This window comes from Eumetopias jubatus, unplaced genomic scaffold (assembly GCF_037043125.1).
Source record: "Eumetopias jubatus isolate StellerSeaLion01/CBP00866 unplaced genomic scaffold, mEumJub1_p1.0 scaffold_6, whole genome shotgun sequence".
NCBI classification, from domain to species: Eukaryota; Metazoa; Chordata; class Mammalia; order Carnivora; family Otariidae; genus Eumetopias; species Eumetopias jubatus.
The window spans coordinates 83,069,132-83,212,067 of record NW_028274812.1 but is presented as its reverse complement, the minus strand read 5'-3'; the positions used below and the strand labels follow the sequence as shown (position 1 = coordinate 83,212,067).

General features: G+C 41.5%; 5 protein-coding genes, 1 non-coding gene and 2 pseudogenes across 9 annotated transcripts; 5 read left to right on the top strand and 3 right to left on the bottom strand.

Annotated features, from left to right (window-relative positions):
• Nucleotides 1-4,524: 4,524 nt before the first annotated feature.
• On the top strand, nucleotides 4,525-6,251 carry KHDC3L (KH domain containing 3 like, subcortical maternal complex member). The gene is made up of 3 exons (XM_088023752.1): nucleotides 4,525-4,748; nucleotides 4,903-5,082; nucleotides 5,344-6,251. The coding sequence occupies exons 1-3, from the start codon at nucleotides 4,580-4,582 to the stop codon at nucleotides 6,249-6,251; spliced, it is 1,257 nt and encodes a 418-aa protein (XP_087879878.1). The 5' UTR covers nucleotides 4,525-4,579.
• An 11,231-nt stretch (nucleotides 6,252-17,482) lies between these two features.
• Nucleotides 17,483-18,513, bottom strand: OOEP (oocyte expressed protein). Its single transcript, XM_028097454.2, has 3 exons — nucleotides 18,324-18,513; nucleotides 17,920-18,099; nucleotides 17,483-17,562 (listed from the first exon to the last, which is right to left on the bottom strand). The coding sequence occupies exons 1-3, from the start codon at nucleotides 18,511-18,513 to the stop codon at nucleotides 17,483-17,485; spliced, it is 450 nt and encodes a 149-aa protein (XP_027953255.1).
• Nucleotides 18,514-44,760: 26,247 nt separating this feature from the next.
• DDX43 (DEAD-box helicase 43) lies at nucleotides 44,761-64,278 on the top strand. Its single transcript, XM_028097768.1, has 17 exons — nucleotides 44,761-45,010; nucleotides 47,041-47,096; nucleotides 48,739-48,868; nucleotides 50,045-50,176; nucleotides 51,531-51,612; nucleotides 52,542-52,698; nucleotides 53,138-53,256; nucleotides 53,903-54,013; nucleotides 54,398-54,539; nucleotides 55,315-55,415; nucleotides 57,308-57,395; nucleotides 58,617-58,744; nucleotides 58,946-59,055; nucleotides 60,743-60,881; nucleotides 61,394-61,481; nucleotides 62,083-62,235; nucleotides 64,226-64,278. Exons 1-16 carry the CDS (start codon nucleotides 44,761-44,763, stop codon nucleotides 62,194-62,196), a joined length of 1,947 nt encoding a protein of 648 aa, XP_027953569.1. The 3' UTR covers nucleotides 62,197-62,235; nucleotides 64,226-64,278.
• Nucleotides 59,448-59,891, top strand: LOC114204545 (ubiquitin-conjugating enzyme E2 N pseudogene; annotated as a pseudogene).
• A 12,862-nt stretch (nucleotides 64,279-77,140) lies between the features above and the next one.
• On the bottom strand, nucleotides 77,141-78,653 carry LOC114204590 (sororin pseudogene; annotated as a pseudogene).
• A 1,777-nt stretch (nucleotides 78,654-80,430) lies between these two features.
• On the bottom strand, nucleotides 80,431-104,338 carry CGAS (cyclic GMP-AMP synthase). The gene is made up of 5 exons (XM_028097710.2): nucleotides 103,675-104,338; nucleotides 94,468-94,687; nucleotides 88,780-89,022; nucleotides 81,858-81,960; nucleotides 80,431-81,261 (listed from the first exon to the last, which is right to left on the bottom strand). Exons 1-5 carry the CDS (start codon nucleotides 104,302-104,304, stop codon nucleotides 80,910-80,912), a joined length of 1,548 nt encoding a protein of 515 aa, XP_027953511.1. The 5' UTR covers nucleotides 104,305-104,338; the 3' UTR covers nucleotides 80,431-80,909.
• On the top strand, nucleotides 94,277-94,380 carry LOC114204701 (small nucleolar RNA U13). The gene has a single exon (XR_003608230.1). It is a non-coding gene; the product is annotated as a small nucleolar RNA U13 (small nucleolar RNA).
• A 4,674-nt stretch (nucleotides 104,339-109,012) lies between the features above and the next one.
• Nucleotides 109,013-141,750, top strand: MTO1 (mitochondrial tRNA translation optimization 1). Of its 4 annotated transcripts, none has more exons than XM_028097783.2 (12): nucleotides 109,013-109,314; nucleotides 115,233-115,432; nucleotides 115,513-115,630; nucleotides 122,736-123,022; nucleotides 125,147-125,259; nucleotides 125,347-125,537; nucleotides 125,772-125,902; nucleotides 127,062-127,266; nucleotides 127,348-127,519; nucleotides 132,845-132,963; nucleotides 136,887-137,047; nucleotides 137,989-141,750. In XM_028097783.2, exons 1-12 carry the CDS (start codon nucleotides 109,098-109,100, stop codon nucleotides 138,148-138,150), a joined length of 2,076 nt encoding a protein of 691 aa, XP_027953584.1. In that variant the 5' UTR covers nucleotides 109,013-109,097; the 3' UTR covers nucleotides 138,151-141,750. The 4 variants fall into 4 exon arrangements, with proteins under 4 accessions (XP_027953584.1, XP_027953583.1, XP_027953585.1 ...); XM_028097782.2 differs by having other exon boundaries at nucleotides 122,733-123,022; XM_028097785.2 differs by lacking the exon at nucleotides 115,233-115,432 and having other exon boundaries at nucleotides 109,116-109,314; nucleotides 122,733-123,022.
• Nucleotides 141,751-142,936: the final 1,186 nt, after the last annotated feature.

Here is a 142,936-nt window from a genome sequence, read left to right as displayed (position 1 = left end):
GAAGCAATTGTAATATGGTGTCACAAGTACCAGGACGGGGTAAGCATGAGGATATAGTTAGAGAACAAAAGAAAGTCCTCAAGTCCTCAAGGAGTTTATCAATCAAGGTTCACCAAAGAAACAGAACCAGACACACACACACAAAGAGATTTATATCAAGGAAGTGGCTTATGGGACTGTGTAGCTGGCAAGTCTGCAATTTGTAGGGCAGGCTGGCAGGGATGATAAAGTTTTGAGTGGTGATAGTTCCAGAACATTGTGAATACATTTAATGCCACTGAATTATACATGTTACAAATGGTTGAAAGGCTAGGGACAGGAGCTGATGTGACAGAATTCCTTCTTCCCTAGGGAAACCTGCTGGATTTTGTGATGTCTCCACCCCCTCTAGGCTAGCCCTCTGTTAAGAGTAGGGAAAAACCCCGCATCCTGCCTGTGCAGTACAAACTTAACGAAGAAGTGTTTTCTTCCAATCTCAAACAATAAGGGAAAATAATCTATTAGAATAAAAATAATGGAGCCTAAAGGCTGTGGAAAAGAAATGGAGGGGTGGACTGGGGCGCCTGGTTGGCTCAGTTGGTTGGGCATCTGCCTTTGGCTCAGGTCACGATCCCAGGGTCCTTGGATTGAGTCCCGCATCAGGCTCCTTGCTCAGCAGGGAGCCTGCTTCTCCCTCTGCCTGTGGCTGTCCCTGCTTGTGCTCTTTCTCTCTCTCACACACATAAATAAATAAAATCTTTAAACAACAACAACAACAAAAAAAAACGTTAAAAAAAAAAAGGAAAGAAATGGAGGGGCAGAAAGAAAAGTCACTGGCCATACTCTTGCGGCAGAAGCATTAAGATGAGGCAAGCTAGGTCCAAATGAGTCCAGCCGTGTCCCCACCTCAGGGGCCACCTCAGACTTTGGGATCCTGCTCCTGGTCTGTGATCTGCTCAACTCCAACTACGGGGCCAGTATAGACTTGGGGATGTGGTTGGAGTTAGAGTGAGCTCTGGCACCACCTCTTCCTCAGGGCCTACTGTAGCATCTAGAAGGAAAGGAGAAAAGCACCCCATTTCCCTCCCACGTGTACAATAATCACCTAATGCGGGGTAGAGGGTAGGATCCAGGGCAGTTGCCCAGAATCTGGGGTCTATCACAAAAACCTAGCTGGGCCAATTTGGCCCTTTGTGGTGCAAGCTCAAGGACTGGGGTGGGAGGTATCCAGGCTGCGGTGGGTCAATTCCTGCCCCTCTCTCCCTTCACTTCACTACCTGTGGGAGCCATTCCCTCCCTTGTCCCACTCTGTGCCAGAAGCTGGCTGTGAGGGCCTGCCACGTTTTGTTTTTTTTTTTAAGATTTTATTTATTTGCTAGAGAGAGAGAGAGAGCACAGAAGTAGGAGTGGCAAGCAGAGGAAGAAGCAGGCTCCCAGCGGAGCAGGGAGCCCGACGTGGGGCTCGATCCCAGGACCGCGGGATCATGACCTGAGCCGAAGGCGGTTGCTTAACCAACTGAACCACCCAGGTGCCCCCAGGGCCTGCCATGTTAATGATCATGAATATGTTGGCCTATGGGGGCGGGGGGAGGGGCGGATGAGACTGCACTAGGGTTCTCAAGAAAAAGTTCTACTCATATCTCCCTCAGTGAATGTTGGATGTAAACAAACATACATGCTCAGAGCTTCCAATTAGTTTTTTACTAGACAAACAAAAACAACATAGGGCAGATGAAAAAGAAAAGAAAAAGAAGAATAGCAGTCCAGAAGGCCAACTTTTAAATAACAGGAGTTCTAGAAAGAGGTAAGAGGAAACACAAGGAAAAAAAAGTTTAATAAAATAATTGAAGAATATCTACCAAAGATTAAGATCAGAATGGCCTAAACGTCTCAAAAGCATCACTGGAAGCTAGCAGATAATTAAGTGAAGCATGAAATTTTGAGGGAAAAATTATTTCAATCAAGAATTCTAAGACCAGGGGAGCCTGGGTGGCTCAGTCATTGAGCATTTGCCTTCGGCTCAGGTCATGATCCCAGGGTCCTGGGATCCAGCCCCGCATTGGGCTCCCTGCTCAGCGGGAAGCCTGCTTCACCCTCTGCCACTCCCCCTGCTTGTGTTCCCTCTCTCACTGTGTCTCTCTCTGTCAAATAAATAAATAAAATCTTAAAAAAAAAAAAAAAGAATTCTAAGACCAAATGTTCAATCTACTGTGTGGATGGAATAAAAATATTTTCCAACATGCAAGGCCTCAAAATATTCATTCTTCCTCAGAAAGCAATAGATTTCCTCTATCAAAATGAAAGGAAGTCTCTCTCTGAAGAGAAGTAAAATAATGAAACCATTGCCTCAAATACCATGAACTTGGTGAGAGAACCTCTGGGTTCTCTCAGGCTGAATGCAGCCCAGGGTAAGCCCACTGTAAACTACCACCAAGAGTCCAAATTCCTTACCCCTTACCTGATGTCTCTCACTACCTTCCCCAAACTCATTCACTCCCCAGACACAGAAACACTCCCAAGCATTTGTCTAAGGCAGGTAGTAAAGAGCAATGAAAAGGGTTAAACTTTTTACTACTGAAAACACCTTTTTAAAGCTAATTTTTTAACCCAAATGAGACTCCAAAACTGAAGGGACAATGAACAATAATGAAATAACTGTGTATGTTATATATGTAATTTTAAAGTCCTGTAGAAGAGGCAATCTATCTGTCAAAACAATCAGAGAGCCTTTGAAAATTATAGGAACATTATAGCTAGAAAACTGATAGCTATGAAGTTTCTAAGTGAACTTCTAAACTCTAAACCACCTTTCCCTTGGTTTCATGAATTTTATTTCAAAATTTCACTTGAAGCTTATTCTGTTGTTGTGGACTACTGCTCTTAAGTTCCACCTGAAAAAATATATTTCTCATTTTAATAAACCTAGCACATGAGGCATCAGTATCTCCTGCCACAATTGCCTTCAATACTTCCACTTCATGTTTTGGTCTCCTTACCAGCTTGCAAGTCTCTATGTCTTCGTTTGGCCTGAACTAATTGTGCCCACAACTCTGCCTCTAATTTTCTCCTTCTTTCCTGGAATTCTGCTACCTCATCCTCAGCTTCCTGCAAGCTAATCAGAAACAAAGTAGGAAAGATAACTATAGTAAAAACCATGAGTTTTACATAAATGAGAGATTCCTTTTAAACAAAATTATTAATACTATGGTTTTAATTCTCAAATATTTCTATACCCAACTCTAAAACTTCAATGAAGTAAAAGATCTCTACACATGCATTCCACACGCATACACATAAATGACAATAACATGCATAGAACCCTAAGTATCTTCTTACGCCCACTAAGAAACAATATATTATCCTATATCATCAAAGAGATTACAGACTAGAGATTTTCATGGAAATACCTCTTGGATTGGATTCTTGTTGGCAACACTGATGGGACCTTAAAACTCAATTTAGAGTTGCTATGTTAGTGAGTCCATAACCTCCAGAGGGGACAGTTATGAAGCCCAGATCCCTGGGTGTCAGTTATATACACACTCAATCATTCTGCCTACCCACAGAAGTTTATAACTCCATCCTGTGATCCTTTGAATGGATTTTGCCCTTTTTTTGCTCTCAATTCATATTCTGCTTAGTTCTCAAGACTTTTGATGTTGTCACACACCTACAAATTTCTCACTCACTTCTTTGGCCTACAGAACTCCCATGGAGGATACAAGGATGAGCCTGAGTTCTGGGGATCTCTCACTGCTGGGTCTGGGCATGACACACCAACTACTTATTCAAGAGCAATACAGCTTTATCTTCCTGAGTAGCAGTCAATGGGTAATGCTTTAAGATGGACAAAAAAAACAAGACACAGAAATACTGTATTACTTAGAGAATTAAAAAAAGTTTCAATGGATTCCCCTGTGGCGCCCAAAGCACATAGACCATATACTGCTGGGTGTGCTCAGCTGTCTCTGGCAGGTTAAGGAAGAAGCTGGAAATGTGATGGCCTCTGGGGAGGCAACTCGGTGGTCAGGGTTCAGGAGGAAATGGAACTTACTTTAGCCCTTGAATACCTTTTTTACTCCTTAAGCTTTGACTTTTCCCATGTATTTCATTAGGTTTTCCATGAAAAAGTCATCCCAACCCCTCAAGAATGCTGGTCCCCTTAGAACCGCTGGAAAGCACGTGTGTCTCCGCACAGACTAGTTCGCTTCTCTTAAAGGTGTTGTCCTGACGCTGGATCCTCCCTACCTCTCTGCCGCTGCCCTCACCTCCCAGAGGCCAGCTTTCCAGACAGAGCTCCCACGCGGGCGCTCCGCCTCGGGGTCCCAGAGCCTGGGAAAAGGGCGGGTCCCGAGCAATGGCCCCTCCTAGAGCGCCCAGGTGCTCGACTCAGTGCACTCGGGCGATCTCGGGAAGAAGCCCCAGCAGCGAAGCTTGGGAGGCGAGGGCTGGAATCCAATGAAAAGGGCGCGGACGGGGAGGAGCTTGCCAAAAGCCCTTGAAATGAGGCCCTGGCCTCGCCGCAACTGCGGCAGCTGGTCCTAACCTCGGCCTTCGGGTTGGCAGCCGCACAGCCGCTACCAGCAAGGCCTGCTGCAGCATGGCCACTCCCAGGCGGTTTCCGACGCTCGTGCAGCTGGAGCAGCGAGAAGGGACGCTATTCACGGTGCTCGGTAACCTCACCAAGCAGCCCTACTGGTTCCACTCCGAGTACCTGAAGAGTCCGAAGGCGGTTCACCTCGAGGCCTGGCTGGTGGAAGCGATCTTCGGTGAGTGGGTGAGAGGGGTGCCAATGCGGTCTTTCCCTCTCCTCTCCCCAGGGCAAGCCTCTCCACTGGCCCTAGCCGCAATCCAGCGCTGCCTCCTCCCGCAGCCTTCTCCTCCCAAATCCCACCCCTCACAGCCTCTTTGCTTCCTGCGCAGGCCGGGGAGGAGAGCACATCCCACACGTCGAATGTGTGTCGCAGACCCTGCTTCACGTTAATCGGTGGGACCCCGAGGGCGAGGCTGAGATCTTGATATTTGGTCGGCCTTATTACCAGAAAGATGTATCCAAGATGATCATGAATTTGGCTGACTACCACCGCCAACTCCGGGCACAAAGTACGGAACCAGATAAATAGGGGCACCCTGGGCAGGCCAGGGTTCCTTGGGAGGGATCCTGATTGATGCTTTCTGGATGAAACCGAGCAGCGGTCTCATCCTCTCAGTCCGTCCAGGAGAGAGATTTCTTCTTGCAAGGGGATCTAGAAGGCCAAATTGACCTCAAATTCCAGACCCCAACCCCCCAGCCCATACGCATGAATCCTTTTGTGGAAAGAATATGGGGACACGGGTAAAGTCTCCACACTGTTCTTCTTCCAGGCTCAGAGAAGGTCCCTGCCCAGGACGCAGCGACCCATTGGTCCCCCCAGGCTGCCCGAGAGGCCGCAACCCAGCGGTCCCCTGACGTTGCCCGGGAGACGGCGACCCAGAGCTCCCCGAAGACTGCCCGGGAGGCGGCGACCCAGAAGTTCCCCGACACTGCCCGGGAGACGGCGACCCAGAAGTTCCCCGACACTGCCCGCGAGGCGGCGACCCAGAGTTCCCCGAAGGCGGCCCGCGAGGCGGCGACCCAGAGTTCCCCGAAGGCGGCCCGCGAGGCGGCGACCCAGAGTTCCCCGAAGCGGGCCCGCGAGGCGGCGACCCAGAGTTCCCCGAAGGCGGCCCGCGAGGCGGCGACCCAGAGTTCCCCGAAGCGGGCCCGCGAGGCGGCGACCCAGAGTTCCCCGAAGGCGGCCCGCGAGGCGGCGACCCAGAGTTCCCCGAAGCGGGCCCGCGAGGCGGCGACCCAGAGTTCCCCGAAGCGGGCCCGCGAGGCGGCGACCCAGCGGTCCCCGAAGGCGGCCCGCGAGGCGGCGACCCAGCGGTCCCCCGGCGCAGCCCGCGAGGCGGCGACCCAGCGGTCCCCCGGCGCAGCCCGGGAGGCGGCGACCCAACGGTCCCCCGGCGCAGCCCGCGAGGCGGCGACCCAGCGGTCCCCCGGCGCAGCCCGCGAGGCGGCGACCCAGCGGTCCCCCGGCGCAGCCCGCGAGGCGGCGACCCAGCAGTCCCCCGGCGCAGCCCGGGAGGCGGCGACCCAACGGTCCCCAGAGGCTGCCCGCGAGGCGGCGACCCAGCGGTCCCCCGGCGCAGCCCGGGAGGCGGCGACCCAGCGGTCCCCCGAGGCTGCCCGGGAGGCGGAGACCCAGCGGTCCCCGGACGCTACCCAGGGCCCGGTTACCAGGTCATAAAAGCACTCGGGGCCTGGGAGCAGGAGCCAGGCAAAGATAAAGTGGAAGACCTTACTGCAGCTCTATTCATCTAAGTCCTGCTTCCTTATGCAGAAGCTGGGGAAAGAATGGTGTGGGTAGTTATTGGTCCCCGCCCCCATGTTAAAAGTTTGCAAACACTGATCTAAAGAGTTCTAATAAAGAATTGAAGTTCCCTAATAAATAATTGAATTTCTCTAGCGTCTATTAATTGGCAGGTAAAAGGGGAGGGAGAGGCCTTTCCTCCAGCAGCCAGTATCTGCCCTAGGCTGCTCTCTACCTAGATGCAGGTGAGACCTCTTGGTTTTCTAGCAGCCCGAGGCAGCACTCTTCCCAGCCACCGGCTGGTGCTTCCCTCGTGCTCTTTAACCGCAAGAATCTGGTTTTGCCGGTTAAGAGACTTCTCCAGCCCATCGAGTCCGTCCTCGATGGAAAACTTCTTAAAGCGTGTGGTGTTTTTACCCTAGTTGATGTGGGATGAGAAAACTTGGTTCCAACCCGATCCACGTGGCTGGATATATCGTGGCACCGGAAGCAGCCCCCGACTTCCCAGCTCCTACACCTGACGACGAGGAAGGGGGAAATTGGGAGAAGGAGCCAGGACTCCCCTGCTGTTGTCCTCAAGTCTTGTGGGGGTCATCCCACCTTCAGCGAGGTTTGCTGCAAGTGAGACACCAGCAGTGCTGGTGATTCTTCCCTTAGTAACCGCAGCAGCGGGGAGTCCTGGCGCGGGATGATGGCTAGTCCTCTTTCCCACTTTTTTCTTTTTAACTGAAATATATTTGACATATAACGTGTAAATTTAAGCTGTACATGTTAATTTGATATATTTACATATTATAATGATTGCCTTTGTAGTGATAATTAGCAGCTCTATCATTTTGGCTTCCTGCTCTACTCCTGGCAGCTGGAACTCCAGTGCCAGACTCCCAGAAGGAAGCAAACTGTTAACAGCTGGGTGCTAAGATAAAGAACCAACACGCAGCAATGTTTGGTTATGAAAATTTTCATTTAAAAAGTTCAAGGTAACTGGGGCACCTGGGTGGCTCAGTTGGTTAAAGGTATGCCTTAGACTGAGGTCATGATCTCCAGGAACTTGGATCAAGCCCCCCACCTCCGGCTCCCTGCCTAGGAGGGGGTCGGGGGGTGATCTGCTTCTCCTTCTTCCTCTGCCCCCCCTCTTGCTCTCTCTCTCTCAAATAAATGAAATCTTTTTAAAAAATTCAATCTAAAGTTCAATCTAAAGAAATCTAAAGACCAAGGGAGTGGAGTATATCATGTACCCTTTAGTCACCACTAACAGATGACCGCTCCAGTTTTAAATAAGCACTTAGAAATAAAATGCAAAGCTGAATTTATAGTAGTTTATTATTTTTAGAAGCAAAGAAAAGCCTAGGTAGAGTGAACTTCAAACATTTAAGACTCAAAAACAATACAGACTCAGTTTCAGTTGAAGCCACATCAGAGTAGAACGAAGACTCGATGTTGACTCTTTCCTTCTAAGTAGTACCCATATGACCACAACGTCAGATTTTCTCCTTTACAAGAAAGATTACTGGCAGCAGATACAAGCCATAGGAGTCCATGACTATTCTGAAATTGAGACAAAAATATCCTATACATACCCACAGAGACTTGTCTGAGATGATTTTGTGAAAGAAGAAAATGGTAAGTTGGAGATTAGAACCAAGAAAAGAAGGGAGGTTGAACTTGAAATAAAAGCATTTAGGTGTGATGACACTTATGTAAAATTCTCTATGCATATCGGGGCGCCTGGGTGGCTCATTCATTAAGTGTCTGCCTTCAGCTCAGGTCATGATCCCGGGGTCCTGGGATCGAGCCCCGCATGGAGCCCCGCATCGGGCTCCCTGCTCCGCGGGAAGCCTGCTTCTCCCTCCCCCAGCCCCCCTGTTTGTGTTCCCTCTCTCGTTGTGTCTCTGTCAAATAAATAAAACCTGTAAAAAAAAAAAATTCTCTATGCATATCAAGTGTTGGTTTTTTAAAAATCTATTATTTAATCCAGAAGGGCAATATCAGAGTAAATAAAGAACAAATGTTCAATGAGAAAAAGGAAGAAACCTATTAGACTCCTCTCAAAGCAGGGCATGAAGCAGTGCCACCTGAGTTTTCACCCAGTTCAAGGTTCCCAGAGCTCCCCATCTGCTCTTTTCAACCTATTCTCTTACAGGAAAACACTTTGAACAGTTTCACTAGTACTTTTACATAATTGCACATACTTTTTTTTCTTTCAGCAACTTGATTTTCCTAAGAGTACACTTTAATTTAACCCCTTCCTTGCTACTGGTTGATTAGTTTCCCAAATTTCTCAATTACAAACTGCTGCACTGATTTTTCTACTTATGTCTTCATGTCTATGTTGAAATTTTTTTAAAGATTTTATTTATTTGATAGAGACAGTGAGTGAGAGCACGAGTTGGGGTGGGGGGAGAGTGGAGGCAGGAGGAGAGAAGCAGCAGACTCCGGGCCCCACGTGAGGCTTGATCCCAGTACCCTGAGATCACAACCTGAGCTGAAGGCAGACACTTAACCAACTGAGTCACCTAGGTGCCCTTATGTTGGAATATTCCTATAGAAGTCTTCGTAGAAATAGAACTGCTGGGTTAAAGAATGAGCACCTTTAAAATTGAGATCATTCGCTTGATCTCAGCTCAGGTCTTGATCTTGATCTTATTTATTTATAAATAAAATTAAATTGTTATATTGCCAAACTGCCCTACAAAATGACCATACCGATTTATTTTCCCACTACAAGATATGAAAGTTATTTTCACTATATTTACCCAAATTTAATGTTACCAATTTTATGTACGCATGTGTCACTTTTCTGTTTTTTTCAATACCTATCCCACTGTTTTAACTATGTAACTTTATAGAATGTTTTAATATTTGAAAGGACAAGCTTACTCTCACTGTTCAATTTGCAGTCTTGGTCATTTGTTTTCCAGATGAAGCAACTTATTTATTTTTTAATTTTAGTTAATATATAGTGCAATGTTGGTTTCAGAATTCAGTGATTCATTACTTACATAAAACATCCAGTGCTCATCCCAGCAAGTGCCCTCCTTAATACCCATCATCCATCTAGCCCATCCCCCATCCCCACCACCTACCTCCATCAACCCTCAACCCTGTTGTTCTCTATCATTAAGAGTCTCTTATGGTTTGTTTCCTTCTCTCTCTCTTTTTCCTTCCCCCCTTCTCATATGTTTATCAGTTTTGTTTCTTAAATTCCACATGCGAGTGAGATCATATGGTATTTGTTTCTCTGACTAATGTAGTGTGTTTAGCATAACACACTCTAGCTCCATCCATGTTGTTGCAAATAGCAAGATTTCAGTCTGATGGCTGGGTAATAGTCCATTCTGTATAAATACCACATCTTCTTTATCCATTCATCTGTCAGTGGACATTTGGGCTCTCTCCATAGTTTGGCTGTTGTTGATAATGTTGCTATAAACATTGGGGTGCATGTAGCCCTTCAAATCTGTATTTTTGTATCCTTTGGGTAAATACCTAGTAGTGCAATTGCTGGATCATAGGTAGTTCTATTTTTAACTTTTTGAGGAAACTCCATACTGTTTTCCAGAGTGGCTGCACCAGCTTGCATTCCCACCAACAGTGCAAGAGGGTTCCCCTTTCTCTGCATCCTCACCAATACCTGTTGTTTCTTGTGTTGTTAATTTTAGCCATTCTGACACATGTGAGGTGATATCTCATTGTAGATTTTATTTGCATTTTCCTTATGATGGGTGATGTTAAGCATCTTTTCATGTGTCTGTTGGCCATTTGTATGTATGTCTTCTTTGGAGAAATGTCTGTTCATGTCTTCTGCCCACTTCTTGACTGGATTATTTGTTTTTGGGGTATTGAGTTTGAGAAGTTCTTTACAGATTTTGGATACAAACCCTTTATCAGAAATGTCATTTGCAAATACCTTCTCCCATTCCGTGGGCTGCCTTTGAGTTTTGTTGACTGTTTCCTTCTCTGTGGAGCTTTTTATCTTGATGAAGTCCCAACAGTTCATTTTTGCTTTTATCTCCCTTGCCTCGGGCACATGTCTAGTAAGAAGTTGCTAAGGCCAAAGTCAAAGAGGTTGCTGCCTGTATTCTCTGGGATTTTGATGGTTTCCTGTCTCACATTTAGGTCTTTCATTCGTTTCAAATTTATTTTTGTGTATGGTGTAAGAAAGTGGTCCAGTTTCATCTGCATGTTGCTGTCCAGTTTTCCCTACACCATTTGTTGAAGAGACTATCTTTTTGCCATTGGATATTCTTTCCTGCAGATGAAGCAACTTACTAAAAAACAGAAAATTGGTTGAGGGAAAAGGCATATACTTCCAAAATACTGGGTTTGTTCTATTAAGGTACACTCATTTCTTTCTTTAAACTATATGCACATTGTATTTGCATGAAAGAGTATATTTTAGGTGGTGAATTAGAAGGGAAGATTGTTTGGAAACTGAGACCCAAGGCAGTCAGTGAAAAGGTTGTCAAGGAACAAAAGCAAAACTACAGAAGTCTGGAAACAATGACATTTGTTTGTACATTTTGCAGGTAAACCTACTGAGGGCCAGTAAAGAGATCCGTCTGTACAGTTTTTGAATAGGCTGACTAGAGACATCAAAGAAAAAAGTTCATTGTTGATAGAATCCGTAGAAAACTTTTGAGGTTAGCTGTGGATCACATATGGTAGCCTATCGCAAGATCTTCCTGCAGCTCCACTTGAGTTAAGCCAGGTTGGCACTACTGATCAGAATCTCTCAATTTCACACTTTTGATCAAAACAATGCCTTTTTAAACATCACTAAGAGTGGGACAAACAAAACATGTGCCTCCTGATTTATCTAGTATTGTTGCTAAAAATACATAATCTAGAGCTCACATGAGGAAACATCAAAAACAAAAGGATTTATAAGCGAGAGAAAGAGAAAACTGCAGACTGTCTGAGAACAGTGAATCCTGCTCACACATTTTGGGGGCAGGATAAACTGGTTGACAGCAAGTAGTTTAGCCTGGACAGTGTCTTCGAGTGAACTCACTAAAGGTATAAAAGAATACAATTTCAGTTGTTTATGGATTCTCTGGAAAACCTTGAGAATTTAGCTGTGGAGCATATGTAACAGGCTATCTCTGTTATATCTGCCTATATACTTCTGTTAGTAATTTAAACTTAGTAAATATATAGCTTCACTATTTACCTCATCAGAATTTTTCACTAGACAGGCAGGAAAAATCTTAGGTACAACCTTCCCAGATCCTTCTGAAGCACCTGTATAACCAGGCTTTAAGAAGAACTCTCATCTTACAGTATCCCCCCCTAAAAAAGTGGTTGTGACTATAATTGTAACTGCATTAGTTTTTTATTTTTTAAAAGATTTTTATTTATTTGAGAGAGAGCGTGTGCACACAAGCAGCGGGGAGGGACAGAGGGAGAGGGAGAAGCAGACTCCCCACTGAGCAGGGAGCCCGATGCAGGGTTCGATCCCAGGACCCTGAGATCATGAACTGCGCGGAAGGCAGACACTTAACTGAGCCACCCAGGCGCCCCTGCATTTTTAGATTAATCTGAGAACTGACCACATCTATCAACACTTGCACTTTGCTATCTGAGAAGGTAGCGTCTCTATTTATTCAGTCGTTATTCCTTCCTCCTTCCTTCCCTCTCCTCCAAGTGTTGTCATTGATTTTAGGCTTTGTCCTTTTTATGTTTAGTCACAGATATGTCAGTTAAAGGAATAAAGTTTCTCATTTTCTCAGAAATAATTTTTCGTTAATCTGAAGTAGAATAAATTGGGACTTTATAACCCCTAAGGCAACAAATAAAAAATTTTTAAAAAGTTATTTAAATGGCATATCAAAATTTATTTATATAACACAAGATGGAGGAAAAAACCAAAGACATAGGAAACAAATACCAAAATGGCAGACCAGACATAAATCCAATCATATTGATAATCATATTAAATTTAAGTAGACTAAATCCTCCAGTCAAAACTCAGAGGTATTCCAACTAGAGAAGCCAGACTCAAAAGGCTATATTTTATATTATTCTATTTATACCAAATGTTCAGAGAAGGCAACTTTGCAGAGACAGAAAGTAGATTGAGGCTAGAGACAGTGATAATTGACTACAAAGGGGAACAAGGGAATTTTCTGGAGTGAAGGAAATGTTGAAAAACTGCTCTGTGGTGATGGTGGAACAACTCACAAATTTACTAAAGAAAACTGAGTTGTTCATTCAAAATTTTATAGTATGTAAATTGTAACCAATTAAACAACTAATTTTTTTTTAAGATTCTATTTATTTATTTGACAGAGAGAGACACAGCGAGAGAGGGAACACAAGCAGGGGGAATGGGAGAGGGAGAAGCAGGCTTCCCACTGAGCAGGGAGCCCGATGTGGGACTCGATCCCAGGACTCTGGGATCATGACCTGAGCCAAAGGCAGACGCTTAACGACTGAGCCACCCAGGCGCCCCAACAACTAAATTTTTTTTAAATTGAGTGCAATAGCACTAATACCCAAATTCTCCAAAATGAAAATTCTGACAATTGACAAAGATGTAGAGCAATTCAAAATCTCATACATTGCTAGAAGGAATGTAAATTGGTTCAATCATCTTGGCAATTTGAACTTGTGCACATCCTATAACCCAGCAATTCCAATACTAGATATATACTCAATAGAAATGCATATACGCATGCACCAAGTCATGTATAAGAACTTTCAAGAGTAGCACTCTTCATTATAAGCCCAAACAGGAAACAACCAAAATGTACATAGAATAGAAAACTAAATTATGGTTTACTCATACAACACTCGTAATATGGCTAAATCTTACAGTAATTCCATTTATATTTAAGTCAAAATAGTAGTTATCCCTGGGGAGGGTGCAAATGGAGGCTACTGGAGTACCGGTAGTTTCTTCTCTGGGTGCTGGCTAAATGGATGTGTTCCCTTTATACCGTCTGATGGATCTTTTCACACTTTGAATGTGTGTGTTTTTGTATGAATGCTATGTATCCATAAAATGTTTACTAAAATAATAGAAAAAATAAAATAGAAAAATATTTGGAGTAATGGAAAGCTACTTGAAGGTAACACGGGCAGTGAGATTTTTGAGTAATTATTTTAATACTTTATATATTGCCTTATTTTTTAAAAATATTGAGCATGTAAGTACATTTACCATCAGAAAAGTCAATAATGGGACTACTAGGTGGCTCAGATGGTTAAACATCTGCCTTCGGCTCAGGTCATGATCCCAGAGTCTGGGATGGAGTCCCACATGCATGCAAGGGGCTCCTTGCTCAGCGGGGAGCCTGCTTCTCCCTCTGCCTGCTACCCGCCCCTGCGTGTACTCTCTCTCTTTGACAAATAAAATCTTAAAAAGAAAGAAAAGTCAATAATGCTGAGGTGGTGTTCTGAACAAAAGATTCACAACAGCTGTGTTTCAGCTTTGAAAAGGAAAGAAAACTTTATTATTATTATAAAACCTAATAGAAACAGGAGAGGAAAGGAATCTACACATGGATGGAGGTAATAGTAGGCAATGAGTGAGAATAAGGCAAAGTTACATCAAACTGGGTACTTAACAACATCCAACCTCAACAGCAAGGGAATCCGGTGGAAACAGGTTGGAGTCCCAATTGAGAGGCCTGGATGGAGCATCCTCCCCTCAGGTGAGACTTCCAACTGACCATCCCCATAAGGGCCATATTTACAGGGCAAATAACAGGGTTTGAAATGAAACATTTGTTCACCTATGTGCAGTTTGGATCGAACCTGCTTGGCATTTCTGGCCTAAGGCACCTCAGGGGTGATGGGACCAGGGCAGAGCCCCAGCACAGACAGACATGGGTACAGTCAAAGGGGAGGACCCAGGTGATGGTGCTGGAGAGCCATGATCTTTGAGTCTCTATGGGATGAGGATCAAATTGCATATATTAGTGGGAGAAAGTTTCTGTTGACATAGATAAAGAATAACAAAGTCAAAAGAGAAAAACCAAGTGTTGGGTTTGGAGCTGTCACACGTGAACAGAACAAAGCAAAAAACAGTTATTTAAAAAAAGAAAAGTCAATGCTATTTTTATTTTGGATGTGGTACCAATAAATAGCTCTATTCTAACAACTTGTTAGAAAAAAGTCTTATCCCTCAATAGAAGAACAAATACTGTTCATTCTTTACAGTTAAGAGGTTTATTCCAATTCCTCTTAAAAAGATATAAAAACTTGGGGTGCTGGGTGGCTCAGTCGTTAAGCATCTGCCTTCGGCTCAGGTCATGATCTCAGGGTCCTGGGATCAAGCCCCGCATGGGGCTCCCTGCTCGGTGGGAGGCCTGCTTCTCCCTCTCCCACTCCCCCTGCTTGTGTTCCCTCTCTCACTGCATCTCTCTCTGTCAAATAAATAAAATCTTTAAAAAAAGAAAAACTATGAGAAATGAGTCTAAATTTGGGTGTGGAAAAAAAGAGCCAGTGGAAAAGTATAAAGGATTTGGATCCTGGAATCAATGTTCTGGTTCAAATCTCACCCATCCATCCCCACATCCTAGCTCTGTAACCTTAGCAAGCTAATCATGGCTTATTTAGGTACTTGGCACAGGGCCTGGTATGTGATACAAATTCAAATAACTAGCTAATATTACCACCAAATTCTGAAAAGTAGAATGACAGCGCTACTCTTTTTATTAAAAAGTTATGAAGGGGGACACCTGAGTGGCTCAGTTGGTTAAGCATCTAGACGCCTTTGGCTCAGGTCATGATCACAGGGTCCTGGGATCGAGTCTTGCATTGGGCTCCCTGCTCAGGGGGTGAGCCTGCTTCTCCTTCTGCCTCTGCCCCTCCCCTGCTTGTGCGCTCTCTCTCTCTCTCTCAAATAAATCGAGTCCCACATTGGGCTCCTTGCTCAGCAAGGAGGCTGCTTCTCCCTCTGCCTGCCACTCCCACTGCTTGTGCACTTGCTCTCTCTGACAAATAAATAAAATCTTTTTTTTTTAAAGATTTTATTTATTTGAGAGAGAGAGAGAAACAGCATGCCAGGGGAGAGGGTCAGAGGGAGAAGCAGAAGAGAAGTCCCAGGACTCTGGGATCATGACCTGAGCCAAAGGCAGTCGCCTAACCAACTGGCACCCCCAAATAAATAAAATCTTAAAGAAAAAAGTTATGAAGGTAGTAAAAATGCTGTATCAGCACATGGTGCACAGAAAAACCATACTAAATGTTTTAGTTTGCTAGGGCTGCCATAACAAAGTAACAGACCGGGAGGCTGAAACAACAGATATTTATTTTCTCAAAGATCTGGAGGCTGGAAGTGTCATCATAGTTGGTTTCTTCTGAGGCCTCTCCCCTTCGCCGGCAGATGGCTGCCGTCTTGCTGTCTCCTCACATGATCTTCTCCATGCACCCACCTATCTGTGTGCATATTTCCTCTTCCCATAAAGACCCCAGTCATATTTGGGAAGGGCCCACCCATAGGACCTTATTTCATTTTAATTACCTCTTTAAAGGCCTCTCCAAATACAGTCACATTCTGAGGTACTAGGGGTTAGGGTTTCAACATGTTAGTGCATATAAAGGATGAAAAATGTGCAGGATAATTTAGTAATTTAATTCTGGATAATTTTTAGAAAATTAGAATGTTTTAAGCATAACCCTCTGCCTCCAAATAGCAGTAAAACAATGTTCAATGGCTTTGTGGATTTCCCACTAGAAATAACCTGTAGGAATATTTTGTCAAATTTCTGCAGAAGGAGAAAAAGCAGGAGTACCTAAGCTTAAAAGTAAGGGGTTGGGAGGAGAGGGAAATCACACAGAAAACATAATTAGTTTAACTATATAAAATGAAAATTTCTCATATACAAAAAATTTGAGAAGGAAAGGGGTAGAAAATACCGGTTATAACAGACTATTATTTGTTACAAAAGCTTGTACAGATAATAAAAATCCATATCTTCAAAGTTTAAAGAATATAGGAATGAGTAAAGAAAAATGTAAAAGGATTTTATAAAAATGTGAAGCAAAATAGGAAAATGTTCAATATCACTTGTAATCAAAGCAGCACATTTTAAGACTTGTGCAGGGCACCTGGGTGGCTCAGTTGGTTAAGGCTCCAACTCTTGATATCGGGTCGTGATCTCAGGGTAGTGGGATCCAGCCCCAATTCTGTCTCTGCGCAACTCAAGTCTCGTTGGGATTCATTCTCTCTCCCTCTGCACCCCCCCACCTGTGCACACGCTCTAAACAAATAAGTAAAATCTTTAAAATTAAAAGACTTGTTCATGTGTGTTTACAACCCTTGCAAACAGACAGAATCCATTACGCATAGGGGTGAAGAAACTTCATGAGTTAAATCAATTCCAACCCTGTGCTGAAGCCATAGAGCTCTTGACAACCTCTCTCCCAAGAATCCGGCTTCCTGAAAGTGGAGACAGCAAGAGGTTGGGGCTGTTTTGCACAAATTGGTCATAGCATGGTAATGAGTAATGGAAAAACAGCCCAGTTCATGCAGGGCACCTGTGCAGACCTCAGAGGAAAATGAGACAGCTGGGTTGGTGGCAGGATGCCTTCCAACAGCCAAGCTGTCAAGGACCCTGGCTGCTCTCTGGTAAATCACAATGCTAACAGAATACATAACTGATTGCCTCAGCTTTTGTGTTGGAGCACCCACCCATGTGCAGGGAGGAAGCCTCCACTCCAAGAAGAAAATGCACATTAGGTGCTACCCAGAGGCCAAACCACCAACTTTAAAGTGAGAGCCTCAGAGGAGAAGCACTGGCATTACCTATGAGCTTATTAGAAATGCAAATTCATGGGCCTGTGCTTGAGGGCCTGACTCTGGCCATAAAATCATAAAAGGGTTAGTAGATTCAAAATGATAGAGGCAAAGGAAAAAACAAAAATAAAACCACTACCTATCAGCCTTTTACCCACCCCTCACATCAAGGCATGAATGAACAGAATCAATCTTTTATATATTTGCTTAATTTTAAGTGAGCAAAGATCTTTAAGCCATTGGACAAAAAGGAAATTCATTTACTAGAATGGCACTACAAACTCACTTTTGCATCAAAATAATCAAAGCACTATCCATCAAGACACAGGAAAAAAAAGAATGCAGAGATTTATGGATACTTGCTTCTCTCCAACTTTAGTAGTAGAAGCAGGACTGTTTCTCACAATGCTCCTGAAAATACTTATGCAACAGGATGCTGGGGGGCCTGGGGACCTGATGCACCCGCCTTCAAGAACTCCTCAAGTTGTTTCATCTTCTCAGCTGGATAAGGAAAAATGCTTTCTGTTCCAAACTACTCCATCATTGAAGGGAGTGAGGGAGGAGGGGAGGTGCTAGCAGCATCACTTCTCAGGTGGAGGCTCTGAACCTGAGATGTGGAAACAGTGGTGAAACCAAGCTGAGGCTGCATGGGCAGTGAATGTGTTAGATCTGTTTACGTTCCCAAGGTCCCACTTGGGACTCCTCTTACAAAGGGATGCCCAGGGGCTGCATGCAGAACACTGCAGTTAGGAAACTGCAAAAAGTTTTGGTAAGGTAATAAAGGCTGGAAGAAAGCCTGGTACAACCAGGTGGTTCACTGGTGGCTCCCTCCACATGCAGGTTTTTAGAGACCCTCACCTCGGGCACGATGTTTCTGGTGCCAGGATGCCAGGCTCAGGAGCACGCTCTTCACCCGATTTTGTACACCGGGCCGTCCGAAGATGGTGATTTCAACCAAGTCCCCAGAGTTAACTATGTCCACCGTCAGCAGGACTTGGCTCATCCACTCCATTTCTGGAATTATGGCTCGGTCTGGGCCTAAACAGGAAAAGAGAGACTCTGAGGGGAAGCATGGTCAAAGGTGAGTAGGAGCTAAATTTGAAGGGAATTCTGGCCGGAGAAGGGAAGAGCTGGAAGGTGGGCATCATGGCATCAAAGGTGGCCTGCAAATCCGGCAGAAACTGTTGAGAGTTGCTCTGCGGGGTCTCTCTCCTCTTGGACTGGAGGGGAGTCATACCACTAGCACCCCTGGGGTGGCTCACCGAAGATCGAGTCAGCCAGCCATGCCTCCAGGTAAAACACCAGTGGGTCTCTCAGTTCCTGCACAGGAAACCACCACGGCCGGGTGCGAATCCGCGGTGGTGGAAGTGGTGACCTGAGCAGCCTGTCCAGGGACTGGGCGGGCGTCCATTCATCTCCCTGGGCCTTAGCAACACCTGCGTCGTCGACCATACTAGGTCCAGCAGCCCAAGCAGAGCAACGTCCAGGGAGCGCCGGCGCAACTCCAGTAAGGGGCGAAGCCTGTGCCCCCTTTTACGGTTTCCGGCCAGCCCCGCCTCTTCCTGCGACTCCTCGCCATCCGTTCCGGGTGAGTCGACCTAATTAACACTGGGCGCCCTTCGCAGGTGGCGTTGGGGAGCCAGCCACGCGGGCTTCGTCCCGGATCCTGAACTAGCATTTATTTGAGCTTCAGCTGGCTCTCAGAGGCTATCCGTGATCGTCTCCGCTGAGCCAGGTAGCACTTAGCCTCAAAGGTCCCTGCCCCAGCACACAGCTGATTGATAGCGTGGTTTGGATTGGCGGCCCCGTTGACCCGGACTCACTTTCCGTGCCTGGATTAAGGTTTCTGCGGTACCTTCCAGAGGTAGGTGGATCAGGCTCAGGGCAGGCTCGTCGAATCTACATTTTCTTCCTTCTGCTCCCTGTGTCTCCCAACTCTCCGTTTGGTTAGTACTTCAAAATCCTTCAAGCAAGTGTGTCGTGTTTTAAAATATAAACGTCAGAGGTGGTCATTATAGAACACGTAGGGACTCTAGACAAATCCCGTTTATTTCCAACATCCTAAAACTAGTGTTGATGCACATTTCTTCCCAATGTTCTTAATTTTAGTTAAAAATTTAAATTAGTAAAGATTTCACACAAAGTTATATAACCAATACCTATGTGACAACCCCACCATCGCCCCATTTAACAAGATGTTAACATTTTCCCACATTTGCCTCGCTTCTCTCTTCTTTAAAATAGATAGCACTTAAATCTTTCCTTTCCTTCCCCACAAGAGATCATTGTCCTGAAGCTGGTGTGTATTATCCCATGCATGTTCTACTTTTTCTAGTACATTTCTAGAACTCTTGTTTGGTAATTGTTCTAGAATAGATAGCATATGCTGTGCAAACTATATTTTGTTCTTACAATTAGCTATGATGTGTTTGTTTTAAAAATCTTCTAATGGTCACCAAAACAAATTATGTAATATATGGTGATTAACATAACAATAAAAAAATTAAAAAAAATCTTCTAATGGAAAATTTTGATCATTTACAGAAGGCTGATAGTATTAATATCCTGAATTCCCTCATCCACATCATCTAGGCTTCAAAGGTTATCAGATAATCTCGACAAGAGGAGATACTGACTATAACTTCAGTGGATATTTTTATTTCAATTTTATTTTAAAAATCAACATAATATATGCACATTGTAAAACAAAAGTTCTCAAGGATGTAAAATAATATATGAAAGTTCTCCCTTTCAAGTATTCTCCCTCATTCTCTTACTAATCTTTTTCCAATTGTATGTATTGTGAATGTCTTCTTCTAGTTTAAATTGTTTTTTCACGTTAAGGTGTCTTTTGTTAAATAAAAATTTTAATTTCAATATAGTCAAGACTTCTAAGTCTTTATAGTAAGTGCATTCTGTGTCTTGCTTAAGAAATCCTTCTCTGGGGGCGCTTGGGTGGCTCAGTCGTTAAGCATCTGCCTTTGGCTCAGGTCATGATCCCAGGGTCCTGGGATCGAGCCCCTCGTTGGGCTCCCTGCTCAGCGGGAAGCCTGCTTCTCCCTCTCCCACTCCCCCTGCTTGTGTTCCTGCTCTCCCTCTCTCTCTCTCTGTCAAATAAAATCTTAAAAAAAAGAAAGAAATCCTTCTCTGCCCTGAGGTCTAAAGACACTCCCATACTTTTTACTAAGAATTCTGAAGTTTCTAAGTATGTAAATCCTTGAACCATCTGGGGTTAATTTTTTAAACTTGGCATAAGGGATATAATTTCATCGTTTCATAAATTGATAATTTTTTCCTTCAGCCATTCTCTTGAGGATGCATCCAACCTGAGGCCACTTCCAATGATCTTGAAAATTTTCAGACTCCTACATATAACATGAGTTAGCCACAAGGCTGGTTTGTAGTGATTAATTATTAGATCAAGAGAAAGGCAAGATCTAGACATGTTCCTTTGCCATTCCCATCTAGATGGCAAAGTTTATTTCTGATTTAGTTTTATTTTGGAAGTGTAGCTATTAGGGGTCTTAGCTTTGTGCAGAAACTCTATATTAAGTTTCATACATCTAGCAAGCCTTGAGTTTTATTTGCTGACCTCATGCCAGCTTCAAACGGAATTTTTTGAAATTTAGCAGAATCTGCCAAGATGAATCATTCTATTACCTCCAAGGCCTCTTAATTTAACTTTGACAGGGACAGGGCATGATTTGAATACTGCTCCAATATTTTCTAGCTCTGTGGCTGAGTGCAAGTTATTTAAGCTCTCTGCACCCCATAAAGTAAAAAAATACTACCCAGAAGACGTCAGCAGACCACATGCTTTTACTTTCTTTGCTTAGCCCTGGAGGAACCAGTCTGAGGAGCTTTGGGTTCAGACAATAAAGCATGTGAGTGAATTGATTCTCATTGAGAAACTTTGTTCTTCATAACTTCACTTCTTATAATCTTCAATCTTAAGAAATCTCTGTACAATGAAAAATGTTACAAAGCCTAATGAAAACATAACACTGATTTTTTGCATCAAATAGCATCAAAATATATGTCACGGAGAGGAAAAATGGTTAAAATGAGGAAAATAAACTAGTAAAGAGATATTTAACAAATCACAAACAAGGAGCAATCATGCAGAAAAAGAATATAATAAAGGCCTCATGGTTCTGAATATAGGACAGTTTTCTAATGTTTAGGAGCATTTACAAACAGTAATTATACACTAGTTCCCTCGGATGGATGGATGGATGGATAGGTAAGGAGACATTATACCACACTACTAAATAATACTCAAATAAAGTAAGAAATGAAAATCATCACTGATAGGCTATTTAGAATATAAGACTAATTTACAAAGTACATTTCGAAAAACATTATGGAAAATGTACATTCAGAAAAATCTAGTTTTCAGTCCCCTCTTGTTAATCCTGTCTTCTCCTCCCCAACAACTATTATTCATTTTTTGGATTATCCTTCCATTGCAACAAATGTAGATACAAGTATCTGGGAATTTTTGCTTTTTACTTTTTTGTAATATTACATGTATTTTATTGTACTCCTTTCCCACCAACTTTTTTTTTTTTAAAGATTTTATTTATTTATTTGAGAGAGAGAATGAGATAGAGCATGAGACGGGAGAGGGTCAGAGGGAGAAGCAGACTCCCCGCTGAGCGGGGAGCCCGATGCGGGACTCGATCCCGGGACTCCAGGATCATGACCTGAGCCGAAGTCGCTTAACCAACTGAGCCACCCAGGCGCCCTCCCACCAACTTTTTATTTTGAAAAAACGTTTGGGAAACCTATGGGAAAATTGTAAGAATATTAAATTTACATTCTATACTTTTCAGTTTCACTAGTTAACATTTTCTGTCATTTATCTTATCTCTACCTTCACGTAGTTTTTCATGAACTTTATAAGTTGCAAACACCATGACACTCTACCCCAAGTATTTCAACATTATCTCCTAAGAACAAAGACATTCTCCTACCTAACCATATAATTATTCAATCCAGGAAATACAACATTGATTCAATACTGTTGTCTATTATACAGTCCAATTTCAATGTCCCCAATTTTTCCAACACTGTACTTTATAGCTAATTTAAAAAAATCTACAGTCCAATCAAGGAGCATGCACTCCATTTATTATCATGTCTCTAGTCTCTTAATCTAGAGTCACTCTCTGTTGTTTAATCTTTAATGACACTGACATTTTAAAAATATTTTAAATTTTGTATTGTGAAAAATTCTAAACATATACAAAAGTATATCTGGCCATTGTTCATTCATATATTCAGTCTCTCAGTTCCCACTTTTGGCCATTCTTTAATTTTTTTAAGACTTTATTTATTTATTTGACAGAGAAACACAGCGAGAGAGGGAAAACAAGCAGGGGGAGTGGGAGAGGGAGAAGCAGGCCTCCCGCGGAGCAGGGAGCCCGATGCGGGGCTCGATCCCAGGACCCTGGGATCATGACCTGAGCTGAAGACAGACGCTTAAAGACTGAGCCATCCAGGTGCCCCCTTTCATTTTTTTTTTTAAGATTTTTTTTTTTTTTTTTTGAGAGAGCATGAGCGGGGGTAGGATCAGAGGGAGAGGGAGAAGCGACTCCCCGCTGAGCAAGGAGCCCGATGCGGGATCATGACCTGAGCCGAAGGCAGACACTTAACCAGCTGAGCCACCCAGGCACCCCATTCTCTCATTTTTGAGGGGTTGACCAGTTCAGAGAAAACTAGAGATCACTGTTTGGAAAGCCTTCCGTTGTCTTCATAATCAACTGTACTGCAAGATCTTGTTGCCTTTTTTCTTTTCTTGTTGCCTTTTTTATTCATGGATCATCTTGGAGATCATCTGGTGAGAGAGTGTGTAGAAGCACAGAACCCTGGTAGAATCTTTTGACACCAAAAGAAAATTCAGAAAACTTTACATGGGACAAATATTTTGAGTGGGAAACAGACTGTTGGAAAATAGGGAGACTTCCAAACCAAAAGTAGCTTGAAACGGTTTATAAAGCATGAATGAAGTACCTTGTTTTGTGTTATGATTGGCTACGAGAAACATACATTCCTTTTAGGATAGTAGTACTACATAAGCTTACCTGTTTGTACCTGATTAGCTAGGAAGCTACCAGGTTATCTGACATGAAAAAAAAGCTTAGGTTTTGTTTCAGGGAAATCAGGATAGTTTTAAGTTTTGGTGACGTGACGAAGAGTGTTTGATGTAGAGGTATATTTAAACTGTGGCCTCCTTTAACAAACGCAATATATCTGCAGGGCCATTATGACAAAAACAAAAACAATTAGTGATCCCTATGAAATACTTTGGAATCAGGAATCCTAATTGTCCCACCCAGGCCAAGAGAATGAATCCTGTAGACCATGAGCTTGTCCGGATCCCTCATGCAAAATTACATGAAATGACTTTTTGCAGTTAGTGATAACCTAGGGAAGGAGGCTGTCAGGAGCTCAGCTTAGCAGGGAGAGAGAACTGAGCTGCCGGGTGACGGAGTAGCCAACTAAAGTCACAAGCCAAAAAGGAAAGAGTTAAGCCTTTAGTCACTTACTGCAATTGTACGAGCAAGAGGCTAGAAGCAGAGGAAGCGTTGCCTCCCTCTGTTTCATTTTCCCTCCCGGAGGGTGGCCAGTACATAAACACGGACATAGGTGTCTCACAGTTGAGGGAAAACAAAAAGCTCTGGCAGTTTTATGGATCCCGAGGTGGTGGGGGCAGAGGAGGAAGGGAAGAAGGAAGGGCTCAGGGTGGGAAAGTACTAGCTACTGGGTCAGCGGGGAAAAATTTCTTCATGGTTTCCTCCTCCTCCCTCTCACTTCCCCTTCAACTCCTACTGAAAAAGATCTCTGACCAAGACCTTGGATAGAAACCTAGGAATGTAAATATTCAAAAGAGCTTGATGGGTCTGGAAGGGCCCAAGTCCTTGACTGCAACTCGCTGCAGAGACTGCAATGCATTGGCTGCACATTCTCAGAAAGGAATCTTTTATCAGTTGACTTCTTTTGGTGGAATATATTCTCCTCTTCCTGGTAGGTAAATTTCTTGACAGTTTGCGTGGCCAAAAATGTTTTAACATTCTGCATGTCCATAGTTTAGTTGGGTTATATTCTGAATTTTAAATAATTTTCCTTTACAATTTTTAAAGCAATTCTGCATTGTCTTCTGGCCTCTAACACTGCTAGAGAACTGAGATGCCATTCTGGTTTTCATTCCTTTTTTTAGGACTATCTTTTTGAGCAGGTTTTGGTCCATAGCAAAACTGAGCTGTGAGTTCCCATATACCACTTACCACCTTCACACAACACAGCATCCCCACTAGCAACATCTTGCATTGTTAACATTTGTTAACCATCAGTGACCCTACAATGACATATCACCCAAAGTCCATGGTTTACATTAGTATTCACTCTTGTCCATCCTATGGGTTTTAACAAATGTATGATATCCACCATTACAATATTACACAGAATAGGTTCCATTCTTTTTGCATGTCATTTTCTTTTCTGTCTCCGTCTATAGGTGTTTTGGACCTTTTCTTTGTCCTTTAGTGTCCTGATGAAGTGTAATTTTTTCTGTGTAATTTTCTTTTATCCATTGTGTTGATCAGTGTGCCTTCAGTGTACCTTCTCTTTCAGTTCTGGGAAGTTTTTTGAACTTTTTTTTTTTTAAGATTTTATTTATTTGAGAGAGAGAAAGAGAGCATGAGCAGGGGAGGGGCAGAGGGAGAGGGAGAAGCAGGCTCCCCACTGAGCACGGAGCCCAATGCGGGACTCTCCCAGGACCCTGAGATCTTGACCTGAGCAAAAGTCAGACACTTAACCGACTGAGCCATCCAGGTGCCCCTTTTTGAACTATTTCTTTGACAGTTTCCTCCTCAACATTTTCTCTATTATTTTCTGAAACCTCTGTTAATTGACTGCTACATTTTATAATGGATCTTCTAGACTCTTCCCATATTTTTCTTACACTCTTTCCTATTTGATAAACCTCTTTTAGTCTTTGAATATTCTTTTTATATTCTGTTATTTCATGAATTTAATGTCTTCTCTAATCTTTCAGATATTAATGCCTTTTCAAGTTTTCTTCTGTTTACTACATTGTTTGTTTTCAGATTTCTTTTTATCTTTTTCTCTTTCACATTAGAGATTTTCTTGGAACATTGCTCATTATGTATGGCTGTTCCTGTTTAAAAAACCTGATTGGCAGCTTTATGATCAGGGGTTTACTCAAGAGCTTCATTGTAAAATAAGCTGTCTCAATAGTTTGTAAACTTTAACTACAGCAAAATCACCTGGAGGGCAAGTTAAAACACACATTACTGCCCCACCACCAACTCCTTATCTCCAGAGTGGGGAGTCCTTCCTAAGGCTTGCCCCTCACATAGGAAACTCGGTGGGCAAGTCCCTCCTCCTCACTATCAGGGTTTTGTGTTTGTGTTTTCTTGAACTAATGAATTTCACCTGAGAGGAATTATCCACTTTTCTGCCTGGAAGGTGCAAACCTCTGTCCCAGGATTATGTGAGTCAAATAGGGACAGAGGAGTTGTATTAATCTCCTTATTTGCTTTTGCACCTCTTTACTCTTCTAGCATCTGTTGGCCCAGAGTCCAGAACCTTTCTGGATCTATACCAATCTCAAATAGGCCTTCAATCAGTGTTGGGAACAGAATGGTAGAAGGAGGGCAATGCTTCTGCCTCTTATACAGACTTTCAACTAATTCTTCCTCCCTCATCCTCACTTTGAGAGGTACTTTGTGTCTCTGTGATTCTACAGAAAAAAACACCTCCTTTTCAAGGAGGAGTGGGGGGGGAGGAGGAGGAAAAGAGAGAGAGAGAAAGGAAGAGAGTAGCTTCAGATACATATGAAGTTATCATTGAAAAGCCCAATTATCTTTTGTACTTTGTTCATCAGGAATAATCATAGTATATTTTATGATATAAATCTAAATCAAAAGGTCCTAGAGGTTTGTCAGTATCCTTTCTGTTCATCATATGTTGACTACAATCTTTTAGGATTGTGTTACCATTACGATTCCATTTCTTCCATTCTGATATCGCTGATTAACATAATGCCATCTTCCAGATGTATTTAGCCTTATTCTCATGGCAGAGATAAATCAACTACAGTCTTTTTTTTCAAGGTTTTATTTATATAGTTGAGAGAAAGTGAGCAAGAGAGGAGAGAACACAAGCCAGGGGAGGGGCAGAGGGAGAGGGAGGAACAGACTCCCAGCTGAGCCAGGAGCCCAGTGGGGACTGGATGGCCTGGACCCCAGGACACTGGGATCATGACCTGAGCCAAAGGCCAACACTTAACCGGCTGAGCCACCCAGGCGCCCCAATCAACTACAGTCTTTTTTTTTATTTTTTTTTAAAGATTTTATTTATTTATTTGAGAGAGAGAGAATGAGAGAGAGCACGAGAGGGAAGAGGGTCAGAGGGAGAAGCAGACTCCCCGCCGAGCAGGGAGCCCGATGCGGGACTCGATCCCAGGACTCCAGGATCATGACCTGAGCCAAAGGCAGTTGCTTAACCAACGGAGCCACCCAGGCGCCCTCAACTACAGTCTTAAACCAGCCCTGGTGGGACATTTTAAAGACATATCCAAAGAAGTTTCTAGTGATGTCCTCCTTGCTGACAACATAATCCAGTAAAAACTGTAAAAATGAAAGAACCTGGAGCCAAAACATCAAGACCCCTTTAAACATCTCCAAATGGTTTTTACTATGCTTCCCGCAGCACTAGGATTTAATGTTTAGTCATTACATGTCTATTTTTAGGACATATCAAAGCTTTCCCCCAAAAAATTAGGGGTGTGTGTGTGTGTGAAGATGCTTGACTGTGTTTCCTGCCTAGGAAATCCTGAGTTCTATCTCCAGTGATAGAGACACTAGAACCATTATGAAGGGGCTTTGTAAGATATTACATTTTACTCATGATCTCCCTGTCCATCCCAGCTTCACTCTTCAGGCATGATAGAGAAGATAAACAGAGGGGCGCCTGGGTTGCTCAATCATTAAGCGTCTACCTTCGGCTCAGGTCATGATCCCAGGGTCCTGGGATCCAGCCCCACATCGGGCTCCCTGCTCGGCAGGAGGCCTGCTTCTCCCTCTCCCACTCCCCCTGCTTGTGTTCCCTCTTTCGCTGTGTGTCTCTCTCTGTCAAATAAATAAATAAAATTAAAAAAAGAAAAAGAAAGGATAAACAGAACCTTCAAACCTAAGCTAGGCAAACTTTCAGAAAATTCTAAATTTCTTTGGTATAAATTGTTAATGATAAGGACAACTCCCTCAGGAGCTCACTGATTTTCTCCCTATGAACTGATAACCAGGCTTTCCTTTGTGTCTGGAAAGACTGCCCCTAATCTCAGTGTTTACCATATTTAGGCTAACATAACTAAATATTACAAGTACACATTGTGACACTCAGTAGGTACCAGAAGCATTTCTACGTCCTCTCAAACAGCCGCTTCACAATTTAAATCCTCTTCTAAAAGAGACATCAGAGATCCAAAGACCTTACCACACACCATTAATAACTACCACAACAGTAAAACTCCAGTGTTGATCCTTGAATCCATGTCTCTCAATTTAAATATATTTACCACCCTCAAATTACTGGAAGATTGGATCAGCTGGAGACCTCAAACTGGGAATTCTTAGCAATCCTTCAGAAGCAGATGATGGCATATAGGTGACCCCTTTCATCTAAAAAGGCTAGATGTGGTGACATTGATTGCAGTTCTTTGACACATTAGCAGTTTCTTCATGGAACCCACATGCCAGCTCATTTTATGAACATAGCTGCATCCTGTGATTCAACAACTTTACTCCTAAATCTACTACAACATGAGTAAGTTAAAGAATACTGTATGATTCCATTTATATAAAGTTCAAAAACATGCAAGAGAAAGAAAGGTCCAAAGGACTCTGCTAATATTCTTTCATTTGCTCTGGATGGTATTTACAGCAGTGCTACTTTGAAAATTCATTGAGCTTCAGCCTCGTGATTTATACATGTAAGCAGGTAAATTAGTTATTTTTTAAAAAGTTTAGAGATCTAGTGATCAAGTACAATTAGCATGTAGTCAGGGTGCTTGGGTGGCTCAGTTGTTAAGCGTATGCCTTCGGTTCAGGTCATGATCCCAGCGTCCTGGGATCAAGCCCCGCATTGGGCTCCCTGCTCAGCGAGAAGCTTGCTTCTCCCTCTCCCACTCCCCCTGCTTGTGTTCCCTCTCTCGCTGTCTCTCTCTGTTAAATAAATAAATAAAATCTTTTTAAGAAATTAAAAAACCAATTAGCATGTAGTCTTAATAAATTCTGACTTATCTATAAAGTTGAAACTTTATTGCACAGAGGCCACATAACAGAGTTAAGTGCCTAGAACACAAGCGATAGCAGTGATCAAAAAAAGGAGAAAAGTAGACCCAGGTTTACAAACAAGATTTGGAAATCTGTCTGTTGGATTTCAGTCCTAAGTCTGAGTTCTGCCTTCAGGTATTGGACAACTTCACTCTGGATATGTAGGGTAAATATAGCCTGTGGGAAGAGCTGAAGGCCAAAACCGCACGTTGGCACATCTGGCCATTGAAAATCATTAAAGAAAACGGGTCTTAGGGGAGGGAGGCAAGGTGAGAAAGTGAACTCTCACTTGTCAAAGGGTGCAGTGGTCCAGTAAAACAGCAGAATGTACTTCGAAGAAGGCTAAGGGTGAGCATGGGCTGAGGAATTTGGGGTTGCCACTGCAGACTTCTCGGTAGCCTGGGTGTTCCAGAAAAGAGGGCAAATAGCACCTGAGGCCAGGGAAGGTTTTGACTTTTTTCGGGGCAAGATTTTCTTTGGCCCACCACTCAAGAGATTAATGGAAAGACTGGGGTCAAGTTGATCAGAAATAGGTGGCTCGATTAGTGCTGAAGAAAACCTGGAAGGACACCTGTAATTGTGAAGTAAAAGAAACCATCTATATGAAACGATATGCCCAATACATTTCTTAAGGGTTATGGGAATGTTAAGGGAATTGTATCAACTGCCTCTGTTTTCTTGATCAAGTAGTTTGTAAAATCACCTATGAGCTGGGGGGAGGGGCATGATCCTATTAGTGAGGTAAATGTAACACAAGCTGAAGGAAGGAAGTAATAAAGATTAAGAGTGAAAAATCTATGAAATAGAAAACAGAAAAAGTCAATAAAAAGTGGGTCCCTTTGCAAAGAAAAACAAGATTAACAAAGAATAAAATTTAAATTACTAAAATCAGGTAGGGGATGGGTTAGACGGGTGATGGGTATTAAGGAGAGCACTTGTGATGAGTACTAGGTGTTGTATGTAAGTGATGATCACTGAATTCCAGCCCTGAAACCAATTACACTGTATGTTAACTGGAATTTAAATAAAAATTTGAAAAGAAAAAATATTTTAAAAAACCCAATAAATTACTAAAATCAGAAAGAAGGGATGTTATCACTGACCTTACAGAAATAAAAAGAATTATAAGGGAATACTATGAACAAGTATATGCCAACAAATTAAGTAACCTGGATGAAATGGAAAAAGTCCTAGAAAACTACAAACTGCTGGGGCACCTGGCTGGCTCAGTTGGTAGAGCATGTGACTCGATCTCAGGGTCGTGAGTGTGAGCCCCACATTGGGCACAGAGATTACTTAAAAATAATTAAAATACAAACTGCTGATACAGACTCAGGATAAGCAAAATCTGGTTGGGGTTTTTTAAAGATTTTACTTATTTATTTGTTAGAAAGAGAGAATGCACACGAGCAGGGGGAGCAGCAGGCAGAGGGAGAAGCAGGCTCCCTGCTGAGCAAGGAGCCCAATGTAGGACTCAAGGGATCATGACCTGAGCCAAAGGCAGACGCTCAACTGACCCACTGAGCCACCCAGGCACCCCGAAATCTGAATAAACCTATAACAAGAGACCAAATTAGTAATGGAAAAAAAATAAACTTCACTCAAAGAAAAGACCAAGTTCAGATTATTTTACTAGTGAATTCTACCAAATATTTAAAAGAGAATCCATACTGACCAATAATTAAGCAAACTCTTAAAAAAAAAAAAAAAAGAAGATGAAGGAATGCTTCCCAACTCATTCTACGAGGCCAGCATTACCCTGGTACCATAATCAAAAATCTCACAAGAGGGGCGCCTGGGTGGCTCAGTTGGTTAAGCATCTGCCTTTGGCTCAGGTCGTGATCCCAGGGTCCTGGGATCAAGCCCTACATCGGGCTCCCTGCTCCACGGGAGGCCTGCTTCTCCCTCTCCCACTCCCCCTGCTTGTGTTCCCTCTCTCACTGTGTCTCTCTCTGTCAAATAAATAAATAAAATCTTAAAAAAAAAAAACTCACAAGGAAACTATAGACCAATATACTTCATGAATATAGATGCAAACATCTTCAACAGGAAACTAGCAAATCAAATAAATCCAGCAACATTGAAAAATTATACACCACGAGCAAGTGAGATTTATCTCAAAAGTCAATTAATGTAGGGGCAACTGGCTGACTCAGTCAGAGGAGCGTGAAGCTCCTGATCTCCAGGTCTTAAGTTCAAGCCCCACATTGGAAGTAGAGATTACTTAAATAAATAAAAACATTTTTCAAAAGTCAATTAATGTAATATACAATGTTAATAGAATAAAGAACAAATGATCATCTCAACAGATGCAGAAAATGTATTTGACAAAATCCAACAGCCATTCACGATAAGAATACTACTAGGAATAGAAAGGAACTTCCTCGGACACCTGGGTGGCTCAGTTGGTTAAGCGACTGCCTTCAACTCAGGTCAGGATCCTGGAGTCCCGGGATCGAGTCCCACATCAGGCTCCCTGCTCAGCAAGGAGTCTGCTTCTCCCTCTGATCCTCTTCTCTCTCGCGCTCTCTATCTCTCATTCTCTCTCTCTCTCTTAAATAAATAAAATCTTAAAAAAAATAAAAAAAAGAAAGGAACTTCCTCAACCTAATAAAAGCCATTATCAAAAAACCCACAGCTAGGGGCGCCTGGGTGGCTCAGTTGGTTAAGCGACTGCCTTTGGCTCAAGTCATGATCCTGGAGTCCCGGGATTGAGTCCCACATCGGGCTCCCTGCTCAGCAGGGAGTCTGCCTCTCCCTCTGACCCTCCCCTGTCTCATGCTCTCTCTCTCTATCTCATTCTCTCTCTCAAATAAATAAATAAAATCTTTAAAAAAAAAAAACCCACAGCTAGCATCATATATCATAAGTAATGGTGAAACACTGATTTTTTCCCCCCAAAGATCGGGAACAAGGTAATGATAGCTGCTCTGACTTTTATTTAACATTGTATTGGAAGTTCTAGCCAGTGCAATCAGGCAACAAAAAGAAAGAAAAGGCATGCATACCGGAAAAGTAAGACTGTCTTTGCTCACAAACAAAAAGATTTTATATTGTAGGAAATCCTAAGGAATACACACACACACACACACACACACACACACACACACACACACACACACTCTCTCTCTCTACTATAAAAAGTGAGTTCAATAAGGTTACAGATGCAAGATCGATATGGACAAAAGTCAACTGTATTTCTATATACTAGCAACAAACAACCTAAAAATGAAATTAAGAAAATTCCAGTCATAAGAGCACTAAAAGATACTCAGGAATAAATTTAGTAAGTGCAGGACTTGTATACTGAAAACTATAAAACATTGCTTAAAGAAATTAAATATCTAGGGGTGCCTGGGTGGCTCAGATCATGATCCCAGGGTCCTGGGATCAAGCCCCATGTTGGGCTTCCTGCTCAGTGGGAGGCCTGCTTCTCCCTCTTCCTCTGCAGCTCCCCTTGCTTGTTCTCTCTCTCTCCCTGTCAAATAAACAAAATCTTTTTAAAAATTTAAATATCTAGGGCACCTGGGTGGCTCAGTTGGTTAAGAGACTGCTCTCGGCTCAGGTCATGATCCTGGAGTCCCGGGATCGAGTCCCGCATCGGGCTCCCTGCTCAGCGGGGAGTCTGCTTCTGCCTCTGACCCTCTTCCCTCTTGTGCTCTCTATCTCTCATTCTCTCTCTCTCAAATAAATAAATAAAATCTTAAAAATAAATAAATTAATTAAATAAATAAAATAAAATAAAAAATTTAAATATCTAAATAAATGAAGGTATTTCGTGCATAGATTAGAAAACTCAAAATATGAATTTAGACCCTTACCTTAACTTAAAATATACACAAAAATTAATTTGGAAAAAGACTGTAGACATGAATGTAAGAGCTAAAACTATAAAAACTCTTAGAAAACATAAAAGTAGGGCGCCTGGGTGGCTCAGTTGGTTAAGCGACTGCCTTCGGCTCAGGTTATGATCCTGGAGTCCTGGGATCGAGTCCCACATCGGGCTCCCTGCTCGGCGGGGAGTCTGCTTCTCCCTCTGACCCTCTTCCCTCTCGTGCTCTCTATCTCTCATTCTCTCTCTCAAATAAATAAATAAAATCTTAAAAAAAAAAAGAAAACATAAAAGTAAACTTCCATGACATTCGTTTAGGCAAAGATTTTTTTTTTTTTAAAGTAAGCTCTAAGCCCAACATGGGGCTCAAACTCAACAACCCTGAGATCAAGAGTCACATGCTCTACCAACTGAACCAGTCAGGCACCCTTAGGCAAAGATTTTTTTTAGACATAATACCAAAAGCAAAAGTGATAAAAAGTTGGTAAGTTGGAGTTCACCAAAATTAAACTTTGTGCTTTAAAAAAGACACCATCAACAAAGTGAAGAGGCAGGAGAAATTACTTGCAAATCATATGTTCTACAAAGGATATATACATATATATATATCTTACAACTCATTAAGACAACCAATTAGAAGTAGATAAAAGAAAAAAATGGATAAACGATATTAATAGATCTTTCACCATATTGGTGGTCAATAAGCACATAAAAAGATCCTCTATATCATTAGTTATTAAGGAAAAGCAAATTAAAAGCACAAAATAGCACTATGGCACCAAGATGGTCTATAACCAAAAAGACAATTACAGTGGCGCCTGGGTGGCTCAGTCAGTTAAATGTCTGCCTTACACTCAGGTCATGATCCCAGGGTCCTGGGATGGAGCCCCATATCCTCGAGCTCCCTGCTTAGCGGGGAGCCTGCTTCTCCCTCTCCTCCCCACTCTTGCTCTCTCTTGCTATCTCTCCCTCTCTCTCAAATAAATAAATAAAATCTTAAAAAGAAAAGACAATTACAAGTATTGATGATGTGGAGAAAACTAGAACACTCATACACTTCTGGTGGGAATGTCAAAAGCCACCTTGGGAATGTTTGCCTGTTTCTTCATGACCATTCCCGGATATCTACCCAAGAGAAATGAAAACAAAATCTTATAAGTAAATGTTCATTTTCTCATGACATCCAAATGACAACAACCCAAATGTCCATTAATTAGTTAATGTATAAACAAAATGTACTATATCCATATAACGAAACACTAGTTGGCAATTAAAAGGAAGGAAATACTGTTGCATGCCATAGCAGGGATAACCCTGAAAACATTACACTAAATGAAAGAAGCCAGACACAGAAAGGTAAGTATTATATGATATATAAAATCTTTTTTATATAAAATTTTTTTTATATAAAATCTTTATGGAGATGGAAAGATTGCCTGTGGATAGAGCTCGGAGTGACTGCAGATGGGCAGTAAGTTTCCTTTTGGTGGTAATGGAAATGTTCTAAAATTACATTACATTATATACTTCATGAAGAACTGCAGTCCAAAATATCCGTGCTAATAAGTATGTTGGCAAAACAAGAGTTATCTTCTCACTCAGTATTAAAGAAGTGCAATTGTATTTTTGTGATCTTTTAAAAAAAAATTATTTATTTAGTTATTTGACAGTACATGCGCCAGCGTGCACAAGCAGGGGGAGCAGCAGAGGGAGAGAGAGAAGCAGACTCTCCCCACTGAGCAGGGAATCCCATGTGGGGCTGGATCCCAGGACTCTGGGATCATGACCCGAGCCAAAGGCGGAAGCCAAAGGCAGAAGACACTTAACGACTGAGCCACCCAAGCACCCCTCCCCCATTTGTGATCTTTAAAACAAGTTTCTATTAATAACAAATGAAAGATAACAGAATGACACTCCAAAATGACTGCAGGAGCTCAGTACATGCCATCCCCAAATAAGCTGCCTTGATATATTTTGAGCTGTAGGTGCTTGAAAAACAGCAAATGCGGGGAGAGTCTCTCTGAACTCCTCTTTTCTGCCTGGAACTCAACTGGCATAAATCCCCTTTTCAGGGTTCCTCAACCAGGTAAGACTGATAAAAACGGACATGACACCCAGACAAACTGTCACAAATTATCATACCTCCCATCTATTCTTTGAAGTGCCCATTCATCTTCCCTAAAAATGACTTAACTCTCCCCTAAGAGGCTTACATTCCTTCTCTTTCCCTATTAAAATTGCATTTAAGCCTGAATCCTAAGGGGGTGGGAAGTGTTGCTTATTTTTCCCTGGACAGCGTTCTCTTGTTAATCTTTTATTACAAGAGTCTCAGCCAAGAACTCAGAAAGAGGAGAGGGCCAATGATCCCCACCAAAGCAGGACAGGCACATTCTGTGACAGAACTCCAAACTGATTCTAGGCCTCTTAGTGCCCACACTTGTGCACCCACACGGCCCACCCACCCTCGCTTTGTGTTGAGGTGAGCATTCAGATCAAGGAAAGGCCCCGACATCCTAGGGTTTTCTCACCAGCAGCTAATATAGTGATCCTCATGGATTCCATCAGCTTCTTCTCTGCCTCTGAAAGGAAAAACTGGATTTTCAGTAGTTCACAGGGCCACCCACAATCCTGGAACCATCATAAGTGGAACCAGAGGGAGCCTGCCCTGCTCTTTTTTCTTGGGGCTAAGTTGGGCGTGTGTTGGGAACCCTTTGAAGTTAGGCGGGTACAGGGGATGCAGAGGGTGACACCGATTTCTCCCCCTCCGTCTAACCTCGCTAAAATCTTGAGGGCCCGAAGGACTGCGATTTCTCCATACAGAGTGGGCAGGACTCGGGCTCTAGAAAGCTCCCGAGGCCTTGCGGAAAGGCAAACTGCGCTCCCCACCCAGGCCCGTGCCTGGATCCATCCCCACCCCGCCCTAGTACTCCGACTCGCCCAGCCGCCCGGGACCTGCAGCGGTCCCTCCTATCCTCAGGCGACTCAAGGATGAGAAGTTGGCCTTCTTCTGCAGAGCATAATGGTTTAAACCTTTTCCTTGAGGGCGGTCGGAAGATGGAGATCCTAGCCGTAACCTTGGGGTCCAGAATTTGCGCTTGCAGCAGGAGCTCGGTCCATTGCTAGAAGTGTGGAATTTGGTGCCCGGGTTGTGCGCGCGGCGAGTTGGGGGCACGGAGTGGATAGGCCCGACCCGGCTGAGCGATAATACCAAAGGTGGCCGGAGGAGAGGGAGAGCGCCTGAGGAGGCCTGGTGGGGGGCGACCCCATCCAAGCACTCACCAAAGATCTGCCGCCTGCTCTAGGGGTAGGTCAAACACCACTGGCGTTGCAGGTGCTCCTCTTGAAACCAGTCGGGGAAAATGCGCAGATCGATGCGTCCTGGGCCTTACAGGTAAATCCTCCCCGTCCTCCTGGACGAGGCCGCCGTCACGGCCCGGAGGAAGCTGTAAGCCACAGCCCGCGGGAAACTGAGAAGCCCTGGGAGCGGCCGGACGCGTTTCGGCGCGGTAGGCTAGGGCGGTGCTGGGGAGCGGCCCAATCCCGCAGCGGGGGGCTGCAGGCGAGATCCCGCCGCGCCACGGGGCCAGGATTCGGCGACAGGGCGCGCCGCTCCCTCGGGCTGCGCGCTGTCGGGAGGCTTCCCCGAGGGCAGCTCAGCGCACGCGCACGCCGCCAGGGGCGGCCCTGGGGACCCCGACGCTGGCGGCGAGGACCCGTCCGAGCGGCCGGATCTGGTGCTCTGGAAGGCTGGGGCGGCTTTCCAACCGCTGGGTTCCCCTCTGCCCGCAGGCGCCGGCGGAGCGCCGCCCCTTCAGCGTAAAGAAGCGTGACACAGGCAAGACTCACAGGCTCAGTTGGGACCTCCGAAGGCAAAGTGAGCGAAAGAACGGTTCGATCTGCTTTTGTTTGCTCAAATTCATTGAGAACGGGGACCCCGTCTTCTTTCTCCAGCTATTCCTAGCACAGAGTACTGCGCCTGGCACAAAATGTTTATGGAAGGAATAGAGAACTATGGATTTCAGCTCCAGCGTTGCCACTTCCTGGATTTCTGATTCTGAGCTGCTTATCGTATCTTCTTTGTTCCTCGATTTCCTCATCTGTAAAATGTGAACCAATAAAAATAGTAGTACTTGTAGGATTGCTGGAGAGATTAAATTAATTGAATGCATGCAAGGAGCTCAGGACAATTTCCGGCTCGTAGTATTTTCCTAATTCAATTAGCATTATACACCATGATGCACTGGCACGTTTAGACTGTCTACATTAGGCCGTCAACAATAACTAGTTGCTCTGAATTAGGGAACCTGCTTTACTCCCTTTCTTATCTCCCTTTCTACACTCCCTCCTCCACCACCACTAACTAGCTGTGTGTGACCTTGGGCAAGATGTCTAACCTCTCAGTCCCTCATTTTTCATCTGTACAACGGGGATGGTAATAATAGTACCTTGATCCTAGAACTGTGATGTTTAAATGAGTTAATACATATAAAGCCCTTAATTGTGCCAACGAAGTAGAAAACACTCAATAATAAATATCAGCTATTACTATCTGCATACATAAACTTGTTTTCATGTTATAAATATTTCCATTAAAAAAAGAACCTCAGGGGGAAAAAAAACCTCAGATGTAGAATTCCTAGTTCAAAGATCACAAACTTTATTCTCCTTAGAGATTGCTTTTTTCTTTTGCAACTTTATTCGTATTAAACTACAAAGAATCATAGAGAAGAAAAATATTTACTATATCCAACTCCCCACCTGACACCTGCACTATAATAGGTATCTCTCATTTAACCTAGTCCCCACATCTCCCCTTCCTTAGTATTCTCCCTTTCAGTAAAGGCCACAACCATTCACCTGGTTGACTCTTCTCTTTGTATCATATTTTACACATATAAACAAATCCTGTCAGCTCTACCTTCAAAATATATCTGAAATAGAACTACTTTTTATGGCCTGCACTGCTAAGAAACTAGTAGTCCAAGCCATCACTATCCCTTGCCTCTGTAATAGCTTCCAAATGGTCTTACAGCTGCTTAAGTTATAACTTTTCAAAATATTTCCCCTTTAACATTTATTTTCCTTACAGGGGCCGGAGTGATCTTTTGAAAATTTGAGTTCATGTCAGTTTCCTTGTCTTTGTGGAACCGAAGAGGAAGTCCAGAAATAAAACAAACATAAACATATATATAAAATGGTATGGTATATAATAAAAATTATTTCAAAACAGTGACAAGGCACTGGGTATTTTGAAAACAAATTTGGATGGCTATCTGACATGCACATAAAAAATTTCCAGAAAGAGAATGAAAAATTTGCATTTTTAAAAAAGATTTATTTATTTGAGAGAGAGCAAGCACATGGGCACAAGTGTGGGGAGGGGCGGAGGGAGAGAATTTTTTTTTTTAAGATTTTATTTATTTGACAGAGCACAAGCAGAGGGAGAGAGAGGGAGAAGCGGGCTTCCTGCCGAGCAGGGAGTCTTGATGTGGGACTCGATCCCAGGACCGAAGGTAGCTGCTTAACCGACTGAGCCACCCAGGCGTTCCCCCCCACCTTTTTTTTTTTAAAGATTTTATTTATTTGAGAGAGAACAAATGGGAGAGGGAGAAGCAGGGAGCCCTACTCGGGGCTTAATCCCAGCATCCTGGGATCATGACCTGAGCTGAAGGCAGACACTTAGCCAACTGAGCCACCCAGGCGCCTGAGGGAGAGAATCTTCAAGTGGACTCCCTTCTGAGCACGAAGCCAACCTCATTCAGACCCATGAGATCAGGACATGAGCTGAAACCAAGAGTCAGAAGCTTAACTGACTGAACCACCCAGGTGCCCCCCAAATTTTGCATCTTTTAAAAGGCAGTGCTGTTAGAATATATAGATCAATGTTTATATAATTTGAGGGTAAATAGAACCAGATCATAGCACTGAATGCTGTCACCAAGAACAATGATAGCTTTTTGCTGAATTAGAATGAAAACTTCTTTTTTTTTTAAGATTTTTAAAATGTATTTATTTGAGAGAGAGCATGAGAGGGAAGAGGGCCGGAGGGAGAAGCAGACTCCCTGCTGAGCAGGGAGCCTGATATGGGACTCGATCCCAGGACTCCAGGATCATGACCTGAGCCGAAGGCAGTCGCTTAACCAACTGAGCCACCCAGGCAATCAAAGAAAGCTTCTTTTGATGGAAAAAAAAAATTCCCCTATGACTTGCCCTACCAATGTGAAATAAAAAGACAACTTATACGGCGCCTGGGTGGCTCAGTTGGTTAAGTGACTGCCTTCGGCTCAGGTCATGATCCTGGAGTCCTGGGATCGGGTCCTGCATTGGGCTCCCTGCTCGGCGGGGAGTCTGTTTCTCCCTCTGATCCTCTTCCCTCTTGTGCTCTCTATCTCTCATTCTCTCTCTCTCAAATAAATAAATAAAAAATCTTAAAAAAAAAAGACAACTTATAAACAGAAAAGAACAAACAGTATATAATAAATATATGCTTAACAACATAGGGAGGGCGCCTGGGTGGCTCAGATGGTTAAGCGTCTGCCTTCAGCTCAGGTCATGATCCCAGAGTCCTGGGATCGGGTCCTGCATCGGGCTCCCTGCTGCTTGGGAGCCTGCTTCTCCCTCTGCCTCTCTCTCTCTCTCTCTCTGTCTCTCATGAATAAATAAAATCTTTTAAAAAAAAACAACAACATAGGGAAGTGCCTATTTTATAAAATTTAAGGGTAAAAGTCAGACTACAAAACAACACATGGTAGGGGTGCCTGGGTGGCTCAGACGGTTAAGCGCCAGCCTTGGGCTCAGATCATGATCCCAGCGTCCTGGGATCGAGTCCAGCATCAGGCTCCTTGCTCAGTGAGGAGCCTGCTTCTCCCTCTCCCTCTGCCTGCAGCTCCCCCTGCTTGTTCTCCCTGCCCCCACCCCCTGCTTGCTATCTCTGTCAAATAAATAAAATCTTAAAACAATTTTCCCTGGGAAAGAAATTGGAATAAATTTATATCTAGGTTATATTTTCATTTTTTTGAAATCGCGTGAACACATGTTAATTCTATAATCATCTTGAAGCTGAATTTAACTATCCTCACTGATGGGGAGATAGTTTTTTCTTGGAAGGGATTGCAGTTGGAACCTGAAATCCCCTTCCTCCTGGAAATGCGCCCATGGGTCCTTGAGAGGCAAACTGGTGCAGCATAATATGCCTGGCTCTAGCATCACATCTACCCGAGTTCCCAAGCACAGTGGCTCCCTGACCTCAGTTTCTTCCTCTGTGAAATGGGGACACCCACACCACTTCACAGGAGTTTTCTAAAAATTCAATGAGAAGACGACACTGGCTGGTTGTAGGGATTCTACATAAGATAATGCCACCCTCCCTGACTCAGGTGACAAACCCTACAGGGTCTATTTTCCAAAATTAGGGTTCCCACTGAATTCACACCTCGATAAGTGCCTAAATTCAAGTTGAATTTGCTCATCCAGCTGCTTCCAGAACCAAGGGAGCTGTTTGCTGCCTTCTTGCGGGTTGGTGGTTCCCTGCCTGGTGGGGTGGGGATCATGATACGTTCCTCAGGTGACCGAAGGGGCCTCTAATCCCACCCCCACCGTGCCCCCGCCGTCGTTGCAACAGAAAGAGCCACCGCCGCGTGGGGACCTGGGCTGAGGCCTCTACTGGGTCGCACTGCCGGGGAAGCGGCGCCGAAGAGAGGGCGGGCCACTGAGCGCCTTTCCCGCTTGCGACCCGGGAGCTTCGACGCCCATCCGCAACCGCTGGCCGCGGGGAAGGGTCCGGGCTCGCGTTCTGAGGCTGGCGGGGTGCAGAGGAAATAGAGTTGCGGACTGGGGCTGATTTAGCTTCTGTCTCCAGAGCGGGGGCAGCTCCCCTCTCTGCTCCAGAGCTGGTCGGCACACCCTCCCGGAGGTAAAGGTGGGAGCGAGTGCAAACCTTTCAGTCTAAAGAAAGAAATCGCCAGCTCGAGGGGCCCTCCGGTCAAAGTCGCACTAGAATTCCGCCTTTTTATCTTTATCCGTGCCTGGAGGGGAAAAGTAGATAGATGGTGGGCCGGACCTGAAAGCCCCACACCATCCTGATTTTCTACTTGCTTAGAGAATGTTCTAAATTCTAGTTGGGATCTAGAGTAAAAGGTTTCACTTTTTTTTTTTTCCATCGCAAAAGGCTTAATGTCACAGATATTGGGGGACAGGGGATGCATTTTGCTCTAATTTAGGAATAATTTAAAATACAGAAAAGTACCTGTAATTACCATTTTAGTTATGCCTTTCCTCAGTACCTGTCACCAAGTGAGAAAATAGAATATTAGAATGTTAAATTATTTGTTGGTCAAGTGCCCAAGGGGCAAAAATTAGCCAAATTAAAAACAAAACTAAAATGAAAAGCATGACACAAAATTCCTCTTTTCAAAAATAAACTATCTTCATAAAGCAGTTTTAGGTTCATAGCAAGTTGATCTGTCAAGTCCACAGATTTCCTATGTACTCCAACCACCTCCTCTCCCCCAACCCCCAATACACAGCCTTCCTCAACATCAACATCCAACCTCAGCATACTGGTACATTTGTTACTATGATGAGCCCACATGGACACATCACTATCACTCAAAGTCCACAGTTTACCTTAAGGTTCACTCCTGATGTTAGGGTAATTTTGACCTCATACAATGAGTTAGGAGGTATTCCCTCCGCTTCTATCTTTTGGAAGAGATTGTAGAGAATTGGTATCATTTCTTCCTTATATTTGGTAGAATTCACCTTTATGTGGTAGGATGAAGTGAAGGAAGGCCTTCAGAAAGTAGAACAATTCTGGGGGCGTCTGGCTGGCTCAGTCCAGAGAGCATGCAACTCTTAATCTAGGGGTCGTGAGTTCAAGCCCCACGAGGCATGTAGAGATTACTTAAAAAAATTAAAATAAAAAACAAAAACAAAAAAACCCCAACAAACAAAATAGAACAATACTGAAAATTTAAAACTTCTGCTCTGTGAAAGACATTGTTAAGAAAATGAAAAGACAGGGTGCCTGGGTAGCTCAGTTGGTTAAGCGACTGCCTTCAGCTCAGGTCATGATCCTGGAGTCCTGGGATCGAGTCCCACATCAGGCTTCTGGCTTGGCGGGAAGTCTGCTTCTACCTCTGACCCTCTCCCCTCTCATGCTGTTTCTCTTTCTCTCTCTCAAATAAATAAATAAATAAAATCTTAAAAAAAAAAAATGAAAAGACAAGGGGCGCCTGGGTGGCTCAGTTGGTTTGGCTCAGGTCATGATCCCACGGTCTTGGGATCAAGCCCCCTGTCAGGCTCCTTGCTCAGTGGGGAGTCTGCTTCTCCCTCTGCCCCTTCCCTTGCTGTGTGTCCTCTCTCCCTATCTCAAATAAATAAGTAAAATCTTAAAAAGAAAGAAAAAGAAAGTGAACAGACAAGCCACAGACCCAGAGTGCTTAGAGGGAAATTTATAGCCTTGAATGCATATATTAGAAAAGAAGAAAAATCTAAAATCAATCATCTAAGTTTCCATCTTAGGAAACTAAAAAAACAGAAGAGCAAATTAAATACACAGCAAGCAGAAGAAAAGAAATATAAAAATTAGAGTAGATATCATGGGCGCCTGGGTGGCTCAGTCAGTTAAGCATCTTCCTTTGGCTCAGGTCATGATCCCAGGGTTCTGGGATCCAGCCCAAGTCAGGCTCCACTTAGGGGGGAATCTGCTTCTCCCTCTCCTTCTGCCCACGGCGCCCTCCCCCACTCCTGCTCGCTCACTTTCTCTCACAAATAAATAAAATCCTAAAAAAATTAGAGTAGATATCAATGAAATTGAAAACAGGTAAATCAATAGAGAAAATTGATCAAACCAAAAGCAGGTTATTTGAAAAGAGCAATAGGGGAGCCTGGGTGGCTCAGTCAGTTAAGCAGCTGCCTTCAGCTCAGGCCGCGATCCCAGGGTCCTGGGATCGAGCCCACATCAGGCTCTCTGCTCAGCAGGAAACCTGCTTCTCCCTCTCCCATTCCCCCTACTTGTGTTCCCTCTCTTGTTGTCTCCTTCTCTCTGTCAAATGAATAAATAAAATCTTAAAAAAAAAAAGAGCAATAAAATCATAAATTTCTAACTAGGCCAACAAAGAAAAAAAGAGACAAGACATAAATTACTAATATCAAAAATGAAAAAGGGGACATCACTACATATCCCATGGACTTTAAAAAGATAATGAAGGGGTACTATGAACAACTCTATGTTCACAAATTTGACAATTTAGATGGAAGGGATCAATTCCTTGAAAGACACAATCTGCCAAAACTCATAAGAAGAAATCAACTGAATAGGAAAGAAATAAAGAAATTAAATCAACACTTAACAACTTTACAAAACAGAAAGCACCAGGCTCAGATGTGTTCACTGGTGATTTCTACAAAACATTTAAAGAAGAAGATATACCATATTGTAGCATTGTTCAAAATAGAAAAAAATTAGATATATAAAATTCCACTCAAAGAAAGGACTGGTTAAAGAAGTGGTAGCAAGGATGTTTGCAAAGTTCGATTTTTTTGACCTGGGTGGTGGTTACACAGGATTCACTGCATAATAATTATTTTTTTAAGTTTTATTTATTTTAGTAACCCCTAACCCAATGTGGGGTTCAAACTCATGACTGCAAGATCGAGTCACACGCTCCCCCAACTGAGCCAACCAGGTTCCCCTCACTGGATAGTTATTTATTTATTTTTTTAAAGATTTTATTTATTTATTTGAGAGAGAGAGAATGAGAGATAGAGGGCACAAGAGAGAGAGGGAAGAGAGGCAGAGGGAGAAGCAGACTCCCCGCTGAGCAGGGAGCCTGATGTGGGACTCGATCCCGGGACTCCAGGATCATGACCTGAGCCGAAGGCAGTCGCTTAACCAACTGAGTCATCCAGGCGCCCTGGATAGTTATTTATTAAGTTATATCTTTGTTCTATGTACTTTCTGTATGTATAATATATTTCACAATAAAAGTAGCTAAAATTAATAACATCTATGTTTAGGAATACTATGAAATACTATACAATCAATAAAAGAATAGGGTAAACCAAAAAAAAAAAAAAAAGAAGAAGATACACCAATTTTCTACAATCTCTTCCAGAAAATAGAAGATAAAGGAAAACTTCCTAACTCATTAACCCCATACCAAAACCAAAGACATTGCATAATTACAGACCTCTTTCTCATGGACCTAGGTGCAAAAATCCTCAACAGAATATTAGGATCAGATTAGATTGGACTAAAATAGAATAGATTGGATTAGAAATCTAATCCAAAAAAATTCCTCTCTAAAGATCATTAATACTATCCATTTCAGATTAAGGATTAGAAAATGGATATTAAATATGAGACACGTTTATGTTTTTATCTATATTCTGGGTGCTTTAATAGCACTGTAATCCTATTTCTCCAGAGATGATTACATTAAAGTTACAGTTAATCCCATGTGAGTTAACCCATTCAATCTGTATGGACCAGGTTTAGTTATGTTTTTTCTTTTTTCCTTTTTTTCGTTCCTCAGCACAACATATTAGGTAACTTCTTTGTTTGATGGGTGAGTGAACTGAGATTTGTTTAGACAATTCAGAGATCCTAATCAAAGTAGGGGCACTCCTACCTGACTTCCATCACTGAAATATTATGTCCAGCCACAGAGCCACCGTGCAATGATGGGAGTTCTTTAAGCATTTATTAAATGTATTTCATTAGCTCTAATACTACAGCAAACATTCGGGTCAAGTGTTGTGTGAAGCGTTGAAGTAACATTTTTCAGCCCAGGGATTTTTAAGCTGTGGGTCATTTTATTTTGTGGATTACAACCAATATTTTAAAAAATGAATGTAGGTTTGGGCGCTCAGTTGGTTAAGCGACTGCCTTTGGCTCAGGTCATGATCCTGGACTCACTGGATTGAGTCCCGCATCGGGCTCCCTGCTCGGCGGGGAGTCTGCTTCTCCCTCTGACCCTCCCCCCTCTCATGTGCTCTCTCTCAAATAAATAAAATCTTAAAAAAAAAAAATGAATGTAGGTTTAAGCGTATCAAGAGCTGCTCTAATTGCAATAGTAAATGCAGTTTTGTCAACCTTCTGTTTCAAATTTTTTATGTATGTACTGGGTCATGTTGTAAAAGGGACTGATGTTTATGAGTCACTAAGATGGGTGGTATTTGGGGTGGAAGTTCAGTAGGGCAAAGCACAAAGAGACCGGGGAGTCCGACGCCTAAAAAAGAACTTAAAGCCGGCGCATTGACTCGTTCAAGGACCGCTCACACGATAAAGAGAGTGGATTGGTCAAACAGTAAAGGCCGCTCATCCACCAATGGATGTGCGGCCGGGGCGGGGCAGGGCGGGGAAGGGGCGGGACGAGCCTCGAGCGGGCTCCTTAAGTAGCGGCTGCGTGGATGCCCTAGTAGAAGACTCTACGACGGTACCGTGTAGTGGTCCAGAGGCAGACGGGATCGATGTCGGACGCGCCGGATCTTCCTCACGGAACCATGTCGAAGCAAGAAGCAGGCGCCAACCCCTCCTCATGGGTCGTTGCTTCCCGGCTAAATTCGGCGGTGTCCCGTGCTCCGGAAAGGAGGCCGACAGAGGACCCGAATCCAAGAGGTCAGGAGGCCGGTAGGGGCGGCAGAGGTGGCGGCTGGAGGAACCCCTCCGGCCTCCAGCAACCTGTGGCCGCTGGCCTCCGAGAACCGCCGCTTTGCTTTGGATTGAATAACGTCTGGGTCGGCGCTGTGATCGGTAAGTGAAAGAGGATGGGTGTGCGGGGCAGGGTCGGGGCGGAGAATGGGTGGGGGCCAGGGGCGGGGCCTGGGCAAGGGCATCCACGCCCCACTCTCCTCGCCTCCAATCAGCTGCCACCTAATGAGATTCAGGACTTTACCTGTGATATTCCTAATACCTTCTGATGCCATAATTAGTCATTTAATGCACCTTTTGATATTTCGTGGAGACGATATTTTGGGAGAACAAACTTCGATTTGGGAAATCTTTGGGATGAAAGGTCAGGACTTTTCACAGCTTACCCCAAAATGAACAACAAAGCAGTGCTGAGTACAATCTGTGTCTTTGAGCACCATTTAGAGCCATTAAAGAAGGTGTAGGATATTATAGGGTTGTTCAGAGCATTGGCCGTATCTTGCACTTAGTTTCTTTTATTGAATATAATTTATCTGCTGAAAAACAGGATCTTTTTCTTAGTACATCTTGAGTCTTACAAATTCATTTTTGGAAAAACATTTAGAAACCATAGGAATAGAGATCTGCCCCATTTGTGGCCATTAAAACTGAGGATAAATTCCAACATTTTACCTATTAGGTATGGGAGCTAAAATTTTGTTTACCCTTTTTTAAACCTATTTTGAAAAACGATGACCACATTTTTTTAGGCAGCTATTAAATAGAACATTAGGAGACTAATTGCTAGACCAGCTAGAGATTCATTGTTCCCTCAAGAAGGCTCAGGCTCAAAGATCTGAAGAGTGATGCTCCATAAGTGAAAGCCACTAGGTTTGCACTAAAAATCACTCTCTCAACACTTAATTCAGCACCTCTGACAGTGCAGGCACTGTGCTAGAGAGCACCCACTTAATGTTGGTCTGGAACCACTTTTTTTCCTCAGTGTGGTAAAAAAGAAAAATTTAAGCTTAATTTTAGGTGTGCAGTGTGAGTACAGTACACTGTTAACTATAAGAACAATGTTGTATGACAGATCTCTAGAATATTTTCATTTTGCATGACTGAAGCTACCCATTAAACAACTCCCCATTTCCCCCTTTCCCCATCCCTGGCAAATAGCATTCTACTTTGTTTCTGTTTGATTACATTAGACCCTCAAAGAAGGTCATGCCCTATTTGCTTTTTGTGAGTGGCTTATTTCATTTAGTGTAACGTCCTCAAGGTTCATTCATGTTGCAAATGATAGAATTTCCTTTTTAAGGCTGAAATCTTCTCTAGCATATTTATAACCATGTGTCTTCATCCAATCATCTGTTGGTAGACATTTAGGTTGGTTCCACCTCATGACTATTGTGAATAATGCTGTAATGAACATGGGAGTACAGATAGCTCTTTGAGATAGTGGTTTTGTTTCCTTTGGATATATATCCATAAGCGGAATTGCTAAATCATATGGTAGTTGTATTTTTAGTGTTTTGGGGAACCTCCATCCTGCACCAATTTACATACCCACCAGGAGTGCACAAGGCTTCCCTTTTCTTCACATTCTCACCAACACTTATTTCATATATATTTTTAAGATTATTCATCTATTTCAGAGTGAGAGCAGAGTGAGAGAGTGCATATGAGTGGGGGGGAAGGGGCAGAGGGAGAAGCAGACTCCCCACTGAGTAAGGAGCCAGACAAAGGGGGGCTCGATTCCAGGACCCTGAGATCATGACCTGAGCCTGAAGGCAGACACTTAACTGACTGAGCCACCCAGGTGCCCCTCCCCTCTTTGTATTTTCTTTTTTTTTTTTTTTTAAGATTTCTATTCATTTATTTGACACACAGAGAGAGACAGCTAGAGAGGGAACACAAGCAGGGGGAACGGGAGAGGGAGAAGCAGGCTTCCTGGCCAAGCAGGGAGCCTGACATGGGGCTCGATCCCAGGACCCCAGGATTCGACCTGAGCCGAAGGCAGATGCCCAACGACTGAGCCACCCAGGTGCCCCCCTCTTTGTATTTTCGATAGCCATTCTAATAAGAATGAAGTGATACCCAGTTGTAATTTTGATTACAACTTGTAAAAAATTTTTATTTTTAAAAAATAGGTCGTGGAGGGTCAAAAATAAAAGACATCCAAATTACAACAAACACGAAAATACAGGTAAGTGGTCTGCGATCTTAAATCCTCAAAAAGCATAGTTCATTTCTTACTCTAATTTCTGTTTAGCTGTTAACATACTGTGGTAATTTAGAGAAGTTGCCAAAGCTCTTCAGACTGCTATTCTTTTCCAGGAATGGTTACATGCTGTGGTCCATTCCAGGTCTAGGTTTTGTGACTCCTGGAGGTAAAAATCTTTATAGAGATAATCTCCACTGACAAATGAGATCTTTGGGGGAATATTCATCAGGTGCTTCCTGAATCTCATCCCTCAAACCTTAACCTGCTCCTGTGTTCCCAAGTCTCAGCAGCAACATCATTCATCCAGTACCCAAGCCGGAAGTCTCAGATTCTTCTCCTGCAACCAGTCCATCACTGAGTCCTTTCTATTTCCTGTATTTCTCAACGAGAATCACATCATTTGGGAGTGTTCTCCCCTAACTGTCCACTCTGCTTCCAGTCTTACTCCCTCTAACCATTCTGTACTATGACCAGGGCAGTAGTTCTAAAACACAAATTTTGTTCATAATTTGTTTTCTTTTCCTGCATAAAAATCTTTCATAACATCTCAGGCTCTTAAGAGGTTCAGACTTCTTAGCATGGTCCACTTGATCTGGCTCCTTTTCCTTCACTCCCTCCCCGAACTCCACTTGAATGTCAGCAGCTGGACTCCTGCCCTACTCCCTCCTATTTTAGCTGATAGAACTCCTGTTCATAAGGGAGGTCTAAGACCTCCTGCATCCCCAGTCTATGTAGGTCTCTCTTTTCCATATTCTCAGCATCCGTTTCAGCCTCATTTAAGAACTTCTACAGAGTTGTCTGTAAACAGTGCAAATGGCAAGCTTTGAATCACCAGCCCAAGAAAGCATTTGGTGTAGCAGTTTCTAGTTTCTATTGAATCAATGTGGGTAGCTGAGATGATGTACATTGAAAGATGTGACTTGTAGATTCTGTCCTCCAAATGTCGTCTCAGCCTTGTTGTAAGTTGCTTCCATTACCATGTACATGGTGGAAGTAGAGCATCCCCTCAAGTTAAAAGTTCATGTAAGTAACCTGACAGTGCAATCAGCTGTTATTTATATAGCACATAGATTAATCCCTACAGTTGTGTAAGATTTGCCAAATTACTGTTTTGCAGTTAAGAGGTCAGATTAACACCTTAATCTTCTAAAACTAGTTGCTGAGTTTATTCCCTAGCGGTCATGGTAGTTTTTATTTATTTATTTATTTACTTTTAATTTTTTTTTTTAAGATTTTGAGAAAGTGAGGGAGAGGGTGAGGGAAAGTCTGAAGCTGACTCCACACTGAGCACAGAGCCTGGCGTGGGGCTCGATCCCACAACGGTGACATCATGACCTGAGCTGAAAACCAAGAGTTGGGACGTCTAACTGACGGAGCCACCCAGGTGCCCCTGTCATGGTAGTTTTTAAATTTAGATTGTCCTCCTTTTCATCCAACCAGGAGGTAAATCTCAGGATAAATTCGTTGAATGTAGAATGCCCTCAAAAATTAGAACTTAAAAGACACTGATTGATAGCAATACTCTATTTACTTTAAATTTTTATACTGTTCAAAGTTGAGTGATTTTTGGAGGGGGGGCATGGTAAGGGGACTTCAGTCTCACCTATTTTTCCCCTGCATCTAGATAATAAAAGGTCATTCGGAAGAAGCAGAGGTCAGAATCTTTGGCAACAAGGTGATGCAGGCGAAGGCCAAAACAGTGATAGATAATCTTGTTAAAAAACAAGAAAATTACAATTCAAAACTCAGAACTGGTAAGTAATTTTTGCTTACGACAGCCTTGTAAAATTTTAAAAATTGCGTTCAGTGTCAGAAGGTATTATAGTCGATGCTTTTCCTGACAACAGGGCTTCAGATTGCCATCATTAAGTCTTGTCTGTTAGGGATTTTTTTTCTTTGAAATCCCAAAATACTGTCTCCTCAAATGAAAAATGTTTAATTTCTGTGATTAAGCCTAGCAGTTTCACTTTTAGCCACAGATAGGTGGAGAAAAAAAAACCTTTTAATACACTCACTATTAATGATAGAAGGATTAGTCCTGGCCTTCTGATTTTATGGTCTTCTCCCCTGGAATGTGACTGACTTTGAAAACTGTCTAATTATTTGGTATTTAAAAAATCTCTGGGGTACCTGGCTTGCTCAGTCAGTAGAGCATGCGATTCTTGATCTTCCCCAGGTCATGAGTTCAAGCCCTGGTCTGGGCATAGATTACTTTTTAAAAATCTCAGATTTAGGGGCGCCTGGGTGGCTCAGTCATTAAGCGTCTGCCTTCAGCTCAGGTCATGATCCTGGGGTCCTGGGATCGAGCCCTGCATCGGGCTCCCTGCTCAGCGGGAAGCCTGCTTCTCCCTCTCCCGCTCCCCCTGCTTGTGTTCCCTCTCTCGCTGTGTCTCTCTCTGTCAGATAAATAAAATCTTAAGAAAATAAATAAATAAAACGACCCTTTAAAGAAAAAAAATCTCAGATTTAATTAAGAAAACAAACCCAAAACTCAGACCTGCTTGGACTAGAGAAAAAGCCATTATGGAGTCATTTCCAGAAGCGATGTGGAAGTAAAAACAGGGTTCAGATGGCAGCATTACCTCTTAGTGTTTCTTGGGAAAGGAACTCTAGGAAGCCTTTAAGACTATCTGTTAACCTGGGGTGACATCTGCCTCACAGGGTTATTGTAAAGATTAACATGTGATTTATTAGCAAACACTAGGCTCTCATTATTTTCCTTCTCTTCAATAAATGTATTTTCCATCTCCTAAATCTGGTAACTGACAAACCATAGCTAGAATTGTCATAGCATTGTAGTACTAAAACCCACATTTTCTATTTTAAGCATTATTGTCTGTTTTTTAAACACAAAAGAATAAAGTGGTTTGGGGGAAATTTGTACAATTAGGATTTGTTTTGAAACTAATTCTGTAAAAATATTTTAACAGATATTGTTGCATTCCAACCTTCTGTTGGAAGAGATGTAAAGACAGATCGTAATGTTACAGAGAATCAGCCATTGATTGATTGGGATCAAATTCGAGAAGATGCTTTGAAATGGGGGAAAAAAAAGTGGGAAGGTTAGTGCTATATCCTAACATTTACATGTGGTATTGATGTACCTCTTGAGATGTTCTTTAACCGCTAGTGTTTTTTATTCCCTAAAATGTTGTCTTATTTCTAGTAATGAAATCGACTAGAAAAATGATAGTAGGATATTATGTGCTGCAGTTAGTCTCTAGGGCAAGATTTGTTTCTATGTTGTCTGTGCTGTAATCTATGCTATAAGTGGGAAATTAAAATATTATACTTACATTTTATCTTATTTGAGGTAACTCACAGCAGGAGCTTAATAAAATTGAAAGAAAATCGGGCATAAGGGGAGAATGAAGGCAATAAACATGGCAACCATAAGTGGTTTAACATTATTGGCTATGGTTGAGCAAAAATTGATCCTGGAGTGTTCGGGCTGATAGAGGCAAAATAAAAAGGGGAAACCATTTAATAAGAAAGAAACATATAGTCAAGAAGAGTGGGGTTTTTTCATTTGCTTTAATTTTAAATGAGAGTCTCACCTGGAATTATTAGAGTGTAATGTTTCATGTCATATTCACTAATTTTCAGGGTAAATTCAGGTGCTAATTCTGGCTATCAAAGTGAGGCAGCAATACATTTATTAAAACAGTGACAGATGTTAACAATGATTACTTCAGTGGTCATTCTGTCTGCATGTTGTTACCAGTGCCACCTGGACAATACATGCAGTGGGGAGATTTGGAATAGAGGGGCCAAAAAAAGGATTTAAGTTTGGAGGAAGTATGCTAGGCATATAAGAAAACAAAGTAGTCTCGAAGTGGAATAAGAAATATTCTATTCCTAACCAGAAATGGGATGGACCTTCAAAGAAAAGAAAAAAATCAGTCTACTGTGTTTGAGAGATTCATCAATTGGGATGATCGTAAAGCATACTTTTATTTTATATTAAACTTAAATTATTAAGATTCTCTTTCTTGGGTAAAAAATGTACTCAAGAGGCAAACCAAAACAGGAGATCTCTTAGAGACTAGCATAAGCCTGACAGGCAGAGAACAACTATCTAAAACTGTAAGGTGAATTTAATAAATATTTTAGTTTGATTTCTGTTACTTTGAATAAGTTTCAATGAAATGTAAATTCTGATCATTTATCAAAGTTTTAATTTTCATCTTTGGGGCGCCTGGGTGGCTCAGTCGTTAAGCGTCTGCCTTCGACTCAGGTCATGATCCCAAGGTCCTGGGATCAAGCCCCACATCAGGCTCCCTCCTCGGCAGGCGGCCTGCTTCTCCCTCTCCCACTCCCCCTGCTTGTGTTCCTGCTCTCGCTGTGTCTCTTTTATCAAATAAATAAATAAAATCTTTAAAAAAGAAATTTTTTAAATTTTCATCTTTGTCCCAGATTTACCACCAATTAAGAAAAACCTTTACATGGAGTCAGAAGCAACAAGTTCAATGTCACAAATGCGAGTAGACACTTGGAGGTGGGTAGCTTTATTGCTTTAAGTATTTGTATAGTTGTTACTCATTAGGGAAACATTCAAAGTGATTGCATTTGAAGACTACATCTCTGGTATTCACATGAACTTGGTTGCATCCTACCTGATATTTTAGAGCATTGCTATCCAGTAAACCTTTCTGCAAAGAGGGAAAAAGGGCTATGTTTGTGTCTAATAGAGTAGTTACTATCTATATATAGCTATTGAATACTTAAAATATGGCTAGTATAATTGAGGAACTAAGTTTCCCATTTAAAATTTTAAAAGATTCATGTGGTTAGTGCCTATTGTATTGGACAGCACTTTTAGAATTCTACAACTGTTGAAAATCATAAGTTGATTTGATGCATTTCTTATTCTTCAATGCTTAACTATGTGGAATTAAAGGTCCTAACAGCAACATTTTTTTTCTATCAAAGTCAGTTATAAAACTAAGTATGGTAAAAAAAAAAATTAAATAAGTATGGTATAGCAGAAAGAACAGTTATGCTAGGGTTGGGGTAGGGCTCCGACTTTGGATAAGTAACTAATGATAACCTGTCAAATGAGAATAATTCCCATTTGGCAGAATTGTTGAGGATAAGTTAAGAAAATATGTATGGAACATTGTAGAGCTTTGTGTCAGCCAAGTCTGATTTGAATCGTGAAGTGTGTGATTTTCAGGCTCTATTCTTCACATTTCCATGAAATTTCGTTGGCCCATTCATACAATGTAACTTTTTCCCTTTCTGATAACTATTCTGATAAAAAAAAATGGGCTCATTTCTATTTCTTTGTTATTACATTTTACTGTAGCTTTACAGTTACAGTTGTAGTTGGATTTCTAGATATGATGAATTAATGCTGGCAAAAATTTCTGGCTTAGGGAATAAAGTGACCAAAGCCGCTAAGATTTGTTCTATTTTTCCTTAAAGGAAAGAAAATTATAATATAATGTGTGATGACTTGAAAGAAGGGGAGAAGCGTCGTATACCCAATCCTACTTGTAAATTTGAGGATGCTTTTCAGTGTTATCCTGAGGTTATGGAAAACATTAAAAAGGCAGGCTTTCAAAAGCCAACACCGATCCAGGTATGCTTGTTTGCTTGCTTGGCTTTTTTTCTTTTTTCTTTAATTCCAGTATTTTACTGACAGTTTTTCCCCCCAAACAATATCTGATTTTTTTAGAAGATTTTATTGAGAGAGTACAGGTGTGGGGGTTTGGGGGAGGGGAGGGCAGAGGGAGAAGCGGAAGCCCACCATGGGGCTCCATCCCAGGACCCCAGGATCATGACCCGAGCCCAAGGCAGATCCTTCACTGAACCATGCAGGCGCCACAATATCTGATTATTAGAAGTGAAATCACCAAGGGAGTAACTATCCCTTGTGAGCACTCCCCTAGAGCCCCCTGTGCTACCAGTGCCTAGCACTCAAAATATGTTTGTTGAAAGAAGTTTGGGCTTACGAGAGGAGGGGGCGCTTGACTAAAAGATGCAGCTTTTAATTTTAATGTTAATCTTTTCTTTTTTAGTCGCAGTCATGGCCGATAGTATTACAAGGTGTAGATCTTATAGGAGTAGCCCAAACTGGAACTGGGAAAACACTGTCCTACTTAATGCCCGGATTTATACACTTGGATTCACAGCCTGTGTAAGAATTTGTACAGCTGGGTTCTCTTTATAGGGGGTTAATAGATATGGATACCAAAAATGTAAGTTTCTTTTGTTTGGTCTGTTGCATTGGTCAAAAAATAATGCCAAGCCTCAGGGAAATGCACTTGTACCATGCTGGTGAGAGTACAAATTGTCAAACCATTTTTAGGAAGCAATAGGTAGTGTCTTTTTTTTTTTTAAGATTTTATTTATTTGACAGAGAGACACAGTGAGAGACGGAACACAAGCAGGGGGAGTGGGAGAGGGAGAAGCAGGCTTCCCACTGAGCAGGGAGCCCGATGTGGGGCTCGATCCCAGGACCCTGGGATCATGACCTGAGCCGAAGGCAGACGCTTAATGACTGAGCCACCCAGGCACCCCGCAACAGATAGTCTTAATAGTGAATACTGGAAATGTTTGAATTATTACATCCATTACAATTGTGTGAGAGAATGTTGGGCCGTGTTAAATGAAAAGGCTGGTATCGGCCCTTGGGATTTTTTTGTGTGCAACGTTCTTCAATATTTTCCCATGTTTTGTGGTGGATGCGTGTGACTTTTCACATCTATTGCTTCAAATTCTGAAGGCACTGAATGAATACGCTATGTATCTGAGTCAGGCACTTTAATATTTTCTCTCTAAAGAATTAGAGGAAAAAGGAATGGACCTGGCATGTTAGTCCTTACACCTACGCGTGAGTTAGCACTTCAAGTGGAAGCTGAATGTTCTAAGTATTCATATAAAGGCCTCAAAAGGTAAGTCATTTCTTTGTCCATTCTTGCATCAGCTATTTAATAAGTCAGTTTTGTACATTCTCCCCATTATTTTTCACATACGTAGAGAATCTGAATGGCTTAGCATGAGTCAGGCATTACCCCAGTTCAAATCAATGGTAGCCAGGGCAGTGAGGTCAAGTAACAGTGATGCAAATATGGCTCTTTATAGGACACATCACTGTGGGTTGACAGGTGTGGATAGTTCTTAGAATGGAGCAAATACTACCCAGAAGGTATCTGATACTTTCTGACTTAAATACTTTTTACTCTTGTTATTTTATACCCAAAATACTTTGGTTGGTTGGGATTTTGCGTTGTGATGGGACATTTCCTTGCCTGAACATGAACCTCTTTTTTTTTAAGTGTGTGTATATATGGCGGTGGAGATAGAAATGGACAAATACAAGATCTGAAAAAAGGAGTAGATATTATTATTGCAACTCCTGGAAGACTGAATGATCTACAAATGAATAACTTTATTAACCTCAGAAATGTAACCTACTTGGTAATCATGGAGTAAGGGTTTGGGATACTAGGAGAAAGAACTGAACTCTTAGTAAATTCTTTTTTATTTTTAAGTAATCTCTACACCCAACGTGAGTTTTCAAACTTGCAACCCTGAGATCAAGGGTCACATGCTCTAACTGAGCCAGCTGGGCGCTCCAGAACTGAATTCTTATTAAAATAGTCCTTTAGAATGGTTGTCCATTTTATAATGATTTCAAATCCTAGGGATTTTTTACATTTCCTCTAGTATGTTAAAATAAGGATTTAAGAATTCTATTTTAATGTTTTTTATAAATGTTGAGAATATAGAGAATAAAAGATTAAAATCCATGTGGGTTGTTTTTTTTTACTTTAATTTTTTAAAGATTTATTTTAGAGAGCACGTGCAAGCAGGGGGAGGGGAGAGGCCGAGGGAGAGGATCTCAAGAAGACTCCCACACTGAGCCTAGAGCCTATCGTGGGGCTCAGTCCCACAGCTCCAAGATCATGACCTGAGCCAAAATCAAGAGTCAGATGCTCACGCAACTGAGCCACCCAGGCGCCCCCCACGTGGATATTTTAGACACAGTTTTTCATTAGATGGATCTAGAAACTGTTAGCCAACTTAAAAAATCAAGTCAGTCTGTCACAACTCTAGATCACTTTGTCCTGAAGAAATGAAAATAGTGGCTTAAATAGGGGAAATGAGAAAAAAGTTACCTTACCATAGTATTATGTTCATAAAGAGAGCATACTTCCCATATCTAATGTAGCCACTATCATTTCTGATGCAGGTTTTAGATGAAGCCGACAAGATGCTAGATATGGGATTTGAACCCCAGATAATGAAGATTTTATTAGATGTGCGCCCAGACAGGCAGACTATTATGACAAGGTAGGTGTATGCCTAATTGTTAGTCTGTAAAATAGAAATCAGTGGACTGGACTCCACCTTTTTTTAATTTCCCCGGAGGATTTTAGAGCATTACCTGAAGGTATCTTGAGATCCTCAGGTGAAAGACATGTCATCACTTAGTATAGCAAAGTATAGCAACTCAGTGTAACTGTAACAATGATTATTAGGTTTCCTAAGTTACAGATAGAGATTTTTTTTGTAACAGATTTTTTTTTTAAAAGATTTATTTGCCAGAGAGAGAGTGAGCCAGAGAGTACAAGCAGGGGGAGCTGCAGAGGGAGAGGGAGAAGCAGGCTCCAGCTGAGCAGGGAGCCCAATGCAGGGCTCAAACCCAAGACCTTGGGATCATGCCTGAGCTGAAGGCTTAACCGACTGAGCCACCCAGGCGCCTCACAAAGATTTCTATAAAAACTTAAGGGGGACCTCTCCCTGGAGGGGAGATTGTTTCATAGTGGTGGCCTCACAAGTTGGAATGATCACCTGCCCTTAGAGATAAACCTTGGATTACTGAGTACCTTTTTGCCCAAGATAAAACTAAGAAACAATGATTGTTATTTAAATCCAGAGTGATTGGGCGCCTGGGTGTGGCTCAGTCGTTAAGCTGCTGCCTTCGGCTCTGGTCATGGTCCCAGGGTCCTGGAATCGAGCTCCGCCTCAGGCTCCCTGCTCTGTTGGCAGCCTGCTTCTCCCTCTCCCACTCCCCCTGCTTGTGTTCCCTCTCTCTCTGTGTCTCTCTCTGTCAAATAAATAAATAAAATCTTTAAAAATAAAATAAATAAAAAATAAATGCAGAGTGATCTATAGACTATTATCTCCTGGGCTTGTATATCCTACGTGTCATTAACATAAAAAAGAATAGTATATAATTGGGGAAATAACATAAAATCTCCTCAATTTGTTTTCTTTTTAATACCACCCTCATTTGTTTTTCTACTAGTCTTTCCATTATTGTAGTTACTGTGAAAGTGTAAAGGTGATTACTTTCATAATATATATGGATGAAGAAACACTTGGATTTACATGTCCTTTCATCAGTACACTTAATATGCCTTTATTTCGCATAAGCATTTGGTTTTTTGCCTGCTGACAATGCTGACCAAAAATACTAGGGTTTTTTTTTGGGGGGGGGGTTCTTTTTTGAAGGCCAAGAAAAATCTAACCCTTGAATTTATTTTAGATTAGAATTTAGGTTAGAGGGCACCTGGGTGGCTCAGTTGGTTAAGCGACTGCCTTCGGCTCGGGTCATGATCCTGGAGTCCCAGGATCGAGTCCTGCATTGGGCTCCCTGCTCGGCAGGGAGTCTGCCTCTCCCTCTGACCCTCTTCCCTCTTGTGCTCTCTCTCATTCTCTCTCTCTCAAATAAATAAATAAAATCTTTAAAAAAAAATAGAATTTAGGTTAGAATTTAAGGTATAGATCTCCTTCACCTTTGGTTTATAAACCTGTTTTGGTTTTTTTGTTGTTGTTTTTTTAAAGATTTTATTTATTTATTTGACAGAGACAGCCAGAGATGGAACACAAGCAGGGGGAGTAGGAAAGGGAGAAGCAGGCTTCCCGCAGAGCAGGGAGCCCGATGCGGGGGGCTCGATCCCAGGACCTTGGGATCATGACCTGAGCCGAAGGCAGACGCCTAACGACTGAGCCACTCTGGCACCCCTAAACCTGTTAGACTTATTTAAAGGTTTCATGTAGTAGCTTTGCTACTACAGTTGAGCAGTTCTTTGTGAAGTGTACATTTTCTGTAAAGTCTCCCTTATTTAAAAGTACTCAATTTGTCTTTCATGGGTAATCGGTTCATAGCATTCTTAGGGAAACTTAGTAATATTTGATTTATAATAAAATTTTAACTTTTATATCATGTTTATTTCCAGTGCAACGTGGCCATATGCTGTCCGTCGACTTGCACAGACTTATTTGAAAGAGCCAATGATTGTATATGTTGGTACTTTGGATCTAGTGGTAAGCTTGTTATTACTATTATAAAAAATATTTATGAAAGTTTTAATTACTTTGTTTTGGCATAACTACTCTGCCCCCTCCCTAATTATAGAGAAGATCCTAGATACATATGATTTTATTCATAAATACTTCAGTATACATCTAAGACTAACTTTAACATAATTACCGTACTGTTATTATCTCACATCTAAAATTTCAATAATCCCTTAATATCATCAAATATTCATTCCTTGTTCCTATTTTCCTGATATCTCATTTTACTTAGTCCTGTTAAAATCAGGTTCTAGGGGCGCCTGGTGGCTCAGTCGTTGGGGCGTCTGCCGTCTGCTCAGGTCATGATCCCGGCGTCCTGGGATCGAGCCCCGCATCGGGCTCCCTGCTCGGCGGGAAGCCTGCTTCTCCGTCTCCTACTCCCCTTGCTTGTGTTCCCTCTCTCGCTGTGTCTCTCTCTGTCAAATAAATAAAATCTTAAAAAAATCAGGTTCTAAAAAAGGGCAACATAGGTGCATGTATGTAAGTCTGGTGTTCTCTTTTGGTGAAGTCATGATGGATCATTGGGTTCAGATGTCAGTAATTATACAATTTATGAAGGTCTCTATTATGTATCTCCTCCATTACAAAGTTATTTGGCCTTTCACTTAATTGAAATCAACCTTTCAATTGATTATTATTGAAAAAAATGACCTTTTACTTAATCACCAGTAATAGTGATAGGTCATTGCCTCGGTAATTTCATTAGATTTCATGAAAAGTGAGGATAGATATGTCATTCTTTACTTTCATTGAATGCTATTAAAACTTACTTTATCTCTGGGTTAAAAATTTGTATCAGTGATATTTTGAAATTTTGCTTTAAGTTGTCAAAATCCTAAATGGGAACTCTTGTGTCCTAAGCTAATCATCTTCCTTTATTGAAAGGACTGTACCCAAATTCATGATGAAATTTTGGCCTTACTCCACAGTTTTCTTTTCCAGCAATAGTAACCAATTACTTTCAACACACTGCCAAGCATTCAAGTTTCCAACTCAGCTTCGGTGAATGAGCAAGAGAAGCGAAAGGCTGAAATACAAATCTTTGAGTAGAGGTCGTTTTGCAAGGACCTGCCTCTTTCTTGTTAGCAGTTTATTAAAACTTAACCAGGGATAGAAATAGATGTATTCTGAGCCAATGTATAGGGTTTGCCTATCAGTTTTGATGTACTGTAATCTTTATTCCTTTAGGCAGTAAGTACTGTGAAACAAAACATAATTGTCACCACCGAAGAAGAGAAACGCTCTCATATCCAAACTTTTCTAGAAAGCATGTCTCCCAAAGACAAAGTCATAGTGTTTGTCAGCAGAAAAGCTGTGTAGGTATTTTTTTCTTTTACATCCTTAAATCATCAAATCGATTTGTTTAGCATTCGCTCTATTTGCATACTAATTTCAAAAGGGGTATGTGTGTCTTATAGTATGTTAATTCAGTCTTTTGCTAATAGAAGTAAAACGAGTGAATTGATAGTGGTATTAGAAGAAGCACTTCAGATCACTGACTTCATCTTTTGCTTCAGTGCTGACCACCTATCAAGCGACCTGATTCTGCAACACGTATCAGTGGAATCCCTTCATGGTAATAGGGAGCAGAGTGACCGAGAGAAGGCATTAGAAAACTTTAAAACAGGTACATTTATACAAGTAGTATTTGTTGCCATTAAAGGGTACAAGGCCCGGGCAAGGCTGAGTGACAACACCTTTTCGTGGAGCCTATTTGTAGGATCTGTCCTCAGCTTGCAGATCACAAAACTATACTTGTTAGAACTCTGACTATTAACCAGATCTCTAGAACTATCCAAACTCAAAGAGCAAATCTTTAGACCTGGATATCAAGGTAATAATTTGCAATGGGGTTATTTTCTTTAATTTACCTGAGAGGCATAGATCTTTGTGACATGGTTCAGATGATTCAGGGATTGGTTGCTGAACCAGGGTGTATATTGTGTTGTAACTCACCAGCAGTTTAAAAGAAAGGCTATAGGGAGTCAAGACCAGAGGCCGAACTCAGGATCTGACAAGATGGCCGGGCTGCCCTGCAGGATTATCAAGGAAACCCAGCGATTGCTGGCAGAACCAGTTCCTGGCATTAAAGCAGAACCGGATGAGAGCAATGTGGTCATTGCTGGCCCCCAGGATTCCCCCGTTGAGGGAGGGACTTTTAAGCTTGAACCATTCCTACCAGAAGAATACCCGATGGCAACCCCTAAAGTACGTTTCATGACCAAAATTTATCATCCTAATGTAGACAAGTTGGGAAGAATATGTTTAGATATTTTGAAAGATAAGTGGTCCCCAGCACTGCAGATCCGCACAGTTCTGCTGTCGATCCAGGCTTTGTTAAGTGCTCGCAATCCAGCTGATCCATTAGCAAAAGATGCAGCGGAGCAGTGGAAGACCAATGAAGCCCAAGCCATAGAAACAGCTACAGCATGGACTAGGCTCTATGCCATGAATAACATTTAAAATCGATCTGATCATCGAGTGTGCATCACTTCTGTTCTGCCAAGACTTCTTCCTTTTTTGTTTGCATTTAATGGACACAGTCTTAGAAACATTACAGAATAAAAGCCCAGACATCTTCAGTCCTTCGGTGATTAAATGCACATTAGCAAATCTATGTCTTGTCCTGATTCACTGTTGTAAAGCATGAGCAGAGGCTAGAAGTACCATCCGGGTTGTTGTGAAACATTTAAAGCAGTGGCCCTTCTCGGCTTTTATTCATTTCCCTGTCATGGTTTGAGTATAAAGCACTGTGAATGAAGGTAGTTGTCATGGTTAGCTGCAGGGGTGTGGGTGTTTTTCTTTATTACTTTTTTTGAGGGGGAGAGGTAGTTTTAATTTTATGGGCTCCTTTCCCCCTCTTTATGGTGATCTAATTGCATTGGCTAAAAGCAGCTAACCAGTTCTTTAGAATATGCTCTCTAGCCAAGTCTAACTTTATTTAGACGCTGTAGATGGACAAGCTTGATTGTCTGAACCAAAATGGGAACATTAAACAAACATCACAGCCCTCACTAATAACATTGTGACTTTGCTGTCAAGTGTAGAATCCTTCCTTCAAGAAAAAGCTTGTGACCATTTTGTATGGCTTGTCTGGAAACTTCTGGAAATCTTATGTTATTTTTTGTTATTCTAAAAAAAGAAAAGAAAAGAAAAGAAAGGCTATAAATGACCCTTTCTCATTTTCACTCTGAATTGTTTTAATACTAAAAGTAATAATGGCTCACCTAGATAGTGGGGGAAAATTATACTTTTCTGCTATGTCTTGGGTTGGTTTATGCCAGAATGTATATTCTTTTGGTTTTATTCTTTAGGTAAAGTAAGAATATTGATTGCCACCGACTTGGCATCTCGGGGTCTTGACATCCTTGATATCACACACGTCTATAATTATGATTTCCCCCGGAACATCGAAGAATACGTGCACAGAGTAGGGCGCACTGGAAGAGCAGGGTAAGTCTGCATAGTCTACCTCTGAAAGAAGCCACTATCATTAATCCCTTCACAGACTATTCTTAGCTAGAAAACATTTTTTTTCCTATTGCCTATGAATTGTCTGTGCCACCTGCTTTGCTCCTTTATCCCCATCTTAATTGGCCTATTCCAGATTCATCCAGACCCCTCTGATTAGCTGCAGCTGTTTCTTATTCCACTCTTTGCTTTATATCTGTAGAGTCACACTGAGCGATACCCAGTGGTTCCTCTATTGTCCCCGTGTAAGAGGACCTTTTTCCTCATTGAGAGCACTACTATCAAATCCCCTGCAAACACACTGTTTAAACAGCTCCAGATTATTGAGGTTCTAAATTGCTGTTTGAGTGATGCTAACTTTTAATACATAATAACATATTTGGGCTTAGAAGTTGAGGTTTAGCTATTTTTAGTGTTTTGCTAATGAATCATGAGTATAAATTAAAAAATCAAATTACCATATGAATGCCTTCCCCCACTCCACCCTTTTATAGGAGAACTGGGATATCTATTACTCTCCTCACTAGAAATGACTGGAGGGTTGCTGGAGAGTTAATTAATATTCTGGAAAGAGCACAACAGGTGAGATTATATAACTCAGGACTCTACCTTGTATCATTTTTCTAATGTTAAAATAATTTCATTGATTCCAAGTATCGGGGCTTACCGTGTGTCGGGGAAAACAGATGTTAAACATGTTATGAGGGCCATAGTGTGGCAAAGACAAGGAGCTGTAATACAGAATTGGGGAACCTAATCTAATGGGAGTAAGCATCAGTGGAAATAGTACCATGGAAGAAGCCGGTGGAGTGGAGGTTGGGAGAATTGTTGTACGAGAATGGGATGCATGTTCCAGCTGGGGAACACGTTCAGGCCCTGTGGACAGAATGCCACAGAACGTGGCACCAGTTAAGGCATGTTCAGGGCACTGGGAAGCAACTGAAGGGCCATACATACGAGCAGGGAGTGGTAGCATCGGGGAAGTTTAAGATCAGTCTGGTTTTCGAGTTTGAAGATAAATCTCAAGAGTTTAACATGCAAGGAGATACATTTCATTGTTGGAAAGATGTCATGGAATTGGAAAGATTCTGTGACTGAGATTTGGAGGTATTTTAGCATACTGTAGAAAAGCTGTTACTCTGAAAGAAAAATCTCATTCCTAATAACACATTTAATGTTTCAGAGTATCCCAGAGGATCTTGTGGAAATGGCCAAGAGGTACGAGGTGAATAAACTGAAAAAAGAAATGGAGAAAAAACTGGGGAAACCCCAAGGAAAACCCCAGAAGTTTTATTAATGCCCTTGTTGAAAAGTGGTACCAGCCTCCTGAGAGGAGGTAAATAACACTTTGAAATTTTGTACTTTCAAATGCCTGCTTTCCTTAACTACACTGTTAGTGTGTTTATTGCAATCAGTATTCTCTCTAAGAGTCATTAACATAATAATTTATTCGGGTAATTCTGTACCTGTTACCTAAGTTCCAGTTAATATCTTTTTTTTTTTCAGTTAATATCTTTTAAAGATTTTATTTATCCATTTGTCAGAGACAGAGAGCACAAGTGCGGGGGAGGGGCAGAGGGAGAGGAAGAAGCAGACTCCCCGCTGAGCAGGGAGCCCGATGCAGGGCTTGATCCCAGGACCCTGGGATCACGACCCAAGCCGAAGGCAGTCGCTTAACCAACTGAGCCACCCAGGCACCCCCAGTTAATATCTTCTTTAGAGTTAGAAGTATTCAAGAGTTGAGAAAATGAAAAGTTGTACAGAAATCTCATTAGGCGTGTAATGAAGTTGGTAGAGGTGTAAGTTGGTAGAACCTCTGCGCAATTTGGTAATGTATCAATTACAAATACATAATTCCTTTTCAGCAATTATTTTAGGGGTGTATTCTATAAATACGTATTCTGCATATTTGTTGTAGGAAAAAACTATAACCTAAATGTCCAGTAGGAGACCATATAAATAAATACTGGAAGATTTTTTTTAACACTTCCGTACATCACCCAGTGCTGCTCACACAAGTGTCCTCCTTAATCCCCATCATCTATTTCCCCTACCCCCATCCACCGCCCCTCAGGTAACTATCAGTTTGTTCTCTATAGAGTCTATTTCTTGGTTTCTCTTTTTTCCCCTCCCCTTTGTTTTTGTTTCTTAAATTCCACATGAGTGAAATCATACAATATTTGTCTTTCTCTGACTTATTTCACTTAGTGTAATACTCTAGCTTGGAGGATATATTTTTGCAAGTCATATATCTGATAAGGGACTAGTACCTATAATATAGAGAACTCCTAAAACTGAATGAAAACAACCTGATTAAAAAATGGGCAAAGGACTTGAATATACATTTCTCCAAAAGATATACAAATGGGCAAAAAACATGAAAGATGCTCAGCCTCACTACTAATCACTGGGGAAATGCAAATCAAAACTGCAATGAGGGGGCGCCTGGGTGGCTCGGTCATACAGCGTCTGCCTTCGGCTCAGGTCATGATCCCAGGGTCCTGGAATCGAGCCCCGCATCGGGCTCCCTGCTCGGCGGGAAGCCTGCTTCTCCCTCTCCCACTCCCCCGGCTTGGTCCCTCTCTCTCTGCTGTGTCTCTGTCAAGTAAATAAATAAATAAAATCTTAAAAAAAAAAAAAACTGCAGTGAGATCGCCTCACACACATTAGGATGGCTCCTATAGAATAGCTACTATCAAACAGAATGGGTTTTGGCAAGGATGTGGAGAAATTGGAACCCTCCTGCTCTGTTGGTGGGAATGTAGGGTGCATCTACTATGCAAAATATAGCAGTTGCTTAAAATATTAAATATAATCCAGCCACTCCACTTAGTATAAATCCAAAAGAACTAAAAGCAGGGTCCCTAAGAGGTATCTGTATATCCATAGTCATGGCAGCTTTATTCATAATAGCCAAAAGGTGAAGGCAGCCCAGGCATGAATGAATGGATAAACAGATTGGCCTATCAAGGGGAATTCTGACCCAAGGTACAACATGGGTGAACCTTAAGGACACTACTATACTGAGTAAAATAAGGCCGTCAAGGACAAATACTGTGTAATTCCACTTACATGAGGTACCTAGAGTAATCAATTCACAGAAGTAGAATGGTGGTTTTTAGCAGCCAGTGAAAGGGGGAATATGGGGAGATGTTTAATGGGTATAGATTTTCAGTTTTGTAAGATGAAAAAGTTCTGGAGGTTGGTTGTGGAACAATGAATATACTGGACACCAAACTATATTTAAATGGTCAGGATGGTGAATTTTATCACAGTTTAAAATTCAAAGGCTTGAGAACAACAATTTACATTTTTTTCTTTTTCAGATCTCCAGGTATATGGAAGTATGGGAAACATGCTGGCACTATGAAGAAATAAGTGATTCTTAAAATAATAGTGTTTAAAAATGCAGAATTCGGTATTTTATACTTTAATAAAATCAAAAGTATTTAAACAAGTTAAATTTTTTTTCACGGATATTAAGGAATGTAACATTACATTTTTTCACTTTTTACTATCCTTATTTAAAAATGTAAATTTTGGGGCGCCTGGGTGGCTCAGTTGGTTAAGCGACTGCCTTCGGCTCAGGTCATGATCCTGGAGTCCCGGGATCGAGTCCCACGTCGGGCTCCCTGCTCGGCAGGGAGTCTGCTTCTCCCTCTGACCCTCTTCCCTCTCGTGCTCTCCATCTCTCATTCTCTCTCTCTCAAATAAAGAAATAAAATCTTTTTAAAAATAAATAAATAAATAAATAAAAATGTAAATTTTAGGGCGCCTGGGTGGCTCAGTCGTTAAGCGTGGTTCAGTCAGGCATCTGCCTTCAGCTCAGGTCATGATCCCAGGGTCCTGGGATCGAGCCCCAAATCGGGCTCCCTGCTCGGCAGGAAGCCTGCTTCTCCCTCTTCCACTCCCCCTGCTTGTGTTCCCTCTCTCTCTGTGTCTCTCTCTGTCAAATAAATAAAATCTTAAAAAAAAAAAAATGCAAATTTTATCTCCCGTAATGTTGTTATATTAAGATCAGTCTTTAAAGAGTTGAAAGCCTGTTCAGATGTCATGGCAGCGAAAGATAGTTAACAAATTTTTTTTATGATAAAAAGATAAGATGATCACTGTCTTTTTGAATAGCCCTTTAATTTTGTTTGCTAATGGTGTTTTATTTGGGAGTACTTTTCTTAAGGGATTAGGCTTCACCTACTTCTAAATGAAACAATAAAAGGATTTCATTAGACCAAAATAGGCAGCAGCTCTTAAGTTTCAGCCCATAGGCTAAAATAAATCCTAGGAAAATAATCTCATTTTCATGAAAGCTTCTTTGACTAATCATATTCTCCAACTTAGTTTTGAGTAGTTTTCTGTTCTATACATAATAGTTACTTGTATTAACACTTAATATTTATATAGGTATTTATATTTGTATATAATTGATTAGGGCTTCACCTCATCTTACACAATAATAGCTTCTTGGCATAGGGATAGGAAGATTAATAGGAACAGAAAGGAAATAAAAGTAAAAGTAGAAATGAATCAAAATGGAGTTCAGTGAAAACCAACAGCTGATTCTTTTTTTTTTTTTTTTTAATTCATGAAAGTCAGAGAGAGAGAGAGAGAGAGAGAGAGGCAGAGGGAGAAACAGGCTCCCTGCCTAGCGGGAGCCTGATGTGGGACTCGATCCCAGGACCCCGGGATCATGACCTGAGCCAAAGTTAGACGCTTAACCATCTGAGCCACCCAGGTGCCCACCAAAAGCTGATTCTTAAAGCTGACTCATGAAATAAGTTTCTAGTAAGTCTGAGTGGGGAGGAGAGAATAGCTTTCCCTGCTCTAGCTACCTTTAGAGATCTAGAGGCATAAAATTTTAAAGGCCATTGTATAACCCTATATCAACAAATTCACCAGCTTGACTATATTCTCCTAAGTCACCAAAAATAACCCAAGTAGTTAAGCTGACTAGACAAACATGAATGGTAATCAAGGGCCTTCAAGAGGGTTAAATCTTGTGCAGAACACTAAAAAGGATGAGTCTTCAAATCATTCTATAAAACTAGTATAACTGATACCAAAACAGAAATAGCGTTATCTCAAGCCATTCTCAATGCTGTGCATAAATCTCTAGAAAATAACTGCAATCTGAGTGCTGCAATGGAATAAAATGTACACGCTAGAAAGGATGAGGCAGTTCTATCCATACAGATAGAATGATCTCAAAGTGAAAAATGTTTTATTAGACTATATGTATGCACAGAAGCATATTCTTGGATATGTAAGAAGTATTAGTAATTGCCTCTGGGAAGGCAAATGTATGTCTGAGTAATTGGACAATTGATACTTTTCATTGCTCTTAGGTACTTTTTGAGTTGTTTTTGGCATTTGCATGTATCACCTGTCAGAAACTAGTAATGAAATATGTTCATAACAAAAAGTGCAAACACCTATCAAAGTGTGTAAGAACCAAATTTTTAATAAAAACTATAAACAGAAGCATTAAAATAAGTAAATGGCTAACATTAATATGGGTTATAGACAGGTTTTCAGCAAAGGTGGCCTATGCTAACAGCTAAACTGTCCTTACCAAAATGCAGGATTAAATATAAAGTCTTAAGTACAGGGTTTCTTTTCGAGGTGATGAAAATATCCTGGAATTACATAGAAGTGATTGGTTTTTGTTTTTTAAGATTTTTGTCAGAGCACAAGTGGGGGAGCGGCAGGCAGAGGAAGAAGCAGGCTTCTCATGGAGCAGGGAGCCCAACGCGGGGCTTTATCTCAGGACACTGGGATCATGACCTGAGCCAAAGCAGATGCTTAACTGAGCCACCCAGGTGTCCCCGTAGAGGTGATTGTTTAACACCACTGTTTGAATATGCTAATAACCACTGAATTACACCTTAAATGGGTGAATTTTATGTTAGTGAATTATATTTCTAAAGAGCTCTATTTTTTTCAGAGTGGGAATGGAGGTGAGGGGCAGAGTTTTTTGGGTTTTTGTTTTTTGTTTTTTGTTTTAGGGAGTAGGGAGGGAGGGGCGGAGGGAAAAGGAAAGAAAGAATCTTTTTCTTTTTTAAGGATTTATTAGAATGTAATGAGCACTGAACTCTACCTCTAAAACTAATAATACACTATATGTTAATTAATTGAATTTAAATTTTAAAAAGATGTAAGAGCTTAAAAGCAAAGCACAAAATTTAAAAAAAAAGATTTATTTATTAGAGAGAGTGAGTGAGTGTGGGGCGGGTGGGGGGGAGGAAGGAAGGATGGCAGAGAGAAACCCAAGCCGATTCCGCCCTAAGTGCAGATCCTGACAAGGGCCTCAATCCCACAGCCCATGAGATCATGACCTGAGCTGAAGTCAAGAGTCAGACGCTTAAGCCACTGAGCCATCCAGGCGCCCATAGAGCTCTTATAAGTCTACTTAAAAACAGAAGAGCTAGTAGGATAGTAAGGAACTTACAAGTCTTGGGAAAAGCCAAAAAGCTGGTAGGATAGTAAGGAACCCAAGAGCATAAAGCAGAGCACTGGCAACTCCAAACCTCTTTTTTGGATTTGATGATGTTTGATGACCCTATTCTGCTAGATCAGTGTGGAGGGAGGCTCTGGCAACTTCCTGTGCTAAACTAAATGTACATACTCAATACCACCAACCACTCTACTTAGCATCAGATTCACTCAGGAGCATATGCGAGGAATCTCAGCTTGTGAGCAAAGCACTGTTGGGTGTTCATGGGAAGAGCCCTTGCAGAAGTCCATATGACCAGCCTGGAGCTAGAATTACTGGCACTCACAGGTGACAGTTCAGGGGCAAGAGACTAGATCCACCTTGGTGGGTCTGAGGTCCACTTTGACTTGGAAGCTCCATGACCCACAGGAGCCAGTATCTCTAGTAAAAACTTCACAGGCATAGATTCCCATACTGAAAAACTGAATTTTTACTTTGGTGACAAAAAATCAAGGACCAAGGTCAACTAGAGGCGAAGAATTTAAGACACTCCTCACATTAAATGAGGACACCAAAGCGCTACTACCTTAAGGTAAGGTAAACCAAAAGGAAACCCACTTCCAGCTTTCTGCAAACAAGTGGCCTTGGCACTAGGAGAATAGGAGTCAAAAGGAAAAGTAAAAAATGACGTTGAGAATTGTAGCCCTGATTACACAAATGTGAAGACTAAGTTCATATTGCCTGGGTGATCTAAGAAGGCTCTAGATGTTATTTTTTTTTTTTAAGATTTTATTTATATAGAGAGTGTGTGTGTGCACATGTGCACATTAGCACGGGGAGGGGCAGAAGGAGAGGGAGAGAGAGAATCTCAAGCTGACTGCAGCTCAACCGATTGAGCCACCCAGGCACCCCTTTAATCAGATTTTATAAATTAGAAACAACATGATTTTTCCTTAAACTCCACAGTCTTAGTTTTTCAGGGACAGAGAGAATTTGTAATGATGACATCAACTCCGTGTCATTTGGCTGCTCCTGACTCTACAAGACTAAGAGGATTTCTGCCTCACTAGCCAGCGAGGACAAGAATTCTTCAGCTGTGCTCCAGAAGCATCTGAGCCTTGGGCAAGAGGGCTTGCTTGCAGGGTCTGACAAAGCATGACGTGTTGCACAGGTAGCCCAGGATTCCCAAGCCTTGCAAAGGCTTTCATTAGTGCCCACCAGGCCTGTGCCCATTCATCAAGTACCCTAACCAAGCACGCACTCATCTTCCCTGACTTTCTGCTACCCACTAGCCCTGCCATACTCCTCTTAGCCTACTTCCATGACCCTATAAATGTCAAAAGGTGCACCAGCCTGGGGTATGGCAGAAGTTGTAGTGGGACAACCTTTGAGACCATATTAATGAGTATTGATAAAAGAGAGCAGAGGCGGATGGAGTTAAGATGGTGGAGGAGTTGGGGGACCCTAAGTTTGTCTTGTCCCTGGAATACAACCAGATAGTTATCAAATCATTCTGAACACCCGAGAAATCAATTGGAGGTCTGAGAAAACAAATACTGCAAGTCTATAGGTCGAAAAGCAACCACCTTTTGGAAGGTAGGAGATGCAAGAGACTCGAATCAGGTGTGATATAGCTGAGGGGATATGGCAGCTGGGAGGGAGCCTGCTTAAGGAAGCTATGGCAAAGTATTATAAGCATCGGAGCACAAAATCAGAACTTTTAAAAGTCTACTACAGTGAGGAATGTGCCTGGCCTAAAGGGGCTCAGGTGGTGAAGCAGGGCAGAATCCCAGGTGTAATACCTTGATCTGAGGATCCCCTGGGTCGCAAGAAGAAAGGGAGGTGCCTAAGCAATGCAGTTACCAGGCAGAAGCGTGGGGAAGCTGGCTGGGAATAGAGAGTCTAGGTGCCGGCTTTCTGTTCTGTGTTGCCATAAACTGCGAACCGCTGTGTGGTCGTGCCACCGCTCTCCTCTCCTAGGCTGGGTCCAGCCAAAAGTAGAAGCGTGGTGAGACTCCCTCCCCTGCAGGAGGAACAGCACAAGTCAGCACCAGAGGAGTCCCTAAAATTTGGAGGTTTTAAACTCAGTCCCGGGCCTGAGATAAAAAAGCTCAGATGCACTCAGGGTGAGCACAAGAGTTCTGACAGAAACTGGGGAGACAAGAGTGATTGCTCTTCTGTGAGAGCTCATTGAAAAGTGGGGTCCCGAATTTTCCCGCTCTGGGGCTAGAGAGAGGGGCGCTGCCATATTCATCCGGTGCATCGGTACTCAGGGAGCAAAACAGCACCACCTAGTGGAGTCTGGCGCTGCTTACACCAAGCCCAGCCTCCCTGTGCACTGGAGGCTCATTTCCACTAGGGCAAGTCCGCCTGAGAATCAGTGCAAGAGACCCCTCCCCGCAGAAGACCAGCACAAACACCTCACTCACATCAAGCTTACTGGTCACAGAGGGCTGCAAAGCTTCAGCTCTAGAGGAAAATAGTATTTAGCATCTTTGTACTTTTATTCTTTAGTTTTTTATTATTTTTCAGTTACTTCCTTATTTTTTTAATTCTTTTAAAATTTTTATATATACTTTATATATATTTTCTTAATTTTTTGTTTTCTTTCAATGTATTTTATTTTATATGTACATATATTTTTCTTTCTTTCTTATTTTGGGATCTAGTTCATTTTAATAAGCAAAACAAAACACACCCAGGATTTAGGTTTTTTTGTTTTGTTGTTGTTGCTATTGTTGTTTTTGTTTTGTTTTGTTTTGTTTGTTTTTTTCCCTCTTTCCTCTTTTCTGGACAAAAGGATGAGATGGAAAAATTCAACCCAAAAGAAAGAACAGAAAGTAGTACTCAGTCAGGGATTAATTGACTGATTGATTGATATTTATTTTTTTTTATTTATTTTTAATTTTTTTGTCTTTTTTAAAAATAAAGACATTATTTATTTATTTGTCAGAGAGAGGCAGGCAGAGGGAGAAGCAGGCTCCCCACTGAGCAAGGAGGCTGATGTGGGGCTTGATCCCAGGACCCTAGGATGATGACCTGAGCCAAGGCAGATGCTTAATGACTGAGCCACCCAGGCATCCCTCACAGCCAGGGATTTAATCAATATGGATATAAGTAAGATGTCTGAACTAGAATTTAAAACGATTATAAAGATACTAGCTGGGCTTGAAAAAGCATAGAAGACACTAGAGAATCCCTTACTATTGAGATAAAAGAACTAAAATCTATTCAGGCTGAAATTAAAAATGCTGTAACTGAGATGCAGTCCCAAGTGGAGGCCACAAAAACAAGGACGAATGAAGCAGCAGAGTGAATCAGTGATATAGAACATAAAATTATGGAAAATAATGAAGCTAAAAAGAAGAGGAAAAGAAAACTATCAGATCACAAAGGTAGACTTAGGGAACTCAGCTATTCCATAAAGCAAAATAATATCCAGGTAACAGGAGTCACAGAAGAAGAAGAGCAGGAAATAAGGGCAGAAGGTTTATTTGAACAAATTATAGCTGAGAACTTCCCTAAGCTGGGGAAGGAAACAGGCATTCAAGTCCAAGAGGCACAGAGAACTCCCCTCAAAATCAACAAAAATAGGTCAACACCACGATATATTATAGTGAACCTTGCAAATTGCAAAAAGAGAAAATTCTGAAAGCAGTGTGGGACAAGTGGTCCTTAACCTACAAGAGTGGACATGTAAGGCTGGCAGCAGACCTGTCCACAGAGACCTAGCAGGCCAGAAAGAATTGGCATGATGTATTCAAGGTGCTAAATGGGAAAAGTATGCAGCCAAGAATACTTTATCCAGCAAGGCTGTCATTCAGAATAGAAGGAAAGATAAAGAGGTTCCAAGAAAAAACAAAAGCTAAATGAATTTGTGAACACTAAACCAGCCATGCAAGAAATATTAAAGGGGACCCTCTGAGAGGAAAGAAAGACCAAAAGTCAAAAAGACTAGAAAGGACCAGAGACAATCTACAGGAACAGCAACTTTATAGGTAATACAATGGCACTAACTGCATATCTTTCAATAATTACTCTGAATGTAAATGGACTACATGCTCCAATCAAAAGACATGGGGCATCAGAATGGATAAAAAAAATAAGACCTATCGATATGCTGCTTACAAGAGACTCATTTTAGACCCAAAGACACCCCCAGATTGAAAATGAGGGCATGGAGAAGCATTTATCATGCTAATGGATGTCAAAAAAAAGCTGGGATAAAAATCCTTATATCAGACAAACTAGATTTTATTTTATTTATTTATTTATTCATGAAAGTCAGAGAGAGAGAGAGGCAGAGGCAGAGGGAGAAGCAGTCTCCCCACCTTAGCAGGGAGCCCGATGTGGGACTAGATCCCAGGACCCTGGGATCATGACCTGAGCTGAAGGCAGACGCTTAACCATCTGAGCCACCCAGGTGCCCAGACAAACTAGATTTTATTTATTTATTTATTTATTTATTTTTAAAGATTTTATTTATTTGATAGAGACAAAGCGAGAGAGAGAACACAAGCAGAGGGAGTGGGAGAGGGAGAAGCAGGCTTCCCGCAGAGCAGGGAGCCTGATGTGGGGCTTGATCCCAGGACACTGGGATCACGACCCAAGCCGAAGGCAGATGCTTAACGACTGAGCCACCCAGGCACCCCGACAAACTAGATTTTAAACCAAGACTGTAATAAGAAATGAAGAAGGACACTATATCATAATAAAGGGGTCTATCCAACAAGAAGATCTAACAATTGTAAATATTTGTGTCCCTAGTTTGGGAGGAGCCAAATATATAAATCAATTAATAAAAAAACTAAAGAAACTCATTGATAATAATACAATAATAGTAGGGGACTTTAACACCCCACTCAGCAGGAATGGACAGATCATCTAAGTAGAAGATCAACAAGGAAGTAAGGGCTTTGAATGACACACTGGACTAGAAGGACTTAACAGATATATTCAGAGCATTTCATCCTAAAGTAGAATACACATTCTTCGAGTGCACATGGAACATTCTCCAGAACAGATCACATACTGGGTCACAAATCAGGCCTCAACCAATACAAAAAGACTGAGATCATACCATACATATTTTCAGACCACAATGCTATGAAACTTGAAGCCAACCATAAGAAAAAATTTGGAAGGACCACAAACATATCATGGAGGTTAAAGAACAGCCTATTGGGGTGCCTGGGTGACTCAGTTGATTAAGTGTCTGCCTTCAGGTCAGGTCATGATCCCAGAGTCCTGGGATCAAGCCCCATGTTGGGCTTCCTGCTCAGCGGGGAGTCTGCTTCTTCCTCTCCCTCTGCCCCTCCTCCTGCTTGTGCTCTCTCACTCTCTCTCTCAAATAAAATCTTTTTTAAAAATTAAAAAAAAAAGAACAGCCTACTAAAGAATGAATAGGTCAACCAGGAAATTAAAGAAGAATTTAAAAAATACATGGAAGCAAAAGAAAATGAAAACATGATAGTCCAAAACCTTTGGGATGCAGCAAAGATGGTCCTAAAAGGGAAGTATATAGCAATACAGGCCTTCCTCAAGAAGCAAGAAAAGTCTCAAATACACAACCTAACCTTACACCTAAAGGAGCTGGAAAAAGAACAGTAAATAAAGCTTAAATCGAGCAGGAGTAGAGAAATAGTAAAGATTAGGACAGAAATCAATGATATAGGAATAAAAAGAAAAAAAAACAGATCAACAAAACTAGGAGCTGGTTCTTTGAAAGAATTAACTAGATAGATAAAACCCTAGCCAGACTTACCAAAAAGAAAAGAGAAAGGACAAAAATTAACAAAATCATAAATGAAAGAGGAGAGATCACAACCAACACAAAGAAATACAAACAATTACAAGAGAATATTATGAGCAGTTATATGCCAACAAATTGGGCAATGTGGAAGAAATGCATAAATTCCTAGAAACATATAAACTACCAAAACTGAAATAGGAAGAAATAGAAAATCTAAACAGAACCATACTAGCAAAGAAATTGAATCAGTAATCATAAGTCTCCCAACAAACAAGAGTCCAGGGTCAGATGGCTTTGCAGGGTAATTCTACCAAACATTTAAAGAAGAATTAATACCTATTCTTCTGAAACTGTTCCAAAAAATAGAAATGGAAGGAAAACTTACGAACTCATTCTATTATTAGCTCATTCAAGCATTACCTTGATCCCAAAACCAAAGAACCCACTAAAAAGGAGAATTACAGATGAATATCCCTGATGAACATGGATGCAAAAACTCTCAAGATACTAGCTAATGGGATTCAACGGTACATTAAAAGGGTTATTCACCACGACCAAGTGGGATGTATTCCTGAGCTGCAGGGGTGGTTCAACATCCATGAATCAATCAACGTGATATACCACATTAATAAAAGAAAGGACAAGAACCATATAATCTTCTCAATAGATGCAGAAAAAGCATTTGACAAAATATAGCATCCCTTCTTGATAAAAACCCTCAAGAAAGTAGGAATAGAGGAAACATACCTCAACATCATAAAGGCCATATATAAAAGACTGACAGCTATATCATCCTCAACAGGGAAAAACTGAGAGCTTTTCCCCTAAGGTCAGGAACACAACAGGGACATCCACTCTCACCACTGTTGTTCAACATAGTACTGGAAGTCCTAGCCACAGCAATCAGACCACCAAAAGAAATAAAAGGCATCCAAACTGGCACAGAAGAAGTCAAACTTTCACTCTTCACAGATGATATGATACTCTATGTAGAAAACCTGAAAGACTCCATCAGAAAATTGCTAGATCTGATACAGGAATTCAGCAAAGTTGCAGGATTTAAAATCAATGCACAGAAGTCTGTTGCATTTCTATACACTAACAATGAAGTAGCAGAAGAGAAATCAAGGAATCGATCCCGTTTACAATTGCACCAAAAACCGTAAGATAACTAGGAATAAACCTAACTAAAGAGGCAAAAGATCTGTACTCTGAAAAGTATAGAACACTTATGAAAGAAATTGAGGAACACACAAAGAAATGCAAAAAACTTCCATGCTCATGGATCGGAAGAACAAATACTGTTAAAATGTCTATGCTACCCAAAGCAATCTACACATTCAATGCAATCCCTATCAAAATGCCATCAGCATTTTTCACAGAACTGGAACAAACAATTCTAAAATTTGTATGGAACCAGAAGAGACCCCCAAATAGCCAAAGTAATGTTGAAAAAGAAAACCAAAGCTGGAGGCATCACAATTCCAGACTTCAAGCTATATTAAAAAGCCGTAGTCATCAAGATAGTATGGTATTGGCACAAAAACAGACACATGGATCAATGAAACAGAATAGAGCACCCAGAAATGGACCCTCAACTCTACGGTCAACTAATCTTAAAGCAGGAAAGAATATCCAATGGAAAAGACAGTCTCTTCAACAAATGGTGTTGGGAAAACTGGACAGCCACATGCAGAAGAATGAAACTGAACCACTTTCTTACACCATAAACAAAAATAAATTCAAAATGGATGAAAGACCTCAATGTGAGACAGGAATCCATCAAAATCCTAGAGGAGAATACAGGCAGCAACCTCTTTTGACCTTGGCTGCAGCAACTTCTTGCTAGACATGTCTCCAGAGGAAAGGGAACCAAAAGCAAAAATGAACCACTGGGACTTCATCAGCATATAAAGCTTTTGCACAGCAAGCAAAACAGTCAACGAAACTAAAAGGCAACCTTCAGAATGGGAGAAGATATTTGCAAATGACATATCAGATAAAGGGCTAGTATCCAAAATCTATAAAAAATTATTAAACTCAATACCCCCAAAAATAATAATCCAGTCAAGAAATGGGCAGAAGACATGAACAGACATTTCTCCAAAGAAGACATACATACAAATGGCCAACAAACACATGAAAAGATGCTTAACATCATTCATCATCAGGGAAATACAAATCAAAACCACAGTGAGATACCACCTCATAGCAGTAAGAATGGCTAAAATTAACAAGTCAGGAAAGGACAGATGTTGGCGAGGATGTGGAGAAAGGGGAACCCTCTTACACTGTTGGTGGGAATGCAAGCTGGTGCAGCCACACTGGAAAACAGTATGGAGGTTCCTCAAAAAGTTAAAAATAGAAGTATCCTATGACCCAGCAATTGCACTACTAGGTATTTATCCAAAGGAGACAAATATAGTGATCTGAAGGGGCACCTGCACACCAATGTTTGTAGCAGCAATGTCCACAATGGCCAAACTGTGGAAAGAGCCCAGATGTCCATCAACAGATGAATGGTTAAATAAGATGTGGTACACACACACACACACACACACACACACACACACACACACAATGGAATATTACTCGGCCATCAAAAAGAATCAAATCTTGCCATTTGCAACAACACGGATAGAATTAGAGGGTATTATGCTAAGTGAAATAAGTCAATCAGAGAAAGACAAACACCATATGATTTCACTCATATGTGGAATTTAAAAAACAAAACAGATGAACATAGGGGAAGGGAAGGAAAAATAAAATAAGATAAAAAACAGAGAGGGAAACAAACCATAAGAGACTCCTAACTATAGGGAACAAACTGAAGGGTGCTGGAGGGGAGTGGGGGGATGGGGTAACTGGGTGATGGGCATGAAGGAGGGCCCTTGATGGAATGAGCATGCGTGTTATATGCAACTGATGAATCACTAAATTCTACCCCTGGAACTAATAATACACTATATGTTAACTAAACTGAATTTAAATTCTAAAAGAGGGGGAACAGGGTTCCCCAAGAGACAATGAGACAACATCCCCTTCCCCTCCTGGCCTGCCCCGCCCACGTCTGCTCCTAGCACATCCTTAGGCAGCGTTCTCGTGTGAGAGGACCCTAGGGAAGCTAAAAGTAAAAACTGCTAACGGCGCGCCTGGGGGGCTCAGTCGTTAAGCGTCTGCCTTCAGCTCAGGCCGTGATCCCAGCGTCCTGGGATCCTGGGATCGAGCCCCGCATCGGGCCCCGCGTCGGGCTCCCTGCTCAGCGGGAAGCCTGCTTCTCCCTCTCTCACTCCCCCTGCTTGTGTTCCCTCTCTCGCTGTGTCTCTCTCTGTCAAATAAATACATAAAATCTTTAAAAACAAAAAACAAAAGCTGCTGCCCACTCTTGCCGCTTCCTGGTAGGTGAAAAGCACCTCCTGGCACTTCACGAGTGTAGCTGCGGAACACTAGCAGGACTGGGACTAGGACTGCTCAACCCTGTTTTCCCCCCAAGAGCAGAGTAGGCTCTGTGCACTTTATTTTGTAAGAAAGAGATGTGAGGGACAAGTGAGGCACCTCCTGCCACAGCCTCCTCCCCTGCCCTGTGCAGGGGTCCAGTGCACTCTCTTTGCCCCCAAGTGGCCAGTGCTCCACCAGCCGGGCACCGAACGGAACATCTCTACAGCAGAACAGTTATAAAAACACAGTTTCTCCCAGTAAACACTTATAGTCTGAGACCCAACCAAGGCTTCCCTCCCTTCTTCAAAAGTGTCCAGCTTCTTCCTCACAGAAAGAACTCTCCCCAGTCCATGAATTCCCTCCTGGACCATCTACAGGATCTAAGAGGGAACCTAAGCCCCTTTACTAGACACTGACAGCAGTGTGGCCAGGCCAGGCGAGCCCCATTTCCGGAGCTGGCTGTTGTGGCTGCACAAGCCCTCGGCGGACAGGCCTCCTGTAGCAGCAGCAGGTGTACAGGTAACAAGGCCAGAGGAGGGGACCCCAAGTGTCTTCTCCACAGGGAGGGGGTGCTAGGTACAGGGTGGGGGAGGGTATAGCCAGGTACACCCCCATGCCTTCTCATTTAACCAAAAGATCAAGCTCAGCAGCTCCAAACTCAGCATTCCTGGACGCAGCCCATTCACCCGGCTCTGATTTCAGGATCTCCAGCATCTTCTTTCGGTTCTCTTTCACGGCCGGTGGGGCAATTCCTGGGAGTTGTATCTGGGGCCCAGGGCTTCCCAGGGACCCTGGGAACTTCGGTTAACTTTGAACACACCACAGGTGAGACTCTGGCCAAGTCTTCGGACCCCAGCAGCCCCTCGAAACCAAAGCAAAACAGACCGGCAGCCTGGGGCGGAGGTGGAGACACAGCCAAGGGTCTCCAGCCTGCACAGAGATGGACATTTCTAAGTCTCTGGCGCCCAGGTCTTCTTCCCTGGAGTCAGACTCAACATTCAGGGCGTACAGCACAGGAGTGGTGGTGGGGGTGACATGGATATTACATGTCTTGAAGAGATCCTCCCTAGCAGGCTCCTTGCTAGGAGGGTTGGTTTCCTTCTCCAAGAAAAAAGCAATCCTGGGACTCCTTTGAGGCATATGGACAGTATGGGCCACAATCTTCAATCTTTTTTTTTTTTAAGTTTTATTTATTTAAGTAATCTTTACATCCAACGTGGGATTAGAACTCACAGCTCCAAGATCAAGAGCCACATGCTCTTCCGACTGAGCCAGCCAGGCACCCCTTAAAATGATGTGCTTTCTAACTAGAGCCACGTGGGGTGCCTTGGCCAGATTTCAGGAAGGGTACTCGATCAGGGCCTGATTTCTGCTGGGACCTCCACAGAGACTGAGAAGGAGTGGGGCCCTGGCTCTGGAGCACTGGGCAGCCCCTCGGAACCACATTCACCACTCAGACACATAGGCCTTGGTCTCCGTCTTGGCCATCGCTGGGGCTCACACCAACCCAGAGGGCCAATGGAGACCCTACATGACTTATTTTTAGAAAGTAGTCCCCAGTTCTTTTCCCCTTTATTTTTCATCACCAAGATGCAACCACTTTATCTTTTAGCCATTTATTTTTTTAAAGATTTACTTATTTGAGAGAGAGAGAGAGAGAGCGCAAGCCTGAGCAGGGGGAGGGGCAGAGGGAGAGAATTCCAAGCAGACTCCCTGCTAAGTGTGGAGCCTGCCCCAGGGCCCGATCTCATGACCCTGAGACCACAACCTGAGTCAAAATCAAGAGTACTTAACTGACGGAGCCACGCAGGCACCCCTTAGCCATTTCTAAATAACATGCTTATATTACATTTTCTTGGTTTTTCAAATTTGCTATTATCTACTCATCTCCCACTGTAAGAGAGAGAATTCAGCTCATTCATACCTATGATGGTTATACTCTTAGGGTGGTTCCATGACTCTCACCCTCCTGGGATTTGTATCTAGGTAACAAAAACATGAAAATATAACTCATCAGTAACCTAACTCAGAGAGAAGTCTTGCCTTTGCCATTGGCTTCTGGCAGGTAATCACTAAACCCTTGGAACATGCCAGAAAGTCTAACAAAGTGATTTATGGTGGGGCTTTGGGTCATGATGGTCACAGCGGTTGGACTCTGAGGTTAGACATGTAGGCAGTCGACCACTGAGCTCCAATAAAAATTCTGGACACAGACTCAGATGAGCTTCCCTGGTTGGCAATATACCACGTGTATTGTTATATGCCAATGCAAGAGAATAATGCATCCGTGACCCCACAGGGAAGGGAGGACAGAAGCTCTGTTTGGTCTCTGCTCTATGTGCTCTTCCCTTGGCTAATTTCAGCCTGCATCTTTACCCTGTAATGAATTGTAACCAGTAACCAGGAGTATAACTGTTTCAGCGAATTCTGAGTCCTTCCAGCAAATTATCAAACCTAAGAGTGCTTGTGGGAATCTCCTGAAACTGCAGTTGGTGTCAGAAGTGAGGCTGCTCTTGTGGGGGTTGTTTTTCCCCTGTGTAGTTGGCTAAACTGGCATAACACTCCTGAGTGAGTTCCCTCCCCTGGAATATGTGTGGGACATGTGACTTGCTTCCAACCAATTAAATATGGTAAAGGACATGGAGGGTACACGATTATGGACATGCAATTATGTTAGTAAGACTGTAGCACAGCCTCATGCTGGAGTCTCTCCCTCCCTTGAGCTCTGAAGTGACCTGCCACGTTGCATGGGCTGCCAGTGCTGGGAGGCTGGCATGGCAAGGAACACAAAGCAGTTCCTAGCAGCTAAGGACAACCTCTGGCTGCCATTCAGGAAGAAACTGAAGTCCTCAGTCTTACAAACGTGTGGACCTAAATACTGCCAGCAAAGGTGGATCATTCTCGGTCAAGCCTCAGATGAGACTGCAGCCCCACCTGACACCTTGATGGTAGCCTCGTGAGACCCTGTGCAGAGCCATGCCCAGGCTCTTGACCCACACACACTGAGAAAATAAATGTGTGTTGCTTGAAACCATTAAGTTTGTGGTAACTTGTTATGCAGCAATAGCAAACTATAGAATCCAACCCCTGTACCCCACTGTCACCATACAAGCACTCAGCCTGTTCCCTTATCCTCCCCAAATAACTCATCATAGTTCTGATAAGACTAAGAGTCAATGGTTATATTACTTTGGCTTCATATATAAATACAGCTGAGCAATATTCTCAAATCAGAACTTTTCTTGCACGCATTCGTTTTTCCTCTGGAATTAAAAAGTTTGGACTTCTTTGTTTGTCTAGTTTTCTATTAGTTAGCATTCACTGTCCCCAAAACTCTCCTCCAAATGTCTGTTCTCCTTAGTATGTTTAAGTAGGTTGTTAAACAAGATGTATAAAGGGCGCCTGGGTGGCTCAGTCGTTAAGCGTCTGCCTTCAGCTCAGGTCATGATCCCGGGGTCCTGGGATCAGGTCCCACATCAGGCTCCCTGCTCCACGGGAGGCCTGCTTCTCCCTCTCCCACTCCCCCTGCTTGTGTTCCTGCTCTCGCTATCTCTGTCTCTGTCAAATAAATAAATAAAATCTTTAAAAAAAAATAAACAAGATGTATAAAGTGCACAAACTGTGAAGGAGAAGACTGATAAATTCAACTACATTAAAGTTTTAAAATCTGGTTTACTGGGGTGCCTGGGTGGCTCAGTTGGTTAAGCGTTCTGCCTTCAGCTCAGGTCATGATCCCAGGGTCCTGGGATGGAGCCCCGCATCAGGCTCCCTGCTCAGGGAAGCCTGCTTCTCCCTCTCCCACTCCCCCTGTTTGTGTTCCTTCTCTCGCTGTGTCTCTCTGTGTCAAATAAATAAATAAAATCTTTAAAAAAAAAAAAAAACCCTGGTTTACTAAAAGACACCAAAAATGGTAAAGACATGCCACACGTTATTCATTATGTAGGCAAGCAACAAAGTATAAATATCCAAAGTATACGAAGAACTTCCACAAAACAAGAAAACAATACAATAGCCAATAAGAAAATGTACAAAATACACAAGAAGGAAAAAGTTAATGAACAGCAGCTGCCTCTAAGTTGAATGCTGCCTGAGCAGAGGAGAAAGGGCAATTCCATCCGTTCCTTTAAGTGTTGTATGCATGTATTGCCTTTTCAGAAATATATATAAAAGTGTTATGAGGCATAGTAGGCCTTCAATTATTTGACAGATGAATGAATGAGGGGCTCTCCACTGAGCAGAGAGCTGGATGTGGGGCTCGATCCCAGGACTCTGGGATCATGACCTGAGCCGAAGGCAGCCGCTTAACCGACTGAGCCACCCAGACGCCCCTCAAACATTCCAATTATTATAAAGTCACTCTAAATTCTTGATTATTTTTAAAAATATAATTTCAAAATTCACGAAAAACTGGAAATCCATTGTTTCTTTCATATTCAATTTGCTGTGATAGAAATTCTTTACTTATTTTGTCAATTTGGTCCCGAGAGAATAGATTGAATCCAGGAATAAAATAATGCTTGAGTTGTTCAATCTTGAGGCACTCAAGAAAGTATGTCACGCAGTTATCAAAGCAGAGCTCTAGGTCTCTGGTGTGCCACTGACTGTCTTGCGGGTCCTGGGTACAGACATGAAAGAAGGCAGTTTTCACATGGTAGGAGCAGAATTTATCCAGTTCCTTTCGGTGTCCAAACTTTATTTTCAATTGTTCTAAGAGATACTTCATTAGTTTTAAGCAATCTTTCCTATTGAATAAAAAAGAAAACCACTTATTATTTATTTATTTTTAAAGATTTTATTATTATAAAAAGCCACCCAAATACGAAGACACATCCAATTGTTGTGGCTAGCCATGGTGAGTGTTCATATCCTCTCACCCTGTCATACTTTATACAACTATCTGATCTAGGTTCAGGAATATGCTCTCACCTTGCCTTCTAACAACACTATTTCCTTGGGCCCTTGGATCTGGCTTCCCTGGTTTCATGCTCATCCCCTAGATAATACTCCAGGGTCAATCCAGACACGCACTGCCCCCAGGACTCAACTCAGCAATGATCATCTTCAGGTTAGAGCTATGAAATCAGTAAAGAATTAAATGTTCAGGGGCGCCCGGGTGGCTCAGTCAGTTAAGCATCTGCCTTCGGCTCAGGTCATGATCCCAGAGTCCTGGGATCGAGCCCCATGTTGGGTTCCCTATTCAGTGGGGAGTCTGCTTCTCCCTCTCCTTCTGCTCCTTCCCCTGCTCATGCTCTCCCTCTCAAACAAATAAATAAAATCTTTAAAAAAAGAATTAAATGTTCCATAGATAATCTCCCATTTAACAAAACAAGGAAGTTACCTGCAACATTTTACTCCACCAGTTTCACAGCATGTTTTAGAATGTCCATGACTTTTCAAAAGGTCCTTTTCAATGTTAGAGAAGGACAGCCGCCATGTTTCTTCTTAATTTCCAAAAGAAAAATAGAAAAGCACTTTACCAAAAACATTCATATATAAACAACACAATACTGTGTGATTTCCTTCATTAAAATATCACTCTGGAAGATTTCTAGGGGGAGACAGACCAAAAGAAGTGAATAGATAAATAATGTAATTACATATTGAAACAAGTGACTTGAGGGCGCCTAGGTAGCTGTTCTGTATGGATACATGTTTTTGTGATTTGTCCCGCATAACTGACCACCTGGATGTGCATCAACACAGGCAGGCTAAGGAATGTTGTTTGTGAGACTCATGCTGTGTGAATAACCTTGGAAGCCTAATTGTTTAAACTATATTAGCTAGCCTCCACATCAGAACTGGCCCTTCTGTTCTGGATGCCAAGACCTACAAATCTTGTCTCACATCCCCTTCTGCTCCAGGCTGGGCTGGCCCCCCCAGAATGGAATCTAGGAAGAGAAGCAGAGACACGTAGCCCAGGCTCCTTGAAAATACAGAAACATGATCACATGGAGGTGCACCTCGCTCCAAAACATGTAGGCGAACAAATGTTTTCATTTCAAACCCTGTTATTTGCCCTGTAAATATGGCCCTTATGGGGATGGTCAGGTGGAAGTCTCACCTGAGGGGAGGATGCTCCACCCAGGCCTCTCAATCGGGACTCCAACCTGTTTCCACCGGGTTCCCTTGCTGTTGAGGTTGGATGTTGTTAAGTACCCAGTTTGATGTAACTTTGCCTTATTCTCACTCATTGCCTACTATTACCTTCATCCATGTGTAGATTCCTTTCCTCTCCTGTTTCTATTAGGTTTTATAATAATAATAAAGTTTTCTTTCCTTTTCAAAGCTAAAATACGGCTGTTGTGAATCTTTTGTTCAGAACACCATCTCAGCCTTGTTGATTTTTCTTTTTTTTTTTAAGATTTTATTTATTTGTCAAAGAGAGAGAGAGAGTACAAGCAGGGGGGTTAGCAGGCAGAGGGAGAAGCAGGCTCCGGGCTGAGCAAGGGTCCCATGCATGCATGTGGGACTCCATCCCAGGACTCTGGGATCATGACCTGAGCTGAAGGCAGGTGTTAACCATCTGAGCCACCCCGGGCCTCTCAATTAGGACTCCAGCCTGTTACCACCAGGTTCCCCGGCTGATGAGGTTGGCTGGTGTTAAGTACCTGATTTGATGTAATTTCGCCTTTTTTTTTTTTTAAGATTTTATTTATTTATTTGAGAGAGAGAATGAGAGAGAGAGCGCACAAGACAGGAGAGGGTCAGAGGAAGAAGCAGATTCCCGGCTAAGCAGGAAGCCCGATGTGGGACTCGATCCAGGGACTCCAGGATCATGACCTGAGCCGAAGACAGTGGCTTAACCAACTGAGCCACCCAGGCGCCGCCTTGCCTTATTTTTATTTATTGCCTACTATTACCTTCATCTATGTGTAGATTCCTTTCCTCTCCTGTTTCTATTAGGTGTTTTTTTTATATAAGATTTTATTTATTTGACAGAGAGAGACACAGCGAGAGAGGGAACACAAGCAGGGGGAGTGGGAGAGGGAGAAGCAGTCTTCCCGTGGGGCAGGGAGCCCGATGTGGGGCTCGATCCCAGGACCCTGGGATCATGACCTGAGCCGAAGGCAGACGCTTAACGACTGAGCCACCCAGGCGCCCCTCTATTAGGTTTTTTTTTAAGATTTTATTTATTTATTTGAGAGAGAGAGTGAGAAAGAGAGAGCATATGAGAGGGGGGAGGGTCAGAGGGAGAAGCAGACTCCCTGCTGAGCAGGGAGCCCGATGTGGGACTCGATCCAGGGACTCCAGGATCATGACCTGAGCCGAAGGCAGTCGCTTAACCAACTGAGCCACCCAGGCGCCCCCTCTATTAGGTTTTATAATAATAAAGTTTTCTTTCCTTTTCAGAACCAAAACACAGCAGTTGTGAATCTTCTGTGCAGAACAGTGGCTTAGTCTGTTAAGTGTCTGACTCACGATTTTACCTCAGGTCATGATCTCCTGGGCTGTGGGATTGAGCCCCACACAGGGCTCCACACTCAGTGGAGAGTCTGCTTGAGAGTCTCTCTCTCCCTCGGCCTCTCCCCGCACTCTCTCTCTAAAATAAATACATAAATCTTTAAAAAAAATAAAATAAAACAAGTGATTTGAAGCAGACAATGGGCTGAGATAGGAAAAAATGGTGGGGAGCAGCAGGGAGCTATTAATATAGTTAGCCATAATAAGATGTAGTACCTTTTATATATTGTTAAGTTCAGTTTTTTAAATATTTTGTTTCAATAATAATTTAAATCAATTGATTCAAATTGTTTGTTCATTGTTTTTATACCATCCTTGCAAGTTTTGGTATTCATGTAAAATGAACAAGGAAATGTTTCCTTTTTTTCTATTCCTTGGGAGATTTTATATAATAGAATGATTTCTGACCCTTCTCCCCAAGTTTACCATGGCTAGCTCTTTGACATTCTGACTATTCTATTATCTAGTTGGTTTTATACCAGAAGTGTATGATTGGTTTATAATTTAAAAATCAATCAATATACTCTGTCTCATTAACAGAATACAGGAAAAACATATCATCTCAATCAAAGCAGGAAATGCAGCTAATAAAACTTAACATTCATTCATAATTTAAATAAAAAACATCTCTTAGTAATTTAAGTCTGGATGGAAACTTGATAACAAAAGGTAGATTTAAAAAAACATAGCAACATAGGGGCACCTGGGTGGCTCAGTCGTTAAGCAGCTGTCTTAGGCACAGGTCATGATCCTGAGGTCCTGGGATCAAGCCCCGCATCGGGCTCCCTGCTCCACGGGAAGCCTGCTTCTCCCTCTCCCACTCCCCCTGCTTGTGTTCCCTCTCTCGCTGTGTATCTCTCTGTCAAATAAATAAATAAAATCTTTCAAAAAAAATAAATAAAAATTTAAAAAGTAGCAACATAATATAAGGTAAAAAGTTGAGGTTTTTCCTTTGAAATTAGGAAGGCAGAGTGTTAGTTGTCCCCATTTCCATTCAACATGGCCTGGTTATGCTAACAAGCACAGTGAGGGAAGAAAAAACAGGGACATAGCATTGGAAAGGGAGAAACAAAGCTATTATTACTGATAGATGATATAATCGGGTATATAGAAAATACAAAAGAAGGTGGGTGACAGGTAAGTGCAAGTTCAATATATTCTCAATCTACTTTTGGCTTAAAACTTTTCATAATAGGGGCGCCTGGGTGCTCAGTCGGTTAAGCGTCTGCCTTTGGCTCAGGTCACGATCCCAGGGTCCTGGGATCGAGCCCTGCATCGGGTCCCTGCTCAGCGGGGAGCCTGCTTCTCCCTCCCCTCCCCGCTCATGCTCTCTCACTATCTCTGTTGCTATCTCTGTCTCTCTCTCAAATAAATAAATAAAATCTTTAAAAAAAATAAAAAAACTTTTCATAAGAAAAATTTACAAGTGCCTATGAGTAAATCTAACAAAATACATATATAACTTTTTAAAAGATTTATTTATTTATTTGAGAGAGAGAGTTGGGGGAGGAACAGTGGGAGAGAATCCTCAGGCAGACTCCCCACTGAGCACAGAGCCCGACACCAGGCTCAGTCTCAGGACCCATGAGATCATGACCTGAGCCGAAATCAAGAGTCAGACGCTTAACTGACTGAGGCACCCAGGAGTCCCCAAAATACATACAAAACCTCTATGGAAGATTCTAAAACTTCACTGAGAAGTTTTAGAGGAAATCTTAATAAATGGAGATGTGCACCTGTACATGGATTGGAAGACTCATTATTATAAATATATCAAGTCTCCCCAAATTTACCTATAGATTCAATGTACTCTCAATCAAAATTCCAAAAAAAATTTCTATGGAACCTGACAACAGGATACAAAAATTTTTAGGAAAATACAAAGGCTCGAGAATATCTAAAACAGGGACACCTGGGTGGCTCAGTTGGTTAAGTGGCTGCCTTCGGCTCAGGTCATGATCGAGCCCCGCATCAGGCTCCCTGCTCAGCAGGGAGTCTGCTTCTCCCTCTCCCTCTGCTCCCCTGATCTTGCTCTCTCTCTCTCTCTCAAATAAATAAAATCTTATTTTAAAAAAACCATAATGAAACAAACAAACCTAACTATTTTGAGTTGGGTAGCTTAACCATCTGGAGAAATTTTTTCAAGCAGATTTAAGCTTGATATTCTGTTATTTTTTTTTAGATTTTTTTTAAAGATTTTTTTTATTTATTTGACAGAGAGAGACAGCGAGAGAGGGAACACAAGCAGGGGGAGTGGGAGAGGGAGAAGCAGGCTTCCCGCTGAGCGGGGAGCCCGATGTGGGACTCGATCCCAGGACCCTGGGATCATGACCTGAGCTGAAGGCAGATGCTTAATGACTGAGCCACCCAGGTGCCCCTAAGCTTGATATTTTGACTGTCTTTTTATCTTCAGAACAAAAGAACTACAGATAAATCTTAAACTGTTTTTTTTTTAATTATACTCTTGATAATGATGCTGGTATTATTTTGAAATAGGTAGAAATATTTTTTAAATTTTTAATTAATCAAATGATTTCTATTTTTAAAAATATAGCTTGTGAGACCAGAAAATTTATAGTAAAATTTTTGGAAAGAGAAAAACTAAAATAGGTGTTATACATGCCTGAAATGTAGTATAAGTACTTTCACTGCTAATATGCCCCTCTGTTCAGTCATTTGGATACAGAGATGGGGGGGGTCTTGCCTGAATACAGATAACCTAGAATGATAGGAGAACAGCCAAAGGTAACAGAGAGCAAATATAGGCTGAGCACCCATCACCAGCCTCCACTTTCATCTTAATGCAAGGACCTCAAGAACTACCCAATCACACTGGCCTCTGTAGGGCCACAGGGCCTCTGAAGGACTCTCTCATCCCAATCTGATTCATCTCCCAGTCTTGCCCAGGGCAGTCAGTGGTAGACTAACAAGCTGGTGGTATGGGTCCTCTTAAGATCTCTGCATCACATACAGTGAGGGTTTCTTGGGATAGCCATTCTAGAAATTATTCAGTGGTGGCAACCCCTTTGCAGAAAGCTATGTTCCTTTTCTAAAATTATGAATAATGATATTTGTAATTCCCTCTTAACAGAAAATGGCTTGCAGAAAATGGCCCCTATATATGTGCAATATAAAAACTTATGATGCGTGTACAAAACACAAGCCATCAAACTAAGCATGATTGACTAATTCCAGGATTTGTTCAGCAATACTAATTTGTAACTTGGTTCCTACGTTTCATGGTGTCCTCCAATATCCCTGGAATTGAGCTGTAGTAGGTACCAAAAGTACTTAATTTATGAGAGAAAAATAAAATAATCAGCTAAACTGATTTTAGCTGTTGTGTCTGTAGACTAACTCAGAACCTGAATGTTACCCAAGAGCACCACTTGAAAACCTGTCCTTACCAGTCAGGCAGAGTACACAGGTGAGAAGACCAACTGCAGCTGAGGCTGCAAAGGTCCGCTATCTGCATGGGGCACAGAGGAAGGGGAAGAAGGAAAGAAAGGAATATGGCTGGGAATGAGAATCTAGGCCCTGATGATAACATTAATTATAACTGCCTTGTACTAAACTAGGGATTTTACACACACTGTCTCATTTTTATCATCCCAGAAACTTTTTTTTCTTTTTTTTTTTTTAATTTATTCGAGAGAGAAAGAAAGCAAGAGCGCAGGGGAGGGACAGAGGGAAAGGGAGAGAGAGACTCCTCAAGCAGACTCCCCACTGAGCTCGGAGCCGGATCCCAGGAACCTGAGATCATGACCTGAGCTGAAACCAGGAGTCAGCCACTTAACCAACTGAGCCACCCAGGCGTGCCCCCACCCCCAGAAACTTCCAAGTAGCTTTGATTAAACCAGTATAGAGATGAGCAAACAGGTTTAGAGAGGCTTGGTTAACTAGCCCAAGATCACACATCTAGTAGAAGAAGAAGCCTCAGGATTCAGATCCAGGGTAGTCTGACTCCAAAGCCAGTACTGCCCTTCTCTATTGAAAACAAACAAGCAAAAAATAACATTCAAATGTGGGTTAGAAGATATTTGAAATCTGAGTATTTGCTATTACTACTACAACTATGCCTTTTTCAATTCCATTCCTCCCCAAACTCCCATCTTATAGTCTATTTAGCCTCATGGCTCTTGGTAAGCCAATAGCACTAGTTACTGTTCTAGTATATAACATTAACAACCCTTGGGGCGCCTGGGTGGCTCAGTTAGTTAAACCGCTGCCTTCAGCTCGGGTCATGATTCCAGAGTCCTGGGATTGAGCCCTGCATCGGGCTCCCTGCTTATGCAGGAAGCCTGCTTCTCCCTCTGCCTGCCGCTCCCCCTGCTTGTGCTCTTTCTCTCTCTCTCTCTTGCGATCTCTCTGTCTGTGTCAAATAAATAAATAAAATCTTTAAACAAACAAACAAACAAACACACAAAAAAACAACACTTGGGGTGCCTGGCTGGCTCAGTGGTTAGAGCCTGTGACTCTTGATCTTGTGGTAGTGAGTTCAAGCCCCACGTTGGGCATAGAGCTTTTTTTTTTTTTAAGATTTTATTATTTATTTAAGAGAGAAAGAAAGAGCACAAAGAGGGGGAAGGGCAGAAGGACAAGCAGACTTTCCACTGAGCGGGGAGCCCAATGTGGGGCTTGATCCCAGGACCCTGGGATCATGACCCGAGCCAAAGGCAGACACTCAACCGACTGAGCCACCCAGGTGCCCCCATAGAGCTTACTTTAAAAAGAAAAAAGAAAAAAAAAGGGCAGACCATTCTTTTATATCTTTAAGTTAACCTTCACATTCAAGATACCTTGAAAACCATTTCCTTCCTTTGCATGCTTGGGTACCAGGTAAAATGGCTGTCGTCTCAAATCGGTTTTAACTTTTGTCCCAAGCCACTGACTGATGGGCAGTCCTTCCTGGGTGCTAGCAGGCCAGCTGCTTTTTGACTCCAAAGCCAGGATTATATCCACAGATATTTCTTTAGGTTTTCTAATAAGAAGTGTTACAGCAGGGCTCCCCCTCTTCTTCCTCTGCATAATGACATCTGTATCTGTTTAAACGTATAAAAGGGGAAGACAGCATTTATCAATCCAATTGTCTGCGAAAAGAATATATCCATCATTGGAAATCTATAAAGTGCTAAGTGTAAGGTGAAATGAGTTCCAAAGCAGAAACTGATCCCAAAAGCAAAGTGTTTTTCCCCATTTAACCAATATTTATCAATACCTACCATAGGGAAGCATTGTCAAAATTCTGTCTGGTATAAATGATGAGGAGCCCCTGAAGACTTTGGGCTTTGGGAGTATTGATTAATTTTTCACCTAAATGTATGGAGGGAAGCCTGGAGAAAAAAGCAGATGAGTGGCAGGGAGGAGACAGGCAATCGAGAAGACCACAGCAACAGTCCAACACAGAGGGTGTGTGCGTGTGGCACCACAGAGGCAGGGGGCATGAAGACAGAGGGAGCAATCCATGTTCACTGCAGCATTACCTCACAACAGCCAAGACATGCAACAACCTAAGTGTCAATGGATGGATGAATGGATACAGAAACTATGGTAACTATACACAATGGAATATCATTCAGCCTTAACTCAGAATATCCTGCCATTTGTGACAACATGGATGAATCTGGAGGACATTATACTAAGTGAAATAAGCTAGATGCAGAAAGGCAAATACCGCATGACCTCACTTTCATGTGGAATCTAAAAAAGCAGAATACATAGGAGCAGAGGGTAGGATGGTAGTTACTGGGGGTGGGGAGGTGGGGGAAACGGGGGGATGTTAGTCAAAGGGCACAGAGTTACAGTTATGTAGGATGAGTAAGTATAGAGATCTAATGTATAGCATGATGACTGTCATTAATACTACTACACTGAACGCTGGAAGTGAGCTCAGAGAGTAGATTTTTGGTACTCTTACCACACACACAAAAGGCAACTATGTGAGAAGGTATGTTAATTTGCTTGATTGTGGTAATCACTTCACTATGTATACGTATATCAGAACAGCATGTTGTACACCTTGAATACAGCTGACCCTGGAACAAGATGGGTTTGAAATGTGCAGGTCCACTTAAATGCAGATTTTTTGGGTAATTATAGTACAGTCCTATAAACATTTTCTCTTCCTTATGATTTTCTCTTTTTAAGTTTTTAAATTCCAGTTAGTTAACATACAGTGTAATATTAGTTTCAGGTGTACAATATAGTGATTCAACACTTCCATACAAGACCCTGTGCTCATCATGACAAGTGCATTTCTTAATCCCCATCACCCGTTTAATCCATCCCTCCCCCCACCTCTCTTCTGGTAACCATCAGTTTGTTCTCTGTAGCTAAGAGTCTGTTTCTTTTTGTCCCTTTGCTCCTTATTTTGTTCCTTAAATTCCACACGAGTGTGATCATATGATATTTGTCTTTCTCTGATGGACTTATTTCCCTTAGCATCATACTCTCTAGCTCAATCCATGTAATTGCAAATGGCAAGATTTCATTCTTTTTTATGGCTAAATAATATCCCATTGTATATATAAATAAATATATATACATTTATAATAATATACATTATATACATATATATATACACCACATCTTTATCCATTCATCAATCAATAGACACTTGGGCTGCTTCCATATTTTGGCTACTGTAAATAATACCTCTATAAACACAGGGGTGCAGGCATCTCTTTGAATTAGTGTTCTTGTATTCTTTGGGTAAACACCCAGTAGTGCGATTGCTGGATTATAGGGTAGTTCTATTTCTAACTTTTTGAGGAACCTCCATATTGTTTTCCAGAGTGGCTGTACCAGTTTGTATTCCCACCAACAGTGCACAAGGGTTCCTTTTACTCCACATCCTTGCTAACACTTGTTGTTTCTTGTGTTTTTGATTTCAGCCATTTTGACAGGTGTGAGGGGATCTATTACTGTAGTTTTGATTTGCATTTCTCTGATGTTGTCATGATAAACATCTTTTCATGTATCTCTTGGCCATCTGCATGTCTTCTTTTTTTTTTTTAAAGATTTTATTTATTTGAGAGAGAGAGAATGAGAGATAGAGAGCACAAGAGGGAAGAGGGTCAGAGGGAGAAGCAGACTCCCTGCTGAGCAGGGAGCCCGATGTGGGACTCAATCCCGGGACTCCAGGATCATGACCTGAGCTGAAGGCAGTCGCTTAACCAACTGAGCCACCCAGGCACCCCATCTGCATGTCTTCTTTGGAGAAATGTTGTTCATGTCTTCTGCCCATTTTTTAATTGGATTATTTGTCTTTTTTGGTGTTGAGTTTAGTAAGTTCTTTAGATCTTGAATACTAACCTTTATTGGATGTCATTTGCAAATCTCCCATTCAGTAGGTTGTCTTTTAGTTCTGTTGTTTCCTTTGCTATGCAGAAACTTTTTATTTTGATGTAGTCATTCCTTATGATTTTAACATTTGTTTCTCTAGTTTACTTTATTGTAAGAATATAGTATATAATACATAGAACATACAAAGTATGTGTTAATCAACTGCTTATGTTATCCGTGGGGCTTCCAGTCAACAGGAGGCTCTAAGTGGTTAAGTTTTGTTAAGTTATACACAGATTTTCAACTATGTGGGGAGGTTGGTGCCCCTAACTATCCTGTGTTCAAGGAACAACTGTACAGTTTTTATTTTTTTTTTAAAAGACACAAGTAGCAGAAATGAGAACAATTAAAGAGGTTCAAATCAACAAAACTGGTAGATGGACTGAATCTGTAAGGTAAGAAAGAAGGTAAAAGTCTGGAATGCCATCCCAGGATTTTGACCTGGGAAATGGTTGATGTTGAGTTGATTCTTCAATATGGAATAATCAGAAGGAAGAAAGATTGGGATGAGATGCACTTCATTTTAGACATACTGAGCTCTAGGTGTGTGGAAGACACCCAAGTGAAGATGGCCATAGGATAGGTGGTTGTGGTGGTCAGAAATTCGGGAAAGGAGTATAGAGGAGAGATACTGGCTTTGGTATTGGGAAGTGTACAAGCAGTAGCTAAAACCACTCCCAGATAAGACTTCTGGAAGGGACCACAGTGAGAGAAAAGATAGGGGACAAAGGAGAAAATCCTAGAGAACACCCTCATTTTCTTATTACTAAATTGGCAAAACCCACTTCTTACCCATGATATCCTTCTACCCTCCAATTCCTAGTAAGAAGTGTCCATCTAGGGGCACCTGGGTGGCTCAGTCGTTAGGCGTCTGCCTTCCGCTCCAGTCATGATCCCGGGGTCCTGGGATCGAGGCCCCTATCAGGCTCCCTGCTCAGCAGGAAGCCTGCTTCTCCCTCTCTCACTCCCCCTGCTTGTGTTCCCTCTCTCGCTGTGTCTCTCTGTCAAATAAATAAAATCTTTAGGAAAAAAAAAGAAGTGTCCATCTACCTTTCAAAGGCCACCCTTGCACATAGTATCTGGATTCCTTCCTTCTCACCTTCTTAAGCAGCTTTTGTTTTTGTTTTTAAGATTTTATTTATTTATTTGAGAGAGAGAGAGCACTTGAGAGGGGGGAGGGTCAGAGGGAGAAGCAGACTCTCTGCCAAGCAGGGAGCCCAATGCGGGACTCGATCCAGGGACTCCAGGATCATGACCTGAGCCGAAGGCAGTCGCTTAACCAACTGAGCCACCCAGGCGAAGCAGCTTGTTTTTTGAATTGTTCCCTCTCTCATCATCAGTGGCTGCCCCCTCCCTACTGGATCACTCCTATCTGTATACAAAGGGTTCCAGTATTTCTCATTCTAAAATATACCTTTCTCTTGACCCCACCCTGCCTCTTCCCCACACTGACCCATCTTTCTGTGTCCTTTACAGCTGAGACTTTGTAAAGATATGCCTACACATGCTGTCTTTACTGCTTCCCTGCCCTTTGTCTCTTGTGTGCTCAGGACCCCACTGGAACTGCTAAGTCAAAGTTACCAAAAAACCCCACAAAACTGTAGACCAAATCCAATAGTTTCTGGACATCAGTAGCACTCTATACACTGACTGCTCATTCTGAAAAACACTTAGTCTCCTTATGCTCCTTCTCTTCTTCCCAACCCCTAATGGGATCTTCTTACCACTCTACTTAACACTGCAGCTCCCCCTCCCCCATCCTATCCCCAACATTCTTGATCCCTCTCACTTTGCTATACTTTTTCATCATAAAACTTACTACTTTCTAGTATATAATTATGGTTTCCATTTGTTATTAATTGTATGTCTGCCCTTATATAACTATAAGGTGCAGAAGGGTGAAGGTCTTCATCTATTTATTCATTACTGTATCCCAAACACCTAGAACATCTGGCACATTAGATGATCCATCGATACTGATTCATGAATAAATGAATCAACTCTCTCTGCCAACGTGGTCTCATTCATTGTCAATGCCATTTATATGTTTACATATAGCCCAAACATATCCTCTGAACTTCAAACCCATACCCAATAACATACTTGACATACTCACTTCAGTGTATCACAGGAATCTCTAACTTAAAATATCCAAAGCCAAACTCCTCTAATTCATACCTCAAAATACATTCCTCTTCAGTCTTTCCCATCTTAGAAAATGGTACAATCAATCCACAGAGGTGCTCAGTCAGAAGACTGGAGGCCTTCTTTAATTCAATCATTTCTCTCAACCCCTACAGTTAATCCAGAAGTAAGCACTGCTCTAAGCTTGGATATGTCTGCTTCTCTCCATCCCCACCTTCATGTAAGCCATCACTATCTTTCACCTGAATTATTTCAATATTTTCCTTTTTCTTTCTTTTTCCTTATTTGTCTTTTTAGAATATATTCTCCAGAGAAGCCAGAGTGAACTTCTAAAAATACAAAGCCAATCATTATTCCTTAATTAAAACCTGAATGAACATGAAATCAATCTGAATTCATTTCCAGGATCTACAAGTCCTTGCACAGTCTGGCCCCTGGCCACCTCTTCAACTTCATTTCATGTCACTCTTCCCCTTGTCCACATAGGCCTCTTTTTGTTCCTTGAGCTTGCCAAGCTCTTTTCTGCCTTGGGGTCTTACTCCACCCCAATTGCTACTACTTCTCCCAGTTCATTCCCTTCAGAGCACGCAGTGCAATTTGTGTTTACAAGCTTCAAGAGGGGATCCAGTGATTTTATGCAACCACATGTACCCAGTGGCATAAGGCAGCTGTCCAGTGAATATTCAATGGAGACCAAAATAGAACTAATCAACATTTAGGAAGAATGCCAAGAAATTCCAGTAAACTAAAATCAAGGGTGAAGAGTTGTTTCCAGGACGTAGTGATGTCAAGAAAGATCAGAAGAGGATCCTTTTGTAGTTTATAAGTGTGATGATTGGGTATTCACGCTGTTGTGTGACAATATGCCTCCCTCAAACCTGTTATGACCTCGGCACTTAACCTGTCTGATGTGGAAAGAAAAAAATCAGGAGAGGAGTGTACATCGGCAATTAATAGGTATGATTAGAACTTTAAGAATCAAAAGTCAAAAATCTTACCTTGAATGTTTTTAATTTCTTCCTTAATCATCTTCCTAAACTTGAACAGCATCTTAGAAGCTGATAATATTTCATCTTCTAAAAACTGACTCAGAGGATTTCCTTTGGGATTTCTTTTGAACTTCACAAAGTAAAAAGCACCACTGTTGCAATATTCTTCTAGCTGAATTCTGGGGACCTCCAGTTTGAACATTATATCAAATTCATTAGGAGCAGAAATCTAAGAAATAGTAAAAATAGCACTGAAATGTTGGTTTGTGAATATTTTCCAAGCAACTGAAATTTTTTTCTTGAAATGTCCACCACATTAACACCCTACTTTGAAAAGCAAGATTCCTGGGGCGCCTGGGTGGCTCAGTCGTTAAGTGTCCGCCTTCGGCTCAGGTCATGATCCCAGGGTCCTGGGACTGAGGCCCGCATTGGGCTCCTTGCTCCGCGGGAAGCCTGCTTCCCCCTCTCGCACACCCCCTCTTCCACTGCCCCTCTCCCACTCCCCCCTCCCACTCCACTGTCTCCCACTCCCCCGTCTCCCACTCCCCCTGCTTGTGTTCCCTCTCTTGCTGTGTCTCTCTGTCAAATAAATAAAATCTTAAAAAAGAAAAGCAAGATTCCTAAGATTTATATCCTCTGGAAGTGGGATTAGTGGAACTAGGAGAGTATTATTGTTTTGGTTTGTAGATTCCACACTCTTTTTTTTAACCAAGAGTATGCATTATTTTTATAATTTAGAACAATTTTAAATGATATGCAAGCTTTTAAAATCCACACCAGCTTTTTTCTGAATTTAAAACTTAATAAAATAAGGGCGCCTGGGTGGCTCAGTCGTTAAGCGTCTGCCTTCAGCTCAGGTCATGGTCCCAGGGTCCTGGGATTGAGCCCCGCATCGGGCTCCCTGCTCTGCGGGGAGTCTGCTTCTCCCTCTCCCACTCCCCCTGCTTGTGTTCCCTCTCTGTGTTTCTCTGTCAAATAAATGGATAAAATCTTTAAAAAAAAAAACAAAAACAAAAACTTAATAAAATTAAAAACCAATAAGGTGCTATCTTTTATGTCACAAGATACTGCAGCCACCCTCCTGTCACAACGGTCTAAAAAAATGTGTGTAGTCATGTGCTGGCTAGTTGAGCAAAGACCATCTTGTTAGAGCTGCTGGTCACCCAAGTAACTGTGAGTGCCAAGTCATGCACTACATTAGTGTCTTTGAACCACAGCATTTTAGGAGCTTCAAAGAATCATGTTCATCCTCACAATAGTAATATATGAATCAGCAATCAAAAATGATTATTTTTCTTATATTAAAAATAGCACAGGGCGCCTGGGTGGCGCAGTTGGTTAAGCAACTGCCTTCAGCTCAGGTCATGATACCAGGATCCTGGGATCGAGTTCCACATTGGGCTCCCCCTGCTCTCTGGGGAGCCTGCTTCTCCCTCTGCCTGCCACTTCCCCTGCTTGTGCTCTCTTTCTCTCTCTGTCAAATAAATAAAATCTTTAAAAATAAATAAATATTAAAAATAGCACAAATCTTTCATTAGTCAGGAGCATGCTTCAAGTACAGCTATTGGACTGTACTGTTCAACAGGGTACCTAGTAGCTATATATATCTACTGACCATATGAAATGTGGCTAGTCCAAATTGAGATATACTGTGCTGTATATTGAATTGTGTCCTCCCAAAATTCATATATTGAAGACTTTGTAAAGATATGCCTACACATGCTGTCTTTACTGCTTCCCTGCCCTTTGTCTCTTGTGTGCTCAGGACCCCACTGGAACTGCTAAGTCAAAGTTACCAAAAAACCCCACAAAACTGTAGACCAAATCCAATAGTTTCTGGACATCAGTAGCACTCTATACACTGACTGCTCATTCTGAAAAACACTTAGTCTCCTTATGCTCCTTCTCTTCTTCCCAACCCCTAATGGGATCTTCTTACCACTCTACTTAACACTGCAGCTCCCCCTCCCCCATCCGATCCCCAACATTCTTGATCCCTCTCACTTTGCTATACTTTTTCATCATAAAACTTACTACTTTCTAGTATATAATTATGGTTTCCATTTGTTATTAATTGTATGTCTGCCCTTATATAACTATAAGGTGCAGAAGGGTGAAACCCCAAAAGTGACTGTACTTGGAGACAGGGCTTTTAGACCGTTAAATGAGATCATGAGGGCAGGGTACTAATCTGACAGGACTGGTGGGAGGAGAAGGAGGTGGAGGAAGAGGAAGAGAAGGAGAAGAAGGGAGATCCCTTTCTCTCTGCCCACATGCACTGAGGAATAAAGTGAGGATACAAGGAGAAGGTGGCTGTCTACAAGCAAGAGAGTCCTCACCCAAACCTAACCATGCTGGCACTATGATCTTGGACTTTCAGCCTCCAGAACTCTGAGAAAATAAATGTGTGTTGTTTAAGCCACCCAGTTTATAGTGTTTTTGTTATGGCAGCCTGAGCTGACTAGGGTATACTATGAGAATCGAACACTTGGGAGTGATGTCAGTGGGAATGAAGTAAGAGCCTCTGAAAATTCACTCTTCCACATAAGCAATAAGAACATGGGCCAGATTAGTCAATTCAACTTTTTCAGATCTGTATATTAACCAAGAGCTTGCAACAATCCAAGGAGGATTTATTCCAGAAAAATGGCTGAATCCCAATAGGAACTGTGAGCTTTGTGGGCACTGCCCTATTCTCACCCCCAGAGCACAGAAGGTTCTCATTCCCATTCCCTCTCAGAAACCCTCCACCGAGAGTAGCTACTATTCTGACTTCTTACACCATAGATTAGGCTCACCTGTTTGGAAACACCATATAAACCGAATCATATAAAATGTATTCTATTACATCTGACTTCTTTTGTTTAACATTACGTTTGTGTGATTCATCCATATTGTTATGTGTATTGGTAGTTTGTTCTTTTTCATCTTATGCAGTATTCTACTGGATTAATGGAATATATCAGAATACATTTACTTATTTTGTTATTAAGTATTTGGGTTAACAGTCAAAACTGTTCTGAGCACTCTTACATATGCCTTTTGGTGGACATGAGCACTCATTTCTATTGTGTATATACCTAGAAGTAGAACTGCTGGACCACAAAATAAGCATATCTTTAACTTTAGAAGAAACTGTCAATTTTCTAAAGAAGTTATACCAACCTATCCTCTCTTCATCAAGTAAGGGTGTTTCAGTTGCTCCACATCTTTTCCTAAGATGGAATTGTCAAGCCTTTTAAAATTTTAGCCATTCTAGTGGATAGATGTGTGGTAGAATCTCATCATGATTTTAATTTACATTTTGCTGATGATTAATGATGTTGAACACGTTTATTGTTATTTGGATTATATACTAAAGCATCTATTCTTTTGCCCAATTTTAAATTGATTTGTCTTTTTCTTATTGATTTGTACTAGTCCTTTGTCAAATATACATATTGAGAGTAACTTCTTCCAGGCTGTGGCTTGCATTTTCATTCTCTCAGTGGTGAGAAGTTCAATTCTAATGAAGTCCAATTTATCTATTTTTATGGTTAGCAATCTTAGTGTCCTATTTAAGAAATATTTGTACATCCCATTGTTATGAAAATACTCTGCTTTCTTCTAGGAGCTTTGTTGTTTTACCCTTCATCTTTAGGTCTATTTTATATCTTGAATTAATTTTTGTGTATGATGTGTGGTAGGTGGGTGTCACAGATATCCAACTGACCCAGTATCGATATTGAAAAAAACCAACCTTTCTCCCACCAAATTACACTATGCATATATTTTGTACTGAATTGAATTATATATGCAGGTCTGTCTCTGGACTTCCTACACAATTGGCTTATTTGTCTATCATTGCACCAATAATAACTGCTTAATTAGGGTAGCTTTATAGTAAGTCTTGCTCTTTGATAGGGTAAGTCCTCCAACATTTTCTCCTTTAGAACTACCTTTTATTCTAGGTTCTTTGCATTTCATTTTTTTTTTAAAGATTTTATTTATTTATTTGACAGAGAGAGAGACAGCGAGAGAGGGAACACAAGCAGGGGGAGTGGGAAAGGGAGAAGCATGCATGGGACTCGATCCCAGGACCCTGAGATCATGACCTGAGCCAAAGGAAGTCGCTTAACCAACTGAGCCACCCAGGTGCCCCTTTCATTTCATTTTCATCTCATCTCGTTTCATTTCAATTTTTCTTTTTTTTTTTTAAAGATTTTATTTATTTATTAGAGAGAGAGAGAGAATGAGAGGTAGAGAGCAGGAGAGGGAAGAGGGTCAGAGGGAGAAGCCGACTTCCTGCTGAGCAGGGAGCCCGATGTGGGACTCGATCCCGGGACTCCAGGATCATGATCTGAGCCGAAGGCAGTCGCTTAACCGACTGAGCCACCCAGGTGCCCCTCTTTTTTTTTTTTAGATTTTATTTATTTATTTGACAGAGAGAGAGAGAGACAGCGAGAGAGGGAACACAAGCAGGGGGAGTGGGAGAGGAAGAAGCAGGCTTCCCACTGAGCAGGGAGCCCGATGCAGGGCTCCATCCCAGGACCCTGGGATCATGACCTGAGCCGAAGGCAGATGCGTAACCAACTGAGCCACCCAGGCGCCCCTTCTTTTCATTTTTTTAAGTAGTCTTCATGCCCAGCATGGAGCCCAACATGGGACTTGAACTCAAGACCCTGAGATCAAGACCTGAGCTGAGATCAAGAGTCAGATGCTTAACCGACTGAGCCACTGAGGCAACCCCCCTTTGCATTTTCATGTAAATCTTACAATTAACTTGTCAATTTAAACAAAAAATTGATGGGATTTTGACTGAATTGCACTGAATCTATGTAGATCAATTTGAAGAAAACCGAACATGATATAGATTTCCATTTATTTAGTCCATTTTCAAATTTACTCAGCAATGTTTTGAAATTGTTATCATCTTTAGCAAGATTTATTCCTAAATATTTGATGTTCTTGATGCTATTGTAAATGGCATTTTTACGTTTCATTTACACTTTTTTGCTTTTAATAAAACAAAAAACTTTAGTTTTTGTTTACTGACTTTGTATCCAGCAATCCTGCTAAATTCACTGATAACAGTTGAACAACAGATTTGAATTGGGTGGGTCCACTTATACATGGTTGTTTTTTTTAAACAGTACAGTATTATAAATGTATTGTGTCTTCCTTATGATTGTCTTAACAACATTTTCTTTTCTCTTCTTACTTTATTGTAAAATACAGTATGTAGTACATATAAGAGACAAAGTATGGGGCACCTGGGTGGCTCAGTTGGTTAAGCGACTGCCTTCAGCTCAGGTCATGATCCTGGAGTCCCTGGATCGAGTCCCGCATTGGGCTCCCTGCTCGGCAGGGAGTCTGCTTCTCCCTCTGACCCTCCCCCCTCTCATGCACTCTCTCTCATTCTCTCTCAAATAAATAAATAAAATCTTTAAAAAAAAAAAAGAAAGTATGTGTTACTGTTACTGTTCATCAAAAAGTCAGTCAGCACTAAGCTCTTAGTAGTTAAGGTTTTGAGGAGTCAAAAGTTATATGCAGGGGCGCCTGGATGGCTCAGTCCGTGAAGCCTTCGGCTGGGGTCATGATCTCAGGGTCCTGGAATCCAGCCCCACATAGGGCACCCTGCTCAGCAGGGAGCCTGCTTCTCCCTCTCCCTCTGTCTACTGCTCCCCCTGCTTGTGCTCTCTTTCTCTGACAAATAAATAAATAAAATCTTTTAAAAATTAAAAAAAAGTTATATGCAGATTTTTGACTGCATGGATGGGGAAGGGTTGGTGCCCCTCGTCCCTGTGTTGTTCAAAGGCCAACTCCATGTCTAATAGTTAATACAAAAATTCAGTCAAGTCATCTGCATAAATAGGTATTATTCCTCTTCTGATCTTACACATTTTGCTTCTTTTTCCTGCCTTGTTACACGGGCTCTGTGTATTCCTTTATCTCCTCTTTTTTTGTTCAACATTATGATCGTAGGATTCATTCACACTGTTGCATGTGGCTGTAGTTTATTTCTTTTCTTTACTGGTTAATGTACTACTGGTTAAAACCACTACAATTACTTGATTTCTATATAACCTTCCACTTAGCCCAAACTATATGATTGGTAAACTACGAAGAGACAAGGAGAACATTATGGAATGGCAATTACACAGAGAATTTCTATAAGAAATCTTCCAAATTTTCACCTAGAACTTGACAATATTACAATAAAATACATGAATAAAAATGTGTCAATGTGAAACTAAGTAAATAAATTATTGAGAGGTGTGTCTATCCTTTTTATCAGTTACAAAGAGTTTGGAATCTAATTTTGAAATCCAAGTGTATACATAACAGAAGAAAATACACCAAAATGATAACAGTGAATAAAATAAACAGGAATAATATTGCTCATCTATATGCTTTTCCTAACTTTCCAGGGACATCAACATGGAAAAGGAGCGAATATGGGAAAGGCTGAGAAAAGTGGTGGGGGGTGGGTAGCTGTGGGAGCCTGCTAGAAGATTAACTGCTGGAGCCAGGCAGTGAATCAACTCTACAATAAAAATGTATCAGTTTTAAAAATCAATATATGTTTTAAGTAAAACAAATTTCATTCAATTTCTTCCATCAGTGTATGATTTTAAAAAAGAGGGGCACCTGGCTGGCTCAGTCAGAAGAGCGCATGACTCTGCATCTCAGGGTTGTAATTCAAGCCCCACTTTGGGTGTGGAGACTACTTATGTAAGTTAAACTTTTTTTTTTAAAAGATTTTATTTATTTATTTGACAGAGAGAGACACAGCGGAACACAAGCAGGGGGAGTGGGAGAGGGAGGAGCAGGCTCCCCGCTGAGCAGGGAGCCCGATGCGGGGCTCGATCCCAGGACCCTGAGATCATGACCTGAGCCGAAGGCAGACGTTTAACGACTGAGCCACCCAGGCGCCCCAGTTAAACTTTTTTAAAAATAAAAAATAAAAATAAAAAGACGACTGGTTCTGGGGCACCTGGCCTGGCTCAGTCAGTAGAGTATGCCCCCACTCTTTATCTCAGGGTCCTGAGTTCAAGCCCCACTTTGGATGTGGAGCTTACTTAAAAAAAAAAAAAAGACTGGTTCTGACTGGAAACTTCTTTAAACATGTTATTGTTCCTTCCAAATGACTGCACTGAATGATATTTATGTAATAAGAATCATACTTAAGCCAGACAATCTAAAGAAAATTTTGCTCACTTGGCTTTCAAAATACTTTAGATGGAATTATATAGTCTTCAGTGCTAAAAGAGTTTAAGATTCAAAGACTGATACATACACTGTCTTTTTGGCAATAAACAAATATTACTGAGTCCACACCAATAAAATGGGGGGATGTTTAGGCTACAATTTATGTAAAACATTCTGTGACAATGGAGTTTACAATCCAGGTGGCAAGCCAAAAGAAAAATGTATGAAAGGTTTAATTTCCACCGAAAGCTACCAGGTTAAATGCTTATCGCGGGAATGAAATCTGAATCTGCTACCTTGGGAAAGCAGAGGTCTTGAGAAAAATCACTCATCCTTTTTTCTTGAGCACATTCATTCATTCATTCATTTGAATACTTGCTATGTGTTAAGGCTTAGAAATACAAAGATGCATAATATTTGGCCTGCTATCTTAAGAGTTTATAATTCTAAAAACCTAAATCTAGAGTTTAACAATCATTTACTTCTGAAGGAGAACAGTTAATTGAATAGCCAATATGTAACTATAAAATAAATTACGATCACCTAAAGGCTATCAGCCTCTATTTCTGTTCATGCTACACCCAAGATTTTATAGATCTACTGAAGGTGCACAGCCCAGCCCTGAAAAAACTGACAGATTAGGTGAAAACACAACTAAGGAAATCTGCCACTGGGGGCGCCCGGGGAGCTCAGATGGTTAAGCGTCTGTCTTCAGCTCAGATCATGTTCTCAGGGCCCTGGGATTCCGTGGGCTCCCTGCTCAGCGGGAAGTCGGCTTCCCCCTCTCCCCCCACCGCCTCTTCCCACCGCACCCCACCCCCGGTTGTGCGCGCGCGCTCAATCTCTCTCTCGCATGAATAAATAAAATCTTTTTTTTTTAAGATTTTATTTATTTGACAGAGAGAGACACAGTGAGAGAGGGAACACAAGCAGGGGGAGTGAGAGAGGGAGAAGCAGACTCCCCGCTGAGCAGGGAGCCCGATGCGGGGCTCGATCCCAAGACGCTGGAATCTTGACCTGAGCCGAAGGCACACGCTTAACGACTGAGCCACCCAGGCGCCCCGAATAAATAAAATCTTAACAACAACAACAACAACAACAACAAAGGCCACCACTGGTCAGGAAAGAATCTCCAGTCAGGAACCTGCTCCTAAATCTTCAATTCATACTGGAACGAAGACTTTGATAATTCAGCTACAGGGGCGCCTGGGTGGCTCAGTTGGTTAAGCGACTGCCTTCGGCTCAAGTCATGATCCTGGAGTCCTGGAATCGAGTCCCGCATCGGGCTCGAGTCTGCTTCTCCCTCTGACCCTCTTCCCTCTCGTGCTCTCTATCTCTCATTCTCTCTCTCTCAAATAAATAAATAAAATCTTTAAAAAAAAAGTAACTCAGCTACACACAAACAAACGGAGCCGTGGACTACATACCCTAAAACAATCACACTGTATTTGTATTTAGGAGGAACACTTTTTAGGATCTGTAGATTTTTTCTTAATTTTTTTAAAGAAATCACTCACTGTGAGGTTCCCAGGACATCTGTATAAGAAACTGGGGAAAGAGGAAGTCCGCAAGGGCTGGGGGGACTCACTGAAGATGTTCTTCCTATAGTTTTTCCCATAGGAAAAATGTTCCTAGATACACTAATTTTGTGGAATTTTTCGCACTCTTAATTATCCAAGTCATAACTTGACTAGGGCACACCAAGTATAGCACTGTTACAGAAACTCATTACAAATCTGCTTGCATGAATGAATCTATACGCTTTCATTCCCCCCACAGCAGTGTCTTGACAGTAGTTGGCAACCAATATTGGTTAGCTGTATGTTCGTTGGATGTATAGATGTTTAAACGAACAACTGATCCTCTTTTTGGCTGGAACTATGTCACAGGCCACAAGAGAACAAGAGTCTGAGTTACTTCCGAAGGGCAGTGAGGGACCGCGCGACCCGCGGGAGTTGGGACTATCGGGCAGGCCGGGGACACGGGCAAGGGAGTCGGCGGGCGGAGAGGCGCGGGGCAGCTCACCTTCACGTGCTCGTAGTAACTTCCGGTGCGCAGCAGCGAGACCCCTTTGAAATCGGACTCACAGCTCTGCAATCTCCGCAGCAGGTGGTCCACAACCCTGTTCACAATCTCCGCCGCCACTGAGATTTCCTCGCGCCTCAGCCTCAACTTTTCCAGCACCGCTCGGGGCTTCCAGGCGCCAGGCGCCTCCCTCTTCTGCCTCAGACTCCACTCGGGAAGCAGCGGGCCGAGGCCGGAGACCTCCGTGGGCTCTGGCAAGTCTCTCGGCTCCTGAGCGGCGCGCGCGTCCCTCTCGCGGCAAGATCCGGTCCTGAGAAGGTGCGGCCCCGGGGCCGCAGGAGACGCCAGCCCCTCCACCACGTCCTCGGCGCCCAGAGGCGCCTTTTTGGCGCGGACACTCCGAGCGCGCGCCTGTGGTCTCTCCGTGGAGCCCGTGGCACTCTTCTTCCGCCGGGGTCCAGATGCCCCGACGGGGCCGCACTTCTGTGCTTTGGGCCCGGCGGCACCAAGGGCGGCCGGAGGTTCGCTGGGCTCAGCCCGGGGACCCTTCTCTCCTTGCGCCAGAACCTTGCGGGTGGCGGCTCTGGCCTTCGAAGCTCTCCGCGTGGCATTTCCGCGCCGGGGATCCATGGCCGGCGCTCTCTCTTCCCCGAAAGGAGGGAGACTCGGCTTGTGGGCCACGGGAGGAGGAGCCGGCAGTGGCAGCGGGAAATGAAACTTAAATATCTGGCGGGAACGCAGGGACAGCGGCCCGGGAGCACGCGCCCAGGCGGAACGCTGGGAGGTCACGGGGAGCCACGACCCGGCCGCCAAGGGGCGGACCGCCCACGGTGCCCGAGAGTTGCTGACTTTCTCACCCTCCCGTACACGCGACGTCGCCGGGCGAGGAAGCCCACTGAATGCAACCAGAGGGCAGCAGAAAACACTCTCAAGGAGCTTGGAAAGCTTGACAGATTTGCTGGCATTCAGCCTAAAAGAATTTTGGGAAACTACGGAGCTTCTCCCACATTGAAGTTGACAGAGAAAAAAAAAATTTTTTTTTTAAATACTTTATTTGGGTGGCTTAGTCGTTAAGCGTCTGCCTTCGGCTGGGGTCATGATCTCAGGGTCCTGGGATCGAGTCCCCCATCGGGCTCCCTGGTCGGCAGGAAGCCTGCTTCTCCCTCTCCTACTCCCCCTGCTTGTGTTCCCTCTCTCGCTGTGTATCTCTCTGTCAAATAAATAAATAAAATCTTTAAAAAAAATTTAAAAATGACACATATATTTTTTTATTTTTTTTTAAGATTTTATTTATTTGAGAATGAGAAATAGCACGAGAGGGAAGAGGGTCGGAGAAGCAGACTCCCTGCTGAGCAGGGAGCCTGATGTGGGACTTGATCCCAGGACTCCAGGATCATGACCTGAGCCGAAGGCAGTCGCTTAACCAACTGAGCCACCCAGGCACCCATGGCACTTATATTTTAAATAATTCATGCTGTTTTGGCCCTTGTGATTCCAGAGTTCTCCATATAGGCTTTCAAATATCTATTTCTAAAGCCAATCCCTTTACAGAAATACATATTAGACAGAAAACCCCTGGGTTTAGATGCCTTGATTACTTTTTTAAAAACCATCCTAACCATTACTTTTTTAAAACCATCCTAACCATTAATGTCACAATCCAGTGACATTAAATATTGTTGTGCAACCATCACCACCATCCATCTCCCCAGCTCTTCATCTTGTAAAACTGAAACTCTACCCATTAAACAATAACTCCCCATTCCCGCCCTCTCCCTTGGCAACCACCCTCCTACTTTCTTTCTCTATGAATTTGACTACTCTAGGTACCTCATGTAAGTGGAATGATATATTTGTCCTTTTGTGACTGGCTTATTTCATTTAAGATAATGTCCTCAAGGTTTATCCATATTGTAGCATATATCAGCCTTCCTTTTGTTTTTCTCTTTTTTTTTTTTAAGGTTTATTTATTTGAGAGAGAATGAGCGAGCATGGGAGGTTGGGCAGAGGGAGAGAGAGAGAGAGAATCCTCAGGCCGACTCCTCACGGAGCACCAAGCCTATCTCGGGGATTGATCCCAAGACCCTGAGATCATGACCTGAGCTGAAATCAAGAGTCAGCCGCCCAACAAACTGAGCCACCCAGGTGCCCCTGTCAGCCTTCCTTTTTAAGACTGGATGTTTCTACTGAAAGTATATAGCACATTTTGATAGCCATTCATCTGTCAATGGACAAAAATGCCTTGATTACTCTTTTAAAAAGGTTTTCCTAAAACCAATATTTTGATATATACTCTTTAATACAAAGGTTGTTTTTTGTTCTTTTTTTTTTTAACACCCCAGGGCAATGAGCCCTAGTTTGAAATGTGATGTGAGAAATCTGTATTTTTTTTTTTTTTTTGTAAAATGGAAGGAAGACTATTGTGTAGTCAGGCTTGTTCTCAAGCAAAGCAATTTCAGGGAAAAGTAAATACAAAGGAAAAGTTTATACAAAGGATCTAAGGGGAAACTATGCCTAGTTGTTCAAACAACAGCAAGTATGGCTGGAGCTTGTGAAGTATGAGATGTTGTGTCAGTTAACAACTTATTGCTTCTCAGACAAGGATTTAATACACCCCTCAATATATGCTGTCTGATAAACAACAGAATTCCTTTAAGCAGTTCTTTCAAAGTGCCCACTATGTTCACCTTTCTCAATAGAGGCTGCAGAAGGACTATGTAGGAGGAAGAGGTTTCCTGCAATTTCCAACATAGTGGAAGGAGTGGAAGGGGATTGCACGGCAAAGGCCAGACTCGTAGATGTGAGAACATCTAGTAGGGTCTACCCCAACTATAGGCCCAGAAAGTGATCCCTCTGGGACCTTGCCACCTTGGCCAGCCATAACCCATCTACAACTTACTAGACAGGGAAACCAAATTGCTGCCTGGCCTGTGGTCCAGATGGTCACACAACAAGAAGTTGATCCTTCTACAAGCCTTGTGTGCAGCCTGCCTGTGGCCAAGGAGGTCCACAGAGAGCTGCTGCTCTCTTTGCAAGCCCCCTATGTTATGTAGCCCATACTCTCTGAAGGCCTTCTGCACTTGAGATCTGAACCCTTTTGAATTTATTACTTGGATACTCTCCCTCAGCCCTAGGGTACCATATATAGTTTCTTTATTTGTCATTTCTTTTATTATAGTTACTCTTTTTTTTTTTAGAGTGAAGTATTTGTTTAAGTAACCTCTACCCCCAACATGGGGCTTGAACTCACAACCCCAAGATCAAGAGCTGCATGCTCTTACTAACTGAGCCAGCTAGGTACCCCAATATAGTTAATTATTCTTATATTAAATATCTACGTGACTCTTTTTTTCTTTTTAAGGTTTTATTTATTTAATTGAGACAGAGTGAGAGAGAGAAAGCATGAGACAGGGGAAGGTCAGAGGGAGAAGCAGACTCCCTCCCCATTGAGCGGGGAGCCCTATGTGGGACTCGATCCTGGGACTCTGGGATCATGACTTGAGGTGAAGGCAGAGGCTTAACCAACTGAGCCACCCAGGTGTCCTACTATGTGATTCCATATTCTGACTGGACCCAGACTGCTACAGAGTTAATATTGGGAGTGGTCCCAGGAGATAGAGGCCTAAAGATGGGATTTGGGAATTGGTTTTGTTGTGCACTTGGGCTTGAGCGCTCAAGGAGGAGGAACCAGAAAAATGAGAAGGAGTGGCCAGAAAAAATAGGAGGAAAACCAGAATAGCTTGACGTCTTGGAAGACAGGTAAAGAAAGTGCATCAAGAAAGGGCTGTGAAGGGAAAAAAGCATTCACATATAAAGTGTCCATCTTCTTGACATTTATACTTAAAACTTAATTAAAAATCCAGTCTTGGCTACAGTATAATGAAATAGTCTTACACTGTTAATGCAACCTGACACACACACAAAGCTTTCAGAAAGCTAATTTAGCCATTACCAAAAATATAAACATTGAGGAATCCTTTTACCTAGTATCTTCATTTATAGAAAGAATCCCATAAATTTAAAGAGATATATGTACAAGGATGATGATAATATAAAAAAATTAGAAACAATCCAAATGCCCAGTAATTGGGAGTTGATTAAATAAATTACGGCTAAAATATAATAGATTCATATATACATGGCATAGAGTGAAAAATACATTGTTTAAAAAAGGAGCAAACTGGGGTGCCTGGGTGGCTCAGTCATTTGAGCATGGGACTCTTGGTTTCAGCTCAGGTCATGATCTCAGGGTTGTGAGATCCAGCTCCACACTCAACAGGAAGTCAGCTTGAGGAGTTTCTCCCTCTCCCCCCGACCCTCCCCCCACGCTTGCACGTTCTCTTTCTCTAGCTCAAAAAAAAAAAAAAAGCAAACTGAAAAATAATATAATCAGTGTTGTATGTGCAAAATAATAGTAGCATGAGTAGTTGTATAAAAAAAAGTAGGAGGTGGGATACCTTGGTGGCTCAGTCCGTTAAGCATTTGCCTTCGGCTTAGGTCATGATCCCAGGCTCCTGGGATCCAGTCCCGCATTGGGCTCCTTGCTCAACAGGGAGCCTGCTTTTTTTCCCTTAGTCGCTTCTCCCTCTGCCTGCCGTCCCCTGCTTGTGCTGTCCCTCTCTCTCAGACAAATAAATAAAATCCTTAAAAAAAACACAAACAAACAAACAAAAACTAGGAAACATTAGCAACAAAATGCTGACAATAATTACAGAGGTGGGGGATCAGGAAGGCTAACGAAGTTATATCTTCTTTAAGTCTCAAAGTTTTCCATTTCTATTTGATAGATTTCAATAATCATTTGACTAAAACTACCACATGGGTTGTTTCACTAACCAGTTAAAGGTTTCCTCTCTAATGAAGCCTTTAAAAATGTCAAAAAAAAAAAAGTCAATTTCCAAAGGCTGGACATTTAATCTTCAACCATTTGATTCCCCTAATTAGCCATCATGAATCTTTCATCCACAAATATATTTTAACTGCTTTCGAATCTCCTCCTATTCAGAGGCTAGTCTTTATAAACAAACAAGTCCAGGTGATAGTTTACCAGAAAATTCAAAGAATCTTATAAGGCAAAGTGATCAAAATTATTGTCTGTAGGTGACCAACTGGAGATTAGGGCTGCCAATCGCCGAAAAGGACAGAATATGGCCAAGTAGAAGCCATCAATCCACAGCCATACGTAATCAAAGGCCTCCACGGACCATGAAATAAGGTTCTCACCAGCTGGGCCACCTGCACAGTTACCCGGTCTCGCTTCTGCAGTAAAGTCGCGCCAAAGCCCCAATCAGCGCTGACGCTGGACGTAAACTGCTACGCTGTGACGTCAGAACAAAGATGGCTGCGGCCCGAAGGCTTTCCCTCCTAAGTTTTTGCGCCTAGTTCGTGTCAGGTTCAGGGTCAGACTCTGCCTTTCTCCAGCTATGTTTTCTCTCCGAGGTTGTGGTCTCTGTGTCGCGGCTTCCCTCAGCAAAAAGCGCCTTCCGTTGGCCCGGTTGATCGGCGACAGCGCGGCGCCCGTGGCTGCGAACTTTGATGTGGTAGTCATTGGCGGAGGACATGCCGGGACCGAGGCAGCCGCCGCTGCTGCTCGGTGCGGCTCCCGGACTCTGCTACTCACCCACCGCGTGGACACGATCGGTGAGGAGTTCGGGTAGCGTGGAGCTTGGCGTAGGACGCAAACTGCCAGTAATACCCTTCACCGCTTCCCAGTGGCCTGATGCGGGCAGCCTCTCCTCTCCCCAGGCTAGCGAGAATCCTCGTGTCTGTGGTTTTATCCTAATTTGAGTTTCACAGATTAGGTAGCCCTGGCCCAGAACCCTGGATTAGGCTGTTACGTGGACCATGTATTGTGCTGCTGCTGACAGAAGTAATTAGTTGAGGGAGTTGGGGTCCGTGCTTTGGGAAAGGGGGAAACTAAGAAAAGCTGATAGCTTCTTACTTCATTGTTGTCATTTACCCTTTACTAGCTTGTTGCTTTGGAAATGGAGTGAATTAACATTTATTAGGAATTACTTGTTAAACGACACTTGTGTTTTTCTCGAGATTTTGTGAAGCCCTTTTGAAGAACGATGCTACTTTTCTATTGCATTCTATATCTCTATCTGGTGTTTGTTTCCTAATTTTGTACTCAGGAACTGGCAGTGCTTTAAACCGCTTAATAGGCAATGGGTGGACAGCTATAATTTAAAGCAAGACCTCTCTCTAGCACCTTAATAGATGCTAGCTAAAACATCATCTTGTAAATCATGCAAACCTATATTTTTTTTCCTCCTGCATTTAGCTCGAGTGAACAGTAGAAATATTAACTATTTTGCAAAAATTGTGAATAAATCACATATTTGATACTGAAATACTTTTTAAGAATTACCATTCAGCTTGTAACTGTAGAGAAATACACACTGTTAACAGTGATTCTTTTAGAGGGGGGTGATTTGATTTTTTTTTAAAGGTTTTATTTATTTATTTGACAGAGACACAGCGAGAGAGAGAACACAAGCAAGGGGAGTGGGAGAGGGAGAAGCAGGCTTCCGGCAGAGCAGGACCCTGGGATCATGACCTGAGCCCAAGGCAGAGCTGAACGACTGAGCCACCTAGGCGACCCCGGGGGTGATTTGGTTACCCAAAAGATTACACTTAGTTTATTATACATTTCAGTGTTGTTTACATTTAAAAAAAATAAAGACTGGATACTACCTTTCAATAATAACTTAAAAAAATTTTTTTTAAAGATTTTATTTATTTGACAGAGAGAGACAGAGCGAGAGAGGGAACACAAACAGGGGGAGGGGGAGAGGGAGAAGCAGGCTTCCAGCCGAGCAGGGAGCCCGATGCGGGGCTCGATCCCAGGACCCCGGGATCATGACCTGAGCCGAAGGCAGACGCTTAACGATTGAGCCACCCAGGCGCCCCATAACTTAAAAATTTAATGAAAAAAGTATTATTGAACTAAGATGATCATTAAATATAAGTAATGTAGTTCCGTGAGGGATAAAGGGATTCTTATCAAAATCCATATTCATATTATTCTACCAATGCAATACAATCCGTTTCCTTTTTAAATAAATGCATTTCAGAGATAATAACTCTTATACATGAGCTTAGTGGGTGACAATTTTGTTTTGAATCAAAATCTCATTTGTACGGTAATTTAATATGGTGGAGTATCTTAAATATTTCTACGTGGCCTCAGAAAGATAGCTTTGACTTAGAAGGTTCAATGGACCTAAGAATGCAAAAGGCAAGAATTGCCCTGTTGTGATTTAGTCATTATCATGTACCAATAATGAAATGAGAGGCAGGAAGTCTTTTATTTTCTACTAACCTGGAAAATAATGGTTTTTTGCCAACTATTTTTGCATTTCACAATGAAAGAGAAAAGCCTTGTGCACTTGTTTATTCTGTGTCTTATTACCTATGCATTTCATGGAAATGTTCAACATTAAAGAGATTGTTAGACATTCTGAATTTCAGTCCAGGCTTCACTGAGTTCTAGCTGTGTAACCTTGGACAAGGGACAATTTATTTAACCCTCAGTTTCTTTCTCTATGAAATAGAAATAACAGTACCAACTTCAGTTTGCTGTATAAAGTTTAAATCAGAAAATACATGCAAATCATCTGGAATAGTGCCTGACCCATTAAGTGGTTCAGATGTTGAACTATTTTTTTACCATAAGCTTTTCCACATAGCCAACTTAAATTTTTTAGTAGAGTGAAAAATGGACTGATTTATACATTTTTATTATCATTGCCAACCCCAAGTACCACACTTGGGATGTTAGTCTCTACCTAAGAACACAGATGACAAATAGACTTTCTTGTTCCAACTCCACGTGATTGGGAATGAAGGATAGTTTCCTGGAGTTCTATGTAGAGAAAGATCTTGAGGGCTAAGCAAAAGAAAAGTGGCATGTTCAACTTTTATGCCCGTAAGGAGAGGGGCTCAACATTGATAAATATATTTGAGAAAAAGTTTTCAGCGGTTTAAAAAGACAAGGATTTCTTTGCATGTGATTTTCACAAATGTAAGTTTTACAAATAGGTATATAATGTACAGTAATTCAATAAAGGGCCTGCTTGGCAGGGAGCCTGCTTCTCCTACCTGCTGCTCCCCCGCTTGTGCTTGCTCACACTCTCTCTCTGATAAATAATAAATAAATAAATAAATGTGTAAAACAACATGGAATAATGGGAACAGTGGTGAGCTGGAAAGTATATCCTCATTCATTGTTTTGTTTGTTTTTAACAAAAGCTTCATGTATACCAAGCAAAACATCACCAGCAAATCACTGAGTTATGAGCTCTGATCTAAAAGTATCTGAGGGGTGGGCGCCTGGGTGGCTCAGTCGTTAAGCGTCTGCCTTCGGCTCAGGTCATGATCCCAGGTTCCTGGGATCGAGTCCCACATCGGGCTCCCTGCTCCGCTGGAAGCCTGCTTCTCCCTCTCCCACTCCCCCTGCTTGTGTTCCTGCTCTCGCTATCTCTCTCTGTCAAATAAATAAAATCTTAAAAAAAAAAAAATAAAAGTATCTGAGGGGTGCCTGGGTGGCTCAGTCGTTGAGCATCTACCTTCAGCTGAGGTTGTGATCCCAGGGTCTGGGATCGAGCTCCACATCGGGCTCCTTGCTCCGCAGGAAGCCTGCTTCTCCCTTTCCCACTCTCCCCTCTCTCGCTGTGTCTCTCTGTCAAATAAATAAAATCTAAAAAAAAAAAGGGCTCCTGGGTGGCTCGGTTGGTTCAGCAGCTGCCTTCGGCTCAGGTCATGATCCTGGAGTCCTGGGATCGAATCCCGCATCGGGCTCCCTGCTCAGCGGGGAGTCTGCTTCTCCCTCTGACCCTCCCCCCTCTCATGTGCTCTCTCTCTCTCTCATTCTCGCTTTCTCAAATAAATAAAATCTAAAAAAAATAAGTAAAAAATAAATAAAATCTAAAAAATAAATAAAAGTATCTGAAATGTATCCTCTCTAAAGATTGGAAGAGGATTACTTAAGAGTGATACAGAGTAATAGAGAAAAATCATACTTGGTGATATCATTTCACATTTCTAATTTCTATTTTGATTACTTATTCATTAATCTGATATTTCAAGTGTGATTAAGTTATTGTAGGTTTTTTTTTTTCTCTAAACAAAGAAGACCTTGTCTGAAACATTTATAGTTCATACAATGTCTGGAAGAGAAGGAAGTGTGTAGAGCTATAAAAGATGTAAGATTGGACCTGAATCGATACCTGGGAATTCATTATACTATTCTTTCTTACTCTTCAATAAAATAGCTTAACATTGGGGCACCTGGGTAGCTCAGTCCGTTAAGCATCTGACTCTTGGTTCAGCTCAGGTAATGATCTCATGGGTTGTGGGATAGACCCCACATGGGACTCTGCACTCCAGGGAGTCTACTTGAAGATTCTCTCCCTTTGCCCTTCCCCCCACTCATGCTTTCTCTCTCTGTCTCTCAAATAAATAAATCTTTAGGGACACCTGGGTGGCTCAGTCGGTTAAGCATCTGCTTTCAACTCAGGTCATGATCCCAGGACCCTGGGATTGAGTCCTGCATCGGGCTTTCTGCTCAGCAGGGAGCCTGCTTCTCCCTCTGCCTGCCATTCCCCCTGCTTGTACTCTCTCTCTCTGACAAATAAAGTCTTTTAAAAAAAAAAATCTTTAAGAAAGAAATAGCTTCACATTTGTATGTGAAATAATATGTTGAATTAGAAACTCAGGAATGCAGATTGGTTGCTTTCATATAAATTCAGTGATAGGGTAAATATTCACTGTGTTTATTGATTTTATGCAATGTATGGAGCACTTTTCTAAGATATTCATGTAGGGGTATTTATGTCAATAGTAATATTTTACATGTTTGAGAAAGTCATATAAAAGTTTTTAAATGTTGCTACTAATGGAAAATTATTTATGATTAAAATTTTTTAAAGCCAATTCGAAGAAATTATGATTTTTGAAAAAGTGAAAAGCAGAAGCAGAGAGTATTTTACACTGAGAAATGTTTTATACTGGGTAATAAAACAATTATCAGTAAATGTTATTTATTGCTTATTCTGTGCCAGACACTGCTAATTGCTTTGTGTACATTCTCCCATTTGCAAGTAACAAATCCTTATTATTTGATTAATTTAAACAAAAAGAATTTATTTTTTTTAACTTATTTATTTGAGAGAGAGAAAGAAAGTGAGTGGGGGGAGGGACAGAGGGAGAGAGAATCTCAAGCAGACTCCCTGCTGAGCACAGAGCCTGATACGGGGCTCTATCTCACAACCCTGAGATCATGACCTGAGCCAAATCAAGAGTCAGACACTTAACCAACTGAGCCACCCAGCTGCCCCAAGAATTTATTTTTTTAATAAGAAATTTGCAGGTAGGTCAGTTTTAGGGTTGGTTAATTCAACAACCCACAATGTCTAAGGACTCATTCCTTGAATATCTCCATTACGCCATTCTTGAATTGTCTTCAAGCTAGCTATCCTTATGATTACAAAATGGCTATAATAGTTCCAGGTGTTACATCCAGATATGACAACTTCAACCTAAGAAGGGTTTTTTTTTCCTCCTTGTATCTCTTTGAAGAGGAAAAACAGCCCCCACCCCAGTAGGTCACCCCTCATGACTGATTTCCCATCCCTAACCCAGACAGTGGCAAGTAGAAACAGGATTACCATGATTACTTAGATCAATAAAGATTTATTTCTACTGAGTTTAAGTCACACTCCCTGAACACAAAGGCTCCTAGGGAGTGTTTACCTAAATAAAATTGTGATTCTGTATCGAAGGGGGGAAATAATCAGCAGCTATCATTCCTGTTTTTACAGTAGGGAAACTGAGGTAGAGAAAATTAGATAACTTGCCAAAATGACAGAGCTTGTAGTGGTAGATCTAGGAATTGAGCCAGATCCTTTTCACTCATTCCTGACCCATACTCCTAATCACAGTATGATTCAGCCTCCTTATGGAGACTATAAAAACTTGCAGAGGGCTTGGTGGTGGCTATGGTGGACCTACAGATGTTGACATAGCTTTCCTATCCCTCCACCTCCCATAAAAACCTTTGACATAACCACATGAGTTTAGACCTTCAAATAAAACTGGGGGAATTTAAAGAGAAGGTATAAAATATGGTTTCTACTCTCGGGAAGCTTATAATTTAATTATTTTTACAAAATAAGCAAAAAGAAAACAGCAGATGGCATTTATGGAAGACAATTGATAACAGTGAATCAGAGCCAGGGGACTTCTTAAAAGTATGCTTGATTTGGGGAAGGTTTCATGAAGTAGTCATGAAAGCCACATTTTAAAGGAGAAGGCAACCTAATGAACCAGTAAAAATATGTGTCAAGGAAAAGATTCAAAAGGAACTACAGTCAATGGTTTGTCTTCCAAGATGCCCTGAATGACTCTTGCATCCCATTGGGATTTTCTAATTTTCTCTCTGGCGATTGCTTCAGTTTTATTACATGAGATGATTCTAATCACGTGTACAGACATTTCCCTATTAAACACTCACTACGTACAGGGTGCTCATATATTTATTTTATGTCTGTTCTTAGGTCAGATGTCCTGTAATCCTTCCTTTGGTGGCATTGGCAAGGGGCATTTAATGAGGGAAGTTGATGCCTTGGATGGCCTGTGTTCTCGAATCTGTGACCAATCTGGTGTACATTACAAAGTATTAAACCGGCGTAAGGGACCGGCTGTTTGGGGTCTAAGAGCTCAAATTGATAGGAAACTCTATAAGCAGAACATGCAGGTAAGGATGGGGCAGGAAAACAGGAGAGACTATAGTGATTATTTAACTGTTAGGTTTCAACCTGTGTTCTCTTTTGACAGAAAGAAATCCTAAATACACCGCTGCTTACTGTTCAGGAGGGAGCTGTAGAAGACCTTATTCTTACAGAACCAGAGCCTGAGCACACTGGGAAATGCCGTGTCAGTGGTGTGGTTTTAGGTGTGTACCTGGTTATAGATGATAATAACAGTATCAGACTCCATGTGAAAAATTAATTTTAGAGCAGAACATGGAGATGTTTTGCTTATTCTAGGAAATTGTTGTGTTTTCTCTTCATGGAAAAGGAAGACTGCATAAAAAATTATTTTCCTCCTTTCATCTTAATCTTCATGAAGCTCAAATTCTGGGCTCATTTATACCATCTTAGTGTAGTACTTTATAACCTACATAAATGTGTTTTTCTCCTGGTCCTTCTGTTGTAATTTTTATTTTTCCTAGTCCTGACTTTAAGTTTTTTAATTTATATTATACAATGTTATATATATATTTTTTTATTTAAAGGAGTTATGGATTAATTTTTTTAGAGGGGGGGCACCAGGAGAGGAAGAGAAAGAATCTTAAGTAGGCTCCATGCCCAGTGCAGAGCCCGATGTGGGGCTTGATCTCACAACCCTGAGATCATGACCTGAGCCAGAATCAAGGGTCAGACACTTAACCAATTGAACCACCCAAGCGCCCCATGAATTAATTTTTTAATCAAAATAATACATGCACATAACTTTTACAAAAATCAAATAGAATTTAAAAGTTCATATAAAAAACAGTTATCTCTCTTTATAGACTTAACCACTTCAGTTTCACTTTTGATATGTACTTATATATTTCTAAATAATATGCTTATATTTGTACTCCCTAAATTATTATTAGACATTATTAATTTTTTATAGTAGCTCTCTTTAATCCCCTACTTTCGTTCCCTCTATCCTTTTTTTTTTTTTAAGATTTTATTTATTCATTTGAGAGAGAGAGCATAAGCAAGGGGAAAGGCAGAAGGAGAGAGAGAAGCAGACTTCCCGCTGAGCTGGGAGCCTCACATGAGGCTTGAACCCAGGACCTAGAGATCGTGACCTGAGCCACAGGCAGACTCCCAACAATCCGAGCCACCCAGGCACCCTTCTCGCTATCCTTCTAATGTAATTATGCTATAAATTTTGACTGATAGTATTTATATTATTATGATTATATTGTTATATATTATGATTAAATATTGTTCACTGCAGATCCAAGTAGTGTGTTCTGTTTGTTTCCTTTCATAGACCTCTTTTCTTTGCCTTTGGTTAATATTTGCTTTATTTTTAATTTGCTTATTTTACTTGTGGACTTGTTCAGCTTTTTCATTAGGAAAAAAAAACTGTCGGGGCGCCTGGGTGGCTCAGTCGTTAGGTGTCTGCCTTCGGCTCCGGTCAGGATCCCAGGGTCCTGGGATCAAGCCCCGCATCGGGCTCCCTGCTCCGCAGGAAGCCTGCTTCTCCCTCTCCCACTCCCCGTGCTTGTGTTCCCTCTCTCTCTGTGTCTCTCTCTGTCAGATAAATAAATAAAATCTTAAAAAAAAAAAAAAAGGAAAAACCGCTGCCATTTTCTCTATAGTGAAGTAATCTGTCAATTCTGCTTTTTCTTTGATACTTCCCTCCCAGAGACATCAACTTCCTCAACGCCCCCCCCCCCCCCCCACAGGCCATCTGCTATAATCAGGACAATTGCTCTCTGGGCCCTCTGCACAGACGTTATTTTGAGCCTTCCTTTTACTACTGTGGTGTGTTACATCATCCCATGTTTCTTGAGTCTTCAGTCTTGTTCTTTCTTACTGCTTCATTTTGCTGGAGCATATCTTCCAGTAGCTTCCTAAGAAAAGAAGCAAGGAAGGCGTTTTTTTGTGTGTGTTTAAGCATATCTCAAAATGTCTCCCCTTACTTGACTCTTAATTTGTCTGAGAATAAAATTTTAGTTAAATTTTTTTTTCTGAGAATTTTGACAGTCTTGTTCCATTATCTTTTAGCTTCCAGTTTTGCTATTAAAAAGCTCAGTGTATATTTGGGGCACCTGGCTGGCTCAGTCAGAGCATGCGATTCTTGATCTTGGGGTTGTGAGTTTGAGCCCTATATTGGGTATAGAGATTGCTTAAAAATAAAATCTTTAGGGGTGCCTGGGTGGCTCAGATGGCTTAAATGTCTGCCTTCTGCTTGGGTCATGATCCCAGGGCCCGGGGATCGAGCCCTGCATTGAGCTCCCTGCTCGGCAGGGAGCCTGCTTCTCTCTCCTTACGCTGCTTCCTCTGCTTGTGCTCTCTCGCTCTCTCTTTTGAATAAATAAATAAAAACTAAAAAATAAATAAAATCTTTAAACAAAAATTTCAAAAATAAGATAAAATATTAAAAAAAAAAAACAGATGAACATATGTGGTGGGGGAAGGAGAGAGGGAAACAAACCAAAAGAGACTCTTTTTTTTTTCCACAAGAGACTCTTAATACAGTACAAACTGAAGGTTGAATGGAGGGAGATGGGTGGGGGATGGGCTAGATGGGTGATGGCTATTAAAGAGTACACTTGTGATGAGCACTGGGTGTTGTATGCAAGTGATGAATCACTGAATTCTACTCCTGAAACCAATATTGCACTGTATGTTAACTAACTAAAATTTACATAAAATTTCTTTTAAATCAGTATGGACTAGAAGAAAAAAAATAAAATCTTTAAAAAAGAAAAAAAGCCTGGGGTGCCTGGGTGGTTCGATTGGTTAAGTGTCTGACTTGATCTCAGCTCAGGCCTTGATCTCAGGTTGTGAGTTCAAAACCCCACATTGGGCTCTATGCTGGGTGTGGAGCCTACTAAAAAACAAACAAAAACCAACAATAAAAAAAAGCTCAATGCATATTTACATTTTTTTGTATATGAAAGGTTTTTTTCCTTTCTAAAAGCTGGGATCTTGTGTTTGTCTTTGTTCTGAAATTTGAAAGTAGTGTCCTTTAGTCTGCTCTTTGTTCATTCATTATGGTGGGATACTAAGTGTTCCTTTTTAATCTGGTAATCTGTCCTTGATCTGTATATTTTCTTCTATTATTTCTCCATGCTTTCTTTCTGTAACTCCTGTCCCTTTCTGGATTGGTCTTCTGGGCTTCTTCTATTTTTATTTTTTTGTCATTTTGACATACTTTCTTAGAAGCCTTCCTTAAATTTATTGTCCAAATCCTTGTAATGAGTTTTTAAATTTGACCGTATTTTCATTTATAAAGTGTTCTTTTTTTCTGATTGTTTTTTAGCATCTTGTTTTGTTTTCTGAATTTAATATTTTCTTTAATCCATATAAGGATTTTAATTATCGATTTTTGAAGTTTCCTTTGATCTATGTGTTGTTTTCTCCAGATTCTTTGTTCTGTGTATTTGGCTGCTTATTTTCATGTACATGGCCTTCCTCAAGTGTCTAGGGAACTTCGGCTGTCAGGTTTTTATTTTTATTTCTTTTTATTATTTATTTTTTAAAAGATTTATTTATTTATTTCAGAGAGAAAAAGAGAGCACAAGCAGGAGAGGGAAAAGAGAATCTCAAGCAGACTCAACACTGAATGCAGAGTCTGACGTTGGGCTTGATCTCAGGACCCTTAGATCACATCCTGCGCTGAAACCAAGAGTCAGATGCTTAACCAACTATACCACCCAGGAGCCCCCAGGCTCTCAGATTTTAAATGAGACAGTAAAACACTGGATGATTTCTGTGTGCACGGTTAAATTTTATTTCTTGCCCTACTCTATAATCTGGTGATTAGGGGTTGGACTGGCCTTTTTGTTGGTGAGCTACCAAACATCAATGACTGATTTAGTAAAAGAATCAGTCTTCTGCCAAGGGGGATAATATGGCTGCCAGCTCGCATTCTGGGAACAAAATGGTAAGAGGACTGTGATAGAGAATCTCATCATTTAAAATACAGTTCTTGACTTAATTCCCCTGTTTTGAAAGTAATTTCTATTATAGATTTATTAATTTTTTGAATGGGGAATACATATACATGGTAAACAGTTTATTTATTTTTAAGATTTTATTTATTTGACACAGAGAGAGACAGCGAGAGAGGGAACACAAGCAGCGGGGGTGGGAGAGGGAGAAGCAGGCTCTCCGCCGAGCAGGGAGCCCGATGTAGGGCTCGATCCCAGGACCCTGGGATCATGACCTGAGCCGAAGGCAGACGCTTAACAACTGAGCCACTCAGTCACCCCACATGGTAAACAGTTTAAAGGGGACAAAGAAGAATGTGGAGTGAAAAGTGGTCTCTCTCTCATCTTGTCCCCCAGCCAATCAGTTTTCCTCCTCAGGAACATTTCTAGTTCCTTGTGTAGTCTCTCCATCTGTATATTTATGTATCTTCATGCATATGGATATATTTGTATTTTATCACAAAGCAATAGCATGTTATCCACACTGTTCTGTACTGTTGGTTTTTTTTAACCACTTAATCTGTGTCTTTCCTTTTGGGAGCTATTTCTTTTTTTTTTTTTTTTTTTTTAAGATTTTATTTACTTATTTGACAGAGAGAGACACAGAGAGAGAGGGAACACAAGCAGGGGGAGTGGGAAAGGGAGAAGCAGGCTTTCCGCCGAGCAGGGAGCCCGATGTGGGGCTCGATCCCAGGACCCCGGGATCATGACCTGAGCCGAAGGCAGATGCTTAACTGACTGAGCCACCCAGGCGCCCTTAAGTTTGTGTTTTTGTTCTGGTGATCACTTTAGTAACTGATTTTATATAATGTGCTTTATCTTCTCTTCTGTCAGTGTTTACTGGCTTTCCTCTCTGAATAGTTACTGAATTAGTTTTATTTTCATTTCCTTTTCTCTCCCCTTCCTCCTTTCCTCTCCAGATTTAATGATTATATTGTTTTTATTAGTGCAGACCTTTATACCCTTATTTGTTTATACTTCTGTTACTTAATTTAATAACTTTAAATGCTATTTTTGGGGCACCTGGGTGGCTCTCTTGGTTAAGTGACTGCCTTTGGCTTGGGTCATGATCCCAGGGTCCTGGGATCGAGCCCCTCATCGGGCTCCCTGCTCAGTGGGGAGCCTGCTTCTCCTGTCTGCCGCTCCCCCTGCTTGTGTTCTCTTTCTCTCTCCTTGTCAAATAAATAAATAAAATCTTTAAAAAAGCTTTTTCTAATGTTACTCTTTGACCTTGTTTATATTTTATAGGCAAAACAATACAGTTTTTTATTGTGGCAAAATGTACATAAAATTTGCCATTTTTGGGGGTGCCTGGGTGGCTCAGTCGTTAAGCATCTGCCCTCGGCTCAGGTCGTGATCCCAGGGTCCTGGGATCGAGTTCCGCATTGGGCTCCCTGTTCCTTGGGAACCTGCTTCTCCCTCTCCCACTCCCCCTGCTTCTGTTCCCTCTCTCTCTGTGTCTCTCTGTCAAATAAATAAAATCTTAAAAAAAAAAAAAAAGGGCGCCTGGGTGTCTCAGATGGTTAAGCATCTGCCTTTGGCTCAGGTCATGATCCCAGGGTCCTGGGATCGAGTCCCGCATCGGGCTCCCTGCTCCTTGAGAGCCTGCTTCTCCCTCTGCCTCTCTCTCTCTCTCTCTCTCTCTCTCATGAATAAATAAATAAAATCTTTAAAAAATAAATAAATAAATTTGCCATTTTTAAGTGTACAATTCACTACCATTAAGTACATTCACAATGTTGTGCAGCTGTTACCACCACTCATTTCCAGAACTACTTGATCATCCTAAACTGAAACTCTCTACCCACTAAACAGTAATTCCCCATTACCCAAAGAATAAGGCTAACATTTTCCCATAAGATAGGTCTGTCTACACACAAAACCTTTACAGACTTAACTATTTCGTTTTCAGCCCCAATGTTTGTTCTTACATTCTTCAGTTCTCATTCTCAGTTCTCCGGTTTGCAGGCTTTGAGGGCAAATTATTTCATTCTCATTGGTACATTCTCCTCATATTCTTGAGTTATATCCTTCTCCCCTCTGCTGGATCAGTTATTGCTCTTCCAACTGATTTCTGTCTTAGAATATTTTGAGAGTTCTCATCTTTTGACAAGTTCTCTCCCATTACTTGTCCTTTTGGGTTTATACCTTTTTTTGCCCCTTTATTTCATCTTGGAGTTTTAGGAGGGAGAGGAAATCATGTGAGGGGGCGCCTGGGTGGCTCAGTCATTAAGCGTCTGCCTTAAGCTCAGGTCATGATCCCGGGGTCCTGGGATCGAGCCCCGCATCGGGCTCCCTGCTCAGCGGGAAGCCTGCTTCTCCCTCTCCCACTCCCCTTGCTTGTGTTCCTTCTCTTGCTGTGTGTCTCTCTCTGTTAAATAAATAAAATCTTAAAAAAAATGTGAGGTAGTCTGTCATATTTATTTTTTTTAATTTGCATTTATTTTGCAGAATTTACTCCCAGGCCATAAATTTTTGTTTCTTCAGTTTCTTCTGGGATATCTTTTTCTTCTGTGCAACCTCCTCTTCTGGTTTAGGAACAATCTGCTCTTTTTCAGTAAGGATCATCTCAATGTGGCAGGGAGAGCTCATGTATGGGTTAGTCCAACCATGAGCCCTGTACGTTCTATGCCGCATCTTGGGGGCTTTGTTCACCTGGATGTGCTCAATGACCAGAGAATCAACATCTAAACCCTAAGTTCAGCATTACTCTCTGCAGTTTTAAGCATGTGCAGTAAAAATTCAGCACTCTTCTTGGGCCACCGACCCTGTGTCCAGCCCCACTGTTTGGCCTGGGCACACCTACCGACTCCACCATTGTAGCGACGGAATGGCACACACTGCTTCTGTAAAGTGATGTCTTTCAGATACTTGGTAGCTTTTCAGATATGCATGCCCTTGATGGCCTGGGCAGTTTCACGTGTGTTCTTAAAGTGAACAGAAAGATTTGAACCTCTTGATTTACATGATTTCGTAGGGTTTTCTGGGTCAAGCGAATAACGAACCATTTTCAGAGGTCACCTCAGGCCGCTTAGGGCGGTAGTCTGTCATACTTAACCAGGAGTCTAAAATTAATTTTAAAAAATAACTGAGACCAACTTTTCAGTACTGACATGATCTTAGGAACATGTGAATTAGTTTTCATATGTTACTATGTTCTCTCTCCCAGCTGTCTTGGATTCTTGGTATTAATAACATATAGTCTTCTAAGTCATTTAAAATTCTTTCTCAAGTTTCTAAAGACAGATTTTCTCTGTAGTTCTAATGTAAATGGTCACATTTCAATTAGATCCATGGTAACAGGTCACAATTTTTACTGTTTCTGATCCTTTAGCAGGTGGAAGCACAGTACATGCAGAGAGTGTGGTTCTGACTACCGGGACGTTCCTGAGAGGCGTGATTGTAATTGGACTGGAGACACATCCGGCAGGGCGTTTAGGGGATCAGCCTTCCATTGGGTTGGCTCAGACTCTGGAGAAGTTGGGGTTTGTGGTGGGAAGATTGAAGACTGGGACTCCACCCCGAATTGCCAAAGAGTCGGTTAATTTCAGCATTCTAAACAAGCAGACACCAGATAATCCATCCATACCATTCAGTTTTATCAATGAGACAGTGTGGATTAAGGTAAGGTAATTTATGACAACTTAACTTTACAGTTGACGGTGGCTATTCACAGCAGCATATAGCCTAACTCTCCCTCCCCCCCTCCCTTTCTCCCTTCCTTCCTTCCTCCTCCCTCTCTCCCTTCTTTCTTTCCTCCCTCCCTCCCTCTCTTCCTTCCTCTCTTCCTTCCTTCCTTTCTTCTTTCTCTCTTCTGCCCTTCCTCCCTTCATTCCTTCACAATTCACCTTACATTCCTATTACTTAGGGTGCAAAAAAGTGATATTTAACAGGATTAGCTAATTTAGCTAATTGGGTGTTTCCCCATAAGTTCTTTTTTTTTTTAAAGATTTTATTTATTTATTTTTGAGAGAGAGAGAATGAGAGATAGAGAGCACGAGAGCGAAGAGGGCCAGAGGGAGAAGCAGACTCCCTACTGAGCAGGGAGCCCGATGTGGGACTCGATCCCAGGACTCCAGGATCATGACCTGAGCCGAAGGCAGTCACTTAACCAACTGAGCCACCCAGGCGCCCCCCCATAAGTTCTTAAGTTTCGTTACTTCAGTAATCTTGCCAATTTAAACTTTTTTGAAACAATGGCAGACATACATAAATACTGCAAGACTCTTGTAAACCATTGAAATTCACCCACCATTAATATTTTACCATATTTATCTCTCTATATAGAAATATAGAGATATATGTATATATTTAATCTATAAAACAGTAATATAGACATTGATCCTTATTCTTTTCTTTTTCCAGAACATTTGAGAGTAAGTTGTAGAGACCATGACCCTTTACTTCTAAATATTTGAGTATGGATTTCAACTAAGCACAGAGACGTGCTCTTATATTACCTCATTGCAGTAATGAAATTTGGGGAATTTAACATTGATACAGTGCTGTTATCTAATATATAGTTCATAGTCAGATTTTGCTGATTGTCCCAATATTGTTCTTTATAGCAACGTTTTTTTTTTCAATCCAGGAAAAAATATAGTATTTGTCATTTCTCTTTGATATGGAACAGTTCCTCAGTCTTTAATGATACTGGTATTTTTGAAGAGTACAATCTACTTTTGCCTACTTTTGGAATTATTAAAAAAAAAGGTATATTGTGTGTTTAGAATCGAGGACTAATAATTGATGGTCCTAGTTTCTGGTGAGTGTTATTGTGATAAGTGGCTCCAAGTATTCTGCGATCTTGAGCAAGTCACTTTTGTATTTTTGCTTTGGTAAAATGTAAATTGTGATGCTACTTTCTTAGTGTGTATATTTTTAAACTGTTTATTATAAAATTTCAATTTTATGGAAAGTAGAAAAAAATAGCATAATAAATCTCTATCACCCAGCTTCAACAAGTAACATTTTCTGGCATTCCTGTTTCATCTTTTCTTAACACTTTCTTCTTGTGAGGTTTTTCTTTTTTTTTTTTTTTTTTTAAGATTTTATTTGTCAGAGAGAGAGAGCGCGTACAAGCAGGGGGAGTGGCAGGCAGAGGGAGAAGCAGGCGCTTCACTGAGCTGGGAGCCCGATGTGGGACTCGATCCCAGGACCCTGGGATCATGACCTGAGCTGAGGGCAGACGCTTAACCGACTGAGCCACCCAGGCATCCTGACTTCTTGTGAAGTTTTAAAGCTACAGTGACATCATTTCACTTATAAATACTTTGGTATATGTCTTTAACATGAGAACTTTGTAAAAAACCAACCACAATACCATTATCACACCCAGAAAATAAGGACCAAATAAGGGCCACACATTGAATTGGATGATATGCCTGATAACAACAGTTCCCCTCCTTTTTTTCTTTTTTCTTTTTGACATTTATATGTGGAAGAAACTGCGTCATCTGTTCTCTAGAATTTCTAGGATTTCCCACATTCTAGATTTCTCCCTTCTGGTGCCTTAACTATTTTCTTCCATTTTCTATATTTTTTATAAACTGGTAGATCTACAGTCTTGTTTAAATTAGTTTTATCTCCTGGGTTGTTTTTGGGAAGAATACTTCATTAGTAGTACTCAGCATTATGCATAGGTTTAATGTCTGTAAAAGTAAGTGCATATCATGTGTGTAATTTATTCGAGTAAAAGGCAAACTAGTAAAGAAGCAAACATTGTTATAAGTAGTTCCTATATTTTAGCCAGAAGATCAGCTGCCATGTTACTTGACTCACACCAACCCTAGAGTGGATGAGATTGTCCTTGAGAACCTTCACCTTAATAGTCACATTAAGGAAACTACAAGAGGACCCAGGTAAGGACAAAACATTACTTTAAGGAATGCTGTCAACCTTCTTTTGTTTGCTTCATTAAATTTTTAAATTTCATTGTCCTGTTCCAGATACTGTCCATCCATTGAATCAAAGGTTTTGCGTTTTCCAAACCGTCTACATCAGGTTTGGCTGGAACCTGAAGGAATGGATTCTGACCTCATCTACCCCCAAGGGTTATCTGTGACACTACCAGCTGAATTACAAGAGAAAATGATCACATGCATCAAAGGCTTGGAGAAAGCTAAAATGATTCAGCCAGGTAAAGAGAATCACAGCTGCCCTTCCATATGAGCTCAGCATTGTTTTAGCAGACAATGAGGAGGTCTTAGCTACAGTTATAGTTGCCTAGAGCCTCAGAAGACAAAGCCCAACATCTGTGCATTTAAAATATTCTTTGTTTTTCAAGAGCATTTAATGATAATCTTTGCATCTCTAGTTTGAGACAAATCCAGCTCGGTTTTTACTTATTTTGTATAATTTATTCTTTGGTCAGGCTATGGTGTTCAGTATGATTACTTAGACCCCCGTCAGATCACTCCTTCTCTTGAGACTCATTTGGTGCAACGGCTGTTCTTTGCTGGCCAGATAAATGGCACTACTGGTTATGAGGAAGCTGCAGCTCAAGTAAGTGGTTGTTCAAATGTTACTATAAACAGAAAAGCGCAATTTAACTGGTGTTCCTCCTTTTAATTTCTGTTGCGGTAACTATATAGGTCTTAGATACAACTCATAAATTGTAATGGAAGACTTATTTCTGTTTCAGGGTATACAGCGATGGCTACTATATACAAGAGAATTTAAAAAACACGTGTGGGTTATTTTTGTTTTTAATTTTTTTATTTGCATGTAGTTGGCACACAACATTACATTAGTTTCAAGTGTACAGCTGAGTGATTTGACAAGTTTATACATTCTGCTGTGCTCACCACAAATGTAGCTACTGTGTGTCTGTCCCATTGCACCCCTGTTCCAGTATCATTGACTGTATTCCTTATGCTGTGCTAAACACTTGTGGTTTTAATTCTCTTTTCTGAGCTCCTAGGTCTGATATCATATTTGATTAGATTTACTGTATTTAGAAATTTTTTAAAAGATATTTTTATTTATTTGCCAGAGAGAGAGAGCACAAGCAGGGGTGAGAGGCAAGTAGAGAAAGAAGCAGGTTCCTTCCCAAGCAAGAAGCCAGACGTGGGACTCGATCCCAGGACCCTGGGATCATAACCTGAGCCAAAGGCAGACGCTCAACCAGCTGAGCCACCTAGGTGTCCCTATTTTCAAAAAATTTTTTTAAGATTTTATTTTTAAGCAATCTCTACACCGGAGTGGGGCTCACACTTAACCCCGAGATCAAGAGTTGCATTCTGTACTGACTGAGCCAGACAGGCACCCCTGAATTTTTTTGAAAAAGAAAATTTAGTTCTTTCAACATAACTTTATTGCAAATTATATCATATTCCTTTGAAGGGAGAAGTTATGTTATTTTTACTTGTATAAGTAGGAAAAGGCTAGAAGAGTTTTATGGGTGGATTTTAAAAAACATATTAGCCCACCTCAAGCTTATCAGGAATGTTAAATATGTTTGAAAACAATGAAACATAGCATTCTAAAGCAGCACATTACCTGTATTGTTTTTGAATACGTATCACATTTTCTCTGTCTGTTCTCTCTCTTCTGAGCAGTGCCTGCTTTCTTAATACCCGACGCTGTTTTTTCCAGGTAGTGTTCTAAGGTAGCTCTTTGTTCAGTTCGTAATGGCCTGTTAAACATTTCAGTCCTCTCGTAGGGTGTGATAGCTGGAATCAATGCAAGTCTTCGGGTCAAACGCAAGCCTCCTTTTGTCGTCAGCCGAACAGAAGGCTACATAGGAGTCTTGATTGATGACCTCACCACACTGGGCACCAACGAACCCTACCGCATGTTTACAAGCCGAGCAGAGTTCCGTCTGTCACTGCGCCCTGATAATGCCGACAGCCGACTCACGTTCCGAGGTAACTCTTCACTGAGTCCTACAACCAGGTTTACTCTTCCTTCAAACCTCTCTTATTATATTCTTCCCCTCCCTCTTCTAGGGTATAAGGAAGTTGGCTGTGTGTCCCAACAACGATATGAAAGAGCTTCTTGGATGAAGTCTTCTTTGGAAGAAGGCATTTCTGTGCTAAAATCCATTGAGTTTTCAAGTTCTAAATGGAAAAAATTAATTCCAGAGGCTTCTATAAGTATTGGTAAAAGTCTGCCTCTCAGGTATGCACTTTTAACATAGACTTTTCTCACTCTTTACAGAAAAGTGAGATTGTTTCAGAGAGACATTACTTGTGGATTCCCTTTTTAATTTTTTTTATTTTTTGGATTCCCTATTTTAAATGAATTTAGCTTACTTTTGGCTTCTTTTCAAAATCTTTAGATGTAACTCAACTCTTTATTCAGGATTAAATATATATATGATTCTAAATTATTTATTTTTTTATATAATATTTCTGAGGCTCCCATTGAGTTCTTCTGGCTTTCCTAAGATTTAGAGGGTACAAACCAAGAAATACTGTTAATCTGCCTTCTTTTATAAGTATGGAGTAATTGGAAACCTCTTTTTTTTTTAACTTATTTATTTTAGGAAAAAAAAGAGGGTGTGTGTACATGTGAGGGGGGGAGGGGCAAAGGGAGAGAATCTTGAGCAGACTCTGCACTGAGTGTGGAGCCTGACACAGGGCTCAGTTTCACGATCCTGAGATCATGACCTGAGCTTAAATGAAGAGTAGGACGCCCAACCAGCTGAGACACCAAGACGCCCCAAAAACCGCTTTGATTAAACAGAGTATTTTAAATTCTGTGGACTTACTGGCAGAGTTCCTTGCTACATGTTAGGGGTTTTTTTTGTCCTTGCTTTTGTCATTCTGGTTAAATGGACTCTGAATCTAAAGGACATAAATATAGAGCTTTGCTTCATAGATATGTTCCTAAGGACCTTGCATAGTTCAAAATCTGCATATCTTACCACTCATTTTTCCTGTTTAAAAAAATGTAAGCTAATTCAGGTGGGGAGTTGCCCAGAAGGCATAAATCTTAAAATCATTGTAGCTTAGAAGCAAATATGGTGGCATTGATTTTGCACCTATGTCTCCAATATATTTTTCTTTTATATTTTTCCTTTTTTTATTTTTTATTTTTATTTTTATTTTTTTTAAAGATTTTATTTATTTATTTGACAGAGAGACACAGCGAGAGCAGGAACACAAGCAGGGGGAGTGGGAGTGGGAGAGGGAGAAGCAGGCCTCCCGCAGAGCGGGGAGCCCAATGCGGGACTCGATCCCAGGACCCTAGGATCATGACCTGAGCCGAAGGCAGATGCTTAACCTACTGAGCCACCCAGGCGCCCCCCCTTTTTTTTTTTAAAACCCTGTTTTCCTTGTGCAGGATTTTGTGGACTTAAAAGGTGTACCCATTTTAATGCTGCTTTTTATTATCTCTAATCTTCCAATGCTGTCTCCTTGACTAACAGCCTGGCATAATGAGTCCTTGTTCAACTTTCATCTCATCATGGTGTCTTATCATTTATAACTTCTATTCCCAAGTTTTCATTTTCACAGGAATTTCCCAAAGCACTGACACTGTTGTTAGAGGCTTTTAAGCAGGTTTTTAATTATAGTAACAGTAAGTGTTAAAGAACATGCATGGGGCACCTGGGTGGCTCAGTCATTAAGCGTCTGCCTTCAGCTCAGGTTATGATCGCAGGGTCCTGATATCGAGCCCCGCATCAGGCTCCCTGCTCGGCGGGAAGCCTGCTTCTCCCTTCCCCACTGCCCCTCCTTGTGTTCCTGCTCTCACTGTGTCTCTGTCAAATAAATAAATAAAATCTTAAAAAAAAAAAAGAACCTGCATAGTAGTCAGCCAAGCCAGGAAATCTTATTCACGGGAGTGACAGCCTGATTGACAAATGAGGACGGTGGATATATTTACCAGCTAAGTGGCACTGGGAGATGGCAGTAGTATATAGTTTATAATCCACTCAGTATTCCAGGTGTTTGTTTAAATTTAGGAAGGCTCACATTATTTCAGACTCTTTGCAAAGAATTTATATATTTCAAGTTTATATTAACTAGAATTTGCATTAAATGTAACTAATGTATATGAGGTAACATTGCCAGTGGGGTAATTGACTGTTTTTAACACAGTCTAAAAAGCTAATCTATGAATGAAAAGGCTAGCAGTTTTACATTTTTATCAAACTAATCCCAAGAGTGATTTTATTAAGGTGATTAAAAAAATAATAATTTAGCCAAATGCTTTTTTAAAAAATTCATGTATCTTTCCCTTTGGGAGAAACCAGGGTCCCAGTCGCCATATTTTATTTCAGCAGAATATTTAGTCTAGCATGCAGACTCCCTAAATGAATTCACTTTATCAATGCCTAGATATGTAAAGCTAGAAAGATAAAAAATTGGACAAAATACATTTATTGCATTTACTGTGTACATGCCAGGCTCTGTGCTAAGCACTCAGAAGTTGAACCAGACTTTGAACAGGCATTTTAACAGAAGAGATACATAAGTAACTGCATACACATTTCCTGTCAGGATTATAGGGAAATACACTAATGTGTTAGATTTTCTCTTGTGTTCTATTGAGGTGTGCTAACTTGTTCTCTCTGTGCCAGAGCTCTGAACTCTGAGACTTAGGCTTGATTCAAAGCAGGTCTTAAAAGTTTGGACCTGAGAACAGTTCCAAGGCTTGTAAATAAATTATTTTTAAAAAATGTTTAAGTTGGATGATCAAGGTCTTTTCTTTGAGGTTGTCACCATCGTGCTAGATTCCAAGATAACACTTTTTTTGGTTAGTCATTAGGTGTGTTCCAATATGTTCTGTAGTTTATTTCTTTTTAAGATTTTATTTATTTGAGAGAGAGAGAGTACACATACATGAGCCAGGGCAGGGGCAGAGAAGTAGACCCCCTGCTGAGCAGGGAGCCCAACATGAGACTCGATCCCAGGACCCTGGGATCATGACCTAAGCTGAAGGCAGACACTTAACCAACTGAGCCACCCAGGCACCCTGTTCTGTAGTTTAAAAGACAACCCAGCCATTTTCTTCTTGGCGCTTAAGGAAGGTTTCATTGTAGCTTGAGATGAGGCCTCTGTAATTAATTAGTTGACCTAATTTGTCTCTTGAATCACAGCAAAACTTACCAGAATTTCTGGACATTCCTAGAGCAGGTGGTCTGAGGAAGAAATGAGTCAAGCATCCTCAAAGGGTGATAATGCATGACTGGTAATTAACAGTAAAGAAGGTTGGTTGGGAGGTCTGGGAAGACTTGGCAACCCTGGATGGACAGATCTGGCTTTCTGTTGACTTGATAATTAATTTAATTGATTTTGGGTGGACAGAATTTATCAAAAACATCTGTTAGAGAGAAAGATCAAAATTAGTAAATAGAAGTAAAATGAATTAAGGCAGTAAATATGGGGAAATTATACAGATCAGTGAGTCTTGTGAGAACCAAACAAAATGAGAAGGAAACTGCAGGATATTTCCCAGTCTTGGGACCACAGGAATGAGGTGAGCCAAGGGCAGTACCATAGTTCAACTAAGTAGACCAAGGTCTTGACAACAATGGAACTCATTATGTACCACTTTTAGTTACCCTGGCAATACCTTCCGCCCCCCGTTAATTTTATTATATTATGTTAATCACCATACATTACATCATTAGTTTTTGATGTAGTGTTCCATGATTTATTGTTCGTGTATAACACCCAGTGCTCCATTCAGTACATGCCCTCTTTAATACCCATCACCAGGCTGACCCATCCCCCCACCCCCCTCCCCTCTAGAGCCCTCAGTCTGTTTCTCAGAGTCCATAGTCTCTCATGGTTCGTCTCCCCCACCAATTTCCCCCCTTCATTTCACCCTTCCTACTATCTTTTTTTTTTTAACATATAATGTATTATTTGTTTCAGAGGTACAGGTCTGTGATTCAGCAGTCTTACACAATTCACAGTGCTCACCATATGTCTGTCACCCAGCCACCCCATCCCTCCCACCCCCCACCACTCCAGCAACCCTCAGTTTGTTTCCTGAGATTAAGAATTCCTCATATCAGTGAGGTCATATGATACATGTCTTTCTCTGATTGACTTATTTCACTCAGCATAACACCCTCCACTTCCATCCACATCGTTGCAAATGGCAAGGTTTCATTCCTTTTGATGGCTGCATAATATTCCATTGTATATATATACCACCTCTTCTTTATCCATTCATCTGTCGATGGACATCTTGGCTCTTTCCATAGTTTGGCTATTGTAGACATTGCTGCTATAAACATCGGGGTGCACATACCCCTTCTGATCACTACATTTGTATCTTTGTGGTAAATGCCCAATAGTGCAATTGCTGGGTCGTAAGGCAGCTCTATTTTCAACTTTTTGAGGAAGCTCCATACTGTTTTCCAGAGTGGTTGTACCAGCTTGCATATCCACCAACAGTGTAGGAAGGTTCTCCTTTTAAATAAATTATAACCAAAAAAGTCACATGTAAATGATGTCAGTAATAATTAACAGAGAAACAATTGGTGTGGTTCACTTCACCTTAGGGAAGGATTAGGGGGTGAGGATGACTGATAACAAGAAGGAATCTGAGATCAGTATGAAAGGGATTAAACTGGCCAAAGGAGCACCAGAACTTCTGGAGATGAAACATACCTGAAGTTTCTCTCTAGTTGGATCTTAACAGGTGTCAATGAGTCAGTCAAGTTACTGCAAATCTCATCTAATCTACCTGTCAGCATTTATACTCAGGCATGTTCTTTTGGTGAGCCATGTAAGTTGCCTGGGAATTTTAGCAGTTGTCTCTATTAGCTGCATGTATTGATTGCTCTCCTCTCCCCTTGCCTTGGCTCAGGAGGCCTTAGCCTAACCAGAGTAGTGGAAGTAGAACTGAGAATTAGCTCCCTAAAGTTCCCAATCAGTAAAAACTGAAATGGAGATTATACTAAATTAGAAAATATCTGACTGGAAGAATACATAGGAACCCTTGACCATCATTTTCATCAGTTTGTTTTGCAGAGCCTTAAAACATACAGGGAGGGGCCTCTTGTTCTTACTAGGGGAGTTCTGCAAAAGCAAGAAAGAGATCTTCAGGTGGTTTTGAGCATGCAAGAGGATGACTCCTTCACAGGACATGGGGCTTAACATGATTTAGATGTAAATTCTTAGGGAATTCAAACCCTTGTTATCAGAGGATATTTTGTCCTTACAAGAAAGGGAGGACAAAAGGATTATAGTAATGCAACCTTTACCAACAACTTATTTCTCATAATAAAGGAGAGGAGTTGGGGAGAATTACAAACTAGTCTTATTGAGGTTCTCCTGTGTTGCAAATCTACTGCATTTGCTGACTGTGCTTGGAAAGAATTAGGAGTTTATCTTTTTTGATATTAGTATTAATTCTGAGATTTGGCATTATTTCCAAGGAATCTTCTTCTTAATGTGGCTTATATAATATAGACCCCTACATCTTGTTTTGGGTTTGTTTTATTTTTACCCCTATGCTAATGAAACTTTTGTATATTTGCAGAGCTCTAGATGTTCTGAAGTACGAAGAAGTTGACATGAAGTTGTTAGCCAAGGCTATTCCAGAGCCCTTGAAGAAGTACATTGAATGTAGAGAGCTAGCTGAAAGACTGAAAATAGAAGGTAGAAAATAATTTTTTACTTACATGCCTATACATTCTCTTTTCCATTTGTGCAAATTATGAATGGATAGCAGATTCATTGAGAACGAGCTCTATGTTAAGAGGAGCTATTATTACCATAGAACCAGCATAGTCTTAGGCTCTGTGCTATTCAGAGTGGGGTTCTGTGCTATTCAGAGTGGGGTTCCCAGGCTAGCAACATTGCAACACATGGGGGCTTGTTAGGATTACAGAATTTCACAGTCTCCCTCAAACCCACTGAATAAGCATCTGCATTTTAACAAGATCCCTAGGTAATTTGTGAGCATATTTCCAGTTTTGGGAAATGCTATAAGGTTTATCAAAAATAACCCCCCAAAACCAAAAAAACACAAAACTTTTTTTCCTTAAACTTTCTTTTACATTTTCCTCATCCAGTGTTCTAACGATGAGAAAAATAATACTGTCTTTGGCTTTAACAATGTACCAGAATAGGGGCACCTGGGTGGCTCAGTCTGTTGAGCATCTGACTCTTGTTTTCAGCTCAGGTCATGATCTCAGGGTCGTGAGATCAACCCGTGTCAGGCTCTGCACTCAGCGCAGAGTCTGCTTCAGATTCTTTCTCCCTCTCCCTCTTCCTCCAACTCTAATAAATAAAATCTTAAAAAACAGAAACAACAAAAAAAAACAATATACCAGAACACTCTACCATTAAAATACTTACTTTGCATCAGGCAAATCTGAGCCTGCCCCTGGTATATTATAACACATATCGTGCTCTAATACTCTCGGTCAGTGTACTGAGCATCAAAGCTACAGATGACTTTGTAGTTGTAGTCTATTTTTTTTAAGTTTTTCATTATTAAAAATTTCACACATAAAAAGGATAATATCAGCTTCTGCATTTTGATAGATGTTTTTTCCTGGAGTGGCAAATTATGTAGAGGAAAAGACAGGGAACATAAAGAGCTAGGGAGAAGGGTAGGAAAAGTTGGATAATGATGTATTGTTCAAATAGAAAAGGACTTTAAATTCCTTAGAGACCAGCCAAGGTTGTAAGAATGCTGCATTCCTTCCAGCAATGGCATTTTCTTTCAGTTCCAGAGAGATCTATCACTTTGCTATCCTTTGGCTATACATACAGGGTGACCCAAGTGCTACCTATCACCCACCATGCAAGTTAACAGAAGTCTAGCACCAAAGGGAAACTCAACAAAACTTGAGAATCATCATTCCAAATGACCAGACACTATACTTATACTAATGTATAAGAAATAATGTTGACAGGGATGCCTGGGTTGTTCAGTCAGTTAAGTGTCTACCTTTGGCTCAGGTCATGATCCCAGGGTCCTGGGATCAAGTCCCTCATCGGGCTCCTTGCTCAGCATGGAGCCCGCTACTCCCTCTGCCTGCCGCTCCCCCTGCTTGTGCTCTCTCTCTGACAAATAAAATCTTAAAAAAAAAAATGTTGACCTTTTATTTCAACATCATAATTTCTCTATTAAGTAAAAATTACTTATTGAACATTCAGGCTGTTATCACCTGGGTACAGGTGATTAAATTCTATATTTCATTTATTTATTTTTTAAAGTTTATTTAAGTAATCTCACACACAGTGTGGGGCTCCACTCACAACCCTGAGATCAAGAGTCACAGGCTTTTCTGACTGAGGCAGCCAGGCGCCCCTAAATTCTATATTTTAAACTTGGTTTGCAGTTTTACTTTGTTCCATAAATCACCAGATTTGAGATAGAATAATCCAGAATTTAACTTGTTCATAGAAAACCCTGACTTCAGCCACAGAGTAGCTACTATTTTCCCTTGTATTTTAAAGACTCTGGCATATATAAAGACTCTAGTCGGCTTAAAAGAAACATTAGGTTAAAATATATCAGTGATTCTCAAATCACTACATGGACCCCCTCCCCACCAGATAGCAAATTTCTTCAGATTCTTCTTTGTATTCTCTCTCAGGTTTTGTTATATATATATTTGGAAGTTTAAATAAATATACCTTTAAATATATATTGTCTCATTTATATTCCCTGATCCCCTATGGGGTCTATTTATGAGTCATACAATTATATTACAGTTTTTTGTGCTAATTTGTCATATTATAATTTGTATTAAGCCCTTTACATGCAGTATTTTGTTTAGTATTTAGAATTGTTCTGTGAAGGGTAGGTATTAACATTATTGTCTTAATTTTACATTAAGTGGTAACTTGCCCAAGATCACACAATTGGTGAGTGGCAGAGCTGGAATGTGAACCTAGCTTGTCTAACTGTGAGGCCTGTGCACTTCACAACTTTTTGTTGCCATAAAGACCATCAGAAGTCATCTGAGTCAGCCCTTACAATTTCTGGATTGGCTGACTGGATGGCTCAGTCAGTCAAGTGTCCGTCTCTTGGTTTCAGCTCAGGTCTCGATCTCAAGGTTGTGAGTTCAGCCCACATTGGGCTCCATGCTGGGTGTGGAGCCTACTTACAAAACAAAACAAAACAAAAAAGTAAAAAGAAGCTAAGGCCCAGAATGATAATGACCTGTAATTCAAATTTGAGCTGAGATTTTCTGCTAGTCAAGTAACAGAAGCAAATATTACCAAAACCTTGAGGGGAGACTGGCTTTCTTGAACAGAATACAGTAACCACCTCAATTTAGATTTTAAAACAGGTTTTAAGTTTTTTTTTTTTAAGATTTTTATTTATTTATTGAGAGAGAGAGAGCATGAGAGGGAGGAAGGTCAGAGGGAGAAGCAGACTCCCTGCTGAGCAGGGAGCCTGATGCGGGACTCGATCCTGGGACTCCAGGATCATGACCTGAACCAAAGGCAGTTGCTCAACCAGCTGAGCCACCCAGGCACCCAAACAGGTTTTAAGTTTATTTTTCTAAGAACAGAATGCTATACAAAATAATTGCTAAATTATCCTAACTTCACTTCTGAATAAAACCTTAAATTATGTATTACATCTAAAAATCTCTACTTTTAAAAATTATAGCTTTAGGGGTGCCTGGGTGGCTCAGTCGTTAGGCGTCTGCCTTCGGCTCAGGTCATGATCCCAGGGTCCTGGGATCGAGCTCTGCATCGGGCTCCCTGCTCTGCAGGAAGCCTGCTTCTCCCTCTCCCACTCCCCCTGCTTGTGTTCCCTCTCTCGCTGTCTCTCTCTCTGTCAAATAAAATCTTTTAAAAAGATTTTAAAAATAAATGAATAAATAAAAACTATAGCTTTATATGGACATAATTCTGAAAACCATTTTCTTAAAGAAACAGCTGATCTTTAGGACCTAACATTCAAAACCACAGCCTATTGAGGGTTTGCACTGAGAGGGAAAATTTGCACTGAGAGGAAAAGCAGTATCTTAAGTTTCCAGAATTTTAAACTTCTGAGTATCTCTACATCCAACGTGGGGCTTGAACTCACAACCCTGAGATCAAGAATCACATGCTCTACTGACTGATCCAGAAAGGAGCCCCTTAATTTTCCAGATTTTTTTTCTTAAAGATTTTATTTACTTGACAGAGAGGGAGAGTGGGAGAGCACAAGCACTGGGGAGCGGCAGGGGAAGAAGCAGGCTCCCCACCGAGCAGGGACCCCGACTTGGAGCTTGATCCCAGGACCCTGGGATCATGACCTGAGCCGAAGGCAGACACTTAGCCAACTGAACCACCCAGGTGCCCCAATTTTCCAGATTTTTGAAATGAAAAGGACATGCAGTAAACTATCAAACAGAATGCTATAGTTGGTATGCAAGATACTCCCTCTCTCATTTAGCCTCAATTTCCTCATCTACAAAAGGGAACACTTAACCCCATTTATCTCCTAGTGTTAGGAAAAGTGTTGAATGACATAATATATACAAAAGTTTTTTGTAAATTGTAAAAAGTTATAAAAACACAAGTAAATATACTCTGAGTGTCATAACATAATTAATTCTGTTCACCAGCCACTTATGAATCAGTGTTGTTCTATCAGCAACAACAAATAAACGAAGTTCAGCAAGATGAAGCACTCCAACTGCCAAAAGACCTAGATTATTTAACCCTCAGAGATGTGTCTTTGTCTTATGAAGTTCGAGAGAAGCTACATTTCAGTCGCCCAGAAACGGTAAGAAACCAGGCAGTGGAGCAGGTTATAAAGACCTGGTGCTTTAATTTTTTAAACCTGGATTTACAGCAGCCACATAATTAATGTTTTAGTTCATCATAAAAAATCTAACCTCTTATTTTCATAATTATATCTCTGTATGACAGATGTTGGTTTGTTTTTGAGAGACAAAAAAACTTAGTCTAAATAAGTAACTAGAAGAATTGAGTTGATTAAAATTACTTTCTAGTCCCAGTGCAAACTAGTATAATGCATGACATAAAAGAAAGCACATTAGGTTAATACATGTGAGTGGTTTTCAAATCACCACTTGGTTCCCTCCCTAGGAGTTCCATAGTGTTGGCTTAGAAGCTACTAGGAGGAAGAGGGGAGCCAAAAAAAAGGTCCCTCACCCCATGCTTCTGTCTCAGTGTGTGTATATGTGTGTCTGTAAATGTCTGTAAACAAATTAAAAATTTTATTATATGGTATATAGTATTGGACTTTAATAAGAAATATTTAAAGATAATAGGCTATATTTATCCATTCTGAGATGCCCATTTAACATTTCTGCAACTGAGTTGTATCTTAAAAATGGATGATGGTGTATCATAGTAATGGACAATGGCTTTTTTTAGTGGTGATTCATATAATAAAAGGCATTTAACAAAAATATAACCTGGAAAATTTTTTGAAAAAAATTATTTTTAAAGGGAAGAGTGATTCGGTCAATATAACATGACCTTTGACAAGTTGCTTTAACTTCTGTGAGGCTCATTTTCCCTAATTTGTAAAATGAAGGTATTAATAGTAATCACATTCCCTTTATCTACTTTATAGTTATTTTGAAGATACATTAAGTTCTGAAAATATTTTATAAACTATAATATACAGATTATTAACAAAATAGATTTGATTTGATTTGATATAGCTCACTTATGTTTTATGGTTTTAATTCTTAGATTGGGGCTGCTAGTCGTATACCTGGAGTGACACCTGCTGCCATCATCAATCTGCTTCGATTTGTGAAGACCACTCAGCAAAGACAGATGGCTATGAATGCATTGCCCAAAACTGATCAGTCCTTATGTGATACAGAAAGCCTTGAAGAGAGACAGTTATAGCTTTATATTCATAGAAGACTTTTAAGTAGTACAAGAGTATAGATAGGGTATAAGTATTTATATTTAGCACCTATTAAAATAATAAAATAAACTTACTAGATTATTACGATTTGTCACTAATTTATGAAGAGGGCAGAGATTATAACCGTGCTTTTTTATGTATCTGAAAAAAGTTATAAAGTTTTCATTTATACTTTCTCTTAGGTGCTCTAATACAGTGAGCCTATTAATATAACTGCAGTGTTCATCAGGGAGATAATAGTGGACCCACAACTAAACCTGAAGAAAAATCTCAGCTTGCAGATTTGCCTACTTATAAGGACCTTGTCCATTAAATGTTACCAAAGTGAAAGTCTTTTTTTTTTTTAAAGATTTTATTTATTTATCTGACAGAGAGACACAGCGAGAGGGAACACAAGCAGGGGGAGTGGGAGAGGGAGAAGCAGGCTTCCCGCAGAGCAGGGAGCCCGACATGGGGCTTGATCCCAGGACCCTGGGATCATGACCTGAGCCGAAGGCAGATGCTTAACAACTGAGCCACCCAGGTGCCTCCAAAGTGAAAGTCTTATGTTCAAACCTGTTTTGAAAGTTAGTAGTCTTTTGCTTGGTTAATGAGGCAATTTCAAAGCCCTCAAATCCTTAGGGCTACAAATTTTAAACTATAGAAAATCACATAGAATCATTAGGCTGATTTCCAGCATTGGAATATAATATGTAGGGTGAAAGTTAACTTTTGAGATTCCTATACTTCTGCAGGAAATCCTCACCAGTCATTTTTTTTTCTCACCAGTAATTATCTTTGAACATTAATGAAAACCCTGTAAAATAGAAAGGTTGGAAATGATATTTTCCTATGATCCACAATATAGAAAATTTTTTGGCAACCTAGTTAAGGGAGAATAAAGGTAAATTTTGTATCATACAATATTTTCTTGCAAAACTGTTATGGCCATGATTTCTAAGCAATAAAGACAAATCCATAGTAACTGGTGACTAGTGTTTCCCTGTTTTTAAGTCAGAAGTGACAAAAAAAACTGAAATGCTGCTGGCTCTCCTCTTCCTCTTCAGTACTTCGATTCTATGTTGTCATGAAGTTTAGGGTGGGGTGACCACCTGGGTCCTTTGGCTGACTGGTTCACCTTAACCTTTCTGTATAGACTAGAGGATGAATACAGACAAGTGGGCCAGAGAGCCTTCCTTGTTCCTGGAAATGCCAACTCGGATCTCTGGTATCATTAAGGAGTAGTTCCCATATCAGCTTCAGGCCAAAGCAGATACTTAAGACCATACCAAGGGCCCTGAAGTCACTCTGGGAACAGATCTATGTGTTAAGCCTGATTATGGGTCAGAGGCAGCCAAAAAGCTCGTTGCTATAATCAGATATGACTACTTGGATGTAGCTCAGTTTTCATGGATTTGTTTCATCTAATTTTAGTCTTTCCATTAAAGTAGTATCAGTAGCAAGTAAAAAGTATTTGTAATGCTGGATCATTTAGCAATGATGAATTCTTTTTGATACTTGATTTAGTAATTTCAAAAAGTAACTTTTACTTTAGTTATGGCTGTTCCTAGACAGAATTCTTACTACAGAGGCAATATTGGTTACATACTATAGTACATTTTTAAAAGGCCATTTTGCACTACCTGTTTAGCACCAGAAGGGAAATCACTGTTTTAAAACTTTTTTCTGGTTAGGGGACACCTGGGTGGCTCAGTCAGTTAAGTGTCTGCCTAGCATCCTGGGATCGAGTCCTACATCAGGCTTTTTGCTCAGGGAGCCTGCTTCTCCTGTCTGCTGCTCACCCTGCTTGTGCTCTCTCTCTGACAAATAAATAAATAAAATAAAATAAAAAAAAACTTTTTCTGGTTAAACACAAGAGTAAAAGCAGTGGTGCTTTTGGGGTGCTTAATGATTGAAATTTATCTTGAGGAAGTATAAAGTTTTTAAATGCTTTGGAAAGTTCTTGATGGCTGTAATTTGGGCCTAGGTGACAGTATACATATTAAGAAATTTAAGTTTTATAATGTGATTCCAGTATAATAGTAACTGACTCACTAAAAAATGATGGAAAACATTTGTTTTAGGTTCTGCCTTTTGGTTTAGGATCTTTAAATCTATAATTTAAAATGTGTTAAACTTTTACAAAATTACCTTGCTTAAAAAGAGTGTTCCAAAACAGCTTGCTTACCTTTTCATGCTGCTGGCCAGAATGCTATAGACCATCATGCTCTAGGGAAAAATCAGTTAAAAATGTACTTCATAGAAATCTCCCCCAATGGGGTGCCTGGGTGGCTCAGTCAGTTAAGTGTCTATCTTCAGCTCAGGTCATGATCTCAGGGTTCTGGGATCGAGCCCTGCGTCAGGCTCCCTGCTGAATAGGGAGTCTGCTTCTCCCTCTCGCTCTATCCCTCCCCACCAACCCTGCTTGTGCTCTAAAAAAAAATCTCCCCCAACAATGACAATAGTCAGCCTCCAACAGAAGTTGGCCACACTTGTGATTTCCTCTACCCACCACAGACCACACTGCCTGGCAGTTAGAAAAGCCCAGGTACTAAAGTTCATTTCAGGGCACCTGGGTGGCTCAGTTGGTTAAGCGACTGCCTTCGGCTCAGGTCATGATCCTGGAGTCCCGGGATCAAGTCCCGCATCGGGCTCCCTGCTCAGCAGGGAGTCTGCTTCTCCCTCTGACCCTCTTCCCTCTCGTGCTGTCTCTCATTCTCTCTCTCTCAAATAAATAAATAAAATCTTAAAAATAAATAAATAAATAAATAAAAATAAAAATACTATTCTGACACTTGTTTCAGTACTTAACATACAAATTATATTTTACCAATTTTAGGACTTATTTTTTTCCTTTTATCATCTCTAAATTGTTGTATGTTCTATAGTCAATAGAATCTTAAAAATTGGCAGCATTTGGGGCGCCTGGGTGGCTCAGTCATAAACTGTCTGCCTTCGGCTCAGGTCGTGATCCCAGGGTCCTGGGATTGAGCCCTGCATCAGGCTACCTGCTCGGCGGGATACCTGCTTCTCCTTCTCCCACTCCCCCTGCTTGTGTTCCCTCTCTCACTGTGTCTCTGTCAAATAAATAAAATCTTAAAAAAAAAAAATTGGCAGCATTTGTGACTTCCAACTGAAAACACCTTAGATGCAATGAAATACTGTGTTACACTGTGTTGCAATAGAAAATGTATTTCTTACTATGGATCCTAGTCAAAAATGTTTGAAAAAGACCAGTCTGTTTGAATAATAGCACTACTCCCTACTGGGAAAGTCCCAATATATTAGGATTTTTAAGATTTTATTTATTCATTTGAGGGAGAGAGGGAGAAAGAACGTGTGTACACAAGCAAGGAGAGAGGTAGAGAGAGAGGGAGAAGCAGACTCCCTGCTGAACTGGGAGCCCAATATGGGGCTCATTCCCAGGATCTGGAGATTATGACCTGAGATAAAGGCAGACGCTCAACCATCTGAGCCACCCAGGCACCCCTATATTAGGATTCTTTAACATGTGTGTATTTCTCAATGTAGGAAAAACTTATCTGTCCCTATGCTATAGCATGGCTAGGTGATGTGATTAAAGTATAATTGCAAGTTGCTGTTGGGCATGGATCTCAGCTATTCTGACTTCACAATATCTTTCTGCCACTTTCAGTGACTTTTTTTCCTCCTAAGGACCAGAAGTCCTTCACTAGATGAAAGTTTCTCCAGCTCTCCTAAACAATCTCCTTCTCGGGGCTTAACCTTCAAGTCCCTCCCACTCCCACACTTTGTAGCCTATCTCATGCTAAGCATTTATGGAGTTGCCATGCTTAATGAACCATTACAGCACTCAATCTAAGCATTATCTCAGAGTTTAGAGGCTATAGGGGAATTTAGAATGTGATTTTCACTCTGAACAGCACTCTCTGCAGATTTAAAATACTCTTCATGTACTTGAAGACAATAATACTTTTTTAGTGTTTGCTAGGCTAAACAACTACTTTTCAAATCCAGTGCCTCATAATTCAAATTTAGTCTTTATGTTGGTTGCTCTTTGAATTCTTTCAGAGTTGGTCTACACTATTTAAAACACAACAATCAAAATTTAAAACAACATGTTAAGAAACATAAAAAATGGACTGTGTAGGGGCACCTGGGTGGCTCAGTCATTGGGTGTCTGCCTTTGGCTCAGGTCATGATCCCAGGGTCCTGGGATCAAGCCCAGCATCGGGCTCTCTGCTCCGCGGGAAGCTTACTTCTCCCTCTCCCGCTCCTCCTGCTTGTGTTCCCTCTCTGTCTCTGTCAAATAAAATCTTAAGGAAAAAAAAGGACTATCTAAACTTAAAAGGAAACATTCCAGACTGTATGTAAGACAACACCAGCATACATGCCATGTTTCAAGCCATGAAAAGGAAACTTACTGAATTTTCTGTATTTCCAACTTCACAGAACCTAAAGGTGGGAGGGAGGGCAGTTTAACAAACTTCAGAGACAGATATGAGAGCTTTGAAGAAAACTATTCACCAACAGTCACATAAAATATGAGAAACTGAGTTCCAAGAGATGCATTCTCTAACGTCAGTATAAGATTTAGCTACAGGGGTGCCTGTGTGGCTCAATCAGTTGAGTCCGACTCTTGGGATGCCTGGGTGGCTCAGTTGGTTAAGCGTCTGCTTTCAGCTCAGGTCATGATCCCAGGCTACTGGGATCGAGTTCCACATTGGGCTCCCTGCTCAGCAGGGACCCTGCTTCTCCTCTGCCTCTGCCTCTCTCTCTGTCTCTCGTGAATAAATAAAATCTTTA

What these genes read in the sequence shown, in the direction of transcription:
- KHDC3L (XM_088023752.1), top strand. Translation starts at nt 4,580, where the DNA reads ATGGCCACTCCCAGGCGGTTTCCGACGCTCGTGCAGCTGGAGCAGCGA. An exon ending in GCTGGTGGAAGCGATCTTCG is followed by an intron (nt 4,749 to 4,902) that starts GTGAGTGGGTGA and finishes CTTCCTGCGCAG; the next exon opens with GCCGGGGAGGAGAGCACATC. An exon ending in CCGCCAACTCCGGGCACAAA is followed by an intron (nt 5,083 to 5,343) that starts GTACGGAACCAG and finishes TTCTTCTTCCAG; the next exon opens with GCTCAGAGAAGGTCCCTGCC.
- OOEP (XM_028097454.2), bottom strand. Translation starts at nt 18,513, where the DNA reads ATGGTCGACGACGCAGGTGTTGCTAAGGCCCAGGGAGATGAATGGACG. An exon ending in GCTGGCTGACTCGATCTTCG is followed by an intron (nt 18,100 to 18,323) that starts GTGAGCCACCCC and finishes TTTCCTGTTTAG; the next exon opens with GCCCAGACCGAGCCATAATT. An exon ending in CCAGAAACATCGTGCCCGAG is followed by an intron (nt 17,563 to 17,919) that starts GTGAGGGTCTCT and finishes TTCCTTATCCAG; the next exon opens with CTGAGAAGATGAAACAACTT.
- DDX43 (XM_028097768.1), top strand. Translation starts at nt 44,761, where the DNA reads ATGTCGAAGCAAGAAGCAGGCGCCAACCCCTCCTCATGGGTCGTTGCT. An exon ending in CAACAAACACGAAAATACAG is followed by an intron (nt 47,097 to 48,738) that starts GTAAGTGGTCTG and finishes CCCTGCATCTAG; the next exon opens with ATAATAAAAGGTCATTCGGA. An exon ending in GGGGAAAAAAAAGTGGGAAG is followed by an intron (nt 50,177 to 51,530) that starts GTTAGTGCTATA and finishes TCTTTGTCCCAG; the next exon opens with ATTTACCACCAATTAAGAAA.
- CGAS (XM_028097710.2), bottom strand. Translation starts at nt 104,304, where the DNA reads ATGGATCCCCGGCGCGGAAATGCCACGCGGAGAGCTTCGAAGGCCAGA. An exon ending in AGAAATTAAAAACATTCAAG is followed by an intron (nt 89,023 to 94,467) that starts GTAAGATTTTTG and finishes ACGTTTAAACAG; the next exon opens with ATACAGATGTCATTATGCAG. An exon ending in GGTGGAGTAAAATGTTGCAG is followed by an intron (nt 81,262 to 81,857) that starts GTAACTTCCTTG and finishes TTTATTCAATAG; the next exon opens with GAAAGATTGCTTAAAACTAA.
- MTO1 (XM_028097782.2), top strand. Translation starts at nt 109,098, where the DNA reads ATGTTTTCTCTCCGAGGTTGTGGTCTCTGTGTCGCGGCTTCCCTCAGC. An exon ending in TCTATAAGCAGAACATGCAG is followed by an intron (nt 115,433 to 115,512) that starts GTAAGGATGGGG and finishes CTCTTTTGACAG; the next exon opens with AAAGAAATCCTAAATACACC. An exon ending in ATGAGGAAGCTGCAGCTCAA is followed by an intron (nt 125,903 to 127,061) that starts GTAAGTGGTTGT and finishes GTCCTCTCGTAG; the next exon opens with GGTGTGATAGCTGGAATCAA.